The following is a 112,008-nucleotide window of genomic DNA, read 5'->3' on the forward strand; positions in this document are numbered from 1 at the left end:
ACCGCATGTTCTCACTCATAGGTGGGAACTGCGGTGTTTGGTTTTCTCTTCTTGTGATAGTTTGCTAAGAATGATGGTTTCCAGCTGCATCCATGTCACTACAAAGGATGCAAACTCATCCTTTTTTATGACTGCATAGTATTCCATGGTGTATATGTGCCACATTTTCTTAATCCAGTCTGTCACTGATGGACATTTGGGTTGATTCCAAGTCTTTGCTATTGTGAATAGTGCCGCAATAAACATACATGTGCATGTGTCTTTATAGCAGCATGATTTATAATCCTTTGGGTATATACCCAGTAGTGGGATGGCTGGGTCATATGGTACATCTAGTTCTAGATCCTTGAGGAATTGCCATACTGTTTTCCATAATGGTTGAACTAGTTTACAATCCCACCAAGAGTGTAAAAGTGTTCCTATTTCTCCACATCCTCTCCAGCACCTGTTGTTTCCTGACTTTTTAATGATTGCCATTTTAACTGGTGTGAGATGGTATCTCATTGTGGTTTTGATTTGCATTTCTCTGATGGCGAGTGATGATGAGCATTTTTTCCTGTGTCTGTTGGCTGTACTAATGTCTTCTTTTGAGAAATGTCTGTTCATATCCTTTGCCCACTTTTTGATGGGGTTGATTTTTTCTTGTAAATTTGTTTGAGTTCTTTGTAGGTTCTGGATATCAGCCCTTTGTCAGATGAGTAGATTGCAAAAATTTTCTCCCATTCTGTATGTTGCCTATTCACTCTTATGGTAGTTTCTTTTGCTGTGCAGAAGCTCTTTAGTTTAATTAGATCCCATTTGTCAATTTTGGCTTTTGCTGCTGTTGCTTTTGGTGTTTTAGACATGAAGTCCTTGCCCATGCCTATGTCCTGAATGGTACTACCTAGGTTTTCTTCTAGGATTTTTATGGTATTAGATCTAACATTTAAGTCTCTAATCCATCTTGAATTAATTTTCGTATAAGGAGTAAGGAAAGGATCCAGTTTCAGCTTTCTACTTATGGCTAGCCAATTTTCCCAGCACCATTTATTAAATAGGGAATCCTTTCCTCATTTCTTGTTTCTCTCAGGTTTGTCAAAGATCAGATGGCTGTAGATGTGTGGTATTATTTCTGAGGACTCTGTTCTGTTCCATTGGTCTATATCTCTGCTTTGGTACCAGAACCATGCTGTTTTGGTTACTGTAGCCTTGTAGTATAGTTTGAAGTCAGGTAGCGTGATGCCTCCAGCTTTGTCCTTTTGACTTAGGATTGTCTTGGCAATGTGGGCTCGTAATTTTTTAATTTTAGGTAACATCCAATAAGTTCTTATTTGCCATAAAAGTCATTGTTGGGAGATAATTCTCCATGAACAGCTTACATGATCCAGGTCCTCTGAGCAAAAAACAGTCTTGGAGGCCGGGCACGGTGGCTCAAGCCTGTAATCCCAGCACTTTGGGAGGCCGAGACGGGCAGATCACGAGGTCAGGAGATCGAGACCATCCTGGCTAACACTGTGAAACCCCGTCTCTACTAAAAAATACAAAAAAACTAGCCGGGCGAGGTGGCAGGCCCCTGTAGTCCCAGCTACTCGGGAGGCTGAGGCAGGAGAATGGCGTGAACCCAGGAGGCGGAGCTTGCAGTGAGCTGAGGTCCAGCCACTGCACTCCAGCCTGGGCAACAGAGTGAGACTCCGTCTCAAAAAACAAACAAACAAACAAACAAACAAAAAACAGTCTTGGAAGCTAAAGACAGCATCTCTCTCCATATTACAGGATAGAATTATTTCTTGGCCATTGTGATACAAACAGAGAGCATTTTTCTCCCAGACACATTCTAGAACAGTAAAGCCCCCCCTACTCTGTGTACAGAGAGGATGTGCTTAGATTCTGAAGCAAAGATGAGAGAGGGAGAGAGAGAGACAGAGAGAGACATCAGCAGTCCTACTTAAGATCGGTGTTTCTAAACTTCTACCTCCACCTTTCTACTGTGGTACCATCTGGTCTTCAATGCATCGTTCTGTGGGGACTGGAGCTCAGGGAACCAACACAAGATATTGCCCTGGCTGCTTTTTTGCCATAAATAATATACTCTGACTCAGCAACCTCATGTTTTTCATTAGTCAATGTGTATAAAACTGTGTCAAGCTAACTGATTAGATTTCTAATAGGGTAAAATCTCAGACCCTTCACAGTCCTGACTTAACAGTCATAGGCAACATAGGGACTTACTGAATTAATGAAGCTACCCAAGAAGTCTACTTTAAATTAGTTTTGCTTTAGCTGTGCAAAGGAAGGTTTTTTTCATTTGTAATTATCTTTACCCTGTCTATTTAAGTAAAATTGTCCTAATGAATTCACTTCTGAATAGTATCCAACTATTCATTTCAATTCTGTAATGTAAGGTGGTATTATAAGTCCTGCATATTCCTTTGTAATTCCATCACTCATTTATTTCAACCATCCAAACATAACAGTATTTAAAAATTAACAATAAAATATATCAATATGCCAAGCACTATGAAGGACTCTAGGGAGAATCAATAGCCAAGAAGACAAAGAGGATGTTTCTCCTCATGTTAAACAAGTATGATTGGTGTTATGAAGAAAAGAAGAAGGAGAGAGGGAAAAGGATTTTAAAATGTTCCAATCAGAGGCAAGAGCAAGTGTGAAGTCTCTAGGGAAGTAGCATGGAGGAAGGAAGGTACTTCCAAGGCACTAAAAGGTGTCCAACCCCACCTGGGTAAAGGGAACACGGAAACGGGTACAGGTAAGCTGCAGGGGAAGGAAAAGGACAGATTATGGATCCTTAAAAAAGCCATATTAGGAATTTAGATACTTTGATTCAAGAAACATGAAAAAAACTTTGTAGAATCCTAAGATGGTAAGATACATAAAGAGATTTAAAATTTCAATATTCTACCCTGTATGTTGGAGAATGATTTAGATGTTCACAAAACAAATGCAGAGAAAACCTTTAAACAACTCTCATGTGTACCAGGGATAATGAAAATACAATATATCTGAAAGAAGGGAAGTTCAGAACTAGGATAGACTGAGTCTGTGATTCATGGTTTGTAGAGCGGGAGACAGAGTTAAATCAAAGATGATCCCCAACTTTCAAACTTTGGAATCATTTACTGATGTTCTTAAACATAATGCCCTCTTCCTAGGGTACACAACCTTGCACCAGAATTCCCACCACAGTATCCTCACACTACCTTCCTGCATTTCTGAGATTAGCCACTGCCATGCCCCATCTCTATGACTGGACACCCACCAGTCACATCTTTGACTCATCCTTGTTGAGTGCGCTCCTGAATTGGGATCTGTTATTAGCTCTTTTCGATCTTCATGCTGTGTCCACAGGGTTGAATGACCCCTGCAGGACCAAAACTGTACCAGCTGTGAGTGCTGTCCAAGTAGCAGGTTTGATCCCAGCTCCCAATTCCTCTTCACAGTGGCTTTATCTTGCTTTCTGTTCTAAATAAATGCCCTGCCAATTTTAAAATAATTGTGGCTGTACCTTTTCTTCCAAAAAAAATTTAATCTCCCAGTGAATTGAGATAGTTCCATCTCAACTTGTTCAAGAAATAAAATCACGTAAGAAAATAAATATACTCATTTCCTCTCTTTTTTTTTCTTTCTTCTTTTTAAAGAAATAAATCTATATGCTTTAAGACCTTGAAACAATCAGGTGTAATTCCCTTTTCTGGGCTAAACCTAATTTGTTTCTTTTAATTTAAGCAATGAAAGGGAAATTTTAAGTGCCAAAAGAAAAAGATCAGTCAAAAAGATTTTTCTACTGCCCCTTTATTCTCTACCCTAGGAAATAACTTTCTGAAGTTCCAGACTGCACTACAAAGATTTTGGCTGTCTACTTGTCTTTTGTTTTGTTTTGTTTTCAGAAATATATGCATATCTGGAAACTCTACTGTTGAAGCAGGTAAGAAAGGGGTCTTGCCAACAATTGGGCAACTGCCTCAAGAGAGGAAGGTATTGAGACTCCTTTTATCACTTCTCCTGGGACAAAAGCAGTTAGCCATGGAAAGATCCTATGCCCAAATGCTTTAATTCTCTTGAAGGGGAGTGTTGCCTTCACAACATAAATATGTGGCACTGGCTTAGTGGTTGGCTGGGAGGTAGCAGGTGGTGAGTAGTAAAGAAATTGGTATCAGAGGCTGAAACAATCATAATCCATGTTACACATTGTCAAATATTTAGTAGAAGTAACTTGGGAGGGAAATCATATGCCGTGTTTCCTACTTCTGGCTGTTTGGCTAAGTATTAAGAGAAAAAGATAAGTTCACAAAGAATCAGATAATACACATGCAGAAATAAAAGAGAGTAAGAGTCCAGAATTTTGATCTTTGAAGGATTGGAAAAGCTGCTTCTGAATTTGAAACAGCAAGAGACGAGACTTCAAAAGACTTTCAGAGGCAAAGGTCCAATAAAGCTTCTCAGTTGAATTAAATGACTCAAGCAAAGATTAGATGAAGGGTCTGAACCTCCCATTCTGGCCTAACAGCCCTGGGTACCCACTATTACCTTCAGAAAAAGAAATAAGTAGGCAATCAAACAGAAACTGAAAGGGAAAGAAGAGGTGAGATGGAGAAAGAGAAAGAAAAATAGAGGAAGAGGAGAAAGAAAGAGAAGAACAGGGAAGGTGAGGGCTGGGAAGCAGAAGGGAAGGGAAGGAAAGGAAGGAGGAGGAAGAAAGGGAGGCCAGCTATTAGAGAGCTGGGTCTAGGAAAGAACATTAGGTGTGGTTACTGATAATGTAACTGACTAGAAGCAAATAGGTAAGGAATTTTCTCAGGGAATTATATTTGAAAGAAAACAAGAAAGCTGTATCAAAAAAAGCCCAAAAAACAAGAAACAAAAAACTTAGACTATTCAAGGGTTAAAACAATTCTTACACTCCAACCCTCTACAAATGGAAAATAAGTTGCAAAATCTGTACAGTCCCTAAGGGGGAAGAGTCTCCAATGATCACCTCACATGTATCCAAAGATGATGATAAACAAGAAAAAAAAAAAAAAAAAAAAACTCACTCCACCCTCAGATGGCAGAGCTAGGAGACAATACAACAAAATGAAAAACAAAGAAACAAAAGCAAAGAAAACCAGGTAGTTCCTCTTGAGCCAGTGTCCAATCAAAGCAATGCTCTCACTTACTCACAGGACTGCAGAAAGACTATAGACCAATTAGACCAGTACTTCTTTGGAACGAGAGTTTTTATTTCAGTTATCCTACACCTGTTCCACTGTTGAGAGGATTGGGGAGGAGAAACCGATATCCTAATCCTTTGCTTTCATACCACACCTGAAGCAGCCAATTCTGCATCTGATGGACATAGACTTTGATCTGGATGAGATGATTAAGTGACAGTCTGGGGTTTGTTCCTTGTAAAGAGATGTTGATTGTGTTCTATGTGTGGAAATAAGAATGGAAGAGTTGTTTAATTATCTGAAGGGCAGATTTGGCAGAACCTGGTTAAATGTTTATCAAACATATTTTCTCTTCTCCTTTTTCATGCATAGTTATACTGTGTCTTCAGCTTTGCTTGCAAATAGGATGGTCATGTGACTAAATTCTAGGTAGTACATTTGAGCAGAAAAGATGTGTACCTGTTCAAGTCTGTCCCATCAAAATACTGTGATCTATCCTCTTCCTCTTCTGTGGAAACCTTGGAGGGTGTGTCATAAAGATGGGGGCATCACAAAATAAAAAGGACCCCTTAAAACTGCATATAGCAAAGCTCCCCCACCCATTTACGCTGGACTAAAATTTGAGAAAACAATAAGCATTTTGTTATTTTTCACTGTTAAACCTATGAGATCTGACAGTTGTTCATTACAGCATTTAGCCCACCAGTATTAACTTAGAAATTCATCAGAAATGTGTCAGTGTTCAGAATCCCAAATGACAAACAAGCATTTTGTATTCCCTTTGTTCTAATAGATGTACTTACTTTTCTGTAAAAGCTACAGATCTCAGAGATCTCAGTGTGCATTATTTAAGAACAATAGACATCAGTAACAATTTGCTAATGCTATTCATTTCCACCCCCAAGAAAGGAAGGGGGGAATCACTTGTGTGATGAGCATTGGGATCATAAACAGAAATTGGACAAAGTTTTTCCCAGAGCGGAATATCTAATAAATGGATTACCCCATGACTGACGGACATGTTCTCATTCCCAGATTAGATGATGGAATAGAAATAAAAACCAGCCATTTCAATATCACTCACCCAACACCCCTGTGCTAATCGTGGACATATAGATCATTTAATGCTGTGATTTATTCCTGGCACAACTGGATAAGCCTTCTGATTAACAGAACATTGATTACTCTATGTAAGTTTCCTACTTCAGACCGATTGAATGGTTTCCTCCTTATGTGAAGTTCTACAAATATCTGATCACTTTTCCATAACAAAAGATATACTGGCATGTAAAAACAATACTTTTATATCATTTATATCTCTACTTGATATTTATTTTAATAGAATTTTAAACAGCATATTTTAAATATCCAGGAAACAAAATTTATCAAAGTCCCATTCTAAGAACCTGTTAGCCGAAATGACAAGCAAAAATGAAACAATTTTATTTTCGTAGAAAAGATATGATTATTCCTATAGAAAGAAAATTAGAATAAGCAAATGTCAAAGACAATGTTTGTTGATTAAAATGGAACATATATATAATGAATATATATATAAGAATCTAGATAATAAAAGTTTGTTTACTTAAAAATAAATATGCTAAGGTTAAAACATAAGCATCAATCATATCTTATGATGTCTTAATATTTTGTTGTTTGGTTTTGCCATGTAGACAAAATAATTGGAAGAATGAATTTTCATGTAGACATTCTGATTCTAACATAGCATACCACTGGTTGGTTAACTGCTATCTTTCAACTCTTCATATGTAAGAAATATTCTGACTTAATAAAATCTTTCTTCATTTGGAATAAGTAGATTTATAGACATAATACATTATTAATCTTATGATTAATTTATACTAGAAAAACTTGGATATTCAAATAATATTTTAAACTCAGGCATATTTGAAAGAGATTTAGAATTTTTCATTCCCAGAGATCCAGATAAGTTTTTTTTAAGGACAAATATGTTTTTTAGAAAGCTTCATATCAGCATAAGCAAGTGAAGTTAGTTTCATATTTAAATTTATACCTCTACCTGGCCTCATTCTGTTTCAATTTTATAACCACTATACTATAACAGTATGTTTTCAAGATATTGGTAATACTGTCATATTTTTGGAATGGTGCTTTACAGATGATTCAGTGAAAATAATTATTCTCTCTTCAGGAATTTACAGTTTAGCATTTCAAGTTGACAGTTTAGCATATAATCCTATAAGTAATTAATTCAATAGCTTTACATTCAAAATTGTTAGTAAAAGCTAAACTGTTCAATTTTTAATATCTTTTTAACATGTTTTTTATTTTTCCATATTATGCCTTTCCAATTAAAGTTTAAATAAAATTTCAAACTATGTTCTAAGACATGCATTCACAAAATTTATATAATGTCTAAGGGCAAAAACTGGCACATTACCTCCTGAGGAAATTAATATAAGATATTCATTCACAAAACTTATTTAAATGTCTTCAAGGGCAAAGACTGGTACATTATTTCCTGAGAGAATTACATATGTTAATTGAGGGCAGATATTAGCCCTTGATATTAATGGAAATTATTCATGCTTATTGTGCATGTAATCTCATCATTTGCAAGTCTTTTATTAGTGCATAAAAATAAAAATCTGAAAAGCCATGTTTTTCAAGTTAAATATTATTATATAGTAGAATCTTTTATATAAAGCTATAGATTTAAAAGTGATTATTGGCCGGGCGCGGTGGCGCAAGCCTGTAATCCCAGCACTTTGGGAGGCCGAGACGGGCGGATCACGAGGTCAGGAGATCGAGACCACCCTGACTAACCCAGTGAAACCCTGTCTCTACTTAAAAAAATACAAAAAACTAGCCGGGCGTGGTCGTGGGCGCCTGTAGTCCCAGCTACTCGGGAGGCTGAGGCAGGAGAATGGCGTAAACCCGGAAGACGGAGCTTGCAGTGAGCTGAGATCTGGCCACTGCACTCCAGGCTGGGCTACAGAGCCAGACTCCATCTCAAAAAAAAAAAAAAAAAAAAAGTGATTATTATGTGGTCTCTCTTTTCCCATCTATCCCTTTGGTCTCCCTAATTAGTTATTTTTACCCTAGTAGTTATTTTTGGCCCTTCAACTAATATCTTATTGTCCCTGGTGGTATAAGAGAAGTCCACAATTGTAAAACAGAAAGAACAATTAGTATAATTTTGCTAAAATGATGTATTTCTCAGTTGAAAATTAAAACTATTTTATAGTTAAATCCTCTTGAGATTTCACTGAGACCTGTAGCAGATAATCACAATACCTGTTTGCAAAGCAGGACTAAAGAATGTCAAGAGTGGGATGTTTTAACAGCGTATTTTTGAAACAATTAGACAATGTTGAAGGAGACAATATGTGTGTTTAAGTCGGAGAATCTAGGGAGAGGGTGGATTTAGTAATTAATGTGAAATGTCAGAAATTCTAAGACATATAACTTGTTTTACTCATTTTCCCATGATTTTGAGACTATGAATCACTTGAATATCTTAAGATCTGATCAGCAGTCTAAGATCACAACTCTGGAATTCACATCCTACCACAAAACAATGTGAGTTCCCTTCTCAAGGTATATCTCTCTGGTGGCACAAGCAGAGGACTGAGTAACATGGGCAATGCATGCAAAAGGCCAAGTGAGAGAATCCCTCGGAGTGATGTGCTGAATATTTCATTCTTCTCAATTGTAGTTCGCAAGTGTGTTTCTGGAGGGGATTAGTATTTGAGTCAGTAGACCGAGTACAGAAGATCCACCCTAATCAAAGTAGGCAGGCATCATCCAACCTACTGGAGCACACATTAAGCAATAAAAAGGGAGGAGGGCAAATTCTTTCTTTCTTCTTGAGCTGAGACACACGTCTTCTCCTGCTCTTGGCCAACGGAGCCCCTGGTTCTCAGACCTGTAGACTCCAGGACTTGCACCATTGGTTTCCATGGCTCTCAGGCTTTCAGACTCAGACTGAATTACACCACCAGGTTTCCTGGTTCTCCAGTCTACAGAGGGCATATTGTGACACCTCATGGCCTCCACAATGGGGTAAGCCAATTCCCATAATAAATCTCTTATATATCTATAAGTGTATTAGAACAATCTCACACTGCTATAAAGAAATACCCGAGACTGGGTAATTTATAAAGAAAAGGGGTTTAATTGGCTCCTCGCTCTTCAGGCTGTACAGGAACGTATGGCTAGGGAGGCTTCAGGAAGATTACAATTATAGCAGAAAGTGAAGCGGAAGCAGACACATTTTATTACGTGGCCAGAGTAGGAGGAAGAGAGAGAAGCAGGTGGTGCCACACACTTTTAAACAACCCAATCTCATGAGCACTCACCCACTTTACAGGAGCAACACCGAGGGGGAAATCTGTCCCCAGGATCCAGTCACCTTCCACCAGGCCCCACCTTCAACACTGAGGATTAAAATTTGACATGAGATTTGGGCAGGGACACAGACTCAAACCATATCACTAGGGATCCTATTGGTTGTGTTTCACTGGAAAACCCTGACTAATACAGACACCAGCATTCATTAGATGTCACTAAGCTGAGCATATTAAGTATGTGGAAAACAGCCTTTATTATACAAACATACTATAATTTCTTTTTAAAGTACTATTTTATTAATAAAAAGAGAGGGTTATTCACAAGGGGTCACATATGTAAATAACACCACAAGTCGCGCTACCTCAAAGTGTCTAAAGAAACAAAATAAATAGCACAAGAGTTTTTGCCCCATTTCACTAAAATTGATGCTGTAAACAGATTACTCGAAATTTCAAAGCTGCTGATTCCCACAAATTTAAGCAATCCTCCCTGATAAATATTGGTTTGCTTTCTTTTATCATTTCTTTTTTCCAACAGGCAAAACAGCATTGTTTATCTTTGTCCAAATACTAGACTGCTCATGGATCAATAACAGTTTTTTTAGTTTAGGCAACAATCATTACTACATGACAATCCCTCCTCTATTCCCTCCTTTTTCTCAGCACAGTTACCAGCTGACCCCAAGAGAAATGGTAGGAGACACACTTGAGAACATTTACTCAATTTTTTAAAAATTAACTCCAATTTCAATTTGAAAGAGGAAAGAAAATGTCCTGTGTAAAGATAGGACATTTAAACCAGGCTAGAACAAATTCATTTTCACCTAGACTGAATTGGACTTTGTATCTACAAACTTTGGTAGTATGAGATACTAAAGCACCATCCAATGATGTTTAGGGTACTAACTATTGAAATTATTGTGGATTTTTTAAAAGGAAAATGCCTTTGCTTACACAGGCTGCTACCCTCTTTGGTCATTTTTGTGAATTCTATAAGCCCCACCTGAAACAAGCCATATCTGGGGCATGTGAGTAGGGTTACCCCTGGGAGTGGTGGCAGAAGGTCATCAGAAACTCCATCCGTAGTGATATTAGAGATTGACTTAAGATTTGAGGATATCACCAAAAACTAAGGAAATAAAGGTCCTGCTACTTCACTGCATTATTGAGGATTCAAACCTTGGTGAGAAATTGGAATTTCTTTTCCTGAAACAATTTAAAATGTTTGGCTTCAAACATCACCAACTCCAGTATTTTCCCTTCTAAAAACAAACCTAAAATGTGGCATGTTGGTTAAATGAAGGCAGGTTGATACTGTTGATGAATTTTCCTGTGGGATCCCAATCTGTCATTTTTTGTCACCAGTGTCTAAAGTGAACTTTAAAATGAAAATACAGATTTATTTACTCTCATTCCCATCCATCTTTATGCATTTCTTTGCCAAAAGGCTGCCTGAGAAGTTCTGGGTAAGTCCTCCTGCTCAAAAAAATACCTCCCCAATTCTGTACCTGCCCATCATAAAACTTTGTTTTTTTTTTTTTTTTTTTTTTTAAACAATGCTGGTCCATCTTTTCTCCTGCTAAAGGGGGCACATGGAATATGGGCTTTGTTCATACTATGACAGAATTTTTTTTTTGTTTTTTGGGTTTATTTTGAGACAGAGTCTCGCTCTGTCGCCCAGGCTGGAGTGCAGTGGCACGATCTGGGCTCACTGCAAGCTCCGCCTCCCGGGTTCACGCCATTCTCCTGCCTCAGCCTCCGGAGTAGCTGGGACCACAGGCGCCGGCCACCACGCCTGGCTAAGTTTTTGTATTTTCGGTAGAGACGGAGTTTCACTGTGTTAGCCAGGATGCTCTTGATCTCCTGACCTTGTGATTCGCCTGCCTCGGCCTCCCAAAGTCCTGGGATACAGACTTAAGCCACCGCGCCCGGCCTATGATAGAATCTTAAAGAGCGACAGAAAAGAGAGCAGCAACTTACACAGTCACTGAAATGACAACATTCAATTATTTTGCCTTGGTTGTGACAGAACCTTGCAAAAAATGCAGTTCTTCCAGGAAGGCAAATCATGTCGACTAATTCTATTAAATACCTCCTCTCCAGGATCCTTGCTAGCTAGGAAAGAGTAAGATATATAGAAATGGAACCCAGGAAAATCAGATCTTGAAACTTCAGAGACTCCCAAGTATCCAGAGGAAAAATAAAGTACTAACTCAGAAACTGTGATAGCATCCAAACAACTTTCTTTAGAGTTGTACATAAAGAAAACTTTAACCTTTACCTGCAGCACCATCTAGAATGGTGATTCCGTAACATTTAAAGCACAACTTTCAACAGACAGTAGACAAACAGTCATCAATTTTTAAATATTATCTCCCAGCATTTTTTAAACCAGTGGCTAAAAATGAAATTAGTGACACTAAAATAATGAGATGGCAGCTGTTAACACCTAGTCTTTAGAAAAAAAATGTGAAATTAAATAAAATGACCTCATTCTGAATAATAATTTAATTCTGGAACACTTAACAGCATCATTTCTTTTATTTCCCATTAGGCCATTATTCAGGATCTTGGCAGAATGGACAAATAGATACGAAGTGGTTAAGCATAAATTTAGAATTATTCCCATTTAATTTTAGCAAATGATTTTTTCATATCTTATGAAAGGATATTTAAACGGGCTGGAAATACTTGATTTTTAAATGCTAAAAGGTATTACTTAAAGTCTCTGTTACTCAATATATTTTACTTCATTCTATAATATTTCAGGTTCAATTTTAGTGAATTAGTATCTCTGATAAAGTACAGTCATGTGCTGCATAATGACATTTCCGTCAGCATTGGGCTACATATACAGCAGTGATCACATAAGATTAGAATACCGTATTGTTACTGCACCTTTTCTATGTTTAGATACGTAAATACTTACCATTGTGTTACAGTTGCCTGTAGTATTCAGCACAGTCACGTGCTGCATGGGTTTGTAACCTAGGAACAATTGGCTATACCATAGAACCGAGGTGTGGAGTAGGCTGCATGATCTACCTTTGTGTAAGTTCACTCTAGAATGGCCCCATAATAACAAAAATGCCTAATGTTGCATTTCCCAGAACATATCCCTGTCGTTAAGCAAGACTTGAGTGTACATTCCATTTATAGAGTCAAAGGTGGGTCACGTGATCTATATTCCCTTCAGGCCTTTTGTCTCATTTGCATTGAGAATTGGGAAATTCTTCTCTGTCTCTACGTTCTTTTCCTAATCCTTCCTTCCTTATCATCACAATTACCAGAGGTGCGCCCCTATGCAGGGAAATGAACTAGACAAAACTGTTTGGAGTCTCCAATCGGTGGAGGCACCCAAACAGCCAGGCCGCATGCTGAAGAAGTCGAAACTATTCTTACCACCTTTTTCAGATGGAAAAGACTACATTTCCCAATATGAGGTGGTTTTATTTTCAGCTGTATTAATGTATTTACTCAAAAGAACTGCATTCCTCCCTCATTCATTAAACAACTAGTTATTGAATTTTTACTGTGTGGCAAAAACATAAGGGATCGGATAGGATCCCTATCTGGTGGGATCAGATAGGATCCCACCATCCTGGAGCCAGATTTACCATCTAATCGAAGTTCTACTTCCAGCTCATCTCCTTCTCTACATTTCTCCCCTCTAAGGGTCTCCTAACCCAGACACTACTGAAACAATCATCCTTGTGCTAAGTTGATTATTTTTAACCTGAACCAACTTTCTTAGATAATTTCCTGGCTCCATTCTGGCTTTTCTGAATTTCAAAGAGCTACATAAATAAATTTAATTAACATCCTCTTGAGTCCCTACATTCTTCTTATGACCAGAGATAGTATTATTCCTCTAGCATCAGGAGTACAAAGTAATATCTTTAATACCACTTGGCACTCACTGTTGCAAAGGGAAATCTCATTCCACAATTCCCTTAAGAAGCTTCTAATTTTTATTTCATGAGAAATTATGATGAAGTATCTTAGAGTTTTTCAAGATGAACTTCAGTTTTCAAATTAACAATTTCCCTTAGAACATTGTGGCTTTGTTAAAATTATAGGTTGGTTACTTTAAAATAGACCTACTCCTGTCAAAAATGCTCTGGTGGGAGGCGAGGAATAGCACTGAAGTGAGAAACAGTGCATTTTATAGTGACAGCTCCACAGTTCTTCAATGTTGTAGGTGAAATAATTAAATTGAGACTCAAGCCTACTCTAATCTAGGCATATTTTTATATCAGTCACTCACTAAATTATCCCAGTCCCAAAGGACCTATTCCAGGGAAATAAATGCCACCCAAGCTACAATCTGGATGGGAAAACAAAATTTGGCTCTGCATTGCTAATAAATCAAAGGTTTTATCTCTTTCTCTCTCTTTCATCAAGGCAGAAATATTAGAAAATGGGTCTTATGAGATAAATACATTAAAGAGGTAACATGGAAATAAAACTGGGCCAGGAGTCAGGTGATGGGTATCAATGTATCAATGCCAGCTCTGCCACTTAGTTTTTGACCTTGGATGATTTACTTACCCTTTCTGGGCACAGATTTCCTAATCTATAAATGTAGGTTAGTAATATCCTCCTCATGGGATTGTAAAAAGGGTAAAAATGAGATAAAATACATAAAGTGCATAGCATAGGGCTTGGCACAGGTTTAGTTCTCAATAGGCATTTGTTTCTTCCCTCTTTTCTCTCTTCCTCCCTCTCTTCCTTGCTAGAGAATCCCATATAAGGCCAAGGAGACCCAGATTTTGGATAGGCTCCAAGAAGTTGACCACTCCAGGAGGCTTCTGTCTGTGTATGAAATGGGACAGATTCTACAGACTATGTGAATGCTGTTGCCTGTTTGGTGTGATTTGGCAGCTGCCAAAACATCTGCTGTGAGACAACGGGCACTTGGCACTATGAGTAATGCTAGCCGTAGTAACTGTGCAGGATTATGCTATGGTTATCATACTATTAGTTTGTCATCATTGAATGCTTTAAAACTAGCCTGAGATTAAACTATTATTCTCTCCATTGCTTAATTTCCTAATTTCCTCCTATTCAGCTCTCAGGAACTGCCTCTCTGGCTGCTACTTTCTCATGTTCCACGCAGGCCCTCTCTCACCTTCTTGAGTTCCAAACCCTGAAATCTAGTTTCTGTAGTTGAATCTGTGTCTAAACTCAGGATTTATCCATCTCCTGGACTTTGTCTTCTCATTATATTCCCACGACTTACACATATATTTCCCCAGCCTGCACCCCTTCCATAAGCATCAGCTAGTGTATCCAACTGCCTACTGCTTTGATGGGTCAAATAGAACTCCTGGTTTTCTCCCCCCATCTACTTCTTTGACTCAATGAATGGCACTAACATTCATTCAGTTGCTTGGATCAAATATCTAAGAACCAGCCACGATTTTGCTCAGCCTCCTCATTTTTGCTGCCCACTCCCCACCCCAACATCCAATCCACCAGGAACTTATGTTAACTCCCTATTCAAAATATAGTGCAAATGTCACATCACCCAGCACCCAGCCCAAACCATGCTCATCTCTATAATCATCTCCTAAATGGTCTCTCTGCTCCCAGTGTGATCTCTCTTTATTCTGCTCCACACCAAAGTAGCCAAAGTGATCTTTTACAACATAAGTCATGTTGCTCTCCTACTTAAAAGTCCTCCACTGTTTTCCCATTAAACTTCCACCCAAGCCTATAAGGCCCTTCATTATCTGGCTTCTGTCTCCCTCTCTGATGTTCTTTGCTACTCACTCTCCTACACTCCTTATCCTCCAGCCACACTGGCCTTCTTGGGAATCCTTCAATGACCCCTGCCCTCTCCCTGCCCACAGCACCTCCACATTTGCCAATCCTCCTGCCTGAAAGCAATTCCTCAGAGCATTACAGTATCTCACTCCCTTTCTTCTGACCATCTTATCTACAGTTACTGTTGTACTCATCATATGATGACTCTCTTTCCTTTAGCTGCTTGATTTTCTTCACATTCTGGCACTATCCAAAATGATTTTGTGTATGTGTCAATTTATCATCTGAATCCCACACTAGAAGGGAAACTCCTTATGACAGAGATTTGATCTCTCATCTGCCCCATCTCCTTCTTGGCATATAATTGTAGTCACCCAATGGATTCTTTCTGCCCACTGCCCAGGCAAAACCAGTTCACTGAGAATGTGGTATTTCCATAAAGAAAGAGTTTAGTTAACACAAGGTAACCAAGATTGAAGTTATCACTCAAGTCAGTCTCCTCGAAGACTCAGGGGTTCAGGTTTCTCAAGGATAGTTTGGTGGGCAGGGTTCTAGGGCATGGAGAATGTTGATTGGTTGGGGATACAATCACGGGAGTGTGTAAACAGTCCTTGTGTGCCGAGTCCATCTCTGAATGGAGGCTCACAGAACCAGCTGAGTCACATGTCATGAGTCCGGGTGGGGTTAATCAGTTACAAGAATGCAAAAGTCGGAAAAACATCGCCCCAAGACCAATCTTAGCTTTTTCAATAGTGATGTTATCTATAGGAACGAATGGGGAATTCTCAAATCTTGGGACCTCTGGGCACATAACTCCTGAGTAGTAAGGAATTATAGAAACTATGCTGCCAGTTTAGCAGAATTCAGGCCTCTCCCATAACTCTAATCTTGTGGCCTTTCATTAGTCTTACAAAGGCAGTTTCAGTCAGCGGAACAAGGAAAGGGTCGGTTTTCAGGAGATGCTAAGACATCCTTCCTTCAAAGTTAAAATATAAACTAAATTCCTCCCATGGTTAGCTTGGCCTATGCCAAAGAAGGAATGACAATAACCAGCCTGTGAGGCTAGAAATCAGAGTCAGCCATGCTAGGTTTCTCTCATTATCAGAATCTTTGCAAAGGCAGTTTCATAAGTGCTCAAAAAAATCGTTTTTAATTAATACATCTATTCCCTTAGTTACCTGACTTCTAAAGCAAATAGTATTTTAGTTCCTCTTTCTCTGTTTCCCTCATGTCAGCTTCATCATGTAGCTTCATCACTAACTCTTACTCATTCTATCTCTAAAGTTGCATCTCCACTTCTGCACCCACCACTTTGTCTTCACTGTTACCACCTTATCTAGACCCTCATCATTTCCCATCTGAACAATTACAGCAGACTTCTAACAGATTTTCTTAGCCCAGCCTTTTTCTATCCCTTGTTGCCTGTCGACCTTCTTCTTTCAATTTCTCCAGTTCATTAAGGTTCTTAGCTCTGGGCCAGAAGTACATCTAAGTCTAGAAGATTCTAGAACTCTCTCTGGAACCCATGTGATATAATTATATAATAAGAAATATATACTTTGGTCTTCATTCCCTGTCCCTGGCCAGAGCTTTTAAAACCCTTATAAATTCCTAAGTGATAAGAGTTCCTAAGTGATTAGAGCCATAAAGGTAAAAGCAGTATCTTTTGTTATTCATAACACGCCTCTTTCAACCACACCAGAATTTATGTTAATGAGGTGACTTTTAGAAAGCTCCTAAGGATGAGGGCTGGTTGTCAGGGGAAGTAACTGAGGGATTAGAGGGTTAGAACTTTCAGCCTCTAAACCCTAACCTCCAGGGAGAGGAAAGGGTTGGACTGACTCAATCACCGTCAGCCAATGAGTTAATCAATCCTGAGCCTTGGGTTGGTGAAGAGGTGGAGGTGCTGGGAGGGTGATGTGCCCAGAGACAGCACGGAAGCTCTGCACATACCCAGGTGTCCCCCATACTTTGCCCTGTGCATCTCTCTCATCTGGCTGTTCTTAAGCTGTACTCGTTTATAAGAAAACAGCAGTCTAGTAAGGAAAGTGTTTCTCTGAGGGCTGTGAGCCATTCTTGGAACTGACTAAGAGAGAGTTGTGAGAACCCCGATTTATAGCCAGTTGGTCCAAAGCACAGGGGACAACCCGGACTTGGGATTAGCATCTGAAGTGAGGTGGGGGGTTTTCTAATGGGACTGAGCCCTTTTAGGGGCTAAAGCAACTCTGTCTTGGATGCTAATCTGCCATGTTGACTTCTGATTAACCCCAGTTCTGGGAATACTGTAATATTTCTACTTTCATGTACTTACCATAAGTCCCACCCTCAGGTTGAAATAACTTTGATGTTATTATAAACAAATACTTACCGGAAATTCTGCCCTTAGGCAAATCTCCTGTGACATATAAGCCCGGGGTCGGGGGGTAACTGCATGGGGATCCACTATCTCATCCTGAGACAGTTTCTGCTCATAATTCTCTATTAAATGTTTCTTTCTGAAGAACTGAATTTGTCAGCCTCTTCCTTTTATCTCTCAGCTCTCTCCACCTTTGGTGTTAAGTGTGCACAGACCTGCTCACTGTGGAACAGCCCTGGACCTGTGAGATCCGACCCTATTTCCAGATACAGTGTAAGAATTAATTGTAGGACACACTGTTGGTATCCACAGAAAACTGGAGCAGTGCTTTGTGTGGGGAGAAAAACCTGCCTATCTGGTGTCAGAAGTGAAGTATTGAGAGCAGTGGTAGACAAGAAACTGGAGTTCTCCTTTCCTTTTTTTTTTTTTGAGACTGAGTCTTGCTCTGTTACCCAGGCTGGATGGAGTACAAAGGTGTGATCTTGGCTCACTGTAACCTCTGCCGCCTAGATTCAAGCAATTCTCCTGCCTTCGTCTCCTGAGTTGCTGGGACTACGGGTGTGCACCACCACGCCCGCCTAATTTTTTTATATTTTTAGTACAAATGGGGTTTCGCCACGTTGGCCAGGCTGGTCTTGAACTCCTAACCTCAAGCAATCCACCCACCTTGGCCTCCCAAAGTGTTGGGATTACAGACCACGGGGGGCCTGGCCTAGAGTTCTCCTTTCAAGGGGGCTATTTGGGTTTCAAATTCTAGTTTCCACACTTACTGTTTTGTTTTCACCATGGGAAAATCAGTTGAAATATCTGAGCCTGTTTCCACATCTATATAATGGAGGTAATAATACCTATCCTGTACTATTGTTGTGAAGGTAAAATGAGTCATAAGAAGGATATAATCAGTGTAGATATGTACAACATTTAGGATAAGACACAGCACACAGTAAGCACTCAATACATATTAGCTATTATTACAGCTGCTTCCATCCTCCCACCTCAGCCTCCAGAGTATCTGGGACTACAGGCATGTGACTCCATTTTTTTGGTAGGGACAGCATTTTACCATGTTGTCCAGGCTGGTGTTGACAACATGGTGAAACGCTGTCTCCACCAAAAAAAAAAACATGCAAAAATTCACTGGGCAAGCCATCACATGCCTGTAGTCCCAGCGACTCTGAAGGCTGAGGTGGGAGGATTACCTGGGCCTGGGGAGGTAGAGGCTGCAGTGAGCCATGATCACACCACTGCACTCCAACTTGGGTGACAGAGTGAGACCCTATCAAAAAAAAAAGTTTTAAAACAAAGGAAAAGGCAAGGACTGGAGTAATTTATCTTTTAAAAAATATAGTGACTTGGGCAAGAGCCATAGAGAAGCTGCGTGCACTATCCTGTTTTGTCTTCAAGGCATCTTTCCAGCGAGCTGCATGTCACCAAAGAGTCAGCGGCTTTGTGAAATTATGTTGGCAAGCAGATGGGCAAATATGGCATCTCACATTTGTTACTTTGTCTGACATAAGCATGAGCACTGCATCCTTGTGTGGAGCCCAGAGTGGGCTCAGACTACAGCTCTCCATCATCTTCCCCAGAGCACCAGATCAGGTCATTGTTTGGCATGCAGCAAGCAATGCATACATGTCTCTCAAGTAGATTCAGTGCAACACATGTATTTGTCAACATTTTTAAAAAATGCCTGAGCTTTTATTTATTCTCTAAAAGTGTTAAGCAGTTTACAAAAGTGAAACTTGCTTGATGGGTTAAAGCCAGTGGTTGGAAGTCTGTATGTCCGTTTCAGGCAGCAAGGGAGTCTTTGTGAGCACATCTGCTATATACCAAGTGAGGACATTGATTTTAAATTTGACTCAGGATCTAGCATAAAGTTTTGAATCTTCATAATAAGCAAGCCCTGGAAAGATCTCATTTTTAAAGTGGTGAGAATAGGGCCATTTTGGACAGAATTGGAATTAGTGCTTCAACACCTGCCTAGCTCAAAGCATACCAGAGCTAAATTTTCCTGTGGGGTAAAGAGTAAAGCATGCCTTGGAAAGTTTTCATTGCTCATAGGGTAAATGAAACCACTTCCAGCCAAAGTAGGCCCAAGTTGCTGTCAGCCAAGAGCAAGGCAGTCTCCCACAGTGCACTCTCAGCCTTCCCAGTTAAAGAGTTTTATATCTTTACTCTTACTTAAAGTGAGCAAAGAAAGATCCTCTATCCTCCTTACCTCTTGAAGAGATCCAAAAGGTGATTAAATATTAATGTTTGCTTTGCTTGGGGAGAGGTATTTTCCACCTTAAGGAGTAGAAGGTGAACATTTCTTAGGTTCTTCAGGTATGAATCACACTTATATGTAGAGTGCAGAGTGACTGAAAGCCCAGATGCTGCTGTCAGATGTCCAGACTCAAGAGCTCTGCCACCTAATACCTTTGTGACTCCTCTTATATTATCTTCCACTATATTAACCTCTGTTAATGTATTAGTATATTTTCACACTGCTGATAAAGACATATCCAAGACTAGATAATTTATAAAGAAAAAGAGGTTTAATAGACTTACAGTTCCACATGGCTGGGAGGCCTCACAATTATGGCAGAAGGCAAGAGGCATGTCTTACATGGTGGCAGGCAAGAGAGAAGGAGAGCCAAGCAAAAGGGGTTTTCCCTTATAAAACCATCAGATCTCGTGAGACTTATTTACTACCATGAGAACAGTATGGGGGAAACTGCCCCCACCGATGATTCAATTATCTCCCATCAAGTCCCTCCCATAATACATGGGAATTATGGGAGCTACAATTCAAGATGAGATTTGGGTGGGGACACAGCCACACCATATCAATTAACCTCTCCCATGAGCTATTATGTCTACAACGTGCACTTATAATTTCATGCTCTGCCTCATCTATTCCCCACACCAACCCTCACTTAAGGCTCACAACCAACTCTCTGATCCTGATGCAATTAACATTTCCATTTTACAGTTGAAAAAATGAGGCTTGGGGAGATTATGTTGTTTGCCCAGGGTGATGGCGCTTTTAAGTTGTAAAAGTGGAATCAGTCCCAGCTGGTCTGACATAACCCATATTATATATGGTGGCCATTCTTCAAAGGTGTGCTAAAGAGCCCAACAGGGTTTCTGCGGGACAGGACTGTCAACAAAGATAAATGGACCACAGATAACAAAAGGAAAGTCAACAAACATAAAGTCAATTGAAGTTATCATACTTTATTAGTTTGGGGAGAAAATAACCCAACCAAAGTCTTGACATCTATCAGTCTGCCAAACAGAGTCAACCTGAAAGACTCAGATCACACACTACTATAAGGTTATAAGACATAGTCCTTATTCTTGTGTAGATGATAATCTAGTTGAACAGATTAAATATTGAATTCATAAATGCGAATTGATAGGCTGCAAGTCCCCTGTCTCATCACCAATGGGATGCATAATGCATGAGCAGCCTACCATAGAGTTAATCAGGCAAGACTCAGAGAAACTGATGAGCATGTGCTCTTCAAAAAATGAAATTGAATTGTATGGTTCCGATGTTAAATGCTATAGGAGTTTGGGGGAGATAAATGACATTCTTATAGAGCTAGGATTTGAACTGAGTCTTGAAAGAAGGAGATTTGGACAGATGAACAAGAGATTGACTGGTGTTCCAGAAAAAGGAAACCCATAATTGCAGCCATGGGAGCGGGAAGAAGTGTAATGTGTCTGAAACACTAAGGAGAGAAAAGGGGTAAAAAAGCCTATTTAAAAACATACATTGTTGTCAATGTGATTAAAGACAATGTTCATAAATAATCAGTTACTAGTTAAGTGTAAAGTAGAGCTGTGTGGGTATTAATGTTTCCATTCAAAAAATAAGGTGAGAGTTGATGTAACATCTACAAGGGTATGCATCATATTAGTGCTGCACTAGCATTAAAAACTGATTAGTTTAGCCTCTTTCATTGTCATTACATGACACATTCCTGGAAGTACATAAGATAGAGCACAATTAGACTCTTCAAATCAGGAAAAGGATGAAATAAACATTACAGAGTTAAATGTAAGTCTAGTACATCAAACAGAAAAGCATCTAGTACAACCAGGATGTTACCATCGGGCTCTCTATCTTATAGGGTATCTGTATCTATCTACATATTTATCTCTCTATTTCTCTATTTGTATTTATATATAAACTATCTATCTTTAAGAATCATCTCTAGTGTTCTTTTTGAAAGTTTATTCCTTTTATCTAAAAAGTAAGCTTTGTGTAAAAAAATTCATAGACCAGAACAAATTTGACACTAAATCACTGCTGTCCGTTTTCAGTATTTTTTCCTCTACTTTCTTAAATTTTTAACTCGAGCTACATGTTAGTCTAGAATCTTTGAAGACTTATTTTTAAAAAATACTCTTCGTAATTAAGATGATGGAATTTTGAAAATATTTATCTCCCACTCATATAAACTCACACAATAGAAGAAAATGAAGATTCATTACTTATATGGAAAGATTCTGACATAAGGTGGAAAGTTTACACAGATATTCTTTTTTTTTAACTTTCCTCAGTTTCAGAATATAAATGATCTGTATATCACTGTTCATGCTGAAAGCTGAAATTCAGCTTAACAACTCACCATTTTCAAAGCACAGCTCATATGTAGGTTCTGTTTTAATTACGTATTTGTAATAGATTGAGGTTGGGACTGAGAAGCTGTTGATTGTAAGGAAGAGGTAAAGCTAGAATTCTATGATATTAATGGTGACACACCAGTTATTGGTTTTTGGTGAATTATAATGTGAGACTCTGTGCTAGTGCTTTATACACATTATTTGATTTTCACAAGATCCCTGTGTAATCAGATTTTATTTTTTTCTGACATTTTATACCAGGGAAACAGGCTTAGAGAGGGTCAGCAACGTGCCCAAGATCCTACATGATATTAAGTGGTAGAATTGTTACCTGGCATAACGCCTACGTGACGTAGCTGAATTTCTACCCTGCCCTAACTCTGCTTATCTCTAAGCAACAAGACAACTGCAGTAAGAAGTTCCCTTTGTAATCAGACCAGGAGAGACTGGTTAGAAGCAAGAGGGCTGATCCAACAACTTTAAAAAGACCTTAGACTTTGTTATGATTTCATTTCCATGCTAAATGACATTCCCACCAGCACCATGACCATTGACAATTGCCACAATAATGACTAGAAGAAGTCATAACAAGACAAAAAGAAAGACGACACCGGTTCTGAGAACTTCACTGCTCATTTCCAGAAAAGACACAGGCATTCCTCCTTTTGCTGTTAACGTCCAACTTCTTTGTTAGAGAAACCTTACATTTTAACCCTCCCACCCTCGCTAGTTGAGAAGTTGATCTGTGAGCCACGCTTCCACTTCTCAATTCCACGGCCATCAAATAAAGCCTGCACTGCTTGATACTCACTTGAAGTTTTGTGTATTGACTTCATGGCACAGACAGGAAAGAATACTACCTTTGGGGAAAAGTTGACTCAGGCAGTAACGGAACAAGGATGCCATGAATGCCTCTAAAATGTAAAAATGTAAGACACACACCATGTTTAAGGGCTGCACACCTTCTAACTGGTAGACCACCCCCAAATCTCTTGACTATAAAATAATATCAATGGTTGCCTAAGATACATTGGCTTCTCTTTAAAAAGATATCGTTGTCAGAACAGGGAAACAGATAAAATGCTTATTTCTAATATAAATCGAAGGACCTGGGCCATGCTTGAAAACACTGAAAGAAGTTCTGGAAGCAGGGTGGGTGTTGAGTAGATTTAATAACTCTGAGAACAAACAGAATAATCCCTATAAATGTCCAGTCCAGCATCCAAGTGAAAGAACTACAGGCCTGAAGGGGTGGAGTTCTAGAAAATAGAGCTGAAAAAACAGCCCAAACGCACACAAGCGGAAGAAGGCAGGGCCAGGACTTCATGCACTGAAGTTGCATAAAGCATCACAGAGAACAGGTAAGAGGCAAGGATACATGATGCATTCAGAAGTGAGATTTAAAATGATGGAGAAGCAAGGCAGTTACTGAAATCTGCAGCCTGCTGCAAGGCAGGGCTTGAGCTGATTAGCTTGGGCCTGCCTGGTTTTCCTCCAGGAAGTTGGTTTGCTAATGTGGGAGACCATTGGAAGCAGTTGAGTGGAATGAATGAAGTAGGTTAGGATAGTTGTGAGCGCCAAGAGCCATAGAGGCAACTAGAGCTTCCAATCCCAATTCTGCCTCTGATAGACTATGCCACATTGAATTTTCCATTTCCTCGTCTGTAGAAATTGCCGGGATAATATTATATAATAATAATAGGGTTGTATGTGGATTAAATGGCATACTTCATGTGAATAACCTTTTTCATGTAGTATCATGTATATTAAATCTTTATGAAAAATTATTAATACAGAAACATTTGGAGTTCCTATTTGAGAAGGCCATCATAACTGTAGGGTTATAGCTCTGGCTGATAATAGTTTATCTAAAAATATAATTTTATCTGAGCAAAAAGAAAAGGAGAGGGAGAGCAAAGCAGGAAAAAAAGGGGGCCAGGCACAGTGGCTCATGCCTGTAATCCTGGCACTTTCGGAGGCTTAAGTGGGAAGATGGCTTGAGGCCAGAAGTTCGAGACCAGCCTGGGCAACATAGTATGACCTCATCTCTACAAAAAATTGATAATAAAAAATTAGCCAAAAGCAGTGGTTCACACCTGTAATCCTAGCTTTTTGGGATGTGGAAACAGGAGAATCACTTGAGCCCAGGAGTTCAGAGCTGCAGTGAGCTATACTTGCACCACTGCACACCAGCCTGGGCAACAGAGCAAAACACTTTCTTAAAGAAGAAAAAAGAAAAAAGGCTGCAATTAATATGATAGTATCTATTTCTCTCAATACTGCTAAAATCTCTCTAACCCAGACTTCCTTGCAAAAGCATCTAAGTACTTTGCAGGAGAGCAATGTCCACCTAGAGTAATACAGTAATGCAGTACAGTAAGGGATACTGAGTCTCTAATCACATCTGTCTCCTTCCACTATGTATTTGTCCGTTTTTACACTGCTATAAAAAATACTACCAGAGACTGGGTAATTTACAAAGGAAAGAGGTTTAAATGACTCACAGTTCCACATGGCTGAGGAGGCCTCAGGAAACTTACAATCATGGTGGGAGAAGAAGAAGGTATGTCTTACATGGCAGCAAGCAAGGGAGACCATGTGAAGGAGGAACTGTTAAACACTTATGAAACCATCAGATCTCTTGAGAACTCACTCAGTATTACGAGAACAGCATGGGGGAAATCACTCTCATGATCCAATCACCTCCCATCATGTCCCTCCATCAACACATGGGGATTACAGAGTAGGCCACTTGGCTTTGGCTTTTGTCCCTTTTGACTCTTCATAGACTGTCTCTTTATTCCTGAACAAGCCCTGGCCTGATGCCTTACTCTCTTTCCTAGCCTGAACCTCAGTGGCAGCCCTGATGTGTAGCTTGCTTGACACTTCCAGCCCCAAGCATCACTGTTGCTAGTTTCTGCTGTTGATGGTGGTTGCCGCTGTCCTGGCAAATGCAGCCCCTCTAGGTAAAGCAGCACAAGGGTAAAGAGCAGCCCAAGGGTGAGAAGCAAGCAGTATAGAAGAAAAAACCCAATTTATTGTTTTCATCAGATCACTCCTAGGCAGCTCTAAACAGCTATTGTTCTATCTTATTCTATCTTATTGTTTTATCTTTCTTCCAAGTTCTTCCAGGCTTTTCTGTTCTAATGGCTGAATACTATGGAAAAGAGAAATTGCCAGAAATACTCTAGTTGAACTAATATTCACTGTGAGTCAGAGCAGGGACCTCTCTTTGGGGCCTATCCATCCACCCCACCCCCAACCTCTGCACACATGGAAATAAGGGAAAGTCTTGAGTTCTTTCAAGGGAAAGTCCAGGCACCTAGCTAGCACTGAGAGCTAAATGAGCAACTTGATATGGAAGAAGGTACTAGTAGGTTGAAACAATAGTGAAGTTAAAGTCATGAGATGTTTAATTCCTTAAATAAACTAAAGATAACATCTTAACATAAGTCCCTGAATTTTTCAGAAACCCAGATCCCCACCAAACAGATCCACTGGCACATAGACCTCAGATAAGGACGAACTGAGGACTGAACTCTGACTGCCTTTTTTGCCCTAAATTTCTTCCTCAGGGGCCCGGAGGAAGTCACGCCCATGGGCCAGAGGTAATAGTCTTTTCTGCTGACCCCAAATTTTAAACACAGCTTCTCTTCCTTAACCAGTTTCAAATCAGAAAACCTATGCATCTACCTATGACCTGTAAGCTTCTGCCTCACGACACACCTCTTTAGGTCAAACCAGTGTATAACCTTCATGTACTGATTTACTATTTTGCCTGTAAATTCTGCTTTCCTGAATTTTACTCCTGCCTTTAAAAACCCTTAGTTGCAAGGCATGGGAGAGGTCAGGTCTTAAGCTTGAGCTTCCCAATTTTTCTTGGTTGGTGCCCTGAAAATAAATGCCCTCCTTTCTCCTGCTGTAAAACACACTGTGGATATTTGGCTTCACTGTGCTGAGCAAGTGGTCCCCACATGGATTTGGTAACAATTGATCAAAACACCTCATTTACTCACTCCCCCTCACAATACATCTGTGCATTAAAGATGTAAAGACTTACTCAAGGTCTCAGAGCTAGCTGGTGGTGGAGTCTAGGTTGTACTTCATCTCTTTTCTGTTTCTTCTGGTAATATGGTTCCTCATATTACCAGTCAACATCTTCTCTACATAAACACTGTTTTAGAATCCATGCTCTGACAAAAGGTATGTGTGTGTGTGTTCCATGTCCCAACTTGGAAATAGCCATTGTTTGAAAACACAAAGCCAGTTTTTTCTTCAGCTAGAGTTTGGGTTGTCTGGGAACTCTGTGGCAGGGTCTCAGATACAAACACTGTTTATGTTTATTTAAAGCTCCAGAAAGAAATAGAAATAGAAAATTCTTTCACTCTATTCTCAGCGTAAATGACCTAAGGGACCAACCCTCTAGGGTCTAAAGCAGTCAAAAAATGAAACCAAATGCCCTTTTTTTTTTTTTTTTTGCAGCAAAAACTCTTTAAGATGTTATGTGGAGGAGATGCTATAGTCAGCAACGATATTGTTTTACAGAGTTCCACTAAAGTCAATAGGCTTTTATCCCCAGACTATCTTAGCCAAAGATACAACATTCTTTTTGAGACAGAGCCTCAGAAACTTGACCTGACTGCTTACCTGTAGCTGCTCATTCCTGACTATAAAGCAACTTTTCTGCAAAAGCAGGAAGGAAGTAGGCCAGTCAGCTTAAACCACGGCACCTTCAGCAAAGTGTCACAGGAAATTTATAATCCCTGATTATGAATTTATTAGTGGAAAACCAGAAGTAAGAACATTATAAGCTCTATCTCCATACTCTGTGTAATACATATTCTCTTAGTATTTAAACGTGCCCTTTGCAATCTGTGTTTGTAAATTTACATTATACCAGTTCACATTTGATTGCAGACTATATTATTGTATTGTCTGTTTTCTTCTTTGAGGATATTTATGACTTTTCTTTTATGGGTGCTCCTCATAGTCTTGAGCACTAAGGGCTCTTAATAAGTAAGTGTGATTCACAGCCTGAAGATTTTGATCTTTACTTCCTTAATTCCCATAAATTAAGACAGCTATCTGTTTCTGACCATAGAAACTTGCTGTCTCTGTCTCCAATTCTTAGCCAAATAGGCTACTAAATAACTACATTTTGCTTTAAATGAGACATGCTATTGATCCAGGGCTTACCACCAGTAGCCTGAAGTTCATGTACTTCAGTCAGGCCTGCAATTGCTAGCAAATACGGTTTATATGCACTTATGTGTGGCGTTTTCGAGATCCTTAGATTTCATCAAGTCTCAAAAGGTTTTAGATAGAAGATTAAGAATGCTCTGTGAACCTTAGAACATCCTTTAAAGTTTTTTTTAAATCAAAAAATTATATATATATAATACATATATATGATATATCTATATCATATATTTATGACACATATATATATGTCACCCAGGCTGAAGTGTAGTGGCATGGTCATGGCTCACTGCAGCCTCAAACTCCTGGGCTCAAACGATTCTTCCAGCTTGGCTTCCTGAGTTGCTGGGACTATAGGTGCATACCACTGGGCCAGCTACTTTTTAATTTTTTTATAGAGACAGGATCTTGCTATGTTGCCCAGGCTGGTCTTGAACTCCTGGCCACAAGTGATCCTCCCATGTTGGCCTCTCAAAGTGTTGAAATTATAGGCATGAGCTCCTGTGCCCAGCCTTTATCAATCAATCTTTACACTGTTTCTTCTGCCCTCTGATTTCTGATATCCTATATTGCAGCAGTTTTATAACTCATGGTCCATTTTCCAAGGCTGTCCTGGACAACAGAGTAGTCAAGGAGCAAACATTACTCAATGTCGGCAAGTAATCTTCATTCTAGTCTTCTTATTTCACTTAAGAATGACTGATCACCATTTCTGAAAAAGTAGATGTTCTAAATTTCACTCACACAGAAAACAGTACCCAGACATCACCTCTAAAAACATAGGGCTTGTTTTAATCATAACTCTAACTTTTCCAAACATTAGGATTCCTCCTTAATAGCCATAGTCTCCCTAAGTCATTAGGCTAACAAAACTCAACAAGGTTCATGGAATCTTGATATTTTACTAGTGATGTTGCTGCTATGTTAAGATGAAAAAAGTAAGCTTTCCACCATCATGGGCGCAGAAAAGTTTCTCTCCACAAGTAAACAACTGGCACAGTGATTTCCAGTTGTGCATATTGCTCACAGTTTGGTACGACTTCTAAGAACATTTATAAAGGAGCCAAAGAAAGCAACCTACATATACGATCTTTGCTTCCTACTTGGAGAATTGAGCCCCCAGAGGTCTTATCCTGGAATTTCTAAAATTTCCAGAATTGATCAACTATTATTTAAATCTTCCTTCAGGATCAAGTCTCTCAAAATCTGGATGCTAGATGTATCACTCTGATGGATGTGTCTTCCATGAGGATAAGTAGGAAGATCTAGTTCTGTATCATGCAATATGGTAGCCATTGGCTACATGTGGCAGCTGGGCACTTGAATGTGGCTCATTTAAATTGAGGTGTGCTGTGAGTCTAGAAATCATACCAGGTTTGAAAGATTATGGGAAAAGAATGTAAAAAAAACTTTAAAAGCTTTATGTTAATTACATGTTGGAATTATAGTCTTTTGGATACACTGAGTTAAATAAATTACATTATTAAGATTAATTTTACCTGTTTCTTTTAGCCTTTGTTTATGTGACTAATAGCAAATTTAAAAATATATATGTGACTCAAGCCATATTTCTCTTAGACAGTACTGACTACACTATTGTAGATTCTACATAACAAAATGGCTAGACATTGAAACTAGGCACTTCAAGTTCTCTCTGTAAACTATGCCTCAACCTCAGCACAGAAAGAAAACTAAAAGCATGCTGGGATATAAGGGAAATTCAAGATGCCACCAAGAATGCAGAATGTTAGAAAGCAAAATAAAAGAGAAATATAAACCAAACTAATAAAATGCAATAGAGAAAAAGAAACCCCATCCCAAGCCCCTAGCTACATGTAATAAATGCAACTATGTAAGTTCTAGAAGAAAACATGGATGAATTTTTTATATAACCTGAGAGTAACATACAGTTTTCTAATTATAACAAAAAATACAAATAAAAAAAGAAATGATTGATAAACTGCTTATATAAACAAGTTTAAATACTTTGGCACAAAACAAAAAAAAAAAACAAGCACAGTTAAAAGACAAATGACAAATTGGAATAAAGTGTTTGCAACATATATGACCAACAAACATCTAATATCCCTAAAACACAAATAAGGATATGTAAAATTAAGAGAATACAGAAGATACTTTTTTAAATTTTTGGAATATAAAATATATTTTATTTTATTTAACTTTTAAGTTCAAGGGTACAAGTGCAGGTTTAAGACACTTTCCATAGAAAAATGGAAAACAGACTAGAATAATTAACAAAAACTATGTAAAATGGTTCTCAGAAATATGAAAAAATGTTCAAATTATTTCATAGTATGAGAAATGGAAATTAAAACTACACAGAGGTATAATTCTTCACTAATAGGCAAAAACTCAAAATCATAACGATATCCTCTGTTGTCAAAAGGTAGAGAACCAAGCACTTGATGGGGTGCTGAATGGAGCTGCAGAACAAAACTTCCTCTGTAGAGGGGAACCGGTCCGTATGTAACAAAGTTGCTTTCACGTTCAGTCTTGGACACTTATTTATTTTGATGCTCAAATTGTTCTTGATTTAACCAGTTGGAACTCATTCAGACTTGCTCTGGTGTCTTTTTGTCATGCTCCTATCACTTTTGGAGCACTTTCTTACTTTCTATCACAAGATATTCAGGTTACCTCATTATCTTTCCTGTTCCAGGCCCAAAGTTAGGCATTTCCCAAGGAGATCTTGTTATTCCTCTAAGAATTTGCACTGAAAATACACCTTCAATAACACAAAATACCTATGAAGAAGGCCATTCATTACAGAAGTATTTGTTTTTTCAAAATACTGGAAACTACCCAAGTTAATAAACATAAGAAAAGAATTGTAAAACTAGGTGTAAAAAAAAAAGAATAATAAATATCTCCATGAAATGATGAGTGATTTCTAGGATATACAGGATATCACTGAAGGGAAAAGAACAGAGATACCTGTGAAATAGGAAGGGCTATAGATCTTGGACAAAGAGATGGTTATCTCAGCTGAAAGCTAATTGATTCATCAAAGACGAGATCCACCTGCTTCCTCATCCTGCCACAGCCATCACAACCTAACCTAGGGCCAGGTACACCTATAATCCCAGCACTTTGTGAGGCTGAGCCAGAAGGGTTACTTGAGGCCAGGAGTTTGAGAACAGCCTAATCTCATAGCAAAACCTCATCCCTGTAAAAATTTTAAAAAGCAACGAGGCATAGTAGTGTGCTCCTGTAGTCCCAACTACTTGGGAGGCTGAGATCGGAGGTTCACTTGAGCCAAGGAAGTTGAGGTTTCAATGAAAGCGCCACTGCACTCCAGCCTGGGTGACAAAGTGGGATCCTGACTCAAACAAAAACAAAAAGAAAAACACAAAACAACAAAAACAAACCTTAACCTTAGCCATAGGAGGCCGAAGCAGTAGGCTTGCTTGAGCCCAGAGGCTCAAGTCCAGCCTGGAAAACAGAAAAAACCCTCTCTCTCTCTAAAAAAAAAAAAGAAGGAGGAGGAGGAGGAGGAGGAGGAGAAGCAGAAGAAGAAGGAGAAGAAGCAGAAACCCCCTAGCCTATACCTGACAAAATATAAAACATAAGTCCCCTGAAGCTTAACTTAGAACCCAAATCTATTGAGATTAAAGTCAGTCATCTAGGCAGAATGGGGTCTTAAAATAAAAACTAAGTTGAATGTTCTTGTTAATAATTTGAATGTGAAAATAAAATTGTCTAAGAGAATGTCTGAGTTTGCTGACCTGATAGAATGTATTATTTACATTTAATAAGTAGTATCTCCCTCTGAACTTGACTTTCTGAAAACATATTTAATAGCTGGAATGATTTTACCTAGGATATGCACAGCATTAAAGAGTTTCTCCCTTCAAAGGGGGGAATATGTCTGCTGAAAAAAACTGGAATATATCAAAACATATCCATCCTGAAAATAACCCAAAAGCAATTAAGTTCACCTTTAACTTTAGCTCATTTGATTCACGAAAGAACTGCAGGAAAAATTCCATGGCCAGCAAAGTCCCACTAGCTGGACCCCTCATTTCCACAATCCAATAGCACCATATGCTTCCTCCTGTGAATGGAATTTCTATTTTCTCTGCCTCTTAAAATGACCTGGGAGTCAAAAAATTTCCTATGAGATGATGTAAGACAACCACTCTGCCTGGATCATGCAGTAATTACACCTTCCCAGCAGGCTTCTCTGCCTGCTCGTTTCTTCACTCAAAAAGTACAATGCTTGACAGATGCAAAGTGGTTATGCCTCTCTGCCTGCCTCCCTCCAGTGAAGCTCCTGGGAGGACACCCTGAGAGGACAACCTGAAAGTGATCGAATGTCCTCTCCGAAGACAAGGGCTTCCTCAGCAGCCACAGTGAGCTTGCTGTCACACCCTGGATTACAAAGTGTGAATCCTCTATTCTCTGAAAAGCTAATGCTTCCCAACTACCACCCTGATCATAATATTATAACTTTTAAAAAAGTGTTTTACAGTTCAGTAAATCACTTCTATATGTCATCTCATTTCTCCTCACAGTTTAGTCCTCATGAGAAAATAAATGGACTAAAACCCATGGCAGGTAACTAGTAAAGGAACACTCAAAGCTTAACCTTCCTGTGTCCTGCCTGGTGTTATTCCACCGCAACGTAAATGTAAGCACGTGGTGTGATGGTTAATTCCATATGCCAATTTTGACTGGCCATGGGGTGATTAGATGTTTGGTGTTGAGACATTAGGTGATCAGATGCTAGGTGTTTCTGTGAGGCTGTTTTTGGATGAGATAAGTATTTCCATCAACAGACTGAGTAAAGCACATGCGATGGGCTTCTTCCAAACAGGTGAAGGCCTGAATAGAACGAAAAGGCTGACTCTCCGTCAGATAAGGGGGGACTCCACCTGCCTCAATACTGGGACATCATTTTTTTTCTGCCTTCCTACTTGAGATGAGACATCAGCTTTTCCTGGGTCTCAAGCCCGCCAGCCTTTGGGCTAGAATTTACACTACGAGCTCTCTTGCTTTTCAGGCCTTTGGATTTGAACTGGACAAGTATCACTGGCTTTCTTGGGTCTCCAGCTTACTGACTCACTCTGCAGATCTCAGGACTTGTCAGCCTCCATAATCACATGAGGCTCTTCCTTACAATAAATCTCTTTCTCTGTATATGTGTATATATACATATATACACATGCATACATATATATACACACACATATACATACACACAAACATATATGTATTTAAAATTGTGTGTGTGTGCATGTGTGTATAATTGGTTTTGTTTCCCTGGAGATCCCTGACTAATACACATGGGAAAATAGTTTGGAAAGCTGTAACCAAATAGGTTTCCCTTCTTTGGATGCTGTAGCTCCTTATCCATGGCCTTCCCTATTTCTGTGCCTTGTGGGGAATGGCTAGCCCACTGTCTCCAGCTGATGGAGGGCGGCCACTGTGCCTTCTCAGTGTTAATGAAGTCAATGCTCCACCCAGAGTCAACTGCTGACCTTACCTTCAGGTAGGAAAGATTCCAACATGCTCTGCTTTGGTTTCTAATTTCTTGAATTATGCATTTGCCTTAGCCTACAGAACTCACATCATCTTGTAAACTTATTTGTTTTGTTTGTTTGTTTTGTGTGTGTGTGTGTGTCTGTTTTTCTTCTTCCTGAGACAGAATCTCACTTTATCACCCAGGTTGGAGTACAGTGGCACCATCCCGGCTAACTGCAACTTCTGCCTCCTGGGTTCAGGTGATTCTGCTGCCTCAGCCTCCCGAGTAGCTAGGATTACAGGCGCGCATCACCATGCCTGGTTAATTTTTGTATTTTTAGTAGAGACAGGGTAGCGCTATGTTAGCCAGGCTGGTCTCAAACTCTTGACCTCAGGTGATCCTCTCATCTCAGCCTTCCAAAGTGCTGGGATTAGAGGTGTGAGTCACTGTAATCCTGGCAATTATTGGGTCTTACATTTTAATTTTCCCTTCGTAACAGCAAACACCAAAATATCATATAGTGGTGAAAAAACAGAGAACTCGAGAAAACTAGTTTTAATATCAACTTCCCTCACTTACCAGTTATTTGAACTTGATAAACTGCTTCTAGTTGAGCTTCAATTTCCTCCCATGTGTAATAGTGTTAAGTATGTCTCCTTTGCAGAACTGTTTTGAAAACTAAATGGAAACAACTAAGGTAAAAAGCCTTGCATACAAGAGAAACCAAATGAACACTGGTTCCTATCCTTTCTCCACAGTAGTTCTGAGCAAGTTTCAGGTATGTTGCTTGCTCTGGAGACACTTAATAGCTATAACTATTTTTAAAGTAAACTTTAACAGCACCTTGGGTTTGAAAATTGAAAAACAGAAAAGTTGACTAATAGGTTATTTTTGTCAGTGTTACCATTTCGTGTTACACTACTCTTGTGTCTTAAAGGCAAATTAGAAAGAACAACTTAAAATTTGTTTTTATCTTATGCCCTACTTATCATTAAGAGTTCTTATGTTTATTGTTGTAACTTGATACAGATTTCAGTGGTAACCAAGTTCAGTGAGTACTGTTTTTCATTTTCTTGGTGTATAAAACAATATGCTCCATCTGTATTGTTAAAGTTCAAATTAATTCTCATTATTTACTTCCACTTCTGAGACCTTGGCTAGAATCAGTGTGAAAAATGTTCCTTTTTTATGAAAAGTTTACACTTTATAGGAGAGATATATAGAAAGAGTTCATAAAATTAAAAAAAAAAGTCTGTGAGACAGGAATCGTAGTTGGGAGTTTTTGTGCTGTAGGGAAGTCAGAGTCAGGAACATACAGCCATACCTACAAATACTGAAGGATTTTTTTGCTTTCTCATTCAACGGGATATAACTATCTTCATCCAGAAAATGTTAGCGATGCTTTGTTATTTTAAATCAGTATTATTTAAATCAGTATTATTTGATCAATACACATTTTTCAATTGATCAATTTCCATTTTTCATGGCTTTCCCAGTAAAAAGTCTTAGGATCTCCTTGCCACCTTGCACGTGGAGGGGTGCTCAGAGACTATCCTTCATTATTTCTGAAGCTTTGCCAGCTACAAGGAAATGAGTTACTCTTAAATTGTCAATATTTGCTTCCAGGAGTATAAAGGTGAAAAATTGGATTTTCCAGGATTGAGTATACATACTTTCTGTTCTGAGAAGGATTCCTTGGCAGAGCTGTCCTGGCCACTGAGAAGTCAGTCAAGTGTGGAATCACTGTCCATGGGGGAGCCCCAGGCACTTGTGAATGAGTCCAAATGCAAATGTTTCAACTAATCAAAGACGAAAATTATGCAAATAACCCATTAATGGCTTGAATAGATTTCTGCAGAAAATATATTTGTATGTTAAGGTATTTTTCCACCCATTTCTATTTATGAGGACCAGAAAGAGAGAAGGAAAGGGGAAATTAGAAGAGAAGGATCTCTCTGAGTAGTAACAGATCCCAGCAACTTGGTAACAGAGAAGAGTAAGAAGCATGGCCTTTGGACTTTAAGGATGTCTGTGTCCAACAGAACAATTCCTTATAAATTAGGTGATGGAGCCTCTAAGGCTATTCCTACATTCCATTCAGTCTGCCTTGACATGGCTGATGTGGAATAAAGAAAAAGGACCTCTGCTTGCCTGCCAGAAGTAGAGACCAGGGTAAAGTGACTCAATGAACAGTAGCTTACTCTTCCACGTAAAAACAAGAAGAGCGGTAGGCAGTAAGGCATTGCTGGCACAAATCTACCAGGCCATCAGGGACAAAGGTTGTTTCTATCTTTCTGTTCTGCCATGCTCAATCCTTGTCTTCCACTCTCACATTTGTCCCATAGTCACAGGATGGATGCTGGCATTCCAGACATCAAGTGTGCATCCAAAGTAAGAAGAGGAAAAGCAATTAGCAAAAAGAGAAAGCCTCCCAAGACAGTTAATTGCCTTTTATATCTTTCCCCACTCAAGGAATTCTACTTACGTTTCATTGACCACCTTAGCTACCAGGCGTGGGCTGGGAGAACTAAGAAATATATTGTTTTCCCAAATCAGTCTTCTGTTAAAAAGGAAGCAGGGAGGCTGGATATTGGGTAGGCAACAGTTTCTTCCTAGCTTGTGCAGCTTCCTCCGAGCATGAAGGAATAAAGATAGAAGCTCAAGATAGTGTCAGAGCTCAGGGAGCAAATAGGACAGGGTATTTCCCATGAAGCCAGCAAGACCTCAGACTTCTCCAAGCCTATGAAGCTGAACGCAGAAGAAACATTTAGAATGGGATGACCAGGCAAGTATCCATTTTTCACAGCCCAGAGCAGCACAGGAGCTCAGCGTTTCCTATGTGAGTGAGGACAGATTAGCTCCAAGTTCTAAACGCCTCCTGCCCCCTGCCCACTATTTCCCCATAGGACCAAGGTTACTGTCCTCAGTGATTTGGCACCAGCTCTAGTCTTGGGCTATGTTTAATCTGTGGTTCAGAAAATGTCCCACATGAGCAGTTTTGGAAATTATTCAACACATGACATGAACTCAATCTCTGTCACATATTCAGGTGTTGAATAAATATAACTTCCTTCCCTTTTTTAAATTAGAAACTCCATTCTATCAGAGTGGATACAGTTAATTGCAATCAATGTGTATTCTCTTTGCCTCAAGTTAGCCTCTAAGATCCAACAAGAAGATATGCGAGCACAGGAGTATTTACAATAAAATATGCCCTTTAATCAGGACAATTTACAAATGCTAAGTAAGGACAAGGGAAGAGTGCCTGATCCATCTTTAGAAGGTCAGGGAAGATCATAGTGGCCATTAGTTTTAATTTTATACTAATCTCCAGTATTCCTTTCACCTATAACTATCTGAATCTATGATCTCACAACCCCCAATGCACAAACATTTTAGTCTAAATTCTAGAAATTTAGACCAAATTATTTTTTCTCTCTTTAGCTGAACAATTTTTCTTGGTTGGGTTGCATTACTTAAGAAAAAGGTTACTCTACACACGGACACAGGGAAGGGAACAACACACACCCCCCGGAGCCTGTCAGGGGGTGAGGGATAAGGGGAGGGGGAGCATTAGGACAAATACGTAATGCATGCAGGGCTTAAAACCTAGATGACGGGTTGATGGGTGCAGCAAACCACCACGGCACATGTAAACCTATGTAACAAATCTGTACACTCTGCACATGTATCCCAGACCTTAAAGTAAAATAAAATAAAGAAAAAGGTTACTCTAAATGGGTCCTATGGCAGTGTCACCAGGCTCTGATTGATATCTTGCAGATAAGCTTTGGCTTGCAGGGTGACTTTTTTTTTTTTTTTTTTTTTTTTAGATGGAGTCTCGCTCTTTCGCCAGGCTGGAGTGCCGTGGTGTGATCTCGGCTCACTGCAACCTCTGCTCACTGCAACTTCCGCCACCCGGATTCCAGTGATTCTCCTGCCTCAGCCTCCTGAATTGCTGAGATTACAGGCACCCGCCACCACGCCCAGCTAATTTTTATAATTTTAGTAGGGACAGGGTTTCACCAAGTTGGCCAGGATGGTCTTGATCTCTTGACCTTGTGATCCACCACCTCGGCCTTCCAAAGTGCTAGGATTACAGGCGTGAACCACTGTGCCCAGCCCTGCAGGGTGGCTTTTACAAGCACAGCTCCAATAATGTCTTATGCTTATTTAGTGCTTCTTTTGGTTTCAACATCTCTGATCACACTCTGTTCACACAAAAACCATGTTAAAGTAGCAAGAAAAATGCCTTTTACTCTATCATACAGTTCTGCTAAATGTAAAAAACATAGGCAGATTAAGTAATTTATCCAAGGCCAAAACATATGTAATTGGTAACATATTCTGATTATCAAGTATTTTAATAAGGTCAGAGAGCTCTAGAAATGTACGGTAGCAATATAGTGTGGCAGCTCACAGCCAGTAGCCTGGAGCCTGAATGCCTGGGCTGATGACTCAATGGTACCATTTATGACCTGTGTGACTTTGGGCAAGTTACTTAACCTCTCTGTGGTTCAGTTTCCACATCTGTGAAATAAGGATAGGGTTGTGTCATCAGGATTAAATAAATGTGTATCTGTACATTAGTGCCTGCCAGAAAGTAAATGCTTGTCAACTAAAAGAGTCAAACTCTGCAAGATATTTGAAGAGATTTATTCTGAGCCAAATATGAGTGACCATGACCCATGACATAGCTGTCAGGAGGGCCTGAGAACATATGCCTAAGTAGTTGAGGTGCAGCTTGGTTTTATACATTTTAGAGAGACATGAGAATTCAATCAAATACATTTAAGAGGTGGGACAACTCAAAGTGGAGGCGGGTGTGGGGCTGTGGTTGTTGGGGGGCTTCCAGCTTACAGGTAGATTTTAAAATGTTCTGGTTGACCACTGGTTAAGTTTCTCTAAAGACCTGGGATCAGTAGAAAGAAATGTCTGGGTTAAGATAAAGGACTGTGGAGATCAAAGCTCTTTACAGAAGAAGCTTTCAGGTAGCAGGCTTCAGAGAGAATAGGTTGTAACGTGTTTCTTATCAGACTTCAAGTCTGTATTGACGTTATTGCCAGAGAGGTGTATGAGTCATGTGAGACCCCCACTTCCCATCGTGGCCTGAACCAGTCTTTCAGGTTACATTTTAAGAGTGCCCTGGTTGAGGAGGAAGTCCATGTAGTGGTTGGGGGAACCTTAGAATTTTATTTTTTCACATACTACATACGTATTTGCTCTTTATTATGTATTATTATGAATTTGTATTGAGTATAACAAACTTCACTTATTTTACTTTTTCTTTTATATCCCTCTACAAGTGTGCTAGAAAGTAGTTGGTTATAACCTATTGGCTTATTTTGTTGCCTAACTCCCTTTATATTCTAAGAAATAGATTTTCTCAAGATACCTTAAAGTAATAGAGACTTTACAGATGAATACTCAGGGATGTAAAGAAACAAGAAACCTTCCCGTAAGTTGGATTACCTGGTAACATGCAGAACAGGAAACCCTTTGAGGACAGTGGAGGCCAAGGACGCTCAAACCATGTTCCCTACAGAAACAATTAGTTCCACCATCCCCATGGCCCATGGTTTCTATACATGGGCTCCTAGTTCTGGCTGAAACAAGGATTACTTCAACTTGGCTGTTCTAAACTGCTACATTCTCTCGGGTCTCATGTTGCAAATTCCAAAGAATAGAGAAAAGATTTCGCTTATCAGTCACTCTCCAGGATACAGAATTCTGCTGACAAATTTCTCTCACCAGATATCCTCATGTTTCATTATCATATGGCTACTCCAAGACAGACCCAGGTCCCTAGTCCAAACAATGGTGGCCACGGTATCCAGATTACGTCACAAAGCATAGCACATTTTTAGGAAAGAAATCCTCCTGCAGCTGCTTTTATGAGGAGAGCTGTGTATGTGGCAAGCACTTTAAGATATCACTGTTCCCACACACTGTTACTACACATGTTCTTTTGTTTTGGTTTGTTTTGTTTTTTACCTATTTGCAAATCTGTTCCAATGGAATGACTCCTTAAGTTAAAATATAAAAGACTCTAAGAATTGCCATTTGAAAGGCCTTAACACGTCTTGAGGTAAAGCAACATATTAACAAAGAGAAACTCCAGGGTGGGCTTCTCTGAAGAACAATGCTGGGGGATTCATCTTCTTTCAGATCTCACTTCTGTTAAGGATCCTGTACTGCAATTGTTCGGTCTTTATGTCCAACCTTTAAAGGCACAGGATAGATGTTACAGCATATCACTTTCTTTTTACAGACTGAAAAATATTCTCAAAAAAATTTCTTTCATGGAAAAAGAGGTCTTTTCTTTCTGGAGTGAAAAACACTACTTGCATTGTGAGAGCCTTCGTCTTAAAACAACATGAGGCAGGAAATATAGAGAAATTAATTTCCTTTTAGCTGTTCAAAACTGGAACACTTTTAATATTCTAGGGCTATCAAAGATGTCCTAGAATTGGTTTAAATTCTTGATTGGTTTAAATCTTGACCAATTAAAAAAAAAACACTGCTAGTGTTTAACAGACCCTGAGTGACTTTGTCAAAATATTAATCTACTTTGCTACCGATTTTGGGAATGCATTTTACAAAACATAATTCTTTCTTCCATCCTTAGAAGCCAAATCACAGAGATTGAAGACTCGCCACCCCATCCTACCCTTCGACAGAGACTAAAATGACCTTTTTCCACTATAGGGAACTACATCATGAGTTTGGACAGCTGGCCAAAACAAACCCTCTTTTAAAATATTTAGATTTTTCATGGATGACCATTCTTGGTACACACAAAAAAGGAAGGAATCCAATTCCAAACTTCATGTACCCACTGAAGAGGGTTCACCTTTGTATTAGCCAAGACTTTCAGTTACAAGTGCCAGAACCAAATCGACTAAAAACAGCTTAAGAAAATAAACTGTATTTGATGGAAGGAAACTGGGTTATCTCATATAACCAAAGGAATACCTCAGCATCTATATGGAATAGACAGATGTCTCATGGTGGCTGAAAGTAGGGTCTGACAGGCCACCAGGACACTACATATATGTTCATTTACTACTGTCTCTGCTTTTCTTGGCTTCTAGGCTTTGTTCTCTCCCTCACAAAGGAGGAAAACATTGCCTCACACAAAGCATTCCACCTCTACCACTACCAGCAGCACACACCCCTTTCCAAATTCCATCCAGAGACTCCTGGTTCAGTTGCCCACCATCAGCCAATGAGCTATAGGCAAAATCAGGGCATGCATCCATTTCTGGGTCAATCCACTGTGGTTAGGGACTTAAAGCATGTCAAAACATGGTAATCCCCAAAACACTGGAGAGAGAAGATGTTTCCTAGAATACATTAGGTGTTCAGAAGACGAGAGTGTACTGAGCAGACAAAGCAGATTTCTGCTCCAACCTCGAAAATAAAAGACCTCAAGGCTCAATGTGAAACCAGTTTGACTCTGGTGGTAACAATTAACTGTGTGGATTAGGAGAAACAATTTGTTCTCTCCACTTGGTGCTACCATAAGCATTTCTTCTCTTCGTTGCCAAGAACTAAAAGATGCCCACCAAGAAAACAACTGTGGGAAATAAATTTTTAATAATATCAAATAAAATTGTGTATTTTCCTCTAAGCCAATAAACAAATACTATACCAAATGCCTATAACCACTAACATATTACTGTCATTTTAAAATATCAAGCAACTGTTCAAATTCGTGTACCACCCTTGGTTGTCTTGCATGTCTCTGGCATCCTCACCAGCTTAACCAGTTACTTAAACATTAGAAACCTCAATTTACCAGTAGAGTTCATGGTTATATAAGGATTTTAACCTCTGTTTATTTCTCCCAGCTCCACCATCTCTACCTGCTCCTTTGTGGTAAGAACTAGGAAAATCAGAAAGTGTTCCTCAATGGTTTTTGTTCTTTGTAAAAAAACAAGATGGGCCACTTTAGATTCTTCTCAAAAAAGAAAAGACAAGAGTTTTAATCTTTACAATAAACACAGCATAACATTGGAAGGGAAATTGATTCCCAGTTTTTAAAAAGTGAGAAACATAAAACTCAGACGCCATAGTGACCAATAGTTTGTAAGCCTAAATAAACATTTTTCTCTTGAATCTCAAATAGGTTTAATCTAACTTGGTTTTCATATATTGTTGTATTATTTTGTTTTGTTTTTTTTTTAAATAGGTATAGAGGAAAAAATAAATCTTTTTGATCATACTAAAATATACTTAAGATAAAATTTACCACTTTATTTCTAAGTACATGTTTTAGTGGTGTTAAGTACATTCACACTAACATGCAGCCATCACCACCATCTATCTCAGAAAGAGAAAGAAATCTCACATTTAGTAAAATCTTACCCTTTCCCAAAAGACCGTTCCCCAATATTGTGGTTATTGAGAGGAAACAATCTTTTTTTCTCAAACATTTTAAGGCCAGTTCCAGAGAGGGTCATTCACCTACCCTTCTCCAAATTATTACTTGGCACCAGACAAAAATGCATTCTGATCAGTTGCCCCATCTTTATGTTGGAAATCACATTGCTTACTTTTTGAAAGCTCCAAATACTTAAAGGGATACATGCATTCTCTCGCTTCAGGTTTCCACCAATACATGACAGTTAATTACAATTTTATGTTGGCTCTGACAGGCTGCACTGTTGAGCAGGTTCCCACACAAAGTATTGATGGGAAAAGAAATGGAGCAAAGGCATCAATTACAAGGATAGATGATGCCCTCTTCATGCAGTAAGGAATTAACTTCTGAATCCTAAATGGCACTCAATGCAGAACCGTAAGGAATAACAAAGAGATAATTGATCCATCTTTCCTCTGCATTTTAAAACATACATAATTGTTTATTGGTTGACTGGATTTAGCAATCTCTCCTGTCAAGTAAATATCCGAGCTGTCCTTTAGAAATTAAACCAAAGAAATTAACATCCCTCAAAGCTTTTGCTGTAATGCATTTCACACTCAGTAGTCCACAGATTTAACCTGCTTGGGTGATGACAATGTCTTAGCCAACAGTGCTTACTAGAAATAACATATTATAACCATTATCATGCCAGTATACTAAAAGGTATATTGTGTAAACTCATTTCAGTTTTTTCCTAGAATGTAATGAGAAAATGACATGATAATCTTTATAAAAATTATATCCTGTTTTCCATCCTGACCTCCAGTTCCTCATAAAACAAAATAACATTCAAAGTCACAGGAATAATTGCAGAAATTAAATAGCTGGGTAAAATGAGAGTAGGAAGGATAATGTTTTTTTCTTTGCTTTTGTTTTCTGGCTGGAGGTTCGAGTCTTCTTCTTAAGCCAAAACGTTGCCTCCAACTAAAGCAAGTGTGTACCCAAATGCTGATTATCATCAGCATTTTAACATTCTAGCATTATCCCAGTTGCTTTTGTTACTTTCACAAACAGGCAGCTGAAGCTATTACAGCCTTGGATTTCAACAAGGTGAACTTGCAAAAACAATAGGAAATAATTTGCATGATTGTGCATGGATTTCCCCAGGAACACAGCACCCCAAAGAAAAGAAGTACTCAGGAAAATGCCATTTTTGTTTAAAACTTGGGCATTTTCTTTTTTATCACCACAAAGATGCATTTTTAGGATTATTCACCCATCATAAGTCTCAGAGAACTACAGAACACTGGAGTTAGAATGTTATGCAGGTCAGCTCTAAATCCCTCATTTACTGGTGAGAAAATGGAGATCCAGAGATGAAGAGTGACCTAACTAGGTCACATCCAGCAAGAATGAGAACAGCAGAACTTGAATAATTATACGAGTTATTTCCAAAGCACCATTCCTCCACGTCACCATGTCGAGCCTCAGGTTTGCAGTGTATTTCCTTGAGTCCCAGCATTCAGGTTGGGTCAATGCTAATTAAGCCAGTGTGAGGAGAGTTAAAATCATCAGCCAGCCTCACTCACTGCCCCTCATCATTCTGACCCAACTACAAAGCAAGGTGGGACTAAAGAGAGGCTTGAAGGGTGGAGCTAACGGTGAAAGTGAGCCCAGGAACAGGTTTAAGGCAGCTGGGGAGTCTCAGACCCAAGGGCTTGGGCATCCTAATCTGAGTTCAAAGGCTGGGTCTTTCATAAATAAGCATTGCCTAATTTCACTGGCTCTCGATCATTCATATATATATATATAAATATATATATGAATGTTTATATGTTATATGAATATAAACATGAATATACATATGAGTTGTACTTTATCTGAATATATACATATGAATATATATATTTGGCCTGGCATGGTACTGAACATCTTCGTTTTCTGCCCTGGGATTCTCCTGACACCACAGGCATGGAGAAGAAGCTCGAGAACTGCAGGAACGTGAAGCTCAGAAGTGAGGGGAGTACCCCTCCCACAGGCAACCTTCCATTTCCGGGAAATGGGAGCCCAGCAGGGCGAGCGCTCCTCCTCACATCCTCTGGCAGACAACGCTGGGAGGTATTCTGAGGCTTCAAGGAGTCCTGGAAGGATTTAGCTTTCAGCCTGCAAATTCAGTAACAGCCCTCCCATGGGTTTTAACTCTTTGCTGCTCTCACTCTCTCCTGCTCCTCACTCCTACACCTTGAGCTTCTCTGTTTCCTACGTAAACCACCTGCACACAAGTTCTTTCCTCGGACCACGTTTTCAGGGCAACTCAGACTGAGACAACCTTTTCCTAGCTGTGTGATCCTGAGAAAATTACTCATATTCTGGCAAATTCCATTTCCCCCTTTCAAAGCGACAATAATAGTACATTCAGAGAACTTTTGTAAGGACCAAAGGAGGCTCTGTGTACAAAAGGACCTAACCGTACCTGGAGCAGCTCTTCCTGCGGTGGCCCCATCTTGATTATGCCACTATTCCATCTGCTTGGGACAAACACCTCAGAGTCATCCTTCAGCTGTCTCTCACTCACATACTGCGCATCCAATTTTGCAGCAAATCTGCAAGGTCTTAACCTTCAAAATATGTCCAAACACCACCTCTTCTCACCATCCCCACGGCTACCACCCCCAGTGTAAGGTCACATCATTCCTCTGCCTACATTATTGTAATAGCTCCAAAGTGGTCTCCCTGGCCCTACCCTTGTTTTCCTAAATATTTTCCCTTCAAAACAGCAGCTATTTTTGAGCATAAGCCATGCAGTTAACTCCTCTACCCTGAAGACTCCTCTGATTCCCTCCTCCATCCCATTCAAAGCGTCAGCCCAAGTCTTCCTGATGGCTTATAAGGCACCACAGGACCTGACTCCTTATCACCTCTCAAACATTCACCTCTGCCTTCCTGCTCCACTCTGTTCTTCCATGTGGCCTCATCCATGCGTTTACGCTCCTATCTCTGCCCATACAGGCTATTCCCTCTGCATAAAATGTTCATCCACTGCAGATCCACACAGCTAACTCTCTCACATCACTTAATCCTCTGCCCAAATATGACATGTGTCAAAAATTTTTGTTCTGATCACATTCTATAAAATAACACATACCCTGACCTGCCAAACTCTCTGACTCCTTACCCTCTATTTGTTAAAATAAAATTGCACCAGGTAAGATAAGCAAATAGAAGTTGATTTTATTCCAGTATTATTGCCAGCAAAGGGAAGGCAGCACAGCCCAGCTCTAGATGAAATGAAGGGTTGGAGAATCATTAAAATCTGGGATGAGGGACCTTAGACCACATCTGTTTTTGCTAATTGGCTTTACCCAAAGGAAAAGTAAATTTTCTCATGTCTTTGTGACAAGAGGCAGTTTTACAACTTGGAGCAAGGTGCCCCACCAAGGTTAGGCTCTTGCCTTCTCGTAGAGGCTGGTAGACAGGGATGCTGTCTTCCTGGCCAATTGGATTTCAAAGAGATGGTTCCCAGGTCTTTGAAAAAGATATTCCTGGGTTGCAAAACTGGCAGAAGGCATTTATAATATCTCAAAAAGTCAGATAAGGAATTTACAAAGTAAACACATTTTCAAGAAAAAGGGAGATTAGGGAACAAAAGTCAGGAAGAAGCCTGTCTAAAGCTGAATCAAGCTGAGGGCAGCATTAAGGTTGTCTTGGGCACGTTAGCATCACTGTATACATCATATGTCTGCCTGCCTGTTTCCCCTCTCTTCTCACTAAAATTCAAGTTCCAGGAGAATGGATGTGTTCTGCTTTGTTTTCTGCTCTACCACATCACCTATACTATATATAGTATTTGCTCAGTTAATAGTAAATGCACAGAACATTCCAGAATATTACAAATTTAAGTTTTAGAATTAAGTCATTTTCTTTTTTCAGTGGTCTCATTAATGATAGCACTTTTTTTTTTATCAGTTTTTCTGCTGTACAATTATTTTGAGATTACATTTTCTGGGAGCAATTTAAAATGTCTTTCCTAGTCTTGACTCAGAGCCATTTATTGAATGTGTATGTCTGTGTATGTGTGTGAGAAAATGTGTGCATATGAACTGTATATGTATATACACACGTAATAATTCAATATGTACATTTTATGCACAAAATACAGTAAACATATATTTTGCATATATAAACTCACACATATTGGATTATTTTCATCCCTAAGCACATTCAACAAAGTCTCAATAAAATTTACAGACCAAGTTTTAAACTTACCCCCATCTATTCCATACCTTTTTTCAACCTTTTCCCTTCCCAGGCTGGCTTTTCACTACCTGGAAGGCACTAATGAAACAATTTTCAAAATGTTTTAAATGCACTGGCTTGGAGACAGGAGAGTCTGCCTCTGAAGCCCAAAGCAGTCAGAGTGATGGGACTCTGGTGGGTTTCGCAGAGATAAACTGCAGATTTCTAGTTCGTAGATAAGGTTATATACCAGAAACCATTTACTATGCCTTTGTAACAATTGCATGCTCACATTTTTTCTTTTTCTTTGTTTTTTGTTGTGCTTTTTTTTTTTTTTTTTTTGAGACGGAGTCTCACTCTGTCACCCAGGCTGGAGTGCAATGGCGCGATCTCGGCTCACTGCAACCTCTGCCTCCTGGGTTCAAGTGATTCTCCTGCCTCAGCCTCCCAAGCAGCGGAGATAACAGGTGCCCACCACCACACCTGTGCATGCCCATATTTTAAGAGATAGTTGGCCTGGTGTAGTGACTCACGTCTGTAATTCCAGCACTTTGGGAGGCCAAGGCAGGTGGATTATCTGAGGTGAGGAGTTCGAGACCAGCCTGGGCAACATGGTGAAACCCAGTCTCCACTAAAAATACAAAAAAAAATAGCCAGGCATGGTCCCGGGTGCCTGTAATCCCAGCTACTGAGGAGGCTGAGGCAGGAGAATTGGTTGAACCCAGGAGGCAGAAGTTGCAGGGCGCCAAGATCACGCCACTGCACTCCAGCCTGGGCAACAGAATGAGACTCTGTCTCAAAAAAAAAAAAAAAAAAAAAAAAGATAGTTCAATTTACCACTTTCTGAAGTGTATTGATAGTTTCCCTTTATTTTATGTAAAATATAGTCATGATACATACTTGTCCCATCCAGGCAGTGCTGGCCACCACACCATGCAGCCACCCTGCCACAGAGAAGACACTGCAGCAGGCTATCCCCTTGCCCCAAGGCGAAGGTGGTGCGATTGCCACAGGTCCACCTGTAGGGCATCTAGAGCAACAGGCAGAAAAGAGATAAGAAACACAGCTGATAAAGGACTATCTGGAGAAAGTGAACCCTAACTTGAGATCCATCTGCATTCCTATCCTAGTTCTGGAAATGTCAGATATGTATGTAATAGCCAATATAACTGATTCAGAAAGTAAGGTCTTCTTTCCCAAAATGAAGGGAAATTACTTCCATTACCTTGCTGACAAGGCGTGGGATGATGATTGAAAACATAACATAGATAATTCCCAAGGAGCTTGCTTACCAAGAGGCATTTGAAATAAGCAAGGCGGAGATGGGATCCACACAAACAAGTTGGTTGCCTGGGGCTAGCTCTTAACTTAACCGGATTTTACTAGGAGATTTTTTTTTTTTAAGATGGAGTTTTGCTCTTGTGGCCCAGGCTGGAGTGCAGTGGCACGATCTCAGCTCACCGTAACCTCCGCCTCCTGGTTTCAAGCGATTCTCCTGCCTTAGCCTCAGTCTCATGGGCCACCACACGCGGCTAATTTTGTATTTTTAGTAGAAATGGGGTTTCTCCGTGTTGGTCAGGGCGGTCTCGAACTCCTGGCCTCAGGTGATCTGCCCGCCTTGGCCTCCCAAAGTGCTGCGATGACAGGCATGAGCCGCCATGGCCGGCCACTAGGCGATCTATAAAACGCAGAACTCGCTCACACACTGACCAAAATGCCTTCTGACTGAATGAAAACTCCTCATCATTCAGGCCTTAGAATCAACCAAACTTGAAGCAAGTCAGACCATGCAGGAGAAGAATGTGCTACAACACAGGGAGAGGAAACTAAATGCATGGGGGCATCCTTCTCTGCAAGAAACCCTCTAGACATCTCTATTCCTTATTTCACTGGGATTTCCTGCAGAAAAGAAACCCATTCATGTGTGTGGAATTAGCTGTTACAGTCTTTTTCTCATTGCAGCTCTGGGAGACTCCATGCCTTGATTTGTGCTTGTCTCAGTCTTTCTGGTTTATAGTGACTACTGTAGAAAATTATGAATAACCTCATTTCATATAAACATAAGTAACTTCCACACACTTACATAGAAGACTAAAAATGCATCTGATATTTAAGGAATCTGGATTAGTTCTACAAGTGACTGTGTTTGGTATTACTTCAAATACATGGAAATCTAGCTCATTATAATTAAAGAGTGTTCTAAATGATTTAACAATTTTTACATTTCCTCCCTTATTATTTTTCAGGGATTTCCCTTCAGTAAGCAACTCTTCCATAATTTTAATGTATTCCCTTGTAACAGGAATCCAGAATATTAGATTGAATGGGAAAGCCTTTGACATTTCTAGGCTGGGAATGACAAATTGAAATGCCTCCTGTATAATATATGTTATGGAGATCATGGATATTTGTGACAGCAGAGTTTTCTAATTTACTCTTTATTTGCTGCTGTTTAAGTTAAAAACTTACCTCCTGCCTTTGAAGTTCTCATATCCGCTTTACTATGTAAAAGCAATAACATATCGCTGCCAGAATACAAGCATTGCTTTTGGCAGACCAAAGTGCATATCACTTTCTAATAGACTAGAAAGGGCAAGTTAATTAAAGTACACAGGTCCAAGTCTAAAACTTGAGTATTTTTCTATGGATATTTTTGTGCAGGTAGGAAGGTATCCAATTTGTCCAGTGATGGCCATTGAGAGAGGTGACCACCACTGAATGCTGCTAAACATCGTTTGTAGTTTAAAAAAGCCTTGGGTAAATGTTATGCCCTATGTAACAGCAGAGTAACCTAAAAGGACACTGCACACTAGAAACCATTTACTATGTCTTTGTAACAACTGCGTGCCCATATTTTAGGGAGTAGTTTAATTTACAGCTTTCTGAAGTTTATTGAGAGTTTCCTTTTATTTTATGTAAAATGTAGTCATGATATCCATGTTTCTGCATGATGATACACTTGTCTCATGATGCCTTGAAATGTATAAAATCAGACGATGTTTCTTCCAGGAAATGTTTTACAGTGGATCAGTCTCAGGGCTATCTATCCCTCAAAGGTAAATGACATCTGGTTAAGTGTTATATGGAATAAAGTGGGCATTTTAAAACTTGAAAAAAAAGAAAAAAAACTGGGTTACACGAAGTTAATAGGTTTCTCTACTGCACATCTGTTCAGAGCCCTTTATACGCTAATATCTCAGGTGCATTGCAAATTCCCAAAGTGGAATATAGTGTATAGCTTTTACCCACACACTCTTCTTTTTAGCAACAGTTTCTCATAGGACATACTCTGTGATGCATGAGAAACATTACTGGAGTGTCATCATGGTGCGTAGCTTACTACTTATTATTTATAAAAATGAAAAATGCCTAGTTTTACCATGTATTTCCAAGACCAGCTTTTCCACTTCTCTATCTGGAAAAAAAAGTTGCTTATTTATCAAGCTTTGGTTTCATATTTCTAAGCCCTTGCGTTCCACATGAGAAAGTGAGTCTGTTGCATGTTATCGTGAGTGTGAGAACTTTTCGTGAAATTTCTAATGTCTGTATGAATTTACTACAATAAGTATTTCTGATATTTCTCTTCAAAAAATCAATGATTTTTGTTAATATGCTTGATTATATTAACTTTCTACCACGTATTTCCCATATTTTCCAATTTGGAAGATAAGCCACCGGCCTACGATTTTACAGATTCCCTCTTATTTCCCTTGGCAAGGGGCCAATGGTGGTTTCTGATTTCTACCAAAATCTGATTTCTAACTGCATCCTTCAAGGTCTTCCCTAGTCCAGCCCACTCTGTGGCAAATACAAACATATTTTTAACAACTTCTCAACAAACTGACAATCTCCCGTCCAGCTCACCTCTTGCCTCTCTGAAAAGCAGCCATGCTTCTTCCCATCTCACCTGCTTCACGCATGCTTCAGCCAGGAATTGGAGACCCTGTGTGTATTTTTGGGAATAGCAGATTTATTACAGGAATTATACATTACATAATGGTGAAAGGAGCTGGGGAACCTAACGCCTGGGAGGGGGAGTCAAGAAATAAGAGTAATTCTCACTAATCAATCCATCAGAAGCATAATAATCAGGCTTCCAGGGGATCTCAAGAGTGTTACCGACTGACGAATGTAACTCTTCAGAATTCATACGTTAATACCCTAACCTCCAGTGGGATGATGTTCCGAGGTGGGGTCTTTGGGAGTTAATTAGGTCATGAGGATGGAGACTTCATGATAGAATTAGTGTCCCTTATAAGAAGATAAAAAGAGAACAGCTCTCCCTCTCTTCTCTCTTCTCTCTCTCTCTCTTTCTGCCATATGAGAATTCAACAAGAAAACAACCATTTGCAAGCCAGGAGGCAGGCCCTCACCAGGAACCAAATCAGTTGGCGCCTTGGCCTTGGACTTCCCAGCCTCCAGGACTATGAGAAACAAATGTCTGTTGTTTAAGCCACCCAGCCTATGCTATTTTGTTGTAGCAGCCTGAGCAGACTAAGACATAAGCAAGACTAGCTGCCAAGATGGGACAGGGGAGGGGAGCTCATTGAGGGGCCTAGAAGTTGCCATGTCTGTGTGGCCACAGTCTTTAGGGCTTATTGACATGTGTCTGTCTGGTGGTTAGCCCAGGGGTTGCTGTTGGTCAGTAGGGTCATAGTTGGAAAGTCAGTGGAGCATGGAGTAAAGTGTTGGGAGATGCCGTCCCCTGCTGAATCTGCCTACATTCACTTTCTGAGATGAGTGGCTGCTTCTTCCCTTCCTTTACGGCTCTCTAATCCAGATAGCTTCAGGGAAAGGGGTTCTAGGAAAAGTAGTTTCCAGCCTTAGCCAAGGTGACCCAGCACAATCCTGCACAACCTGCTCCTTATCAACATGGCATTCACAAACACCTGCTTTACCCATGTTTATCTTCCAGATAAAAGACATGAGCAAAATCACCCTTCCACCCAGTATGATGTAACTACCCTTCATACAACCAAACACATACTCATACCCCCGAAAAGGGGATACGAAAACATGCACTTTGTGCATCCCTGGTTAATGTTTACTGCTCTTATCACTACCTTTGTTACCCTGTATCTTAAATATTGAAATATAAGGTTATCCATTATTAATACACCACATGTTAGATGAAAAGAAAATGGAGGATGGGGAGAAAAAGAATTGGCGAATATATACATATACACAAGTATATTCATATTATAAGAAGGAAAAATACTCATAAATACTTTAGACCTTTTTAAAGAACTGGAAATGTTTTAAAATTGGATGAATATTGATGAAGTTGCCACATTTTCTTCCACCCATTCCATGTTCCTTTTATATTCAGCAGGAATGCTCTGGTTCCCTGCCAGATGGGGTGAGCCAAACCTTCACTCTTGAGGACTTGTGTCCTTTGTTGGCATGGTGACTGATATGCTGTGGCTGTGTCCCCACCCAAATCTCATCTTGAATTGTAGCTCCCATAATTCCCACGTGTTGTGGGAGGGACCCAGTGGGAGATCATTGAATCATGGGGGTGGTTTTTCCTATACTGTTTTCATCGTAGTAAGTGAGTCTCACCAGAGCTGATGGTTGTATAAGGGGAAACCCCTCTTTCTTGGCTCTCATTCTGTCTTGCCTGCTGCCATGTAAGAAGTGCCTTTCATCTTCCACCATGATTGTGAGGCCTTCCCAGTCACATGGAACTGTGAGTTCATTAAACCTCTTTTTCTGTATAAATCACCCAGCCTCAGGTATGTCTTTATCAGCAGCATGAAAATGGATTAATACAGTTACCATGGGACAACAGGGCGCTCCGAGGCCTCCTGATTATCTTAACATTTGAGAGACTCCTCCCTGTTGTGCCCCCAATCCCTCTTGAATTTGCCCTTGACAGTGAGAATCAGTCAACTCAACCAATTTGATCATCCCCTTCACATCTGTAAATTCAGCAGGAAGATCAATCTAGTCCCACATCCAGAGGTGTCTGAAATTTACTGACTTATTTTCTATTCTATTGATAAACTGACTGGGTTCCATTTTTTGAAATTACATATCTTTGATAAATTTAATGTTTTTGAAAGTCATTATATAAAAATGACATCTGCTCACATACGCTTCCTGCAGCACAATTCACAATTGCAAAGATATGGAATCAACTGAAGTGCTCATCAACCAATGAGTAGATAAACAAAGTATGGTACATATACACCATGGAATATTACTGGGTTATAAAAAACCAAAATAATATCATTTGCAGTGACTCATAAAGAACTGGAGGCCATTTTCCTAAGTGATGTAACTCAGAAATGGAAAATCAAATACTGCATGTTCTCATTTATAAGTGGGAGCTAGTCTATGGGTATGCAAAGGCATACAGAGTGGTTAATGGACATTGGAGACTCAGCAGGGGGAAGGGTGATTCAGGGGAAGGGATGAAAAATTACCTGTTGGGTATAATGTACACTATTTGGGTGACAGGTACATTTAAAGCCCAGATCTCACCACTACAAGATTAATTCACGTAACCAAAACCAATTGTACTCCTAAAGCTATTGAAATAAAATTTATCTTTAAAGTTAAGGTTTTTGATATAGAACTGTAATATCAACTATAGCATACTACTTTCTATTGGTATCCCAGGTTATCTAGGGTATATATATATATATATATATTTTCTTCTACTGGATTACAATTCTTTAAGGTCTTCTCCCTCTTTATTTCCTAAAGAGGTACTTTCATTAACAAATCCTTTTAAGAAGTCTTTTAAAAGTCATTGGAAATCTCTGTGCTTATGCAATGCAACACATTCAAAGTGCAAAATTTTAGGAAGAAAACCTGATACAAATATTTCAACCATAATTATTTCCGAATTATTCATCCAGGATACATATTTTGTTCCCTGGAAGATTTTGCCTGTGTCTTAGCAGCCTAAGCTGATGGGGACTTACTAAATGAAAAGTAATCTGATAGCATATTATGGCTGGCAAAACACATAAATAAAAGCTGGATTTCCACTTTAGGTAATATAAGTATAAATTTTTAAATTATCTTCTCCACTGATTCCAGGCTTTAAAAGATGATTGAAAAACCTATGAGTATATTAATATATATTCCTGAGATTTCACTGTCTATCTCAACTTTCCTGTGATAAGAACAGGCCAAAGACACAACTACATAGATAAAAAAAAAATGTCATTAAAAAATTGTTTAGAAGTTTCACTCATCCTAAGATTCTCTAGGCCAAGGGCTATGTCTTACCAGTCTCTGTAATTCTATTTTTTAACACAGTACCTAACACAAAGCCATAACTCTATTAGCAGTAGTATCATTGTTATGACTGTGATTATTCTTTTCCAGAACTGAAGTCAGCATAACAGTGTTGGTAACAAGATATCTAGTCATCTCAAATGTTTCTTTTTCATTATTGGGAATTTCTATTATTATTATTTTAGTTCCAGTTCCCCCATGGGAAACAGAGTCCATGGAGAATCAGGTGCAGTAGCCTTAATGGGGAGCACTCAGTATCAACCTGGGAGAAGGAAATTGGCAGGAGAGGAAGCTAAGCTGGGATGCGGGGCTTCATGAAGGCCTCACAACAGCTTCAGCAGAGACCATCTGGAAAGGTCCCCAGAGTTGCTCTTCCCTTAGGCATGAAGATGTGGAACTCACAGAACCAGGCTTTTGAATGCAAGCTGCTTAGGGTGGGGGCCTCCCTCAAGTAGGCAGCCCCCTTTAGTCAAGGCAATGCCTAGAGTAGGACTCCGCAGAGGGACTTCTAGCCAGCCAGTCACAGGGGAACAAGCACCTTCATCCTGAAGGGAGAAAAGGACAGGGTACTATATCCTTCAGTACCTTTTCTATCTATATGTTCCAAATAATTTCCTCAACTGTATTTTATTTTGCACGGTCAGAGCTTGCAAGTATACAGTTTTGCATGGGTTGTTGTTTTGTTTTGTTTTGTTTTCTTAGAGACAGAGTCATCCAGGCTGGAGTGCAGTGGCACAATCGTAGCTCACTGCAGCCTCAACCTCCTAGGCACAATTGATCCCCCGCCTCAGCCTCCAAAAGGGCTAGGATTATAAGCATGAGCCACTGTGACCAGCTGTATATTTTAAATTTTTCTAAATTAGCCAAAATCTGTTTTTCAGTTACTTGAATTCTGAGCTGTCCATAGGTATATTCTCTAATAGGGTAAACATGCTCCTTAAACATTATAAATTGCAAATGTTAAACAAAGTTTTGAGCAAATTGGAAAATGTGGCATCACATGTAGAACATTATCAGCAAATGACAGCACATGCTTCTCCTAGAGAAATGGCTCAGCTTTAGACTCACGTATCTCTTTAATATGCTTCTGTTTCCTTTTCAATAATGATTGAAAGAGGATTGTTTGTAGTTCATTTTATGGGAAGGAGGACAGGCAGGTAAGGGCAAAGGAGTGAAGACAATGAATACTTATGGCCTTCTTATTAACTGTTCAGTAAACTAAAATTCCGTAGAGCATGTTCAGCATCTTCTAATTCATCTTGTTCTACAGTGAAGGAATCCATCAATAGGATATTATAAAACTTCCTTCCTCTTCTTCCTATCTTCCCTCCTTTCTTCTCTTTTTCTTTCTCCCTTGTGTTCTTTTGACTTAAGATATAAAAGTTGGAAAAAATACATACGCCTCAATTTTTTGCAGTTACCAATTTTTTTGCCATACTTATTGTTCATTTTTTACTCACTTATTTTTATTTATTTTATTATTATTATTATTATTTTGAGATGGAGTCTTGTTCTATTGCCCAGACTGGAGAGCAGTGGCACGATCTCAGCTCACTGCAAGCTCTGCCTCCTGGGTTCACACCATTCTCCTGCCTCAGCCTCCAGAATAGCAGGGACTACAGGCACCCGCCACCATGCCTGGCTAATTTTTTGTATTTTTAGTAGAGATGGGGTTTCACCGTGTTAGCCAGGATGGTCTCGATCTCCTGACCCACCCACCTTGACCTCCCAAAGTGCCGGGATTACAGGTGTGAGCCACTGCACCCTGCCACTTACTTGTTTTTAACTCACTCGCATCTCCAAACCCTCTCAGACAGAGGTAAATGCCTAATACATTCAATATATACGACTGTATTTGCAAAATATATAGAGTGTGTTTGTTTGATTTGTGCAAATTTTACTGTAGATCTTGCTATGGTTTAAATGTGTCCCCCAAAGTTTATGTGTTAGAAACTTAATCCCTGATATAACAGTGTTGGGGAATGGGCCAATAAGAAGTAATTAGGTCATGAGCACTGAGTCTTCATGAATGGATTGATGTCCTCACGGGAATGGGTTATTACTAGACTAGGTTGCTTAAAAAGCAAGTTCAGGTACCCCTTGCTCTTTTGCTTTCACCCTCTCTTGCCCTTCCACCTTCTGCCATGGAATGATGCAGCATGAAGGACTTCACCAGATGCTAGTGCTATGCTCTTGGACTTCACAGCTTCCAGAACCATGAGTCAAATAAACTTGAACTGTTTATAAATTACCCAGTCTATGATATTCTGTTATAGCAACACAAAATGGATGAAGACAAATCTCATTCTCTTTCTCCTATTTATTTTTCACTCAGCACCATTTTCTGAAAACCAACCTTCCCTCCTGGCTACCACACATAATTCTGCAACTTGTACATTTTTGTTGTTGTTGTTGATATGTGCAAGCAGTTCCTTGGGGATATATATGTTGGAATGAACTTAATATATCACAGCATATTTACTCCTAGCTGAACCATTCTATGCCACCTCCAGTGTATAATGGGATATTCAATTATCAGATGGGTCATAACTTACAATTTCAGTCAAGACTTTAGTGCCCAGAATACACATACACACCAGGCAAGAAATAGTTTCAAAAATGATGATCTCATTGTACATAAGCCTGATATTTTAAGGGAAAGCTAGATTTAGTTCTTTTGGGAAAGAAAAACACACCTCTTTTACTTGCCTAAAAGTAGAGAATTTTTACACTTAAAAGTAAATTTAATTTTCCAGACATGATTTGCCTTTTGCTATTATCTGAATGAGACCTCCAAAATTCATGTGTTGGAAACTTGTTGGGAGGTGGGGCCTTTTAGGAGGTGTTTGGGTCATGAGGGCTCTGCCTCCATTCATGGAGTAATGTCATTATAAGAAGGACTTGCAGGAGTGGATTCTCCCTCTTCTGCCATGTGAGAACACAGAATACCTCCCCTCTGGAGCATGTAGCAACAAGTCCTGATTTTGGGACCAGTGTCCAAACCTGCCAGTACCTTGGTCTTAGACTTTCCAGCTTCTGAAACGATGAGACAACTTTTGTTGTCTAACAGTCCATTCCAAAACTTAGGGGCCTAAAATAATAAACATTTGTTATAGATTTATAGTCGAGACTGGTTCAACTGGGGCTTGATAGTGTCCAGTGGCCTCACCCACACATATGGCATTCGCAGACTGGTTGATCCTGAGAGGAGGCCTCCGTTGAGGCAGCCTGTCACTGCTGCATAAGGGCTCTCCTCTTTCAGCAGGCTAATTTACATCTTTCACATGATGATCTCAAGGTTCCAGGTCTCTGCTTATATTTGCTATTGTCCCACTGGCCAAGTCAGGATAAGGGCCAAGCCTACATTCAAGTGGAAGGGAAATAGAGTCTAACCCTTGGTGGCAGAAACTACATAAATCACACTGTAAAGAATTCTACTTACAGGAATGGGAAGCATTTGGGGCCACCTTTTGCAACCTACCTCAATAATTTTGTAGGTACTGTTTATGTTTCAGTTTTACAGTTTTATAAGGAACAGAAGAAAAAGAAGAACAAAGATGAGAAATAAATGTTATTTATAACCATGAAGTCCTGAGCTCATGGTTACTCTGAGTTACGACTGCACCACTGTAGTCCACCCTGTCTCTAAAACAAAAGAAATACTAATTATTTTTTTAACCACAAAAGTTAACTGATACAATTATATTTTCTGCTTTTTATCTCCTTTGAGATAGCCATTCCACAAAAAAAAATCCTATCAATCAGATTCCCACTATTATGGTTTCTTTACTGTACATCTGTGAGTATAGCCATATTCCAGAAATTAGGCCCAAACCTGACCCCAAAAGTTGACATAAGTCCTAGAGCAAATATGTACATGCCCAGCATTGAGTTAGTCTTGCCACAGGTCTTCTCCAGATTTGGGGTCCCCTGCTTCTCCAAGCTCCTGGTTCATCGCCTGAGTCAGTCCTTCATTGAAGTAATTTCATTAAATGTCCTAAATACATCCCCATGCCAAGAACTATGCTTGAAGGTAAAGACACAAAGAATAAGACACAACTCTGCTCTTGAGAAGGTACTGAGATGGTGTTGAGATGGAGAAGGGACCCCTCTTAGAGGCCTGCCAGGTACCGCAAGCATGGAAATAAAGGAAAAACTTGAGCTCCTTCAAGGAAATTCCAGGTACCTAGCCAGCTCCGAGAAGTAAATGAGCAACCTGATAAGCAAGAAAGTAATTAGTTTAAAATAGCCAAGGAAGCTAGAATTACAAAATGTTTTGTTTCTTTTTTTAAAAATAATTAAAATAAAATAATAGGAGGTGACTTGGTTAAGATCAGTCTTCATGGAGACCATTAACAATTGGATATTTTCTTCCTGTGTACTGTAAGACTGGAATATAAAGTGTTCATGATGATTTTAACAACACAGACATATTTCAGTTTACACTGCCAATATCATAACCAAGAAAGTAGGACAGAGACACACTGGTTTCCATAGAATCTAGAACCCTGCAGAATTGTGACGCAGTTGAAAAAAACGTTTATTTAAAGCCTACTAGGTTGCAAGCGTATCATTCATTCAGCTAAGATATGGAGAGATTGCCACACAGATTACTTTGTACTAAATGCTTTGGAGAAATAAAGAACAAAGCACCTTTTGTTTTCTTAGAGTATTTTTAATAATTTTGTAGGAGGAAATAAGTAGACGAAAAGTTTGGCGAAAAAAAATACTTAAATATTACAAGAAGAAAATATATGAACTATATAAGTCAGTTGACCCTTGAACAACTAAGGGGCAAGAAGAGAATATATGAACTATATAAGCCAACCTAGATACTCAGTTGACCCTCGAACCAGGGGTTGGGGCCAATCCCTTCACACCCTGCATCTTCATAAGATAAAATCTGCATGTCACTTTTGACTCCCCCAAAACTTAACTACTAAGAGCCTATTGTTGGCCAGAAGCCTTACAGATAACATAAACGGTCAATTAACACATCTTCCTATATGTACTATATTCTGTATTACCACAATAAAGTAAGCTAGAGAAAGGAAAATGTTACTATGAAAATCATAAGGAAGAGGAAATGTATCTACTATTCATTAAGTGGAAGGGGATCATCACAAAGCTCTTCACTTTGGTCACCTTCACATTGAGTATGGTGTGGAGGACACTCAGTGTGAGGAGTATTGAGGAGGAGGAAGAGTAGGGGTTTGTCTTGCTGTCTCAAGAGCGATGTCAGAGGCAGAAGAAAATCCATGTGTGGACCCATGAAATTCCAACATGTGTTGTTCAATGGTCAACTGTATACTTAAGAGACGTCACAATTCTAATTACCCAATATATATAAACATATATATGCCTGATTCTCCAGAACCTTTTAAATATATTAGAAATTTGTCTTAAGGTAAACAGTAACATACAACATACAGCATTCAGCATACAAACTCATTGCATTAATAGCAGGGTTATACACATAGCACAGATCTACTTCCTTCCTTTTCTGACTGAATTTTTACTTCACTACTTTTCCAGATCATTTCCTTTTATCTTTATCTTTCTTACTTGATTTTAAGAATAGTTCTTAGGAAGGAGTGGGAAGGAGCAAAGATTTTTCCATAATGTCCCAGTAAAAGTGCCTTTTTTTTTTTTTTTTTTTTTTTTAAACGGAGTCTCGCTTTGTCACCCAAGCTGGAGTGCAGTGGCACAATAGCAACTCATTGCAAACTCTGCCTCCTGGGTTCAAGCAATTCTCCTGTCTCAGCCCCCTGAGTAACTGGGATTACAGGTGCATGCCACGACACCTGGCTAATTTTTGTATTTTTAGTAGAGACGGGGTTTCACCATGTTGGTCAGGCTGGTCTCAAACTCCTGACCTCGTGATCCACCCACCTCGGCCTCCCAAAGTGCTGGGATTACAGGCATGAGCCACTGCGCCTGGCCCAAAAGTGCCCCCATGCCACCCCCAAGGGGAAGGACAGGGGACACCAACACCAACTCTACAAGAGCAGGAATCATCTGGGCACAAGATAGCTCACAGTTATCAACCCAGCATTTTGGGAGGCCAAGGCAGGAGGATAGCTTGAGCCCAGGAGTTTGCAACCAGCCTGGGCAACATAGGGGGACTCCATCTCTCCAAAAAAATTGAGAAAATTTTTCAATGGTGGCATGTGCCTATTGTCTCAGCTACTTGGGAGGTAGAGGTGGGAAGATAACTTGAGCCCGGGAGTTCGAGGGTGCAATGAGCTGTGATCATGCCACTGCACTCCAGCCTAGATGGCAGAATGGAACCATTACTCAAAAAAAAAAAAAAAAAAAAGCAGAAATCATGGGTGTGTCTTTGTGACACAGTATATCTAGGCACATGATAGAAGGGCCTCTCTGAAATGATGTGTTATTATATGCACCTATTTTTATTGTGGAGTTACTGAAATTACTATAGCTACTAAATGAAATATTAGGAATTCAAACTCACATTTGGATCATTAAAAGTTAAAATACTGATTAGTTTTTCTATTTTTTTCTTTATTCCAATATGACAATATCTCTAACATTAAAATTAGAGCCAAGTTTACAAATCCCAGGAAATAATCAGAAGACTTCACAGAAAAGAAGAAAATGGTACATAAAAGTGACTTTTGTAAAGAATAAATGAATTTCACTAATAATCTAATGTTTCTCAATGACAGAGACATTGAATTTCTTATTATCAAAATAACATCATTATCAGAAAGGTTATAATATTAAAAAGAATTTCCCAGGAAATACTAACTCATGAACCATTGTTAATATAGAACAATATTCAATAGTAACTAGATGACATTATGAGATTTCTCCATTTTACAAAAATGTCAAAGTCATACACATAATGAGTTTTTACGATGGAGACATACATAATTCAATGAACAATCTTAAGGTTTTAAATTTCCAAATAAAAGTATGTTATTTTAAAAAGTGTATAGGAATCTATTGTTTTCTCATCTCCAAAAGGCAGCAAAAGAAACAGTTGTTTAGGAAATTGTGTGGTTTTGGTTCATTCTTATTTTTTCCATTGGAATAGGAATTTATCTTTCAAATTGTTTTCACAACAAGCTTTCTGAGTAAAGGGGTCATGTGTGTGTTACTGACTTTTATGAAACTCATGAGCAGTGACTCTCATGAGGACATTACAGGGTATTATAGAGTTTTGTTCTGTTCTTTGTTTTTATGGTTATCTGTTTATTTGCTTAGTAAATTCAGAGGTTACAGCCTCTGTTCTCATAATATTGGTTCTATAATTTTCCACACACAGAATTCTGTATGGCCAGGAACCTGGAGAGTAGATGTATCTCAGGTGAGCCTTACTTGGATCTCATGTGTTCTTGAAGGAGCAACATGTTACGTGAGAACACGAAAGAAAGGAATCGCATTTGTCTGGAAGGTGAAGAAGTGAAGCTGCCTCCAATGCTGATACACTCCCATCTCAGTCTTGTACCTTCCATTGTCTATTCAGTCTGTCCTATTGCCTATGTTTAAATAGCTCTTGGAGCACACTGACCAAAAAAAAAAAAAATCAAAATGTATTGTCCTCAAGATTGGCTAAGCACTCATTGTACTAGTTTCCTAGGGCTGCTGTAATAAAATACCACAAACTAGGTGACTTATAAAAACAGAAATGTATTGACAAATTGTTCTGGAGGGTAAAAGTTTGAAGTCAGTATGTAAGCAGGGCCACACTCCCTCTAAAACCTGTAGAAGAGAATCTTTCCTTGCCTCTTCTAGCTTCTGGTGTTTGCCGGCACTCCTTGATGTATCCTTGTAGATGCAACTCCCCAGTCTCCAACTGTCATCACATTGGTCATTGTAAGAACATCAGTCATTGGATTAAGAACTTGCCTTACTCCAGCATGACGTTATCTTAACCAATTACATCTGTAATAACCTATATCCAAATAAGGTCATATTCTGAAGCACTAGAGATTAGAATTTCCATATACTATATCTTTTGGAGTGATATGGTTTAGCTGTGTCCTCACCCAAATCTCCCGTTGAATTGTAATAATTCCCATGTGTCAAAAGCAGGGCCAGGGGGAGATAACTGAATCACGGACGCTGTTCCTCCACACTGTTCTTGTGGTAGTGAATTAAGTCTCACAAGATCTGATGGTTTTATAAATGGGAGTTCCTTTGCATATGCTCTCTTGCCTGCCACCATGTAAGATGTCATTTTGCTCTTCTTTTATCTTCTGCCCTGATTGTGAAGCCCCGCCCCTCAGTGAGTCCACTAAACCTCTTTCCTTTATAAATTACCCAGTCTCAGGTATGTCTTTACCAGCAGCGTGAAGAAAAGACAAACACATGGAGAAACACAATGCAACCTAAAAACTCATAAAACTCATTGTCTCTTCTTCCTTGTATAGCCATACTAGATTTTCCAGCCCCTTTGCAGACAGGGGAAGCCATAGAAGCCATTCTATTTAACGGAAAGAGGGTAGAAATTATTTACAACACTTCTCATCTAGACATAAAACCTCACATAGAATCCTCCAAGCTTTCTTTTCTATATCACCTGCATACAAAAGTATGAGTTTTGATTTTTCTGTCAGAGCATATAATACAGTGGTAATCATCCAGGGCTGTTAGGGGAGCTATTTGTAACCTTTTGCTTCACTATTGTTATCATTAGCTTCGATCTTCAAGAGCACCTCATGTTAACAACATGTCTTTTGGAACTCTAGTCAATGTCATGCGCGTCCGTGTGAAGAGACCACCAAATAGGCTTTGTGTGAGCAACATGGCTGTTTATTTCACCTGGGTGCAGGAGGGCTGAGTCCCAAAAGAGAGTCAGCAAAGGGAGATAACAGTGAGGCCGTTTGATAGGATTTGGGTAGGTAAAGGAAAATTACAGTCAAAGGGGGGTTGTTCTCTGGCAGGCAGGAATGGGGGTCACAAAGTGCTCATTGGGTAAGTTTTTTGAGCCAGATGAGCCAGGTTGAGCCAGGAAAAGGAATGTCACAAGATAATATCATCGCTTAAGGCAAGGACCGGCCATTTTCACTTCTTTTGTGGTAGAATGTCATCGGTTAAGGCGAAGCAGGGCATTTGCACTTCTTTTGTGATTCTTCAGTTACTTCAGGCCATCTGGGCATATACGTGCAAGTCACAGGGGATGTGATGGCTTGGGTGGGCTCAGAGGCCTGACAGTCAACACATCCACATTACACACAGGAATAAGGAGGATGGGGAAGGACAAAACACCATTTGTAGCTGACTATTTCCTTTGAAGACCTGTCCTGACAGCCCAGAACAATGATTTCTGCTTATATCTGGCTGGCTACCCCTAGGAAATCCGGGAATAACGTCCAACACTAGAGTTCTGGCTGCTGAGTAAGAAGAAGAGAATGTCTATTAGATGAACAACTACAAGTATCTTCTATAGAGAAAAAAAAGGAACCAGAACTCAGGGGCTTCTTGACTTAGCCCCACATCTGGAGAGTAGATGTATCTCAGGTGAGCCTTACTTGTATCTCATGTGCAAGTCACTGCTCCTGATCTCATGATGCAAAAGATAAACAGACACAGAAGCCCATGTTCCTTCCACTCAGTAGTTCTCACGCAGGGGTGGTTTTGCCTTCTAGGGGACATGTGGCAATGTCTTGAGGCATCTTTGATGCCCTGACTTGGGCAAGGATACTACTGTTATCTAGTAATATCCCTACTATTTCCTTTGAAGACTTGTTCTGGCAGCCCAGACCACTGATTTCTGCTTATATCTCATTGGCTACCCATATGTACAAGAGAATCTGGGAATGATCTCCAACACTAGAATTCTGGCTGCTGGGTAAGAAGATGAGAACACCATCTACTTACTAACACCAAAAGCTATGAGTACAGTCCAGGAATGCTGCAAAACACCCTACCAATCACAGGACAGCTCCCACAACAAGGTATTTTTGACCCAAAATGTCAGTATGCTAAGGTGAATCCATTCTGCAAACATGGCTCAGCATCTGACATCATCTTAGCAAATCATCTTCTCTTGAGAAGGAAGAGGTGAAGCAAGAAGGACAACAGGCAGAGGTATAGAAATGTGTGCATCTCCTACAGTCAGATCCATATCCAGAAATGCACAAGAGCCAAGTCCATGACCAACCATGGTAAAGACAGCCCCACTAGGGAGGAGCTGCAGAGTCAGTCCCGCCTGACCACCACGTGGTTACCTCCTCAGTGCTGCAGTTCTGTATGTACATCCTCCTGGCAGCAGTGAGATGGGAGCTCAGTACTGGTCTACAAAATTATTAAGTTAATTTGAAGGCCACACTATCAACTAGGCTGAAAATTCAATCCATCATCTATTTCTATCTTAAAGCATACCTAGCTCTGCTGTCCAATATAACAACTCAAGATGACTCGAAACCTGACAAATTGAAGCAATACATGGTTGCCCCAAATTAGTAAAATAAAAACCCCTGACATTAAATTTCAACACAGAGAATAAAATTCTAAAAATGGAAGCTCCATTTTCTTTTTTTGAAAGTGAGAAAAAAATCCCTAACTAAAATATTTTATCCACTGAGGACATTAAATTCCCAAGTAAATTAAAGTTTCAAAATCTTCTCTGCATAATTTTATTACATTTTTTTCATTCTAGCCACAACATCCATACTTGGATGCCTAGATGATTTTCTTCCCTTCTTTATCACCCTCAACAGCCCACACCATCTTCTGCTGGAACTGATGCAGCTCTTTCAGAATCTAACTCCAAGTTTCTCATATGTCCTATATTCTGAAAACTTCAACATCCAAAGGACATCTAGAGGTTATCAAGTACCAGTTCCACTTTCACAGCCTTTAAAAAGCACTGGCAGTTCTATTGATAGCCTCTCCAATAATTATTACTCTTTCCTTCTTTTTTTGGGGGGGGGGGTGACAAATATTTAATGACATGTGTTCACCATTGTAGTATCATATGGAATAATTTTGCTGCCCTAAATAACTTCTGGGCTCTGTCTTTCCTTCCCTCTCTGCCCTCTAACTCCTAGCAGCCACTATATATATATATATAATTATACTTTAAGTTCTAGGGTATATGTGCACAACGTGCAGGTTTGTTACATATGTACACATGTGCCATGTTGGTGTGCTGCACTCATTAACCCATCATTTATATTAGGTATATCTCCTAGTGCTATCCCTTCCCACTCCCCCCATCCCATGACAGGCCCTGGTGTGTGATGTTCCCCTTCCTGTGTCCAAGTGTTCTCATTGTTCAATTCCCATTTATGAGTGAGAACATCTGGTGTTTGGTTTTTTCTCATTTTGATAGTTTGCTGAGAATGATGGTTTCCAGCTTCATCCACATCCCTAGAAAGGGCATGAACTCATCCTTTTTTATGGCTGTATAGTATTCCATAGTGTATATGTGCCACATTTTCTTAATCCAGTCTATCATTGACGGAAATTTGGGTTGGTTCCAAGTCTTTGCTATTATGAATAGTGCCACAATAAACATATGTGTGCATGTGTCTTTATAGCAGCATGATTTATAATCCTTTGGGTATATACCTAGTAATGGGATGGCTGGGTCAAATGGTATTTCTAGTTCTATATCCTTGAGGAATAGCCACTCTGTCTTCCACAATGGTTGAACTAGTTTACAGTCCCACCAACAGTGTAAAAGTGTTCCTATTTCTCCACATCCTCTCCAGCACCTGTTGTTTCCTGACTTTTTAATGATCGCCATTCTAACTGGTGAGAGATGGTGTGTTTTTGTGGTTTTTATTTGCATTTCTCTGATGGCAAGTGATGATGAGCACTTTTTCATGTGTCTGTTGGCTGCATAAATGTCTTCTTTTGAGAAGTGTCTGTTCATATCCTTTACCAGCTTTTTGATGGGGTTGTTTTTTCTTGTAAATTTGTCTGAGTTCTTTGTAGGTTCTGGATATTAGCCATTTGTCAGATGAGTACATTACAAAAATTTTCTCCCATTCTGTAGGTTGCCTGTTCACTCTGATGGTAGTATCTTTTGCTGTGCAGAAGCTCTTTAGTTTAATTAGACCCCATTTGTCAATTTTGGCTTTCATTGCCACTGCTTTTGGTGTTTTAGTCATGAAGTCCTTGCCCATGCCTATGTGCTGAATGGTACTGCCTAGGTTTTCTTCTAGGGTTTTTATGGTTTTAGGTCTAACATTTAAGTCTCTAAACTATCTTGAATTAATTTTTGTATAAAGTGTAAGGAAGGGATCCAATTTCAGCTTTCTACATATGGCTAACCAGTTTTCCCAGCACCATTTATTAAATAGGGAATCCTTTCCCCATTTCTTGTTTTTGTCAGGTTTGTCAAAGATCAGATGGTTGTAGATGTGTGGTATTATTTCTGAGGGCTCTGTTCTATTCCATTGGTCTATATCTCTGTTTTGGTACCAGTACCATGCTGTTTTGGTTACTATAGCCTTGTAATATAGTTCAAAGTCAGGTAGCGTGATGCCTCCAGCTTTGTTCTTTTGGCTTACGATTGTCTTGGCAATGCGGGGTCTTTTTTGGTTCCATATGAACTTTAAAGTAGTTTTTTTCCAATTCTGTGAAGAAAGTCATTGGTAGCTTGATGGGGATGGCATTGAATCCATAAATTACCTTGGGCAGTATGGCCACTTTCACAATATTGATTCTTCCTATCCATGAGCATGGAATGTTCTTCTATTTGTGTCCTCTTTTATTTTGTTGAGCAGTGGTTCGTAGTTCTCCTTGAAGAGGTCCTTCACATCCCTTGCAAGTTGGATTCCTAGGTATTTTAATCCTTTGAAGCAATTGTGAAGGGGAGTTCACTCACGATTTTGCTCTCTGTTTGTCTGTTACTGGTGTATAAGAATGCTTGTGTTTTTGCACATTGATTTTGTACCCTGAGACTTTGCTGACGTTGCTTATCAGCATAAGGAGATTTTGGGCTGAGACGATGGGGTTTTCTAAATATACAATCATGCCATCTACAAACAGGGACAACTTGACTTCCTCTTTACCTAACTGAATACCCTTTATTTCTTTCTCCTGCCTGACTGCCCTGGCCAGAACTTCCAATACTGTGTTGAATAGGAGTGGTGAGAGAGGGCATCCCTGTCTTGTGCCAGTTTTCAAAGGGAATGCTTCCAGTTTTTGCCCATTCAGTATGATATTAGCTGTGGGTTTGACATAAATAGCTCTTATTATTTTGAGATACATCCCATCAATACCAAATTTATTGAGAGTTTTTAGCATGAAGGGCTGCTGAATTTTGTCAAAGGCCTTTTCTGCATCTGTTGAGATAATCATGTGGTTCTTGTCTTTGGTTCTGTTTATATGCTGGATTACGTTTATAGATTTGTGTATGTTGAACCAGTCTTGCATCCCAGGGATGAAGCCCACTTGATCATCGTGGATAAGCTTTTTGATGTGCTGCTGGATTCGGTTTGCCAGTATTTTATTGAGGATTTTTGCATCAATGTTCATCAGGGATATTGGTCTAAAATTCTCTTTTTTTGTTGTGTCTCTGCCCAGCTTTTATATCAGGATGATGCTGGCCTCATAAAATGAGTCAAGGAGGATTCCCTCTTTTTCTATTGATTGGAATATTTTCAGAAGGAATGGTACCAGCTCCTCCTTGTACCTCTGGTAGAATATGGCTGTGAATCCGTCTGGTCCTGGACTTTTTTTGGTTGGTATGCTATTAATCATTGCCTCAATTTCAGATCCTGTTATTGGTCTATTCAGAGATTCACCTTTTTCCTGGTTTAATCTTGGGAGGGTGTATGTGTCCAGGAATTTATCCATTTCTTCTAGATTTTCTAGTTTATTTGCATAGAGGTGTTTATAGTTTTCTCTGATGGTAGTTTGTATTTCTGTGGGATCAGTGGTGATGTCCCCTTTATCATTTTTTATTGCGTCTATTTGATTCTTCTCTCTTTTCTTCTTTATTAGTCTTGCTAGTAGTCTATCAATTTTTTTGATCTTTTCAAAAAACCAGCCCCTGGATACATTGATTTTTTTGAAGGGTTTTTTGTGTCCCTATCTCCTTCAGTTCTGCTCTGATCTTAGTTATTTCTTGCCTTCTGCTAGGTTTTGAATGTGTTTGCTCTTGCTTCTCTAGTTATTTTAATTGTGATGTTATGGTGTCAATTTTGATCTTTCCTGCTTTCTCTTGTGGGCATTTAGTGCAATAAATTTCCCTCCACACACTGCTTTATATGTGTCCCAGAGATTCTGGTATGTTGTGTCTTTGTTCTCATTGGTTTCAAAGGACATCTTTATTTCTGCCTTCATTTCGTTATGTACCCAGTAGTCATTCAGGAGCAGGTTGTTCAGTTTCCATGTAGTTGAGAGGTTTCAAGTGAGTTTCTTAATCCTGAGTTCTAGTTTGATCGCACTGTGGTCTGAGAGACAGTTTGTTATAATTTCTGTTTTTTTACATTTGCCAAGGAGTGCTTTACTTCCAACTATGTAGTCAGTTTTGGAATAAGCGCGATGTGGTGCTGAGAAGATGTATATTCTGTTGATTTGGGGTGGAGAGTTCTATAGATGTCTATTAGATCTGCTTGGTGCAGAGCTGAGCTCAATTCCTGGATATCCTTGTTAACTTTCTGTCTCATTGATCTGTCTAACGCTGACAGCAGGGTGTTACTGTCTCCCATTAATATTGTATGGGAGTCTAAGTCTCTTTGTAGGTCTCTAAGGACTTGCTTTATGAATCTGGGTACTCCTGTATTGGGTGCATATATATTTAGGATAGTTAGCTCTTCTTGTTGAATTGATCCCTTTACCATTACGTAACGGCCTTCTTTGTCTCTTCTGATCTTTATTGGTTTCAAGTCTGTTTTATCAGAGACTAGGATTGCAAACCCTGCCTTTTTTGTTTTCCATTTGCTTAGCAGATCTTCCTCCATCTCTTTATTTTGAGCCTATGTGTGTCTCTGCACATGAGATGGGTCTCCTGAATACAGCAAACTGATGGGTCTTGACTCTCCAATTTGCCAGTCTGTGTCTTTTAATTGGAGCATTTAGCTCATTTACATTTAAGGTTAATATTGTTATGTGTGAATTTGATCCTGTCATTATGATGTTAGCTGGTTATTTTGCTCATTAGTTGATGCAGTTTCTTCCTAGCATCAATAGTCTTTACAATTTCGCATGTTTTTGCAGTGGCTGGTACCGGTTGTTCCTTTCCATGTTTAGTGCTTCCTTCAGGAGCTCTTGTAGGGCAGGCCTGGTGGTGACAAAATCTCTCCGCGTTTGCTTGTCTGTAAAGGATTTTATTTCTCCTTCACTTACGAAGTTTAGTTTGGCTAGATATGAAATTCTGGGTTGACAATTCTTTTCTTTAAGAATGTTGAATATTGGCCCCCACTCTCTTCTGGCTTGTAGAGTTTCTGCTGAGAGCTCCACTGTTAGTCTGATGGGCTTCCCTTTGTGGGTAACGTGACCTTTCTTTCTAGCTGCCCTTAATACTTTTTCCTTCAATTCAACTTTGGTGAATCTGACAGTTATATGTCTTGGAGTTGCTCTTCTCGAGGAGTATCTTTGTGGTCTCTGTATTTCCTGAATTTGAATGTTGGACTGCCTTGCTAGGTTGGGGAAGTTCTCCTGGATAATATCCTGAAGAGTGTTTTCCAACTTGGTTCCATTCTCCCCGTCACTTGCAGATACACCACTCAGACGTAGATTTGTTCTTTTCACATGGTCCTATATTTCTTGGAGGCTTTGTTCATTTCTTTTTACTCTTTTTTCTCTAAACTTCTCTTCTCACTTCATTTCATTCATTTGATATTCATCCACTTCATCCCTTTCTTCCAGTTGATCGAATCAGCTACTGAAGCTTGTGCATTCGTCATGTAGTTCTTCTGCCATGGTTTTCAGCTCCATCAGGTCATTTAAAGACTTTGCTACACTGGTTATTCTAGTTAACCATTCGTCTAATCTTTTTTCAAGGTTTTTAGCTTCGTTGCGATGGATTTAAACTTCTTCCTTTAGCTCAGAGAAGTCTGATTGCCTGAAGCCTTCTTCTCTCAACTCATCAAAGTCATTCTCTATCCAGCTTTGTTCCATCGCTGGCAAAGAGCTGCATTCCTTTGCAGGGGGAGAGGCACTCTGATTTTTAGAATTTTCAGCTTTTCTGCTCTGTTTTTCCCCATCTTTGTGGTTTTATCTACCTTTGGTCTTTGATGATGGTGACATACAGATGGAGTTTTAGTGTGGATGTCCTTTCTGTTTGTTAGTTTTCCTTCTAACAGTCAGGACCTTCTTCTGCAGGTCTGTTGGAGTTTGCTGGAGGTCCACTCCAGACCCTGTTTGCCTGGGTATCAGCAGCAGAGGCTGCAGAACAGCAAATATTGCTGAACAGCAAGTGTTGCTGCCTGATCATTCCTCTGGAAGCTTCAACTCAGAGGGGTACCCAGCCATGTGAGGTGTCAGTCTGCCGCTACTGGGGTGTGCCTCCCAGTTAGGCTACTTTGGGGTCAGGGACCCACTTGAGGAGGCAGTCTGTCTGTTCTCAGATCTAAAACTCTGTGCTGGGAGAACCACTACTCTCTTCAAAGCTGTCAGACAGGGACATTTAAGTTTGTAGAGGTTTGTGCTGCCTTTTGTTTGGCTATTCCCTGCTCCCAGAGGTGGAGTCTACAAAGGCAGGAAGGCCCCCTTCAGCTGTGGTGGGCTCCACCCAGTTCGAGCTTCCCGGCCGCTTTGTTTACCTACTCAAGCCTCAACAATGGCAGGCACCCCCTCTCTCAGCCTCGCTGCCACCTTGCAGTTCAATCTCAGACTGCTGTGCTAGCAATGAACAAGGCTCTGTGGGCATGGGACCCTTCGAGCCAGGTGCGGGATATAATGTCCTCGTGTGCCGTTTGCTAAGACTGTTGGAAAATAGCAGTATTAGGGTGGGAGTGACCCGATTTTCCAGGTGCCATCTGACTAGGAAAGGGAATTCCCTGACCTCTTGTGCTTCCTGGGTGAGGCGATGCCTCGCCCTGCTATGGCTCACACTCAGTGGGCTGCACCCACTGTCCTGCCCCCATTGTCCAACAAGCCCCAGTAAGATGAACCCAGTACCTCAGTTAGAAATGCAGAAATCACTCGTCTTCTGCATCATTCATGCTGGGAGCTACAGACTGGAGCTGTTTCTATTCGACCATCTTGGAACTGCCCACCCTCAACTCTTTCCTTCTTGTTGGCAAGCCTCTGAATTTGTTCCAATATTCGACCTTCTCTATGAAACCGAGTGGTTTAGAAGATGTGAATCCAAACCCCAGTCATATTTCTCCTACTGTGTGTTATCACATCTCTATGTGCTACCTGATTCTGAGATGGTTGACTTGTAACTATGAGAGGGGCTAACCATGATATTGGTGATGGCTGTGTCAGTAGAGGTTCATACGGAGAAGTAAAACTTGTATGAGTTATATAGAACAGAAAATTTATTATAGGAATTAGACGTTCCTCAGTTCTAGGAGAAGCAGGGGAAATACACATCCAGAAAGGAATTGTTAGGGGATCACAGAGAGGTAATTAACCAGAGATCATAAAAGGGAGCTGGTGGAGAGATCCATGGAAAGTTACTGCTTCTGCATCTAGTGGTGAGTTTGAAGTCACTGCACGTAATCATTTAAAAGGAAGAGCTGAAAGTGAAGTGAGAAAAAGCAAAGCCAACACTGGAATCCATGAAAACAAACTGAAATTTGCATCTGTCTCTCATAGTATTCAAATTTGGTTTTGTGCATGACCTACAGAAGGTCGGGCCCTTTACCAGAGAGATGCACACACATCTTTCCCAAGGCTCAGTGAAGCTGAAGGAGGAGATATCATCAGTGTTGGAGAAGCTGTGTGCTGTTCCATGCCAATAATGTGAGCTGGCAGATCGAGACAATGTGCACGACCAAAAGCAGCCACTTCTAAGTATAGTGACTATTGCTTCATCTCTCACGTCTAAATCTCATGCAAATTTATCTTGAGGTCAACCCTAGTCTAGAACTTCAGAAGGGAAGAAACTCTCAGAAACATACTTCCAACTTCACTAAGTTACTCACAGTACACAAACCACCATGATAGAGGAATAGAGAGAAGGAAAGAAGTTGGGCTCTTGTTTACATCACTGAGCTCTGCACAAACCAACAGTGAGACCTCTTCTATCTCCAGATTTCTTATTTATCAGAAAATACATCTTTCTTATTGAATAAGCTATTTTGAGTTGTGGTCTTCTGTTACTTGTAGCCAAAATCATCCTAATCAGTAAACCAATACACTTCATAATCTAAAGACACCTTGATAACAGAAATGTAGTATTATCTGGAAGAACAGAAAACAGAAAAAAATAAAGAAATAAAAGATAAATTACTCTTGCATAACAATTCAATATATACCAATCAATGTTTTAATGTTTGCTCTACACCCTATGAATTTAGAGTCAAATAGAAGAAAGCTCCCAACAAAAGTGAATCATGATACTATGCGTTCTATATCTTTAGAAGAAGGCCATCCATCTGCAATTTCAGAGATCTAAATTGATGTCCCTGTATCAACTAAGATAGATTCTAAGGTTAAGGAAACAAAAAGTTACCCACTGGCCAAGGGCCCGGGGCTCAGCTGGCACGGCAACTCCCTAAATTTTTAAAGCAACAAAAAAACCTCACTCATGCTGAACTGCCTAACAATAGGAGCTATCAGGCAAAATGTCATACCCTTCCTAACTGATTTATGACCCAGGCCACTACAACTCAGATTGGACAAAGGACCTGCCTTACAAACATTCTTTCCTGATAAACAACCACAGACTGCAAGCCAGTTTTCAGCCAGCTTATGGAGACTGTACACAAGCTGTATTTGCATCCTACAGTTTACCTTTTCATATATCAAGCCAAATTTCTCTTCATTTTAATGCTAAAACCCCACCCCAAAGTGAGCTTGGGATGTATGTTACATATATGTTTATTCATTGTGTATGCACTCAGCTTCCTTCATAAATATGTACAGATATTTCCCCAAACCTGCTGAATATGTTTGACTCTATTATGTAATACAGACCCCATGAGACATAAAAGCTAATTCCTCCTTTCCCTCTTTGGAGACAGAGCACTTTTGATTCACATCAGGAACTGTCTCTTCCCTACTTGCAAACTGATATCACCAATAAAGCTCTTCTTTCTATTTAGCCATCCTGATGGTCCTTTGGATAACACACCTATACATGGTTCCTCTTTTATTAGAGGATGGCATTTAAAGTACCCCTGCCTTCTGAAACACAATAACATAAATGTTAAATGGAAGAAACTGAAATCACCAGATTGATCACATGTTTATAACAGGGAACAGCCTATATATTTAAATTACCTTCACTTCTATTTTATTTTGACTCCCTGAGTTCCTAGCACTATAAAGCCAGATGGTGTAGAGGTCTACTTAGAAGCTCTATTGTGAGAAGGGTACTCCAAAACTCTCAGGCAAAGTCTGTGACTCAGTATTTCTTACAGTTCAGCCCTTTAATCTGTGTTTATATTTCAACTAGGATGACAACTATATTAGTTCATTTTCACACTGCTATAAATAACTACCTGAGACTGGATAATTTATAAATCAAAGAGGTTTAACTGGCTCATGGTTCCACAGGCTGTACAGGAAGCATGGCTCAGGAAACTTATAATCACGGCATAAGGTGAAGGGCAAGCATGCACATCTTCACATGCCTGGCAGGAGACAGAGAGGGAGAAGGGGCAAGTGCTACACACTTCTAAACAACCAGATCTTGTGAGTACTTGCTATCACCAGAACAGCAATGGGAAAGGCCACTTCCATGATCTAATCACCTACCACCAGGAGCCTGCTCCAGCAGTGAGGATCACAATTTGACATGAGATTTTGGTGGCAACACAGAGCCATATTGCTAACCAAGGCATTTTTGTCCTGCTGCCCCCAGCCTCTTGCTCTGGTTTCAAAACAGTTCATTGGCACTAGTAAAGGTAAATATGCTCACCCCTTTTTTTATGAGCATATGTATGCTGTGATGAAACTTGATCATATGAATTGGATCACTCTTGTTGCACTCAACTAAAAGAGTACCCTGAATACAAAACATTGTTCCAAGAATGCAGTTTTCTGCAAGCCTGACTGCTGAAACTGCTTGTATTAACCTAAAATCAGTTTTATCTATCACTTCCAGGATAACTTGTTACAACTCTAGGACTAATTTTTCCACCATCATTGCTCCCAGTTGAAGCTTGCAAGCCCACTTACTTTACTAGTACCAATGAACTATTTCAAAGGGCAATACCTAACATTTACCTTTTTCATAAAACCTCTATCCTTCTCTTTGTTCTTCAGATATACCACAGACCACTGGTCAGCATGTATACCCCAAATTGCAATTATTTTTCCCAAATAAAACATTAAATTTAGAGATTCATCTTCACATTTTTGTTTTGCCTTTGACACTGCATCATTAGGAAAAGTTTTCCTTTGTCCCCATGTTTGACCCAGTCAGAGAGTTGCTGTCAACAGACACCTAAACTGAACTGAACTGCAGCAGCTGATGCTTCAGAAGCCATTCCCTTCGAGGGCAAAATGAAGGTTAATGTGTCATTTGTGTGCTCCTTGCCTTGTCTTCCCTTCATGTTTTAATTTTTCCTTGGGTATTTTTTGCTATTTTAATAGCAACAGAAACATGCATTTCCACCACTTGTTCTCTATTCATGGAAAATTATACAGTATTTAATTTACCTCTATTCTTCCTCTACCCCTTTCAAGCAGATATAACCTAGGTCCTCCTCCAAAAGAAATGTAATCTGTTTCTCTTATTGGCATGCCATCCTTCTTTTTCTGTTTCTCACCCTCCTAAATTGTCTGCAAGAGAAAAACACCCTTTTTTCCCGAGACCGTGTTTCCTACTAAAGCCCTTTCCTTTTGTCAAACTCTGAAGTTTCAGATTCTTACAGAAAATTTTCCCTCTGCCTAGGAGCAAATTTGATTTCAAGAGCAAAGCTGATACGCCATAAAGCTTTTTAATCTCACTGGCTTTTCATTTTATAATAATTTTATTGAGATGTTCCCAAGATGAAATACATCCTTTAGAATGAAACCCCCCCATTTTTTGTTATCTATGCATTGATAAAATATTTTATATCACAGTAATGAACCTGACATAGGACTCCAAAGCATAATTATAATCTGTTCTAAGATCAAAATATGGGATGGGAGAGAGGAAATATAGAATAACAGGGAATGCCCTAGGCTTGGACACAGTTCACAACAAGGTAAAGAGAAGCCTACTTTTGCATGATCAATCATAAGATTATCATTGTCTTAAGATCCTGTATATACCCACTTCCTAAGTTTTAAAAGAGACTTTCCTATCCCTAAGGAAGCCATCTGAATTTTCCATGTTAGATTCTACCAACACAATATATAATTAACTGCAGTCAAATATTCCTGGTATGCCTTCCCTGATTATAAGGTAAAAAAAAATGTGTTCTTAGCCAATACCATATTCCTGACAGTTTATTGCAGTTTTAGGCAACTTGCCTGGATGCCCAAAATAATCCCTTTCTACTTATACTAGCTTTGTTCACATTTAATATGATTGGAGATAAAACAGAGGAAGAAGAGGAGGCATCTACCAATCAATCTGGAACACCAATTTCCACCAGTTAGTAATTTTCTGCCAAAGTTCTAGAGCATCATAATACATTAAACACTGGAATAGGATGATACTAAATAAAACATTTGCAGGCATCTATCTCTTTCATCCCACTACCACTCCAAATCAAAAGGCATTAAAGTTTAAGGTGGGGTTGGTAGATTGATCTAGAAATCCCCCCATCCATGGATGCTTAAACCATGTAAATAACTACCACCCTTCCTTTATCTTAGAGATAATTCTATCTGCAAGCCTCCATGTCTTCATCAGCTGTGGTCAGAGGAAGGTCTTAGAATTGTTTCTGGCTCTGGGAAAGTTCTTCTCATCCCCATGACACTTGACACTTGGAGCCTCTCAACCATTTTATTTGTTTGTTGATTTATTTATTTATTTTGCCTTGGAATTATTAGGAGTAATTACATAACGCCATTTTTGTCTGCTTATATCAATTGCAATAGAAAGAATCAACTTCTGGAATGAGGGAGTGAAGACCTCGGTGGTGGACTAGTCTCTTACAAAACAATAAAAATGTTGAGAAAACTAAAATTAACCATTTTTGAAACCTTAAAATTAAACAAAGCCACAGAACACACTAAAAAAAAAAAAAAAAACATATATGCAAGAAAAACTACTGAACCTTGGTAAGACAGTGGGGTCTTTGACATTTTGACATGTGGCTATTTCCATCACTCCTCCTTCCCAAACTCAGTGGCCTGATAGCCTGATGAAAAACAAGCAATCTCATAGCTAACAGACAAGATTGATCCTGTTTGGTACTCCATTAAAAGCAGCATTTCCACAGCATAGTCAATATTTGTCTCAACTTCCAGCTACTCACAAAATCTCCATTCCTGGGGTGTTGTGGCTATTTGACTTAACTCAGAGTCCAGCTCAGCTGAAATTCTAAAAAGCTCTACTCCTGGAGCATTGCCAAAACAATAACAATTTACTGACAACATTGCAGCTGCCTTGAGCTGTGAAGTCAGTTGGTGCAAACAAAACCCTGGCCATAATTTAAAAGCAGCTCCTGGAAAACAAGGTAAGCATAAGGAAGTTTAAAAAACTTCAATATATTCCTGGGGATCTAAAAGGATGATTGCATGTGCAAGGTTGTATATATGCTCAGGAAGACCTGGGACAGGAAAAGCCTGTCATCACCCCTGCCTGAACTTGGGGTCTTGAGAAGACAGAAACTGAGGGCTAAAATTGTCTTTAAAACTTACTGAAATGTGCTTGGAGGTGCAGCAAGATGGTGGAAAAGAAGGTTCCACCAATTGTTCCTTCCACAAGGACACCAATTTAACAACAATCTACACAGAAAACAAAAAACAACAAAATAACAAACAAAAAACCACCATCATAAGAATCAAAAATTAGGTGAGCACTCATAGTACCTGGCTTTAACTTCCTACTGCTGAAAGAGGCACAAAAGAGATAGAAAAGACAGTCCTGAATCACCGACCACACTCCTCCCCAACCCCTGGCCATGGCAGCTTGTTGCTGAGAGCATCTCGGGGTGCTGGGGGAGGTGAATATAGCAATTGTGAGGCACTGAACTCAGAGCTGTCCTGTTACAGAAGAAGGGAAAATCGGACCAAACTCAGCTGACACCCACCCACAAAGGGAACATGTAAATCAGTCCTACCCAGAGCAGAATCGCCTGGCCCAGCAGACAGAACATGAGCTCCCACAAACCTCACCACCAAAGGCTACAGTGTTCTATGTCTCCAAGCAAACTTGAAAGGAAGTCTAGGCCATAAAAACGGCAACTGGTAGGCGAGTCCTAGTGCTGAACTAGGCACAGAGGCAGTGGCCTGCTAGGGGGCAAGGATGCACTGAGACACCAGCTGGGGTAGGCAAGGAACTGCTGGCATCGCCCCTCCCCTAACCCCAGGCTGCACAGTTCACAGCTCAAAAGAGACACTTCCTTTCAGTTGAGGAGAGAAGAGGGAAGCGTGGGGAGGACTTTGTCTTGCTTCTTGGATACCAGCTCAGCCGCAGCAGGATAGGGCACTGGTCAGAGTTGTAAGGCCCCTGTTCTAGATCCTAGCCCCCAGATGACATTTCTAGACACATCCTGGGCCAGAGGGAACCAAATGCCTTGAAAGAAAAGACCCAGTTATGGCAGCATTCATCATCTGCTAACTGAAGGGCCCTTGGGCCCTGAATAACCAGCAGTGTTACCCAGGTATTACATCGAGAGTCTTGGGTGAGCCTCTGAGACCTGCTGGCATCAGGTGAGACTTGGCACATTACCAGCTATGATGGCTATGGGGTAAAACTCCTTCTGCTTGAGAAAAGCAGAGGGACTAGTAAAGGGGACTTAGTCTTGCATTTTAGGTACCAGCATGGCCACAGTGGGATAGATCACCAAGCGGGCTCTTGGAGTCCTCAATGCCAAGACTTGACCATTAGATGGCATTTCCGGACCTGTCTTTGACTAGAGGGGAGCCCACTACTCTGATGGGTGAGTCCCAGGCCAGGCAGCATTAACTACAAGCTGATTTAAGAGATCTTGTCCTAGAATAAATGTTTCTAAGTACTTCAGCAAGAAACAAAAGGGTATTAATGAGCAATTAGTAATCACCTGAAGGTATAAAACTCACTGGTGATAGTAAGTACACAGAAAAACACAAAATATTACAACACTGTAACTGTGGTGTGTACGCTATGCTCATACTAAGTAGAAAGACGTAATAATGGGCCAATCAAAAATAACTACAACAAATTTTTAAGACATAGTCGGTAAAATAAGATATAAATAGAAACAATAAAAAAGATGGGAGGATGAATATAAGATGCAGAGTTTTTATTAGTTTTCCTTTTGCATGTTTATTTGTTTATGTAAACAGTGTTGTTAACATGTTAAAATAATGGGTTATAAAATAGTATTTGCAAACCTCATGGTAACGTCAAACCAAAATCATACAATGGTTTATTAGTCCATTTTCATACTGTTATAAAGAACTGCTCAAGACTGGGTAATTTATAAAGGAAAGAGGTTTCATTGTCTCACAGTTCTCATGGCTGGGGAGGCCTCAGGAAACTTACAATCATGGTGGAGAGATATAGGCCCCAATGCAATATAACGGGAGCTTTCAACACCTCACTTTCAGCATTGAACAGATCTTCCAGAAAGAAACCCAAAAAAGAAACATCAGACTTAATCTACACTGTAGACCAAATTGGTCTAATAGATATTTACAGAAAATTTAACTCAAGAGCTGCAGAATACACCTTCTTTTCATTAGCATATAGATCAATCTCAAGGATAGACCATATGTTAGGTCACAAAACAAGTCTCTTACAGCACTCAAAAAATTTTAAATAATATTAATTATCTTATTTGGTCACAATAAAATAAAACTAGAAATTAAAAACAAGAGGAATTTTGGAAACTATCCAAATACATGAAAATTAAACAATAGGCTCCTGAATGACCAGTGGTCAGTAAAGAAATTAAGAAGAAATCTGAAAATTTTTTTGAAACAAATGATGAAAGAAACACAATATACCAAAACCTAAACAGCAAAAGCAGTACTAATAGGGAAGTTTAGCTCTAAGTGCTACATCAATATAGACAAATACCTTCAAATAAACAATCTATCAATGCATCTTAAAGAAGTAGAAAAGCAAGAGTAAACTGAACCCAAAATTAGTAGAAGAAAAAATTAATAAAGATCAAAGCATGAATGAAATAAAAATCAATACAGACATCAACGAAACTACAGACATCAATGAAACAAAAAGGGTTTTTTTTTCAAATATTAAGCAAAATTGACAAATCTTTAGCCAGACTATACAACAATCAAATCAAAAGGGGTTAAAGATCTAAATCTAAGACTTCAAACCATGAAACTGCTACAAGAAAACATTGGGGATAATCTCCAAGTCATTGGTCCAGACAAAAATTTATTAAGCAATACCCCACAAGCACAGGCAACGAAAGCAAAATGTTTCACATCAAGTTAAAAAGCTTCTGCAAAACAAAAGATACAATGAACAAAGTGAAGAAACAACCCACAGAATGGGAAAATATATTTGCAAACTACCTATTTAACAAGGATTAATAACCAGAATATATAAGGAGCTCAAACAACTCTATAGAAAAACATCTAATAATCCAATCAAAAAATGGACAAAAGATTTGAATAGACATTTCTCAAAAGAGGACATACAGATGGCAAACAGGCATATAAAAAGGTGCTCAATGTCACTGATCATCAGAGAAATGCAAATCCAAACTACAATGAGTACCATCTCAGCCACCTCAATTAAAATGGCTTATACCCAGAAGACAGGCAATAACAAATGCTGGAGGGGATGTGGAGAAACGGGGACTCTTGTACACTGTCAGTGGGAATGTAAATTAAAACAACTAGTACAGAGAAGCTTAGAGATTCCTCAAAGAAACTAAAAACAGAGCTACCATATGATCCAGCAATCCCACTACTGGGTATATATGCAAAAAAAAAAAAAAAGTGGGGGGGGATATCAGTGTATCAAAGACATATCTGCACACTCATGTTTGTTGCAGCACTGTTCACAATACCAAAGACTGGGGAGCAACTTAAGTCAGTGTATCAAAGACATATCTGCACACTCATGTTTGTTGCAGCACTGTTCACAATACCAAAGACTGGGGAGCAACTTAAGTGTCCATAAACAGATGAATGAGTAAAGCAAATGTGGTACATACACACCATGGAGCACTATTCAGCCATAAAAAAGAATGAGACTCAGTCATTTGCAATAATATGGATGTAACAGATCATTATAAGTAAAATAAGCTGGCACAGAAAGACAAACATCACATGTTCTCACTTATTTGTGGGATCTAAAAGTTACAACAATTGAACTCATGGACACAGCGAGTGAAGAATGGTTACCAGAGACCGGGATGTATAAAGGGGAGCTCCAGGGGAGGGGAGGATGGTTAATGGGTTCAAAAAAAGTTAGAATGAATAAGACCTATTATTTGATAGCACAACAGGGTGACTATAGTCAATAATAAGCTAATTGTACATTTGAAATAACTTAAAGAGCATAATTGGTTTGTAACTCAAAGGATAAATGCTTGAGTGGATGGATACCCCAGTCTCGACGATGTGATTATTTCACATTGCATTCCTGTTTCAAAACATCTCATGTACCCCATAAATATATACACCTATCATGTACCCACAAAAATTAAAATCTTCTACTGATCATTGGCTGACTACTAAATCATACTTGGTATCCTACTGAAATTAACACACTATTAATCTGAATTAAATTATTTTACATTAAAATACTAATTGTAATCTCCAGACCAACTTCTAAGAAAATAACAAAAAATATAGTAAAATAAGCAACAAAGAAATTAAAGTGATATTAAAAACATTGCACTAAAAGTATCTATTCAATACAAAAGATGACAGTAATCAAGGAGTAGAGAAATAAAAAAGATACAAGACACAGAAAACAAATAACAAAATGAAAGAAATATATTATAGTATACCAGTAATTGTATTAAATATAAATGGATTAAATATTCTAATTGAAGGAAAGATTAAAGAAAATAAAAATAAATAAAAATTTAAAATTACAACCCATGATCTAGAGACACACTTTAGATTCAAAGACCCAAATAAGTTGAATGGGAAAAGATGGAAAGTATTACCACGCTATCACACAAGGAGTAACAAAAAGATGGGCTTTTAGAATAAGATCAGGCAAAATAGACTTTAAGAAAAAAATTGTTAAAAGAAACTAATGACATCTTATAATGATAAGAGGATCAAGTCATCAGGAAGAAATAACAATTACAATATATGTATGTACCTAATAACAGTGCCCCAAAATATACAGAACTGAAGGGAGAAATAGAAGATTCAACAATAATAGCTGGGGATTTCAATACCTTACTTTCTGTAATGGATAAAACACACAGGCCAATGATCAACAAAGTAACAAAAGACCTGAACAACACCATAAAACAACTAAACTGAACAGATATACACAACATTTTACCCAACAGAGGAAGCACACACTTTTCCTCAAAATCATGTAAAACATTCTCCAAAATAGATTACATGCTAGTCCATAACACAAGCCTCAATATATTGAAATAATACAGTGTGTTCCCTGACCTAAATCAATTAAGTTAGAAATCAACAATGTAAGGTCTTGGGAAAATTCACAGTTTTGAAAATCAAAAACATACTTTTAAATAACCAGTAGGTCAAAGAAGAAATCACAAGAGAAATGAGAAAATATTCTGAAGTAAATGAAAATGAAACACAAAATACCAAAACTTTTGAGATGCAGCATCAGTTATTGAAGGTAAATATATAGATGCTAATGCCAATATCAAAAAGAAAGAAAGATCTTAAATCAGTAATCTCACTTTCCACATTATAAAACTAAAAAAGAAAAGCAAATAAATTCAAAGCAAGTAGAAAGAAGACAAAACTTAGAGCTGAAATAAATGCAATAGAGCAGAGATGAAAAATCAAGAAAATCAATGAAGACAAAAGCTGGTTCATTGACAAGAGCAGCAAAATTGACAAATCTTTAGCTTAGGCTGACCAAGAAAAAGAGAGAAGATTCAAATTTCACAAACCAGGAATGAAAGAAGGAATATATTAAAGAATATAAAGAATATAAAGAATTATAAGGGAATCCCAGAAATAAATGTTTTTCAAAAAATTAATTAGATAACAGACAAAATGGACCATATCCTGGAGAGACATAAAATACAGGAACAGACACAAGAAGAAATATGTAATTAGAGAAGATTTATGACAAGTAAAGAGATTGTGTTAATAATCTTGAAGCTTTCTATAAAGAAATGCCCACCTCCAGATTAATTATCCAGAACATTTAAAGAATTAATACCAAGTAACTATCTTCAATCTGGTGAAAAAAAAATCTACCAAAAGCCCCACAACTAACATCATACTTAACAATAGAGGATTAAATGCCTTCCTCCAAAAATAAGAAAGAAGCAAGGATGTCCACTTTTGCCACTTTCATTTAACATTGTATTTGAGATTCTAGCCAGGAAATTTAGGCAAGAAAAAGAAAAGTGTGATGGGTGGCTCACGCCTGTAATCCCAGAAGTTTGGGAGGCTGAGGCGGGTGGATCACCTGAGGTCAGGAGTTCAAGACCAGCCTGGCCAACATGGTGAATCCCTGTCTCTACTAAAAAGAAAAAAGAAAATAGTAAAACTATCTCCATTTGCAAGTGATATGACCTTTCATACAGAAAATCCTAAGGAATCCATAGAAAAAAATTGTTATAACTTATAAATGAGTATAATAATATAGCAAAATATAAGATAAATATACAATAATAAATTGTATTTCTATATATTAGCAATGGACAATCTGAAAATTAAATTAAAAATATAATTTATAGTAGCATCAAAAAGAATAAAATACTTTGGAATAAATTTAACAAAAACAGTACAAGACTTGTACACTGAAAATACAAAACATTGGTGAAAGAAATAAAAGAATATCTAAATAAATGGAAAAACATCCCATATCCATAGAATAATATTGATATGACAATATTCCTTGTTATGAGTTGGATTGTGTCTTCTCAAAAGCCATGTTAAAGTCCTAAACCCTGGCCCCTGTGAATATGATCTAGTACAGTTGTCAAATTCATCTACAGATTCAAAGCAATTGCTATCAAAATTCCAGTTGCCTTTTCTTTGCAGACATAGACATGCTAATCCCAAAATTCACATGAAATTAAATGGGAATCAGAAAAGCCAAAGAAGAACGATGTTGGAAGATTTGTACTTCCTGAGTTCAAAATTTACTATAAAAATACAGTAATCAGAACAGGGTGGTAATGACATAAGAATGTACATATAAAACAATGGATAAAATTAAGAGCAAGAAATAAGCTTTCTCATTTACGGGCAATTGATTCTCAACAGAGTTGCCTGGACAATTCACTGAAGAAAGAATAGTCTTTCCAACAAGTGATAGTTGGACAAATCTACATAAATAATGAATTTGGATCTCTATCTCACACTATATCACAAAATTAACAAAAAGTAAATCACACCCAAGCATATGAAATATATCTACCAGAAGAAAAAATTGGAGTAAACCATCATGAAGATGGGGTGGGAAATGGCTTCTGAGATAAGACATCAAAATAAAAAGAAGTAAAAGGAAAAAAAAAGATAAATTGGACATTATAAAAATTGAAAACTTTTGTGCTCCGAAGGACACCATCAAGAAAGTAAAAAGACAAAGTACAGAATGGGGGAAAATATTTGCAAAGCATATATTTGGTAAGGTATACGTAGCCAGAATATACAAAGAACCTTTACAATTCAGTAATAAAAACATATATAACCCAATATTAAAATAAACAAAATATTTGAATAGACATTTTTCCAAAGAAGGTAAACAAATGGCCAGTAAAGACACTAAAAGATGCTGAACATCATTAAATATTAAAGAAATGCACATCAATACTACAATAAGATACCATTTTATACCAAGTATGATGGCTACAATCAGAAATACAATAATAAGTGTTAGCAAATATGTGGAGAAAATGAAACCCTCATACTGGTGGGATTGCAAAACGGTTCATGCATTTTAGAAAATAATTTCACAATTCTTCAAAATGTTAAGCAAAGAGCAAATTCCTGGCTTAATCATTTCAGTGCTGATCAATGATAAAAATACAACCACAGTAGTAGTAGCACACACAAGATTTATTTAGGTCGTGTTTTTGACAGGTTTGCATGTGAGCGAAGCCCTGCATGGTATGAAGCTTTTCAAAAGCAAAGGCCTGCGGGCTACCACCCAGAAGAGAAGGGTGAGGGAAGCTCTCTAGGGAAGAAGGAGATGAAGAAGATTTGGGTCTAACTAATGTCATTGCACAGGACTGCAGGGAACTGCTGGATCAGAGAACTCTGCAGGGCAGCAAAAACTTGGAGCCCTTTATAGCCACAGGGTTTATCTCACCTATAGCTAACAGATATTAGGTACAGTTTTACAAAGCATGCAAAGCAGGCAGTCTCTAAATGGCTAAGTCTGCTGACACGGGTTATATTTAAAACAATTGGATGTATAAAAATTTTACTTTGGCACTAAAGGGCTTTTGACCTAATGGGTGCCTGTTGAGAAGATTTAAACAATGTAAGTTCTGATATGATTTGGCTCCGTATCCCCACCCAAATCTCATCTTGAATTACAATCCTCACATGTCAAGGGAGGGACCTGGTGGAAGGTGAATGGATCATGGAGGTGGTTTTCACCCATGCTGTTCTTGTGATACTGAGGAGTTCTCACTCACAAGATCTGATGGTTTTAAAAGTGGCAGTTTCCCTGCACTCACTCTCTTTTCTGCCACCATGTAAGATGTGCCTTGCTTCCCATTTACCTTCTGCCATGACTGTAAGTCTCCTGAGGCCTCCCCAGTCATGCAAAACTGTAAGTCAATTTAACCTCTTTTGTTTATAAATTACCCAGTCTCAGGGAGGTCTCTATAGCAGTGTGAAAATGGACTAACACAGAAATTGGTACCAGGAGTGGGGCACTGCTACAAAGATAACCTAATAAAGGGAAAGTGTCTTTGGAACTGAGTAATGGGCAGAGGTTGGAACAGTTTGGAGGGATCAGGAGAAGACAGGAAGGTATGGGAAAGTTTGGAACTTCCTAGAGACTTGTTGAATGGCTTTGACCAAAATGCTGATAGTGATACGGACAATGAAGTCCAGGCTGAGGGTCTCAGATGAAGATGAGGAACTTGTTGGAAACTGGAGTAAAGGTGACTCTTGCTACGCTTTAGCAAAGAGATTGGTAGCATTTTGCCCATGCCCTAGAGATCTATGGAATTTTGAAATTGAGTGTGATGATTTAGGGTATCTGGCAGAAGAAATTTCTAAGCAGCAGAGCACTCAAGATGTGACATGATTTTTCCTGAAAGTGTACAGTTATATGTGCTCACAAAAAGATGGTTTGAAATTGGAATATATGTTTAAAAGAGAAGCAGAGTATAAATGGAAAATTTTCAAACTGACCACGTGATAGAAAAGAAAAACCAATTTTCTGGGGAGGAATTCAAGCGGGCTGCAGAAACTTGTGCAAGTGTCTCCAGCTCATGTAAGAGACCTTTGCAGCAGCCCCTCCCATCACAGGCCCAGAGGCCTAGGAGACAAAAATGCTCTGTGCAGCCCTGGGACATGGCACCCAGCATCCCACCTGCTGCAGCTGTGGCTAAAAGGGGCCAAGGTACAGCTTGGGACATTGCTTTAGAGGGTGAAAGCCCCAAGCCTTGGTGGCTTCTATGTGGTATTGGGTCTGCACATGTGTAGAAGACAAGAGTTGAGGTTTGGGAACCTCCACCTAGATTTCAGAGGATGTATCGAAATGCCTGGATGTTCAGGCAAAAGTCTGCTGCAGAAGTAGTGTCCGCATGCAGAACCTCTGCTAGGACAGTGTGAAAGGGAAATGTGGGGTTGGAGCTCCCACATGGAGTCCCCAGTGGGGCACTGCACAGCAGAACTGTGAGAAGAGGGCCACTGTCCTCCAGAACCCAGAAAGGTAGATCCACTGACAGCTTGCACTGTGTGCCTGGAAAAGCCGCCAACACTCAATGCCAGCCCGTGAAAACAGCCAGGAGTGGGGCAGTACTCCGCAAAGCCATAGGGGTGGAGCTTCCCAAAGCTGTGGGAACCCACCTCTTACATCGGTGTGCCCTGTATGTGAGACATGGAGTCAAAGGAAATTTAATGACTGCCCAGCCAGGTTTCAGAATCGCATGGGGCCCGTGGCCCCTTTGTTTTGACCAATTTCTCCCATTTCAAGTGGAAAATTTACCCAATGCCTGTACCCCCACTGTATCTTGGAAGTAAGTAACTCTCTTTTGATTTACAGGCTCCTAGGCATAAGGGACTGCCTTGTCTCAGATGAGACTTTGGACTTGGACTTTTGAGTTAATGTTAGAATGAATGAAGACTTTGGGGGACTTTTGGGAAGGCATGACTGGTTTTGAAATGTAAAAAGGACATGGGATTTGGGAGGCAGCAGGGGCAGACGATATGGTTTGGTTCTGTGTCCTCATCCAAATCTCACCTTGAATTTTAATCTCACCTACGGGGAGGGCCTGGAAGGGAGGTGATTGGATCGTAGAGACAGTTTCCCCGATAATGTTCTTGCAATAATGTGAAAATGCTCAAGAGATCTGATGATTTTAAAAGTGGCAGTTTCCCCTGCACTCACTCTCTTTCCTGCCACCATGTAAGGCGTGCCTTGCTTCCCATTTGGCTCCTGCCATGATTGTAAGTTTCCTGAGGCCTTCCCAGCTATGCAGAAATGTGAGTCAATTAAACTTCTTTTGTTTGTAAATTACCCAGTCTCAGGGAGTTCTTTATAGCAGTGTGAAAATGGACGGATACAGGGTCAATATGCCCAGTCTATATTTTGCACATTTATATAACATTTACCACACGGTCAATCAATTCCACCACTAGGCATGTACCCAAGAGAAATGAAAACAGATGTCCTCATTAAAATGTATACATACATGTTCAATGCAGCATTATTCATAATAGCCAAAAAGTGAAAACCATCTGAATGCCCATGAGTTTATGAACGGATGAACAAAATGTGGTATATCCACACTACAAAATATTATTCAGCAATCACAAATAGCAATAACAAAACCCAACATATGCTACAACATAGATGAGCCTTGAAAACATGCTAAGCAATAGAAGCCAGTCACAAAAAAACACATATTTTATTATTCCATTTATATATTTTTCAAAATAGGCAAATCTACAGAGATAGAAAGTAGCTTAGTGCTTGCCTGAGGCTAGAAGGTAGCAGGATATGGAATGACTACTAATGGGTACTGGTTTCTTTTTGGGGCAATGAAAACATTTTAACATTAGATTATGTTAGAGCTTACACAACTCTGTGAATATGCTTTATTACAAACCATTGAACTATATATTTTAATAAATGTTATATGTGAATTATATCTCAATAAAGCTATTAAAATTGCCATAGAAAGCCCAGCACTCCAAATCAATCATTCATTTCTTCCATTTAACTCACCTTTTGACTTCATAGATGCCCTATTTTACCCCATATCCTATGCCCTTTCCTCACTTGAAACTCCTTCATTGTGCCCTCTGGAACACAAGGTCAGTCATACACAAAATCTTTATCCTCATCCTTTTCTCTCAACGTTCTCTTCAAGTTCTTGCTCTAACTAAAACTTGCTCTAGATGAGGCACTACTTGCCCTCCAACTTTTTCAAATGATTTCTATTTGGTCTTACACATTTCATACTTCAGGACTTGGAGATGTCCCTATATTATCAATTTTCTCAGATATGTGAACAAAGAATTCTTTTTAAGCATGCACTTTTAAAAGATTACTTCAATATATAGGACTGCCACTAACATTTACAAGTCCTGGGCAAGTCTGAGAGCCCAGCTCACAGCCACCTTCCATCCTCTGCCCAATCCAGGCTCCACCCCACATAACAAAGGCGCTTTATATGTACTTGGGTGCACACTATAACCAATCTAAGCTCACTCCACCCCATTCCCTTCAAACAGCCATTCTTTTGCTACCCATGGGGCCTATCATCATCTATCTTTGAGGGGATGGATTCAAGAAACAGGCTCACCCAGGCACTGGAAGCCAACTCAGGACCATTTGGGCAGAGAACTGCAAGGCCTCACATACCAGGTGTGAGTCTAGAAGGGTTTACCAGTTCTGGACTTCTCTCCTTGGCCCATGGAATCCTTACTCTACAGAGAGGGACATGGCAGGAGGAGGGCCACCTCTGAGCCTTGTAAAATGTGAAACCCAAAACAGGAACTTCACTTATCTGACTCTGAGGATGATACAATCATTATATCACCGTATGTATACAATTACTTATAATCTAAAAATTTAATGTGGACTTACCCTATATGTTGACTTGTTTTGAGAGTGAAATGTCCTTGATCTTTGAACCGGTCAATGTTAAATGTATTCAAAACAATTCTTCTTGAGTTTCATCTGCTTTCCTTGCTGGTCTGTTCTGTGGAAAATAATATTTTTGGAAAAATACATGAATAAACGATTTTCCAAGCAAAGATATAAAACTCGTCCTCAAATAGACAAACACATGTTCAAAGCCACTTATCATTAGAGACATGCACATCAGGGCAACACTGAGATACCAGTTCTCATCTATCAGATTGGTATAAATTTTAAAATGTGACAGCACACTCTTGTTGGAGAGCCTGCAAGGAAGCAAATGTTACTTTTCAACATGGGAATCAGACTTCTAGGAATCTATCCTGATGCCACACCTCCCACAATTCAGAAACATATATGAGGACCATCCAGTGAACAGCACGGCGGGAGCCAGCAACCGGAGCTGCCCTGGAACAGAGGCAGCCACTGCCGTTCCAGGAGCCCGGCCGAGTAGGCCATGGCCTTGTCAATGTTGCTGAATGGGCTACACTGAACAGGCTGAAGGAGGAGGACAGAGCCCCTCACAGAGCTCTTCGTCAAGGCTGGCAGTGATGGTGAAATGACACGAAACTGCCCCCTTTCCCAGAGGCTCTTCATGACTCTTTGGCTCAAAGGAGTTGTATTTAGTGTTACAATTGTTGACTTGAAAAGGAAGCCTGCAGACCTGCAAAATTTGCCCCTCGGGACCCACCCAACATTTATAACTTTCAACAATGAGGTCAAAACAGATGTAAATAAGATTGAGGAATTTCTTGAATATGTTTTATGCCCGCCCAAGTACTTAGAGCTTTCACCAAAACACGCAGAATCAAATACTGCTGGAATGGACGTCTTTGCCAAACTCTGCATGCATGGATCAAGAATTCAATGCCAGAGGCTAATGAAGCACTGGTGAAGAGTCTCTTGAAAACCCTGCAGAACCTGAACGAATATCTGAATCCTCTCCTTTCTGATGAAATTGATAAAAATAATATGGAGGACATTAAGTTTTCTCTACGTAAATTTCTGGCTGGCAATGAAATGACATTAGCTGACCTGCTGCCCAAACTGCATACTGTCAAGCTGGTGGCCAAAAAATATCACAGCTTTGATATTCCAAAAAGAATGACCTAGCTAATGCATATAGAAGGGATGAGTTTACCCAACACCTGTCCCCATGGTAAGAAGGTTGAAAAAGCCTATAGTGATGTATCCAAAAACTCAACAAGTAAAATCACATTTATGATAGAGACGTCTTTATGTCTTGCCCTAATATGCTTTTCCTAACAGACTGCTCCTTTTTCTACAGAGTAGAAATTGCATTTTGCAAGAACATGCAGTTATTCAAGGTTAGGGTCAAGGATAGACAAGCAAGGTATAGTAGTTATCCTAAAGTATACACTCCAAAGCCGTATTATTTTAAAACCCTTTTACCCTGCCTGCTCCTCGTACCCATGTCCCCCTCTTCTCAAATTTGGAGGCTACATCACAAACTTTTCACTTTAAATTGAAAGATTCTCCCTGGGGCATGAAAGCTTAAGGAAATGAATAGCTCCTCCTTCCTCAGGCCCGTCCCAAGGAGCAAGGCCACTTGTGCCAGCAGCGTGTGCGTCAGCAACACAACAGAAGCAGGAAGAGAGCTGGCCGGAAGACACGTACTCGCTGAAGACCGAGAGAGAGGCCATCAGGGTACTGCATAGCAGTTATATCAGACTAAGACACTTCCTGTTACAGGAGACTACAAAACCCCTGACCCGTCCTCATTTGGTGCTGACGCCATTTTAGGCCTCAGCCCCTCTGCACCCAGGTGGTCATTAAAAAGAGTGTGTTGCTCCACACCACCTTGTGTTGTTTGTTGGCGCACTCTCGGGGTTCGAACCAATACAAGAGCGTTGTATAGAGGTAATTTGCCATCACTTAGGAGGCCTCAGCATTGTGCCCATTAATATAGAGGGCAGAACTTTTCAGGTGCAATGTTTAATATTAAAATAGTAGCCATGCCTTCATCAGGCAGCCCCAAACTGGTGCATAATGCACGGTACCAAAAATTTACATAATTTTTAGAATTTTGTAAAATTTAGTAAAAGTATATAAAAAGATTGCTACTGTATCAAAAATATTGTTTCAATTTAGTTTATCCTGGACATGCACTAAGGAATATTGCCACCAGAGAAGAAAGCTTTCTACAAAAAGTCACTACACTAGACTTTGCTATTTTGCTTTGTAGGTAAGTTTTTACTTTTGCCTAAAAGCGTTTATCCTTCATACCAATTGTAACATCTGACACAATGTAGATGCTAAAAGTTTGGAGGGAGGGAGGGAGTGTTTTCTCAAGACCTTCCTCAAGCATTTTGTCCTTATAAGATAAACTGATGCGTACCTTATACTCTCTCTAAATTTGTTTGTTATACGTAGTGTGCCCTGTACCATTCATTTGGAATATTATTGCTTTCTTCCTTTAGTTTACATAGCTCATTTTTAGGTAATCAAAGAGCTTGCTATTATTTGTAGATCTCTTGAGCAATACTACATAAACTAATATTTAGTTGATTTAGCTATAGCAGTAAAACGATTAGTAATGTAAAAATTAACATTTACAGAAATTAACCTAAGGAATGACTAAGGTTTAACCAAATATCACGTACATTTTTGTTTCTAAAGCATATTTAATATAGACACAGATTACCAACAGACTACCAACTCTCTCACCCCAATTATCTTGTGTAGAGGATTGTTCATTCTTCTTGGACTAAATTATAGTCATGGCAAATGTGTATTTACTACAATCTTGCCTGATCTTACTTATTGCACTTCCTTGAGTGAAATTTGTTTATAACCAAGCTGAGGAACAGCACTCTGCCTCTTTGTGTTTTGTTTTGTTTTTAAGGGCTTTTTGTTTTGTTTTCAAATTGAAGTCCTAAATAAGAAATTATTTTTCCTCTAATAAGGGAGGATGAACTTGCTGACACTTTGCTATGTATTTATTCTTTATATAAAAAAATGAAATTTTCTAACTACTACTCCAAAGACTGTGGTTGTGACTATAATACATTTTTACATTTTTTTTTGAGATGGAGTCTCGTTCTATTGCCCAGGCTGGAGTGCCATGACATGATCTCGGCTCACTGCAACCTCTGCCGCCCGGGTTCAAGCGATATCCTGCCTCAACCTCCCGAGTAGCTGGGAATACACTATGCTCCACCACGCCCGGTTAATTTTTGTATTTTTAGTAGAGACAGGGTTTCACCATGTTGGTCAGGCTGGTCTCAACCTCCTGACTTTGTGGTCCACCTGCCTTGGCCTCCCAAAGTGCTGGAATTACAGGCATGAGCCACTGCGCCCAGCTCATTTTTATAATTTTTGATACCTAACTTATATAGGAAGTACTGCGCCCAGCTCATTTTTATAATTTTTGATACCTAACTTATATAGGAAGTACTATTTCTCCTAGGCTGTTTTTTGTTGTTTTTTTTTTTTATTTTAAGTGTATTACTTTGAAATCACAATGTTTTCTCCCTTTGACATGCTAACACTTAGAAAGCACTGGCTTTATGGAAGCAGCTTTTTATAAGCATACTTCATTTTTTGAATCTATCAGTAATTAGCTTAATATAGAAAGACACAAAAAGCTCCGTATTACATCCATTTGGCTAAGGGAGATTTCTTTGCCTTACCTTTCTTAAAACTCCTTATTGCCGATCAAAGTTTGAGCAGCCATCCTTCTGTAATAAAATATTGGATGATGATTTATCTGGTTCAAGGAAGAAGCACTATGCAGTTATCTATTGAGAAATTATTTTGCAGCAGCTTTAGTGAGTGAGACTGTCCCATCTGTACAGCACACAGGCAGTCATTATCACTCTTCACCTACTCTCAAAATAGTGACAACTTAGCATTCCTTCCAGTGATATTGGACCTTGCTTTATAGTCGAATGTATAAAAAAGATTCAAGAGAGGTGAAGTCTGTTCTTTCCAGCGAATGGTGGACCAAGTGGTGCAGAGTGGAGGGCTAACAGAGGAAAGAGCTTCGTTCTTCAAAACAGGGTGATGAAAAGCACATTCTGAAATGCAAAGTATTTTCATCTTTATTTATTATCTTCATTGTTTTTTATTTATCGAGTGATTACACTTGGCCATTTATCTAGACGTTCAAGGAAGGCAGGTCTATTATGATTATGTTGAAGGCAGAATTATTTTTCTCTGTAGAAAGACATATTACTTTATCGGGGAAGTTAGTCAAATGCAATGAAAACTGGCAAATGGACGAATGCTAGTAAAAATTGTGATCCTACAACATGCTTTTACCTCCGTGTATGTTTATGGAAAGATTATAGCTTAAAATCTTCAGAAATTTGGGACATAAAGGTTTTTATGGTAGGCAATTCATGTAGTGTATGAATTAACATAATGGAAAACATCTGATTCTATTTTTAAACCTAACAAACCATTCCCCTTCATTTAAACACCTTGTTTTGTTTTACTTAAATGAGGAGATTGGAGTCTGAATGGAAAGTCTTGTTGTTTTCGAAGGGATTCTGAGAAATTTTCGTATTCAACAGTTGAACAGCGCTCTACTGTTCTAGTTGATAAAACTTCTCTTTTTTGATGTAGATGTGAATTTTCTACACAATTCTATTGTCTTCTTTTACTAGGAGTGTTAACTTTGGTGGTAAAATTCAAATAAGATTTTATTTCTTGGTAATTCTGGCTTACAAAATTTATCTTTAAACCCTTAAGCAATCTATATATAATTAAGAGATTTCTGACATTTATTCTTACACTGTGAATCAGTCCTAGGATTTAGGCATGTTAACTTTACGTGTGTTGTGTTTTTAATCTCTCCAGAGTTACATGTAGATAGCTTTTATTTCTGTGCACTTAAAAATCCCATTTAGAAAATATCTACAAATTGAAATGGAGAGGAAATAGAAATGTATTTTTTCATGAACATTTTGACACATTTCATCAAGTTTATTGATTCACCAATGTCTTACATCAATTTGAATTAAGCATTGAATTCAAAGAGAAGGGGGCATTTATTGTTGATATATATGGGTTTTTAGAAACTCCATCTTTTATAAACAATCAAGGTGTGGGCCGCACAAATTATATTTTTATCATGGAAAACATTTCAACTCCTCAAGGTATAATGTTGAACAGAACTGGAGTATTTTCTTTGGAATTTCTTGAAGAGGCAAATGAAAGCTTATTATTGAATACATGTATTTTCTTGGAACATCAAAATCAGTGTATATTGTTAGCAGCTATTGCATTTAAAAATAAAGTATATTTTTACTACACAGAAATATATATGAGTGAATTTGCACACTGCAGTGTTTTATATAATTACAAAACATCAGAGGAATATTGTTTTAATTACACAAAGAACCTAAATGCCCATACATAGGAGAGTGATTCAGTAAACCTCCATGTAATGTAGTATTACACCTATAAAGAAGGATGAGGAAGATCTCTATGAACGGATACCAAGTGATTCCTGTGATATGATATTAAATGAAGAAAGTAAAGTGCCCACATTATTGTAGACTACCCTTCATGTAAGAGCAGGGTGGAAGAACATAGACAGGTATCTGTTCATTTCTGTAAAGAAATGCAGGAAGTATAAACCAGAAACTAAAAAGAGTAGTTACCTATGGAGGGCAGGTGTTAACAGGATGGAAAAAAAGAAGAAACAGGAATGGGTAGTGACAATTCTTTGAATATTCTTGTTTCATAGCTCTAATTCTTAAAACTTCTATAAGGTTTCACATATTATAAAATATCCCAAAATATGTAAACAGTTAATTTCAGCCAGGATGGAGAAGGAAAGACTCAACATAAAATAATGCAGTAACAAATAAGCTTAAATGAATGAATACCTTAATACCACCAAAGATACTGAGAAAGAAAAGAATTAACCGAACAAAATATCTTTGGAAAACAATGTTTTAATTGGACATTGTAGGGCTAAAGCCAAAGAACTCTATACAAAAAAAAACTGTAATCTAATTAGTAACTTTGTTTCTCACAGGATTATGCTTTAGCAATTCTAAAGCCATTTTATATTTATGCTAGGATTGAACAAGTAAGTAAATATAGCGATAATTAGAGCCAAGTTTCTCATTGTTTGGGGACATATTCCTTACAAATAAAGAGTGAGGAAAGACTGGAACGAAATGTGTGGTGTGGGGGCTGGAATTTGAGGTATCAATTTGAAGAGCAGCAGGATATTTTCATAGTGTCAAAGTATCTCCTCCAAGATATTTATTAATTACGAAGGGAAAAGGGAAACTTCACAATTAAGAAATCCAGCAGACACCACCTTAACCAAGCGACTAAGGTTAACATCACCAGCAGTAAGATATATGAATACCACGTGCCCTTGATACAATATACTAGGAACAGCACAGCCTCTCTGTGACATACCTGTCAACAGTGCCTTACCTCAATCCAATCATGAGAAAACATTAGACAAAGCTAAGTTGAAGAGCACTCTGCAAAGCAGCTGCCCAGCACTCTTCAAAAGTGTCAAGGTCACGAAAGACAAGCATAGGCTGAGAAACAATCATATATTGAAGGAGACTCAGGACAAATAACAACTAAATGCTATTTGAGAACCTGTATTGGATACCAGCATAGAAAAAGGACATTCGTGGAAACGTTGGTGAAATTTAAATAAGGTCTATAGTTGTGTTTACACTACTGTGCCAATGTTAATTTCCTGATTTTGATCATTGTGTTGTGGTGACAAAAGATATTATTAAGGGGAGTTTGAAACTCATTTCCTTAGATACCTGTTGGCTGGTTTATAAATCAGTTTTAAAATATGCAAATTTAACCAACTTAATTATTTTATACCTGAATATTTGATGATAGAAGTAGGAAATTCTTTTTTTTTTTTTTTTTGAGATGGAGTCAAGACTGTGTCACCCAGGCTGGAGTGCAGTGGCAGGATCTCAGCTCACTGCAACCTCCACCTCCTGGGTTCAAGCAGTTCTTCTGCCTCAGCCTCCTGAGTAACTGAGATTACAGACACCCACCACCACACCCAACTAAATTTTGTATTTTTAGTAGAGATGAGTATCCACTTTTATACTCTGATTGATTTCTGGGCTCATGAGATTTTGAGATCTAGCTCGGAGTCCTGGAATTCCTAAAATTCTATGGATGCAAAAGTGGAGAAGCACACAGCAGCTAAAGAGAGGAGAAATGTGAGAACAGTGGTATTATCTGCAAAATTGCATCTGTAATTTAAAGGCACTAAGACAAAACACTTCATCCAAATTAATTAACTGTACTACTGGAACCTGAAAGTCCATCATTCGCTATTAACGCCTTTTTATTTTTAAGGCCATCATTAGCTACATGAGCTAGACATAAAGTCTTTTGTTCTTTATTAAAATGTGAGACGAGATAACACATGAAGTCATCATCAGCTATTAACACTTCAGTGTGTTTATTCATGATGCTCTTTAATGTGAAGACTACATCCTTAGAATAGAATCCTGTAGGAATAGGGCTCAGGACATTCATGCCGTAGAAAGTGAAGGATACAGGGACTCTGCTCAAACATCAACTCACTTGGATGGCATCTGACCCCATCTGGACTAGGTGGCCATCAAGTGCTACACTCATCTCCTGGAATTCATATGCTATAGCATTTAAGCACTGTTACCCTCTGTCTCCCTGACTCCCTGGTGGCAGAGTTTTTCCTCCATTTTAAAAAATTTTATTTTTAGAACCTAGGACGATGCCTAATAGTTACAAGCATACAATATTACATCGTTAAATGATCAAGGGAAACATTTCATAGTCCTTAATCTTTCTAGTATAAAACATCAAATAAATTTCATGTAGAAGATCTCTTGGTAGCTATTAATATTGTGAAACTGTCTTTGTTTTAAACACATTCACACTCATTGTGATGAATGTATTTTAAGCATATTTATGTGAGCCATCTTTACATATTCAATAATTCATTTTCTAGTAAACGCTAAAACCTATTAAATCAATAACACTGATTTATGTATATATATTGATTCATAACCTAAATATATTTACATTTTATACACATATTTATTTGCATGCTATAAAATATAAAATGTAGATATATTTTTCTGTAACTTAATAGGTATCTTTGCCAATTCAGAAAACAAATTTCTGTTCCAGAGCTGCCCTACTTAGGCATCTGTTTCCTTTAGGTGTCTGGTTGAGAAAGTACTCAGAGGGTAGCGGATACTTGGGCAGGGTAGAGATCCATTAGACAAGTTTATGTGGAGGTCAATACAGGAGGTCAATTGTCTACTTTGGTTAGAAGGTGGCTGGTTTATTTACTGAGCCTTGATGACCACAAAAGATAGAGTCACACAGATTGGAATGATTTGGAAAGTAAGTGAAAAGGAGAAATACTCAGTCTAAACTTCCAGCTACTACTCAAGAAAGCATTAGGAAATATAAACAAGAAGACCTTCATATAGGAAGAGCTTTACACAAAGTTCTTTTTAAAATGGATTTCTGGGCTGGGTGTGGTGGCTCATGCCTGTAATCCTAGCACTTTGGGAGGACAAGGCAGGTGGATCACCTGAGGTCAGGAGTTCAAAACCAGCCTGGCCAACATGGCAAAACCTCGTCTCTACTAAAAATACAAAATTTAGTTGGGTGTGGTGGCGGGTGCCTGTAGTCTCAGCTATTCGGGAGGCTGAGGCAGGAGAACTGCTTGAACCCAGGAGGTGGAGGTTGCAGTGAGCTGAGATCCTGCCACTGCACTCCAGCCTGGGTGACACAGTCTTGACTCCATCTCAAAAAAAAAAAAAGTGAATTTCCTACTTCTATCATCAAATATTCAGGTATAAAATAATTAAGTTGGTTAAATTTGCAAATCCCTCTCTTTCCACAGTTAGCTGTACGACCATACAAATTTAAATATCTTATGTGTTGGCTTTTAGCAAGGAAATATGAAACTGAGTATATAGTGTTCTCCTCAGCCACCAGCCTACTGTTCAGTGACACTTCCCTGAACTGTGTTAGACATGATAAAGGTTGCAAAGAACACTGCATAGCCTCATCCATGCTCATGGTAAGGAAAACACTGAATGTAAAGCAACAAAGAATACAAACCCATATGGGAGTTAAATTCCATCACAGTCAAGCAATTGTCACCTACGCTTATCCATGCACTTTATTCACCAGGGCAGAAGCAATGAGGAGCAAAAAAACCAGATGCTCAAATGCTCAAGTCTAAGATTCACGCCAACCTCCTCTAAAGAATTCTCCCTCTCAGAAAGTTTGTATAACTATCTAATCCAGTTTCCTTTATTATCAGCCCCCTTTAATTTCCACCATCCCTTTATCTTTCCACATAATTATTTTATCTATGAATATTTGATGATAGTTTGCAAGAAATCCATTTTCAAAAGCTCTTTTCAGAATATGCCTCTGAGTTTAATAATCTTAATGGGGTAAGCCTATTTTTAAGCTGAATAGCTCAAAGCCTTATTATCAATTCAAGTATGCTTATTTATTTATTTGGAATCACATTTCAGCAAGAAGAGTCTCTTAGAGGCCTTTCCTCATTTTTCTGAGCTGTAATTGCAATATTTCCGATGTTTAAAACTAAAATCAAGTTTAAATAATTTTGGAAGTGTAACTTTTTTCCTAGCATAATTTTTTATTTCATATCTTTATAAAATGTAATCACAAATGCTACATCCTTATACAGATAAAGTAATTGTCAGGTGTAGCATTGCTATTGCATTTAAAAGAGCTTATGTCCATAAATGAAGATACCTTATAGGATGTAAATTGTTATTTTAAAAATGCAACAATTTTTTAGGATGTAGTTAGCTGTACATAGCCAACGAAATGGAGTATAGTGGCTTTTTTTGTGCCTTTGTACAAATAGACCATAACAGTCTGAGACAAAGTCAAGGGACAGGGGGAAGGGTTGGAGGATGAGAGAATGGAGGGTAGTTGGTAGAGGATATTAAGGGGAAGTAAGGCCTGAAATCAAAAGTGAACAGTGAGTTGTAGGAGCTCTCAGGTAACTGTGGAAAGCATATAAATAAATCCCCTTAGTATGAGGTAAACTCCATATATAGAACAGGCTACCCAACGCATGTGAGGCATGTTGCACATTCTTTTACTAATCAAATCTGCCTTTTCTTCTTTTCACTTATTCCTGTTGTGAAGATTCAGAGTCACCACAGACTCTGCCTTGCTTCTCACTCCAGATCCCACATCCACATCTCCAGTTGTTTCAACGGGGCTTCTTTAGACAGCTGCCCATTTTACAGCCCACGCCCTATGCTGGTTGTTTGTATTTATTTGTCTGCTCTAAGCCTGATTTTTATCACACATACAACCTTACAAATAAATTAAGAAGCATTCCCCTCCAAAGAAATTTACAAGAAATGAAAGAGAATAAAGTCGAAGCAAAAAGTAGCACCATAAGAAGTCACCTTGAAGAAATAAATGGCAGTTGAAACGAAATGAACAAAGGATATACTGGCTCTTGATGTACAGGATGCTCCCATCAGGTGTCAGGAGTTCCATTATACAGGATCACATGTCTTTCTTTATGACTCCAGTCCTATTACTTAACTTTGCAATAGGGAATATTAAAGTCATCGTAAAACTCTAAGTGCTACTGAAATTGAGTTTAAGGTTTAAGAATTCATGTACAGGCAATACTAGGAATATTTAACTATAGCCATGTCTCGGAATGTAAATATTTAGACCTTGTTATACAACTAATGTCAGAACCACATTGTAAGTAGAATACCGTTTCTTCCTTCTTTTCTACTCTGTATCTTTTGGGAGACTCTACAGTAGACACTGGGAGACCAAATCTCCCACTACAACAACTAGATAAAAACAAATGAGATACAATAGTCATCTTTTTAGAGGTATCAGAGATCTGTAGAAGTCACAAAGGTTAGATAAACTAAAATTTCAGTAAGCAGAGAATCTCTTAAATGTGAGCTGTATGCACCTGCCAGAAAAACAGAACCCATATGAGACAGATGTATTAAAAGATTTGTTACAGTAATTATCTTACATAATTATGTGATGGGCTAAGCAAGTCTGAAATTCATAGGGCAAGTGGTCAGGGAGGGAACTCACAAGAACTCCAAATAGAACTTCATGGGTCGAAGCTAAAGCTGTTGTATGAAGGATAATTATTTGTTCTCCTGGGAAAGCCTCAGTTCTGCTTCTAAGGCTTTTGGCTGGTTAGGTCAGGTCCACTTGGATTATCCAGAATCATCTTCTTATTCAAAGTCAACTGATTAGGCACTTTAATTACATCTGCAAAATCTTATCACAACACCTAGGAGTGTTGACTGAAAGACTGGAGACTGCAGCCTGGTCAAGCTGACACGTTTAAAAAAAAAAAAAAAACAACAACAACAACAACAACAAAACACAAACATACTCTGCCCCTTGTTAACTTTGCACTCTGCTAATAGTGCATGTGAATTATTCGACCCATGCTGCAATCACTTTTTCCTTCACAGGACTGAAGCACAAGAAGATTCTCCCAAATGCCCTCAAAGGGTGGGTGACTTTTAAGTAATTGGCAATACTTGGAGCCTGTCCAGAATCTGCTATTCTCTTAGATCAAGAAGCACAGTCTTGATTGTCCCCATAGTAGAGACCATAAAAGTTTTAAGTATTTATGATTTATAATATTATAGGTATTTGTGATATAGTTCTGTGCTTATCTCTTCATTTTGAGGATTTCCCTTAAGATATAGGAAGGCCAATTTATCTACCTCACTTAATCTCATATAAATATATTGGGGAAACATCCTTTAAAATGGATAAAGAGGTTTCTTTTTCTCTTCAAAGATGAGACAGAATCTTTTTCCTAGAGAAAATTTACCTGGTGTTCTCCACCAGCCATTACATGTTTTTGGACTATGCCGTTTTCTGTGAAACTGCTCCAGTACTAAGTTTATATTCAAAAATACCTGTATAACCCAAAGCCAAATCTCTCAGAAAATGTCTTTCAAAGTTGTCAAATGAAGTAGAATCTGAGGGGAAAAAGGGCTTCCATCATTTATTTCCTTTGGATATCCATTTATTGAATATTCTGACGTCCGTTTTGTCAATGTAGAGGCAGTTCGCAAGATCATTTCCAGCTGAATAACTCAGGCTGCCCGGTATTGATCCATGCTTCCTCCTGAGATCTGCACACCTGGAAGTGAGCCGTGCAGACCGCTAAGTCAGAGGCACTGTCTCATCCATTGGCAAAGGGAATGACTCAGCTGTGCATCAACCATGAGCTGGGTTTAATAAACACTGAAGCAGAAAATTTACCATCTGGCTGGCCACGTGCATGCAGTGGCAAGTAAAACTCCATCAGCAGCACTCAATGCAGCTGAACTATAGCAAACAGGGCTGCATGCAGAACTGGCACTGTTATGCCCAGAACGTTTATTCCCCAAAGAAGACCACCAGAGTCCAGAGCCAAAGCCAAGCGGCAAGGATCTTTACTGCAAGTTCGAACTCGGACCCTCCACTTCACAGCTTACAAGAGGGCCCCGAACAATGCATGCACTCACTTTTTATAGCCCGATGTAAACAGGACTTTTAAGGTTACAGAGGAACAAGGGAATTCTTTCGGTTACAGCATTACAATTGGTTAACATTTTAAGTTAGACATTTAGCAGTTTTTTATTGGTTCCCACGCTTTCAGTAAAACCACAAACGGCTGTGTCCTTATCGGGGATTTTCCAGGTGGTGTTTTTTTTTCTAAAGTTGAGATATATGGCAGTCTCTGAGTTGAGAGATATATGGTGGGACGTGTTTGTACTGGGCTCAGGAAGTTGAGAGATATATGGTGTTTGTACCGGGCTCAGGAGGTTGAGAGATATATGGTGTTTGTACTGGGCTCAGGAAGTTGAGAGACATATGGTAGTCTCTGAATTGAGAAATGTGTTTGTGTTGAGCCCAGGGCTGAGGAATGTGCCTGATTTCTTTCAGCACCACACCATCTACACCAACCCCTCTGCTTAGCCCTGCAGTCTGTACAGCTCCACTTAACGATGACTCCATGCGGCAGCCCAGCTTGCAGTAGCAGGAGCCTCCATCAGCACCAGTAAAGGCCAGTCTCAATCTCACAGGCCTTCAGAACCCCCTCACACAAGAGGACATACCCCCATGTTAAAAGACTGAACAGGTGTGCATCCAATTTTCTAATCTATCTCAATGAACTCCAGGTTTTGATACTCTCCAAAAGTGCATGCTCAAGAAGGGGATCACCTAAAATGGTAAGCATTTAATTTACTAAATCCAGATGACAAAGACATCTCTCTTTCTTACCCCTTGGAAGCCAACTTTTTAAAGGCACAGGACCTACTCTCCATTGGTGTTCTGATGCTAAAACTAGCCAGATCTGGCACCTTTACCCTCATTCACAAAACAGACTCTGAGCCATCTGCTTCCAGAGAAAGGCAGCTTTTCAAGTGACCAGGGGTACCCTAACATAGTTGAGATCCCTTCAGTGGAGCTGTCTAGCAGCCGAGGCCTGAAGATCAGGCTACATTATAGTATTTGTAAATAGTCAGACTTCCCTGGTCTATCTTGTTTCTAAAATCGGTAGCCGAGAAGGAGCAGAGGAAGGCTAGCACAGCTATCCAAAATAGCACAGCTGGATAGTGATGGTCTATCCAGGGTGAGCAGATGCTGCCACTCAAAATACCTGAGCGCACCTTTAATGCCCACCACAGCTAGGGGGATCCATAGGAAATGAGCAGCTAGAATGGAAAGCTACCACTGGCGCCTGGTCAAAGACCCCATGCCCACTAGTCTAAAGTCTCAGTCCACTGCATTTACCCCTCATGCCAAGTTTCCAACCTCCCCTCAAAGTTGCAAAGCTACTACCAGATCTACTTGTTGCTGGAGGGCTCAGGAGGCTCTCCGGATGCCAGTGTGACCCCAGGAGAGTCTCTGCATGCTAGTGAGACACCAGCCCCAGCTAGTTTCCAGGCTCTTGACACCATCACGAGAAATAATTCAGAGATGAGTCAGAATGAGGTGAAAGGCAGGAAGCTTTTATTGTAAAGCGAAAGTACTCACTTAAGAGAGAAGTGCAGGCATGCTTGTGAGAACAAGTCATGCACACAAAGCTTGACTTTCTAATTTTATGAGTGTTTCTTTAACTGAGGGTGGAATAATCATTAGGTGTTCTGGAAAAGGAGATGATTTCAGGATGCACCTCCACTCCTGCCACCCCTTTCTCCCCTATTTGGGTTTGCCTGTAAGAGTCATGGACATGTCACCCCACCAGGATTTTGGCCATTTTCTCTCCCTTGTTTTGGATTTTCTGTTATCCTGTGGTTTCTTTGCCTAGTTTCTGTCTTAGCTGTTGTTTGAGGTTTTCCATTTTCCTGTAACTACCCAGTGCCATTTCTATCTCATGCTGGCACAAATGGGGACATTCTCTTCCCCATTATCTCCATCAATTTCCCTTCTGCCCTAACAGCTCCACCCTTTCATGCCCTAGCATATATCTAGAAGTACCTTCTAAGGCCACACTAAACCATAGGTATCTATTGATTCTGCTCAGTGATCGGGAGGATGGGGTGTCTCTCACCATTATTTCATTTGTTCCACAATCCCGATCTAAACCACACTGTCATTCTGGTCATTCTGGCCAGTGCGGCCAACTGCACCAAAGTAACAAAGAAATAAAGGTTCAGCCAGGTTCTCAGCTTACCAAGAGTAACACATCAGACCCAGTTAACGTTATTTTCATCAAGGATAAATGATGCTATGAATCCATTTTGCCCCCCTGGTGCTTTCCTTGTTCTTCTTGGAGGTGTATCCAAAAGTTGGTGGTTTCAGCAGCTTATATAGAATGGGAAATCTTCGAGGTGAGAGAAGCCTAGAATTGTGGGCTCAGTGACCCTACACTATTTTAAACTTTCTTGGGAGAGATGAGTGAGACAGTGACCTCAAGAATTATTCTAGTATCCTAAAGCAAAATGTATAGTTGCACTATAGTTATAAACACCTTCTAGGTGAGGCACAGTGGCTCACACCTGTAATTCTAATGCTTTGGGACGCCGAGGCAGGAGGAAGCTCAAGGCCAGAAGTTTGAGACCAGGCTGGAGAACATAGCCAGATCCCATCTTTACGGAAAAAAAAAAAAAAAAAAAAAGGAAAAAATTAGCTGGGCCTGGTTGTGCATACCTGTAGTCCCAGTTATTTGGGAGGATGAGGTGAAAGGATCGCTTGAGCCCAGTAGTTCAAGGCTACAATGAGTGTGATCGTACCAATGCACTCCAGCCTCAGCAACAGAGCAAGATACTGTCTCAAAAGAAAATTAAATAATTTTTTTTCTTAAACTTCTTTACTTCTGTATTTTATTTCTTGCTGTGTCATTGACTTACTTAAGGATTTGATATATCAGTATGGGTTATGATTTGCCTTGGTGGATGATTCTTTTTGTGTTATTTTTCTATACTTACAATTCTTTTTACATGCTATTTAATGAAAAAGATCATATAACGGAGAAAAGTAAATTATTTAAATTTTACGCTTGAGGGACATAGGGACAATAAAAGTACTCTTGAGAATGACAAAAATGTTCAATATCTTGAAAGATATATTAGTGTCACAGGTATATGTATTAGCCAAAACTCATCAAATTGTACATTTAAGATCTGTGCATTTCCAACTGGAATGTACTTAATGCAACAGAACTGTGTACTTAGAAAAGGTTTAAATGGCAATTTGTACATTATGCATTTTAACCACAGTAAAAAATAGATCTGTGCATTTCACCATATGAAAATATATCTTAAAAGAAAGATATTTTAAAATCCCATCCTTGTGTTAATTGACCATCTGCAGAACGTAAGTGATTGTATATTATACACACTACTGTCAATCCATGCTGTCCAAACTCCGCCTGTGATATGGGATTTTTATCCTTTCAAGGTGTATTCTTTTCCTGTTCCATTCATTCAGGCACTCTACTAACTGCCTGACACTGCTTTCAGAAAAGAATACCTTCAGGGAACCACTTCTGATGCTTTTTTCACCACTTCTAAGGATTGTATAGCTGCCCGGAAGTCCAGGTAGCAGTTTCTTTCCACAGCCATGCTTAAGTGATGGAATGAGGACTCCATGCCCTGCTCAGTAATGACTATGGCCTTGGAGAAGGAAGTGTGGAGCTGTTCAACTGACAAGTGTGAGATAACCTGACAACGAGTTACTGAAAAGCCTGCTCTCATAAAGGCTACCACATAAGGCAGTAACCAGTAAAGCTTTTGTGGTTTTTCATTTCTCACCTCAAGAAAATATATATATATAGATAGATAGATAGATAGATCTTTTTGTAGAAAAAAAATGTGTACGGTGAATACAAAAATGCCTTTGTCAAATGAGAATGTTTTCAACATAAGTTCACAACAGAGATAAGGCAACAAGTTAACAGTATCAGAGTAAAAGAACAAAGGGAGTTCTATCTGGGAAAAAAATCGATATGGTTTGGCTGTGTCCCCACCCAATTCTCATCTTGAATTGTTACTCCCACAATTCCCACGTGTCATGGGAGGAACCTGGTGGGCAGTAATTGAATCATGGGGCAGGTCTTTCCCATGCTGTTCTCATGAGAGTGAATAAGTCTCACGATGTCTGATGATTTTAAAATGGGAAGTTTTCCTACATAAGTTCTCTCTCTCTCTGCCTGCCACCATTCATCTAAGATGTGACTTGCTCCTCCTTGCCTTCTGCCTTGATTGTGAGTCCTCCCCAGCCATGTGGAAGTGGAATTCCATTAAACTTCTTTTTCTTCCCAGTCTCAGTTATGTCTTTATCAGCAGCATGAAAATGGACTAATACGGTAAATTGATACCAGTAGAGTGGGGCACTGCTGAAAAGATACCCCAAAATATGAAAGCTACTTTGCAGCTGGGCAACAGGCAGAGGTTGGGACAGTTTGCAGAGCTCAGAAGAAGCCAGGAAAGTGTGGGAAAGTTTGGAACTTCTTAGAGACTTGTTAAATGGCTTTGACAAAAATGCTGATAGTGATATGAACAATAAGGTCCAGGCTGAGGTGGTCTCAGATGGAGATGAGGAACTCATTGGGAACTGGGGCAAAGGTGATTCTTGTTATGTTCTAGCAAAGAGACTAGTGGCATTTTGCCCCTGCCCCAGAGATCTGCAGAACTTTTAACTTGAGAGAAATGATTTAGGGTATCTGATGGAAAAAATTTCTAAGCAACAAAGCATTCAAGAGGTGACTTGGGTGCTGCTAAAAGCATTTAGATTTAAAAGGGAAGCAGAGCATAAAAGCTTGGAAAATTTGCAGCCTGATAATGTGATAGAAAATAAAATCCCATTTTCTGAGGAGAAATTAAAGCTGGCTACAGACACTTGCATAAGTAACAAGGAGCTGAATGTTAATCCCCAAGAAAATGGGGAAAATGTCTCCAGAGCATGACAGAGGTCTTCGTGGCAGTCCCTCCCATAACACGCCTGTAAGCCTAGGAGGAAAAAATGGTTTCCTAGATTGGGCCAAGGGTCCCTGTGTTGTGTACAGTCTAGGAACTTGGTGCCCTGTGTCCTGGCTGCTCCAGTCATGACTAAAAGGGGCCAAGGTACAGTTTGTGCTGTGGTTTCAGAGGGTGCAAGCCCAAAACCTTGGCAGCTTCCACATGGTGTTGAACCTGCAGGTGCACAGAAGTCAAGAATTGAGGTTTGGAAACCTCCACCTAGATTTCAGAGGATGTATGGAAACACCTGGATGTCCAGGCAGAAGTTTGCTGCAAGGGTGGGGCTCTCATAAAGAACCCCTCTAGGGCAGTGCAGAAGGGAAATGTGAGGTAGGAGCCCCCACACGAAGTCCCTACTGGGGTACCACCTAGTGGAACTATGAGAAGCGGGCCACCATCCTCCAGACCCGAGAAAGTTAAATCAACCTACAGCTTGCACTATGCACCTGGAAAAGCCTCAGACACTTAACACCAGCCCATGAAAGTAGCCAGGAGGGAGGCTGTACTCTGCAAAGCCACATGGTTGGAGCTCCCCATGACCATGGGAACCCACCTCTTGCATCAGCATCAAGATCATTTTGGAGCTTTAAGATTTGACTGCCCTGCTGGATTTTAGACTTGCATGGGGCCTGTAGCCTTTGTTTTGGCCAATTTCTCTCACTTGAAATGGCTTTATTTACCCAATGCCCGTACCCCCATTGTATCTGGAAAGCAACTCACTTGCTTTTGATTTTACAGGATCATAGGTAGAAGGGACTTTCCTTGTCTCAGATTAGACTTTGAATTGTGGACTTTTGAGTTAATGCTGAAATGAGTTAAGACTTTGGGGGACTGTTGGGAAGGCATGATTGGTTTTGAAATATAAAAAGGACATAAGGTTTGGGAGGGGCCAGGGACAGAATGATATGGCTTCACTGTGTACCCACCTAAATCTCTTGAATTATAACTCCTGCAGTTCCCACATGTTGTGGGAGAAACCTGGTAGGAGGTAATTGAATCATGGGGTTCAGTCTTTCCCATGCTGTTCTCATGACAGTGAATAAGTCTCACAAGATCTGATGGTCTTAACAATGGGAGTTTTCCTGCACAAGCTCTCTCTCTTTGCCTCTTGCCATCCATGAAAGACATAACTTGCTCCTTCTTGCCTTCTGCCATGATTGTGAGGCCTCCCCAGCCATGTGGAACAGGAAGTCCATTAAGCTTCTTTTTCTTCCCAGTCCCAGTTATGTCTTTACCAGCAGCATGAAAACGGACTAATACAAAAATGTTTTGGCTCTTTACTTTGTTTTCATTCAAATGCACTGATATGTGTTCAAATGAAGCTCTAGATTTCTAGCAGATATCATTTCTGAAGTCTTTAAATTTATCAACTTTGATGGTGCTGGTTATAGTTTAAAGAAAATTTTTTTCCTACGTGAATTCAGTTGGTTGAGTCCTCTAAAATGACTCTCAGTGTTTTATGCTCTGGTCCAGCATCTGGTCTGTATATCCTAAAAGTGAAATTCTTCACTGATGTAATATTTTTCAAAAAGAAAAAAAAATCAATTCCTTAGAAAACTAGAATGCATACACTATAAAAACAAACAAACATCATTTTTCACCTGGGTCTTCCAATGTGAAAGTTTAAATTCACTGGCAAACACAAGTTCCCAGGAAAAAAAAAAATGCAGATTAAAAAATGAAGCTAAATTTTACCAGATTAAACTTTAAGAATTGGCTTCAGATTTTAAGATTTAGGATACCTAAAACCAATAAAAGAAAGAGCAAAATAGAGCAAAGATGTCTTAGCAAACTAAATTTTAAAAGACTAAGAGGTTTTAGTTGACTATGAGTTCATATAAATAAACAATGATATAACATTGTTTTACACATATTACATTAAAGAAATTGACAGAGGTGAGTCTCAATAATTTTAGAGATTTATTTTGCTAAGTTGAGGACATGCTCAGGAAAAAGGAACACAAAATCACAGGCAATATCTGTGATTCATGCTTTTTCCAAAGAGGGTTTAGGGACTTCTATATTTAAAGAGGAAAGAGCAGGCAGTAGGGAAAAGAGAAAGAAAAAATGGGGGCAAGGGTAGATAAAGATGGCAGGCAGTTGCATTCTTTTGAGTTTTCCATCAGCTTTCTCTGAATTCACATTTTACATGTGAATGGAGAGATAAAGAAATAGCCAATTATGCATTCATCTTGTGCTCAGTGAATCTGCATTTTTACATAAGACAAAGTAAACATAGAGGAGAGGAAACAGTCAAATATGCATTTGTCTCAGGTGAGCAGATGGATGACTTCTAGTTTTGTCCCTTGTTCGGTATCTGTGAAGATAAGCTATTAATTTATTTTGTCAGGGTGAAATTCAACACAATTGTTATAGGGTAAAGATCTTGGGGTCAGGCTGGGCACAGTGGCTCCTGCTTGCAATCCTAGTGCTTTGGGAGGCTGAGGTCAGAAGATCACTTGAGGTCAAGAGTTTGAGATCAAGAGTTTGAGATCAGCCTGGGGAACATAGTGAGACTCCATCTCCATAATATATATATATATATATATATATATATATATATATATATATATATAAATAGCCAGGCATATTGGCAAGTGCCTGTAGTCCTAGCTACTCAGAAGGCTGAAGAGGTAGGGGTATTGCTGGAGCCCAGGAGTTGGAGACTGCAGTGAGCTATGATTGTACCACTGTACTCTAGCCTGGGTGACAGAGTAAGACCTCTGTCTCTTATTTATATATCTTGGGGCCCACAAGGAATTTACTTGTGATAAAATTGTGAGAGAGGTATGTAGTCTTTTATCTTTGTAGCTATCTATTTGGGAAACAAAATGGGAGGCAGCTTTGTATGACTCTGTTCCCAAACTTGACTTTTCCCTTTGACATAGTGAGTCTGGAGCCCTGAGATTTTTATTTTCCTTTCCAGATAGACAGATAAGCTTTTGTGGTTTTTTTGTTTTTTGTTTTTTTTTCAAATTACACAAAATAATTCTACAGTAACAGATGCATAATCTTTCATAATTTATAAGGAAGGTTCTTCTCATATTTTCCTCTGTTTAGATCATACTTGGTGAATGATATCTATTTCTGGAATTACATTCATTTTAAGAAAGATATAAACTAAACAAAAATACATTTCAAACAGAGTAACCAGAATTCTGAAGGCTCTAAAATTAAGCCATATGAGGAACTATTGAAGGCACTGAGTTTCTTTACTTGAACAAAAAAAGACAAAAGGGTGCATATTTTGTTATCTTCACACATCTTAAGGGCAGATATTAGAGGAGAGATTAGAACTATTTACATTGTATTAAGATATGAACCAATATGACAACATTAAAAGGCAAAATGTAATATAAAAGACTGACACAGAAGACACTAAATTCTCCTTTAGAAAGATGGTCATACATGTAGACCACAATTAAATTAAACTGAAGGATAATTTTTCTTGATATAGAACTTTAGATAGACAGTTTGGGGATGGGGGATTCTTTTTAAAGGGGTAATTTCATTTTGTCTTTTTTTTAATAGATAGCGATCATTCTTAATGTTGTTTTAGTATATATGTCTTTTTTCCTCTAGATAATTTTAAGATTTTCTCCTTTGATTTTTATAAATTTGACTATAATGTACCTAAGTGTATATTTATTTATATTTATCCTGACTGAGGTTAAATCCTCTTTAGGAAATTAGAAATTTATCAGACATTTTTTCAAATAATTTTTTCTGCTACAATTTTTTCTCTCTCTTTTCTCTTCTGGGGACTCCAAAAACATGTTTTTATACTGTTTATTATTTTGTCATAACAAACAGTATATGACTGTCTTTCTTTCTCTCTCTCTTTCTGTGTGTGTGTGTGTGTGTTATTCTGCATAAATGAATTTCTAATGTTATAATTACCCAACAAGTTCTTCCTGCCTGCTGCACAGACAAAATCAGTTCACTGAGACCGTGGTATTGCAGTAAAGAAAGAGTTTACATGCCTGTAATCCCAGCACTTTGGGGGGCTGAGGTGGGCAGATCACAAGGTCAAGAAATTGAGACCACCCTGGCTAACACGGTGAAACTCCGTCTCTACTAAAAATACAAAACTTAGCTGGGTGTGGTGGTGTGCACCTGTAATCCCAGCTACTCAGGAGGATGAGGAAAGAGAATTGCTTGAACCCGAGAGGCAGAGGTTACAGTGAGCTGAAATCGCACCACTCCCCTCCAGCCTGGTGACAGTGCAAGACTTCGTCAAAAAAGAAAGAAAGAAAGAGTTTAATGAATACAAGGCAAACCACATGGAAGAACTGGAGAAATCACTCAAATCTGCCTCATTGAAAGCTCAGAAATTAGAGTTTTTCAAGAATAGTTTGGCAGTCAGGGGATAGTGCATGTGTACTGCTGATTGGTAAAGAATGCAATCATAGAGGTGTGGAAAACAGTCCTTGTGCACTAAATCCACCTCTAAGTGGGGGCCACAGGACTAGCTGAGTCAGGAGTCATGAGTCTGTATGGGATCAGTCTGAAAAACATCTCAAAAGACCAATCTTAGGTTCTACAATAGTGACGTTATCTACAGGAGCAACTGGGAAGTCACAAATCCTGTGACTTCTGGCCACATGACTCCTGACAGTAAGGGTTTATAGAAACTATTGTCTACATTTAGCAGAATTCAGGCCCCTCCCATAATCCTAATCTTATGGCCTTTTATTCATCTTACAAAGGCAGTTTCAGGGCCTGAACAAGGAAGAGATCAGTTTTAGTGAGGGACTATTATCCTTGCTTCAAAATTAAACTATAAAGTAATTCCTCCCATGGTTAGCTTCACTTATGCCCAGGAATAAGTGAGGACAGTCAGCCAGTGAGAATAGAAGCAAGATGGAGTCAGACATGCCAGATTTCTCTCATTGTCATTATATTTGCAAAGACAGTTTCAATGTCATGTATTTGAGTTAATGTATTTTTTTATTCTGCAGTGTCAGACCTGCTGTTAATCCTATCCAGTGAATTTTTATTTCTAGAATTTCCATTTTATTTTTTTTGTAATTTTCATCTCTCTGATGGGATTCTCTACAGAGTTACTCATCATATCCATATTTTCCTTTAAATACTTTAATATGTTTGCAATAGCTATTTTATACTAATTCCAAAAATCTCTATTATTAGATTGACCTATTGGGTCTATTCAATTGACTGTCTTCTGATTATGAATGTCATTTTCTTGTTTCTCTCATACCTAATATTTTTTATTAGATGCTATACATTATAGATGCTACATTTTTGAGAGTCTGGATTTCCTTTTCTTCCTTTAAAGGATGTGTTGTTTTCTTCTGGAAGGTGGCTTATTACTAATAGGTCAGCTGACTCATGTCAAGGCTTGGTTTTACCCTTTCCAAAGCAGGTCTAGAATAGCCCTTACCTGAATCAGTGCTATCCAAAAGAAATTTCTATGATAATGGAAATGTTATTTATCTGCACTCTTTAAAATATCATAGCTACTGTCCACATACGACTATGGATTATTTAAAATATAACTATTGTGACCAAATAACTGTGTTTTAAATTGTATTTCATTTTCATTCATTTAAATTAAAGTAGCCACCTGTAGCTAGAAGCTAACCATATTGCAGAGGACAGCCTTAAGCTTGCATAACCCAACTCCTGAGGCACAACCTTTCTGTGGTTGCAAATAAATGTTTCATAAGTTAAGTATCATTTCTTCACTCCGACTCACAGGCAGTATGTCCTCTTGTGTCCTGTTTAGCTCACTGTTCTCCTGCAGCTATTGTCTGACCAATTCTTTGGAATTTCATTTTTATACATAGACTTAGTTGATTCAAGGGATCCTTTGTACAGATTTTTGGAGCTTTGCCTCTGCATAGTTTGCGCTTCTCCTTTATTCCGTCCCAAAAATTCTAGCAACTTCAAAATCCCTGAGCTTCAATCTATATTTTTTCTCTATTCAGTGACACCCATTGATCTCTATCTAGGCTCTACTTCTCAGTTGTGTGTTATGGGAACTGCCCCAGGCAAAAAGCTAGAGTGAATGTGGATCTCACCTCATGCATTTCCCTTCCCTGTGAGGATAACAGCCACACCCTGTCTATTGTTCAGTACTGCAAATAGTTGCTTCACACCTTTTTGTCCACTTTTATAAAAGTTTACTTTTGAGGGTAAATACTAAATCCAGTCATGACCTGATTCAGAAATTAAAAATTCCTTTCTTTTCTATGTGTTTGATTTTTTATTATATAAAGGTTTTACATGATTGTAAATTTAAAGCCATATAACAAGGTACAAACCCATAAATGTCATTTCCAAACCTGCTCCCCTCTGTTCTGTTCCTTACCAGCTCCATAACTGAACATGCTATTAGCATTAGGTTTACATGACACTACTGTGTGTGTGTTTATTCATACCCCCCTTTCTTGTGTAAAAGAAAGCTTACTATAAATACTTCTTTGTACATTATTATATTTGTTTAAAAATTGATTTGGGACAGCACTAATTACCATTTATTGCTGCATAGTTCTTACTTATATAGATATGCCATTTTTTATTCAAACAATCTTTTTTGAATGACACTTCAGTTATTTTCAGTTTTGTGCTATTACAAATAATGCTGTGTACATTAGTCATTGCCAGTGTATTATTGAGAGAGATTCCAAGAAGTAGGATTTCTGAGTTAAAGGAAAAATCTCTTCATTTTACACTTTTATCTCTCTACAATTTTATGTGATGCATACAATGTACTCTGTATAAACTGTATTATTTGCAGTTAGAAACCATATTCTCTCTTATGGGTCTTGCTATGTGTTAGTTAATCTACTTAACATTATCTTTCTCCATCCTCTTCCCAGCACAAATTTCTTGAACTACTTTGAAATGAATTCCTTGTGACTTCTTTGAAATGAATTCATTGGGACTTCATTAAAGATACGACTTCTTCATAAAGGCATTCTCCAACATTTATCTCTCCACCACACACAGACACACACGCACACCACACCATACCACACATATGACACACACAGCACACACACAAAACATACACATCACACATACACCACACATGTACCACATGTATATACCACACATATACACCACACACATACACCACACACACACACACCACCAATACACACACCACACAC

The 112,008-nt window shown here is 39.1% G+C and overlaps 1 pseudogene; it reads left to right on the top strand.

Moving 5' to 3' along the window:
• The first annotated feature begins 32,797 nt into the window (after window positions 1–32,797).
• On the top strand, window positions 32,798–88,652 carry LOC111545295 (annotated as a pseudogene).
• Window positions 88,653–112,008: the final 23,356 nt, after the last annotated feature.

Source organism: Piliocolobus tephrosceles, chromosome 1, assembly GCF_002776525.5.
Source record: "Piliocolobus tephrosceles isolate RC106 chromosome 1, ASM277652v3, whole genome shotgun sequence".
Classification (NCBI taxonomy): Eukaryota; Metazoa; Chordata; class Mammalia; order Primates; family Cercopithecidae; genus Piliocolobus; species Piliocolobus tephrosceles.